The 121,896-nt window shown below is 31.0% G+C and overlaps 16 protein-coding genes across 29 annotated transcripts in view; 8 read left to right on the top strand and 8 right to left on the bottom strand.

The window, feature by feature from the left end:
* Window positions 1–4,343: 4,343 nt before the first annotated feature.
* On the bottom strand, window positions 4,344–6,383 carry LOC113847971 (S-adenosylmethionine decarboxylase proenzyme-like). Its single transcript, XM_027477312.1, has 3 exons — window positions 6,315–6,383; window positions 5,791–5,941; window positions 4,344–5,707 (listed from the first exon to the last, which is right to left on the bottom strand). Exon 3 carries the CDS (start codon window positions 5,584–5,586, stop codon window positions 4,516–4,518), a length of 1,071 nt encoding a protein of 356 aa, XP_027333113.1. The 5' UTR covers window positions 5,587–5,707; window positions 5,791–5,941; window positions 6,315–6,383; the 3' UTR covers window positions 4,344–4,515.
* Window positions 6,384–18,367: 11,984 nt separating this feature from the next.
* On the top strand, window positions 18,368–23,196 carry LOC113846156 (probable LRR receptor-like serine/threonine-protein kinase At2g23950). Of its 2 annotated transcripts, none has more exons than XM_027474109.1 (11): window positions 18,368–18,520; window positions 18,587–18,719; window positions 18,795–18,866; window positions 19,044–19,187; window positions 19,445–19,516; window positions 19,655–19,714; window positions 19,824–19,924; window positions 20,000–20,131; window positions 20,224–20,568; window positions 21,343–21,722; window positions 22,778–23,196. In XM_027474109.1, exons 1-11 carry the CDS (start codon window positions 18,439–18,441, stop codon window positions 23,162–23,164), a joined length of 1,908 nt encoding a protein of 635 aa, XP_027329910.1. In that variant the 5' UTR covers window positions 18,368–18,438; the 3' UTR covers window positions 23,165–23,196. The 2 variants fall into 2 exon arrangements, with proteins under 2 accessions (XP_027329910.1, XP_027329909.1); XM_027474108.1 differs by having other exon boundaries at window positions 21,343–21,770.
* A 2,020-nt stretch (window positions 23,197–25,216) lies between these two features.
* LOC113846837 (autophagy-related protein 18b) lies at window positions 25,217–29,802 on the top strand. Of its 4 annotated transcripts, none has more exons than XM_027475523.1 (10): window positions 25,217–25,414; window positions 25,482–25,555; window positions 25,633–25,706; window positions 25,782–25,983; window positions 26,136–26,248; window positions 26,739–26,858; window positions 27,246–27,391; window positions 27,817–27,933; window positions 28,188–28,253; window positions 29,175–29,802. In XM_027475523.1, exons 1-10 carry the CDS (start codon window positions 25,356–25,358, stop codon window positions 29,308–29,310), a joined length of 1,107 nt encoding a protein of 368 aa, XP_027331324.1. In that variant the 5' UTR covers window positions 25,217–25,355; the 3' UTR covers window positions 29,311–29,802. The 4 variants fall into 4 exon arrangements, with proteins under 4 accessions (XP_027331324.1, XP_027331326.1, XP_027331325.1 ...); XM_027475525.1 differs by having other exon boundaries at window positions 25,225–25,414; window positions 27,820–27,933; window positions 29,175–29,490; XM_027475524.1 differs by having other exon boundaries at window positions 25,225–25,414; window positions 27,243–27,391; window positions 27,820–27,933; window positions 29,175–29,490.
* Window positions 29,803–31,249: 1,447 nt separating this feature from the next.
* Window positions 31,250–32,545, top strand: LOC113874759 (aspartic proteinase CDR1-like). Its single transcript, XM_027512973.1, has one exon. The coding sequence runs from the start codon at window positions 31,250–31,252 to the stop codon at window positions 32,543–32,545; it is 1,296 nt and encodes a 431-aa protein (XP_027368774.1).
* Window positions 32,546–33,532: 987 nt separating this feature from the next.
* On the bottom strand, window positions 33,533–36,666 carry LOC113847073 (transmembrane protein 208 homolog). Its single transcript, XM_027475928.1, has 5 exons — window positions 36,516–36,666; window positions 36,236–36,429; window positions 34,915–34,999; window positions 33,924–33,989; window positions 33,533–33,836 (listed from the first exon to the last, which is right to left on the bottom strand). Exons 1-5 carry the CDS (start codon window positions 36,597–36,599, stop codon window positions 33,744–33,746), a joined length of 522 nt encoding a protein of 173 aa, XP_027331729.1. The 5' UTR covers window positions 36,600–36,666; the 3' UTR covers window positions 33,533–33,743.
* A 2,617-nt stretch (window positions 36,667–39,283) lies between these two features.
* On the top strand, window positions 39,284–44,921 carry LOC113874894 (AFG1-like ATPase). 5 transcript variants are annotated; one of them, XR_003506104.1, is made up of 16 exons: window positions 39,305–39,494; window positions 39,991–40,294; window positions 40,390–40,469; window positions 40,659–40,753; window positions 40,886–41,008; window positions 41,204–41,273; window positions 41,657–41,743; window positions 41,840–41,905; window positions 42,013–42,105; window positions 42,367–42,423; window positions 42,513–42,641; window positions 42,731–42,821; window positions 43,107–43,195; window positions 43,550–43,743; window positions 43,875–44,031; window positions 44,400–44,770. XR_003506104.1 is itself a non-coding variant. In XM_027513148.1 (15 exons), the coding sequence occupies exons 2-15, from the start codon at window positions 40,069–40,071 to the stop codon at window positions 44,494–44,496; spliced, it is 1,497 nt and encodes a 498-aa protein (XP_027368949.1). In that variant the 5' UTR covers window positions 39,284–39,494; window positions 39,991–40,068; the 3' UTR covers window positions 44,497–44,921. The 5 variants fall into 5 exon arrangements, 3 of the variants coding, with proteins under 3 accessions (XP_027368949.1, XP_027368950.1, XP_027368951.1); XM_027513148.1 differs by lacking the exon at window positions 43,875–44,031 and having other exon boundaries at window positions 39,284–39,494; window positions 44,400–44,921; XM_027513149.1 differs by lacking the exon at window positions 43,875–44,031 and having other exon boundaries at window positions 39,284–39,470; window positions 44,400–44,771.
* A 1,622-nt stretch (window positions 44,922–46,543) lies between these two features.
* LOC113847183 (5'-nucleotidase domain-containing protein DDB_G0275467) lies at window positions 46,544–55,144 on the bottom strand. Of its 5 annotated transcripts, none has more exons than XM_027476108.1 (14): window positions 54,817–55,031; window positions 54,686–54,719; window positions 54,344–54,514; window positions 54,108–54,244; window positions 53,871–54,020; window positions 53,624–53,725; window positions 52,303–52,467; window positions 52,074–52,184; window positions 50,930–51,027; window positions 50,468–50,591; window positions 50,226–50,315; window positions 49,178–49,222; window positions 47,974–48,294; window positions 46,544–47,374 (listed from the first exon to the last, which is right to left on the bottom strand). In XM_027476108.1, the coding sequence occupies exons 1-14, from the start codon at window positions 54,865–54,867 to the stop codon at window positions 47,345–47,347; spliced, it is 1,629 nt and encodes a 542-aa protein (XP_027331909.1). In that variant the 5' UTR covers window positions 54,868–55,031; the 3' UTR covers window positions 46,544–47,344. The 5 variants fall into 5 exon arrangements, with proteins under 5 accessions (XP_027331909.1, XP_027331910.1, XP_027331908.1 ...); XM_027476109.1 differs by having other exon boundaries at window positions 46,855–47,374; window positions 54,344–54,502; window positions 54,817–55,144; XM_027476107.1 differs by having other exon boundaries at window positions 46,855–47,374; window positions 53,871–54,244.
* Window positions 55,145–56,903: 1,759 nt separating this feature from the next.
* LOC113846785 (HD domain-containing protein 2-like) lies at window positions 56,904–61,429 on the bottom strand. The gene is made up of 8 exons (XM_027475423.1): window positions 61,058–61,429; window positions 60,661–60,785; window positions 60,498–60,535; window positions 59,628–59,738; window positions 59,456–59,535; window positions 58,875–58,911; window positions 58,056–58,097; window positions 56,904–57,443 (listed from the first exon to the last, which is right to left on the bottom strand). The coding sequence occupies exons 1-8, from the start codon at window positions 61,397–61,399 to the stop codon at window positions 57,376–57,378; spliced, it is 843 nt and encodes a 280-aa protein (XP_027331224.1). The 5' UTR covers window positions 61,400–61,429; the 3' UTR covers window positions 56,904–57,375.
* Window positions 61,430–65,869: 4,440 nt separating this feature from the next.
* LOC113846282 (UDP-glucuronate 4-epimerase 1) lies at window positions 65,870–68,903 on the bottom strand. The gene has a single exon (XM_027474363.1). It carries the CDS (start codon window positions 68,360–68,362, stop codon window positions 67,067–67,069), a length of 1,296 nt encoding a protein of 431 aa, XP_027330164.1. The 5' UTR covers window positions 68,363–68,903; the 3' UTR covers window positions 65,870–67,066.
* Window positions 68,904–75,256: 6,353 nt separating this feature from the next.
* LOC113848355 (glycine-rich protein 5) lies at window positions 75,257–75,733 on the bottom strand. The gene is made up of 2 exons (XM_027477829.1): window positions 75,466–75,733; window positions 75,257–75,396 (listed from the first exon to the last, which is right to left on the bottom strand). Exons 1-2 carry the CDS (start codon window positions 75,731–75,733, stop codon window positions 75,257–75,259), a joined length of 408 nt encoding a protein of 135 aa, XP_027333630.1.
* Window positions 75,734–78,477: 2,744 nt separating this feature from the next.
* LOC113847028 (glycine-rich cell wall structural protein 2-like) lies at window positions 78,478–79,212 on the bottom strand. The gene has a single exon (XM_027475858.1). It carries the CDS (start codon window positions 79,184–79,186, stop codon window positions 78,710–78,712), a length of 477 nt encoding a protein of 158 aa, XP_027331659.1. The 5' UTR covers window positions 79,187–79,212; the 3' UTR covers window positions 78,478–78,709.
* Window positions 79,213–83,827: 4,615 nt separating this feature from the next.
* Window positions 83,828–87,099, top strand: LOC113847027 (protein FLX-like 4). Of its 2 annotated transcripts, XM_027475856.1 has the most exons (4): window positions 83,828–83,962; window positions 84,552–85,121; window positions 86,424–86,563; window positions 86,648–87,099. In XM_027475856.1, exons 2-4 carry the CDS (start codon window positions 84,631–84,633, stop codon window positions 86,857–86,859), a joined length of 843 nt encoding a protein of 280 aa, XP_027331657.1. In that variant the 5' UTR covers window positions 83,828–83,962; window positions 84,552–84,630; the 3' UTR covers window positions 86,860–87,099. The 2 variants fall into 2 exon arrangements, with proteins under 2 accessions (XP_027331657.1, XP_027331658.1); XM_027475857.1 differs by lacking the exon at window positions 83,828–83,962 and having other exon boundaries at window positions 84,330–85,121.
* Window positions 87,100–88,389: 1,290 nt separating this feature from the next.
* LOC113847299 (cytochrome c oxidase subunit 6b-2) lies at window positions 88,390–92,697 on the top strand. The gene is made up of 4 exons (XM_027476308.1): window positions 88,390–88,398; window positions 89,781–89,869; window positions 89,950–90,031; window positions 92,358–92,697. Exons 1-4 carry the CDS (start codon window positions 88,390–88,392, stop codon window positions 92,409–92,411), a joined length of 234 nt encoding a protein of 77 aa, XP_027332109.1. The 3' UTR covers window positions 92,412–92,697.
* A 6,743-nt stretch (window positions 92,698–99,440) lies between these two features.
* Window positions 99,441–102,057, top strand: LOC113846825 (tetraspanin-8-like). Its single transcript, XM_027475498.1, has 2 exons — window positions 99,441–100,218; window positions 101,386–102,057. The coding sequence occupies exons 1-2, from the start codon at window positions 99,712–99,714 to the stop codon at window positions 101,680–101,682; spliced, it is 804 nt and encodes a 267-aa protein (XP_027331299.1). The 5' UTR covers window positions 99,441–99,711; the 3' UTR covers window positions 101,683–102,057.
* Window positions 102,058–105,949: 3,892 nt separating this feature from the next.
* LOC113846030 (WAT1-related protein At4g28040) lies at window positions 105,950–108,235 on the bottom strand. The gene is made up of 7 exons (XM_027473837.1): window positions 107,978–108,235; window positions 107,816–107,884; window positions 107,590–107,706; window positions 107,137–107,365; window positions 106,899–107,057; window positions 106,653–106,801; window positions 105,950–106,528 (listed from the first exon to the last, which is right to left on the bottom strand). Exons 1-7 carry the CDS (start codon window positions 108,157–108,159, stop codon window positions 106,333–106,335), a joined length of 1,101 nt encoding a protein of 366 aa, XP_027329638.1. The 5' UTR covers window positions 108,160–108,235; the 3' UTR covers window positions 105,950–106,332.
* A 10,992-nt stretch (window positions 108,236–119,227) lies between these two features.
* LOC113846482 (very-long-chain aldehyde decarbonylase CER3) overlaps window positions 119,228–121,896 on the top strand; it is a 6,194-nt gene continuing 3,525 nt past the window's right edge. The window contains exons 1-5 of the mRNA XM_027474818.1: window positions 119,228–119,623; window positions 119,743–119,966; window positions 120,109–120,341; window positions 120,526–120,745; window positions 121,796–121,896. The exon at window positions 121,796–121,896 is cut by the window's right edge and continues 27 nt beyond it. Of these exons, the coding sequence (XP_027330619.1) occupies window positions 119,573–119,623; window positions 119,743–119,966; window positions 120,109–120,341; window positions 120,526–120,745; window positions 121,796–121,896 (829 nt within the window). The 5' untranslated portion in view covers window positions 119,228–119,572. The remainder of the gene's footprint in view (window positions 119,624–119,742; window positions 119,967–120,108; window positions 120,342–120,525; window positions 120,746–121,795) is intronic.

Genomic DNA, 121,896 nt, shown 5'->3' with positions numbered 1-121,896 from the left:
AAAATAATAGATTAATACAAAATTTCTTTTGTAATTTTTCAAATTAAAAATTCCAAACATAGAGCCCGAAGACCAGCAATCAAGAATTTTCGTTTTGCTCTCGTTGTCTAGCGTGCTGGTTATACAATGAAGTACTAGCGGAAGATGATACCTGTTATTAGTTTAACGGTTTCATTAAAATCAATGATCAAAGTTGGTGTGAAAGATATTAAAAAATATTATCTTAAAAAGTAAATTGTTTATTTTAAAATAATTTATTTCACTTGTTTTACAAGGTGGATGTTTATAAAAATATTAAATAAATTAATACAGACATTTTTTTTTAGAGAAAAATATGTATAACACATTCTATGACACTTTTTTATTAATTAAAATTTGTTTAATATCACAAATCATTTATAAGACTCATCACAGTAGAATGAGACGTGTGATTTCCCAAATTATAATAAATTTGAGTCAATAAGAGCATCTTGATTTTTTCTAGAGTTGCTTAACTTTTAAAATTATAATTTTTATATGTTATTATAAATACATGTCATTGTAAAATTATGAGAGCATTAATTTTTTTTTTAAGCAGTTACGTGATTATTATTAAACTTTTAATCTTAACTATTCGTGTATTGTTGTATGGTCTAAATTTAATGTTCTTTTCATTAAATACATTTCATATATATAAAATTTAAGCAACACTTCTCTCTAATCATACAACTTAAATATTATTTCATTTTTACTTTAAATTTTGGGGTCAAGTTGTACAACTTAGGCATTTTACTCTTAAGCAACCACACCTTATCTTAAAAATTGTTCCTTGCAACCAAACTTTGTCGAAAGAGTTGCTCTAATGAAAAATTTTAAGTTGGGATTGAAAGAAGAATTTTAACATTTTAAAAAATATGAATGTAATAATGAAGGATATTTAAAATGAGAATCAATTATGACAAGGATTAAGTGATTAATATAAAAAATTAAGTATAATGGAGAAATATTTTAAATTTTTTTCTAAAAACAAGTTATTTGAAATTTATATAATTAAAATTTTGCAGCATTCTAAAACTAATTTTTTATTATCTAAATATATAAACTGTTAGAATTTTGAAATGTTCTATACAAACACAGCCTTAGAGTGTGTAAGAGAAATTTTAATCCTCTCCGGATGCAATCACATGAGAGAGTTTCTGAGGGTACTAAAAGGTATGTTAATAATATTTTTCTTTTCCAAAAGATGGAAGCAGATAAGTTATAGAAAGGTAATTAGTGAGAAAAATAAAACAACCATCAACACTGAAACATAAATGTTCATTCAATATCCGAAAGCATACTTTTATATTTGAACAAACAAGGAAAGAGTAGTATTTTTCTCACAATACGTCGTGATAGAATTATTCATAACAATCAAATACTATTGATGAAAAACCTGCAGGTGTGTGCCTGCAACAGTCCTCTTTCTTAGAAGTAACATAATACATAACATTAAATTATCAATGTAACAAACTATATTCAAGACCTAATCACTAACGCAAAGTGCAAGTTTTATGCCAGCTCTAATACTATGTTAAAAAATTTAGGCCTAACTCATTCTTAAAAGCTAATTTATAAGAGGAAGATTGTCCTAATCCTTATAAAAAGTATTCTGCTGTCTCTGTTTCTAATTAATGTGAGACATGCCTAACATAACAAAACACTAGCTGATTGCCCCGTTCTGGATCAATTACAATGCCACTGAATTCAAATTGATTCCAAACTTCATAGTAAAATGGCATTTTTCCTGTGCTCGTGCAATTTTCAGCTACGCATGAAATAAGAAACCTAACTACTACCTGCTACATTATCTTACATTTTCAGCTATTGCTTTGTCTCCTTTATTCTGGAAAATGAAAGAACAAGTCTATTTGTTACATACCTTCATTTATCTCCAATATTTTAAACAATGTTCCCTTGTTTTAATTTGAACATGATGAGGAGCAGCATTATAATTCGTAGCAACTAGCAGAGGGCCAAATTATGATGGGAAATAATAATAATAACAATAAAATACGCTGACATTATCAATTTACTGTGCTTATAGTGGAAGAGGTGAATCATACTGGTACAGCTGGTTCATCTAAAGCAACATGAAATTGAGCTGCAGGCTACAAAAGCTAAGGTCCAGAAGCAGGGCAGGCACCATTTACGGCAAAATAGAAAAAGAAACAAAAGAATTGGGAACATGTTAAATGACAGATGAAGGTGCAGCAGTACGAGTAAACCAACGGACAATGGTAATGTTTTACAGTGTTTAGAAAATAAATAAACTCTACAGTGGATATGTATAGAAAAAGTTCCTTCCAACTGACACCCATCATTTCCCAAACTTCATATCTCTCTTTCCTTTATTTTGGGGTATTTTATTGAAAAATAACACTAAACGAATATTTATTGAATAATTAAATTGATTAATTTCAATCACTTTCTAACGAGTAATGATAATTGAATCTTAAAATGTTTATGAATGTTTAAAACCAAGTGTCCAGTATGCTTGAATTAAATTTTAAGAGAGTTTAGTTCTAAATTTTCTTTTAATTTGTCAGTATACAAATATTTATATCATTAGTTAATTAAAATATACTGTAAGTATAGTTTTTATATTAATTATATTGAAAATTAATAATTTTTACTTCTATTGATATGTCAATTTATAATTCAATGATACTGTTTTAAATTAAATGTAACTCTTTTAAAATAAAAAAATGTATAAAGTGAAAGAATAAAAATTTATCTACCATTGATTAAGATTTTTTATATTTATAAATTATTTTAGTTTAAATAAAATAATAAATTTTTATTTATAATATTTTTTATTTATTTTAACATTATTAATTAAAATTTTGTGTTATTTACATTTGTATTATTTTTATGTGTTACTAAAGCAATAAGTATTTTTTTTTCATTCGCTACACATATATCATTAAATTATTTTTCAAATAAATGATATTATATGATTATTTTAAATTAAAACATTAAAAAATAGTAAATATTGTAGTTAATAATATTATCATTTTGTATATTTTAACATACATATATATATATATATATATATTAAAAATCATATTAATCAAATTTATTTATATCTTTATATTTGATATTTTGTACGTAAATTTAAAATAACTCATTTAATTTAGAGTGCGTTAAAATAACTATTTATTAAATCATTTAGTCAATAAATTGTTTTTAAAATAGTAATTTATCTCTTGAACTCAATGATAAAATTTAATAATAAACTTTTTTAAACAACTTCTTAACCTTCCATGTATTTGATAAAATGAATTGTATAAAATTTAACATGCTATGATTTTAATTGATCTAACTAAAAACACCTGTTTAATAACTAAAATGTTTAAATAACTTTATAAAAGCACCTGTAAATTTCAATAAACTTAAATTTATATGTAAATTAATAGATTTGAATTTTTAGCAAACTGATAGATTTATTGGCTAAAATTATTATGATATAAATACAATATAATATTGTAAGTCTTAGAATATGTTTGATTTCTTTTTTAAAAATAGTTTTCTGTTTTTAAAAAATAAAATACAATATAAATTTATATTAAAATTTATTTTTAAAAAAGAAATCAAATATACTCTTAGTGTTAGAATTTAAATTCTTTTTTTCGGTTTATACGAGTATTAAACGTGTATGTCTTTTTTTTAAGTGATTTTTGTTCAATTTAAGTTTTTTTTTTCGTTTTATCGATTTTTGCTTCAGTTAAATGTTTTTTTAAGTCTGATATTGGTATTTTTAAAATAGTATATCAGACTTAAAAGTTTTAAAAATAAATAAATAAATAAATAAATATTTTATTGTCATTTGAATAATTTTTTCTTTGAAAAAATCGTTTAACTTGATTTGTAAATTTGCTTGGTGTAGCCTTAGCTTGATGGAAAGAAGGTTGTAGGCGTCTTTTTTTTTTTTAAATAAACAGTTTAGTTGATTTCTACCCTAACACAAGGAATAATATAACGTTATTTTAAGTATTTTTAAGAGATTTAATTTATTATTAATTTTGTTTGTCAAGTTTTTTTTTGGGCATTTTATTGATGAGCTAATTTGGTAATAATAAATATTTAAATGAGTAATTTAACAGTATATATAATTTTAATGGATTACATTTAATTAATTTGTTAATTATTATTGGTTTAAAATAAGGGAATATAATAGATTAAAACTAAAATGTAAATAAATAAAAATATGACCATAATTTTGATTCTCATACTAACTAAACTCCACAATGGAATATAAAAAAAATGGCGAAGGCTGAATTATTGGAAAATCTAATAAAAATCCCAAGAGCGAAAAGGGTCCATTTCATGGTTAATTATTACAAAATGATTGTGATATAAGGAGGAGTCTGCAGAAAGCACAAAAGGGACCATCGAACAAAAGGACGCGATACAAAGGAGAGGTTGATGGCTGGCTGGAGCAGCTATACGCTAAGCAGATGTGACACACGTAGAAACCACAACCTCCTCCACCATCTACAAGATAGCTTTCTGGGGCGTGCGCATTGCGCCCCCTCTCCCCATAGCCGAGTAAGTCAGATACACAATGCACCTTTTCCCTGGCAAGTCCTGCTTCACCACGTTCTCGCACCAATACCCCTCCACGTCAGCATTCGACATGGCCCACCCCTCAGCACCTCCGTTGCACGTGACAGCAACCGAGAACTCAGCGGGACCAAAACACTCCACCACCCTCCTCACCACTGTTCCCAAATCAATCGACTCCGACTCCAACCCCTCCGCTTCATAGCTCGCATAACTGAACCCATCTTCCGGTGTCACGTGCACCGTTGAGAACGCCCCACCCTCTATCCCGTTCATTGAGTACCCGCACGGATGAAACTCAAAGTCGCATATCACGTGACTCGGATTAATCTCACAAACCCTGGACATTTCCGTCATTTTACCCCTTCCCCATTCCTTGTAAAACACGCGCGCCTTGTCACGATCCAACCCCGTCATGCACATTTCCACTGTGCCCAAGCCCCTGAACGCTGACGTGGCACCCTCTATGCACGCCGAGTAAATGTGCCAACTGCCGTTCGGAGAGGTGGAATCGCCCATGACATAGGCCTCGGCGTGGAGATGGGCAAAATGGTAATTTAGCACCGACACTTCGTCGATGAAACTGTTATGAGGAGCATGCTGGTCATTCGGGAAAATAAATGTCCCTCGCGAGTACTTGACGGCGAAAACAGAAAGCGAGAGTGAGGCTGCGAGTTCCAGAATGGGTTTAATAGATAGGAGAAGCCTTGTGGTGCCGCAAGTTTTGAGCACGATTTTGTATGGTTGAACGAAGAGGCTTGATTCAGAGAGCACGTAAGAGTCCAATTCGGAATTCGAGAGATGAGACACAATGGTGCAACATGCGGCTTCCAGAATAGCGTTGATTTGAGACCGAGTCAGTGCCCTAAGCCCTAGTCCCTTTGGGTCCTTGAAAATTGGTGGCTCGCTGAATGAAATCTCTATGCGCTTCTCAAACCCTTCAAATCCAATCGGAGAGGGTGGTTTGTTGACGTTGATGTCCAGAGGGACACACTCAATCATGGTAGCACGATCGAAATCTCAAATAATATTTATGTAGATAGAATAAGGCGAAATTAAAATGACAGGCAAATTAGTAGAACTATGCTCTGATATTTTATTCTCAGGATGGCTTCCTCAAGCACTGCAAAAATAAATTAACGAAGGTGAGAAATAAAATTAGGATGTTAATGGATTAAAATTGAGTGAATTGGAAAGGGAAGTTACATTGGAGTAAGCAGCGGATTGGTACTTGACGATGCCACCGTTGGGACGAACGTCTTCAATGCTGTAGCCATGGGGAACTTCGTACTGTAAGGAACTATTACTGCTACAACGGTTTGTTTTCATGCCGTCGGTCTCCATTACGACATTCACGCTGCTGCAACAAATGGATTGTTTTCGTCATAATCATAGTTTTAAAAGGTTTTTGAGAAACTCTAGTTTATTGCGAAGACCACAATGTTTTGAACAAAACTATCAGACCCTGGACGAGAGTAATTAAACTCTTTCCCAGTATAAACTTGGTTGGCGAAAACAACAAATATTTTCTTAATCCATGGTATGACTCGGTGAAAGGAAGATGTGAATTAGAACTTAACAATGAACACAAAGCAATAACACTTGAATCGAGTAGAGAACGTAGGTGAAAATTGATAGATGGCGGTGAATTAAACAAAGGGAAATGGCAAGAAGAACAGGATTCAGATAGAAGAGGCAAGCTTTGTAGCGACAGGAGAATCGTGACATACCTTAAAAATAGGCTGAGATCGCTGGCGTGACGAACATCATGAAATGAGATGATCAAAGATTAGGGACTTGTTATTTTAGTAACAAAACATGTAATTTAAATTAATTTATACATGTATTTTAATTATCTTAGACAGCTTAAAATTAATTTTATTTATAAATTTTATACAACTTTAAAACAGACAATGAAACAGCAAATGAGAAGGGACTACAACTCTACGAGTGTGAACAACGGCGTAGCGGAAGTGAACAAGTATTTATAGTTGGCTAACGGGGCTTGGGTTCTGACGTGGCGTGGCTTACTAAAATTATTACACCTTGATTGTAGAAGAATGCAGTATAAATGATAATAAATTATCATAACTAGGATATGTTTCCTTATATAATACCAGTAATATTACTCAAGAAGATATGAGAATACCTGCACAGTATGCCATAAAAAAATATAAGCTACAAAGTCGGTTAAGATTGCAAAATCTTGCCCTTAGAGAATAAATTAATAAGATTGTAATCTAAGTTTTCTAAAAAACTGATTAGTTAAGATATTTGTTCATATGCATAATATCTGTTATAACAATGTAAAACTATTCTTTTTTTCTTTAAATAACACATCTAAAATTAAATATTTCACCCTAAAATTAAGACACCTTTATTATATTTTTATTAATTATTAAATAAAACTTTGAAATAAAAATTTCAATTTAAGTATTTAAAATTTTAAAGAAATTAAATATAAATAAGTATTAAGGCGGGCTGTCCTACGATAGTCCTGCTGGGATCTCTGACTAAAAGAATAAATAAGTAAGCTTATGTAATTTTATAATTAGCATTTGTTTATATTTTAAAAATATATATTATATATTAAATAAATTAACTTGATAAAGTATTGATTAATTTATAATTTGTAAAATTATTTATAAGTTTAATTCATTAAAAATTAAATTTAGTAATTAAATTTTAAAAAGTTAATATTTATAAAAAGGTGCTTGCCATTGAGTAAAACTGTCGGGAGAAGACAGTTCTAAATGGTAATCCTTGGACAGCAATTTTTTTTATAGAGATTTTGCGAAACCCTTGTGATTACTCATTAGTAATAATCCTTCATTGACTCCACACGAACTTGTTATCCACTTGGTTTCCTCTTTGGCACAGACTCAGCATCCACTTGAAGGATATTTAAGCTCTTGAGGATTATAAATATTAGAAAAAAGGAGCATAGGTTGGAGATAGATTTGTTTTTTAATTAGTAGATCCCGCACTTTCTGAAGGACCAAAGGCAAGTGAAAGATATTGGTTCTGTTCTGTGATATACAGCTTGTCTCAAACGAAGAGGCCTTTGCCCAATGTTCATGCGTTTTTCAAATTTAATGATATACAAAATTCCAAGGCCCCTTTCCTTGTCATTGCTATTATGTTTCATATTATTATATCATGGTTTTGTTAAATTCAACTTTTAGAACTAAATTTAAGCATTTATAAATATATTTTTTTTATAAAAAATACATATTTATTTATTAAAGTTAACAAAATATACTAAATATTGTTTTAATAACATTTCACTATTATTAATTGTTTTAATATTCTAAATACAAATGTAGAACCGATTTTCGTTATTTATTTATTTTTACCATTTTACTTTTTTAACTTGAATTATTATTGTTATAAATATTATTGATTATTATTTAGTACTTGATGCATTGTTGTTTATTTTATTAAAAATATGACGCATTGTTATTGGTCTATAACTTTACATGAATTGCTGTTAATTTAATTTAAAATAAAACTGACGATTTATTAAATTTAAATTATTTTTAGTTGTGATTTTGGTCTATAACTTTACTTGGCTATCTTGTAAAAATAAATTATAAATATAAAAATTATTAGTAATACACACTTTGATACGTTTTTTTTGTTAATTTAAAAAAAAAACATTTAATTTTATAAAGCTAATTATAAAACATGTCTAAAAGAATACGTTATTAACATTTAGATTTAGGGTTTAAGGACTGTCGACAAATATTGGCTACGATATACACCTGAAGCTGACCCAAGCACACTATTAGTCACTGATTTTTCCCCTCCCATGTTATAGAATGATGATGTCTGTTTCTATCATTTCTATATTCAAATCAAATCAGGGTAACAAGATATACAAGAATGCGGATCATTTGCTCATGCGCAAAACTACTATTTGCTTTCAGCTTTCATTTTGTTGCTAGTCATACGTGAGTCACTGAGTCATAATTGTTAATTAATAATACAATTATTCATATCAAATAAAAGCATTTGCCTAACTTATGCAATTTCCTAATTCGATGAAAAAAAAATAGGGGCGTGAGCATATTTGATTCCCTCCCCACCCTATTTTTTTAACATTTTGAACTTAAAAAAGTACCGTGTGAAGAAGCTTTTCTTCTTCGCCATGTGTGACAAACGAATTGGAACATATGGTGCCATGTCCTCCTATATAATTTGACGGCTCTTCGGAGGAGAGTCACTATATCTCCTAAACGAATAAAAAGAACAATAAAGGAACAGTGTTTAACTGTTCTTCTTAACAAAATGTTTTAAATCTTCCTTTAATTAATTTTATACTTGTTCTATTACATCATCTACAATGCTTCAGTGCCCAACTTCTTCCTCCGGAGAATATGTTCATCTATTTTTGGGAGAGAACATTTTGTCTTGATCATGATCAGCAGGCCAAATCAATATCTTAAAAACATTTTTATAGATACTAATCAAGATATTGATTTTCAGTTTAAGAGATATTCTTCTGGTAAAGGGCAAATTATACAATCGCTGATTGTTCGCGATGGTGATTGAAAAATATTATTTAATTACATTTTTATATGTCAAAGTTAATGATGCCTTTTCTAAGAATATAAATCTATGACTACCTATGGAAATAATAAAATAAACAAGTAGCAGGGGCTTTTAATTATGTATATTCATCAAGAGAGAGGACGACCAAAAAGGAAACGGAGATTGATGTTTCAACCTAGTATTATAGAATATTAAAAGATAAATGTTTTGTAAAAATTAAAATGAAATAAGATGTATATAATAAAAAAATGTATACAATATTTTTCATATTTAAGTAGCACAAGTAATATTAAAAGTGAATTTAGTATAATAACGAAATTGTCGCTTATAATATTCTTAACAGTTTCGAATAAGATTATTTTTAATAAAGCATACAGCAGTTTAGAAAGGAAAAAAAATGTAAATCCTGTATATAGACAGCTTCCTAGGCACACAGATAACTACAACTTGAAAGGACTAAGAATTGTGAAGCATAATCATTGGGTCTTAGTCTTAGTTTTAGTATTTTTGTTTCCTCAAAATGTATTAGTTATCATACACTCGAATCTCCAAAAGAGCATGCAAGGGTTTGACTATTGTGGGTAATGCATACAGATTATACAATTTGAAATAAAAAGTGGTGTTATCCACATTTTCATGCCCGTGCTTTGTGGGCTTCAAATGAGTATCAACAAATGAGGGTGCACACCTTAATTTATTCTGGCTTGTCTTTTCCAGCCAGCTGCAACCCATGAATGCATTGGCACCTGAACTTTATATCTTGTATAAAACTAAGCATTTCAAGGCTAGAAAAATAAAATAAAATAAACCAAAGTATTTGAGAGAGTGGAAGGTTTTTGCATGAAATTAATGTGAACACCACAATACAAGAGCATGCCAACACTCCCCACTTCTTCATCTTTGGGACTTTGGCCTTTTAAAGCTTTTTGTCTTCGTTTGTCTGAGACTGCAATCCAATGAAGCTTTTATTGGTAGGGGACCCCTCATGGAACGTACATACAAACGATAATGACTTCCTTATCGATATTTCCTTCGTTTTTTAACCCTTTCAGGATAGAAATGAATTGTGCCACTTTTTTTAGTACTAAAATTTAAATATGTGTCAATTTTCGTGCGCATGATGTGATATATCTGTTCCTCGATCCTTCTAATTAAACAGTGTGAAAGTGATGTAACAATATTGTGCGAGATCAACACTAAGAAAGAACTTGTTGGCTTTATAATTTTATAATGTCTAGAATAATGTTATTGTTCTAATGGTTAAAATTTATTTTATTTTCTTCATTTTGCTACCACGCACAAATATGGTGAATTCCTACGAATGTTGTTTTGCGTACGCTCATGTCATGTGGATCCGGAAAATATAAAAATAATTCCCAAAAACACTCCTATTTAATAATCTCATTCTTAAAAATATTTGCATCTAATTTTAGAACGATATCACTCCGTAGAAGTAACCTTGTGTTTTTTTAATTTCATAAAATAAGCTTTCTTACATAGAAGGAAAAACTCTATAATGTAAGTAATGAGAACAATAAAACTACTGAAGTATTTTCTTTCATTTTTTTGTTATTCTTTGATGGTTTCTTTCATGGAATTGAAACTCTTTATTTGTTACTTGGTCTACAATTGATTTATTCGTGATAATTAACCTTACTGTTTCGCAGGGCTCATATCAATGTCACGCGAGCCCAGTATAGGAGCAACTTCAGATTGGAGAAGACCCAACAAAATTTGGATCGTAACCTTATGGGTTTGGGCTTATATAACATTTCAGGAACTTTCCATAGATCCCGATATCCAAACTAATTAAAAACAGTTGTTTGTTGACCCCAAAAACGAAGACTAAATTAAAGCAGGACTTAAATACTAATTAGAAAAAAATAAAAAGCGATGGACATGTTATGACAGTATGACCCCAAAAGAAGAAAAGAAAAAGCATGTCCATTATTGAATTTGAGAAGGTATTTGACCAGAAAAGCAGAAAGTTGACAAAGTTGAATGAGAACAAAGCAAACTATAATGAATTTATAATTGAAACAGTATCCAGAGATTTGATTAATCGCTCTTGAACAAATACTACTAAAATTATACATGTCGACTAAATTAAAACTCGCACGCCATTTTAAATTATATAATTTTTTAAAAATTGAAACACCGTTTCAAATGAATATATACATAAACAATTGTTGAATAAAAGAACAAAACCTACAGTTTTATGTACAGTTTACAAGAAATAAATAAATAAATAAAAAGGCAAGTTAAAACTTGTCGAAAGGATAAAGACGCTCTTATTGTTTGAATGCAAGTTAACATATCATATTGATATACCCAATTATAATGGTCAGCGTTTAGGTTGGCTTAAAGTAAAGTTCAACTTCTTGCATCAAATTAAATTTTTATATATAATTAAATATTTTTTCAAATCTTAATTCGTTTCCATATAGATAAAGCTATTTTTTATTTAATGTTTTAACATAAAATAATTATTAGATACTAAATTATATTAAAAATTCATAAAAATAAAGTCATAACTAAATTAACAAATCAAGTTTAAAATTTGAAACTCAAGTTTTAAATTTAGTTTATTACATAAACTAATTAAATTTAAACATTTTTTTCTCAAATCTAAGTTAAATTTTAAATATTCAGTTCAACTCAATTCACTTAGACTAACACTGAAATTTGATCCCCTTAAACCAATCTTGTAAAACTTGTTAAATAATCGGTTTCTTACTCCTTTCTCGACCATTAATGGTAGTGGCTCAGAAAGGAGTTCAAAATGAAATATTATAAAATGGAACAAGCGATTTTTATTATGTTGTTTTTAGTGTAATCAAACTTTATAACACGCTATAGTTTATAACTAGATGCGTATAAATCTAATACGTTAGTTTATAGCTAAGCAATAATTTGTCCTCGTTCAAATGATTGTTTTTTCTTGCTTGGTTTACTTAATTTTTCTGTTCTCTAATGTGCTATGACTTAACCTACAAATGCATGATGCACCTTTAGAATTGAGCTCGAGTTATTGGAATTAGAACCTGCGCCACTCAGCCCCAGAAATCAAGTGGGGGTGCCACCTTGTAGGAAGTGAGGTTCTTTATGCTCTAATAATTGGGATCTTGGATGAGGAAGTAAGATTTCTACCACTCGCATATATGTGTAGAATCTAATTTCACAGCCATATGTATATAAGTGCGTGCTACTGTAGTGGAATCATAAATGAAGATAAATCATATACAAATTATTTTACTAGCTTCACTGATAAATATTGAGATTAATAAAAATTATTATGCGTTTAAGATAGTTAAATATATTTATCAAATTAAGGATAATTTTATATAGATTATTTTTTAAAAATATTCCTTTCAAATTGTTCCACTCTTAAAAAAGTTAAAATTGTGTGGGAGCGATTTGGTTTCCCCTCCCATCCTTTCTCTTTATTTTAAAATATTAAACCAAAAATAACGAAAATATAACATTTTTTCTCTTTGACCCTTTCCCTGTTGTCCTTTCATTTTTCCCAACCAAATACTATAATTGTTTTTTTTAAGTTTAAACACTCTTCATAATTTAATTACTTTTATCTAATAACTTGTTTTTGCTCCCTCCCGTCTACAGATCAAAATGATTTTTTTTATATTGCACATTTCTCTTTACCAACTCTTGCACTTACTTTATAATGAGCATAACGTGAAACAGCTCCGTATAACTTTTGTTGGATTTACATTTTTTTTTATTAAACCCAAACATAACCATCGTTGTTTTTTCTTCTCTATATCAATTAATCGATCACTTTATTATCATTATTGTTCATGTATACGGATATCATTCCGTCTAGAAAACTCTATTTCACTTAATTCTAAATCTTAATATTTTGTTATATTCCAAGTACAAAGGTTTGAATCTTGGATTTAAACGTATTTAATATTTGATTGTTGATAATTATTGCACGAGGAAAATTTTCGGTTCAAAATCAGTCAAGCAAGTAGTGTCAAAGTCAAAACTGAGTGGAGGATAGGCCCGCCCAGAGCCGTCCAAGCTGATACAGATCCCATGCAAGATGCAATCATGCCAAGCAATTTAACGAAGAAAAAATAATGGTTTTTATACAATAGAAAGAAAAGTGAAAAAAAAAAAAAAAGATAAAATGGTTCTTATAATTAAAGAGAGATAAAGAAAAGTAATGAATTTAATTTCAATGTATTGACAGTATAAATTTGTTTACGTTAACATATAACGAGAAAATTAATTATCATAGAAGTTAACAATTTTAAATTATATGATAGCATATGATCGGACATACACTTTCAATATATTATAAATTAAATTTAAAATCATATAAAATTACAAGTCTTTTTTTTTTTGGTGTCACAAGGAAAATAATAAAAAAATTAAAAATAATGCTGAGGTATGGTAAACATTATTTTAGATATATATTAACAATATTTTAATAAAATTATTTCTAATTTCTTAACTGGTGTATTAAAAAATGGTTAACATTTGCTTAAATTTACTATGTGAATAAATGATGACATTTATTTATCTATGCAAAAGCAAGATGAATGTAAAAAGATAAGTTTCTAGTCCTAATGTTGAACCATGAGTTAAAGTAGTAAAGCTGAGAGAGGGGCACGGCACGGGTGGGTCACTTTTTGCTTTTCCCAATTCAAAGTACTATGGTAAATTAAAGCTTTGTAGTTTTGAACAAACAAGAGGGCAAGGAGCAAAAACAAGCATGTATTTGTGGCTTGTGGAAGGAAGATAAGGAATCAAATTCCAACACCAACAGCATGGAATGGAAGAAGAATAAACGCACTCCAATGAAGATTTTGTGTCTGTGGGAGTGGAGATTCCCACGTTACCACTTTCAGACACTCTCCACACAGTACCGCATTGCCCCATCCACAAGGCTATGAAATTCAAAATGTGTTGTTATAAGGAAATATCTTAACAGTACTCGTGCATTTATACTCGTTGTTGAGTGTTGATTTGTAATTATTAGCGTTTTATTTATCCATGACATTTTCGTAGAGTCAATAACAATTTAAACATTTTTAATTAACCAATCTTCGTTTTCTAATGAAATGAAGGTTATGTCATCGTAACGTAAAAAGCACATATAAACTAACAAAATTTGATACACATTATTGTAATTGTAGGCACTTATGTATTGGTTTGATTTGTATCTATCATAGGAATACCGATTGGCTGTAAAACTGTAACAGGACAGATTATTATTATTATTTGCTTGACTCGTTCTTGTACATATAGACTTCACTCTATGGCTATTAACACGTGATAGCACTAACATTCCCAAGTGACATGGTCATAATAGTATTTAAAACAGTACTATAAGTATTGGTTGTAGACTTGCTTTAAATGGAAATTTGAAATGAAAAGCAAAGTTAACATGGCTTGTGTTGAAATGCAATAATATTTGGGTGGCACAGGCTTTTCGCAAGAACAGTTTCATCACGATTCAGGCAGGACCCATAATAGAAATTGCGTTTTTGGGCTTGTGGTCACATCTCTAACTAATTTTTACTTTTTCATTTGCCACACACACGTACTTACTATGCTTGATTATTTTTTTTTCCTTTTAATTTGATTAATGTGTATTTTTAGTCACTTTGATTTCTTTAAAAAGTTGACTAACTCATTTCATTGTGTTACTATTAAGAAGTGATATATATATATATATATATATATATATATATATAATTAAAAAAAATATTATGATACTCTAAATGGAAAAATAGAAACTTCATTTCGAAAACCAGTTGATTATTTTGTTTTGTTGGAGTGAGGAAATTATGCAGACGTTACTTTTCAAGTACAGGCATAACCTACTTCAAAGAAAGTACCCATAAATTTCTCATTTGTTAGTCCTCATGATAAATGTTAGGCACTTAGGCCAGTTAATTATGTCAATTATATATATATATATGCTTGAAAGCCAAGTTTTGTCAAAGCTGATAAAGACAAAAAGATTTCCAAGGATCTCGCTCGCTGATGTGTTATTAGAATATTGATTAAAAAAATAAATATTGCGTGACAAGATATACTTAAAAATTATTAAAAAATATATTAATAATATTGTTTAATAAAAAACTACTCTTATATTTAATCAGTATTCTAAAAATATCAATAAGATACTTATACCTAGTATCATTAAAAATGATTAAAATGAAAATTTAAATCTCTCCTACAGATAACACAAAAATTACTTAAAGTTTCTCCTAAATCTTTTAATACAAGCATACGTTGAGGTATGTCTTATTCTTGATACGCTCTGGGAATCCAACCCACCTGAAAAAAAGATAATTAATAATTTACTGACACTGATAAGAATGCATTACAGCAATCCTATTTGACAAATGGTTTTATACCAAACCACTCACACTAATAACACTGACAGGCGAAACGTAAAGTTTGTTGGTCAATTTGCACAAACACAATCCCACCATTTCACAAAGTCATTTTTCTTTTTTATATTCCATCCCTCACAGGGTCCTCTCCAAAATCCTTATCTTATTCTTACTCTCATTTTCTTTATTTTGGCTTTCATTAGGGATTAAGAGTATATTGATTCGAAACATTTCAAAATAGTTCAATTTGATTTGTGTTTAAAAATAAATTTGAAGAAAAACAATGATTTGTCGTTTTTATTACAACAACATTTTGCACATCAAATTTCAATATTTTGAATCAATCAACGTGATTTCTTTCCCCGTTTTCTATGAAAAGAGTTATCTAAACCAGTTAACTCAAGTTTCTTCTTCTTTGTTTTCATTGTATTTTTATTGTTGCTTAGTAACAATCTAATGTCATTTTAATTAAAAGAGATAAGTATCCAAACAAAATAATTAAACTCTCTCATTTTACACACATAACATATACGATATCAAATTATTCTAAGGGTATTTTTTCCATTATTATTAGTTTATTTAATAATTTATACAAAATATAAACATAACAAAATTAACTATTAAATAATGTGATATTAACATGTTAATTGTGTATGATATATCACAATTAACATAAATTTTTTTAAATATATAATTTCATAATAATATTTTTTATTTTTAAAAATTATATTGTACATTAATATAAAATATTTTAATAAAGTGTCAATTAACTTTAAAATATATTGTACAAATACGTGTGAGAGAGACATAATTAAATTATAATAAAATATCAAATTTAATAAATTAATGTCACGACACAAGCAACTGTTTTAAAAAGTAAAATTTATTCATTCAATTGTTAATTAATTCGATGTTAGATATTTAAATGTTACAGACATATATTTTAACAATTATTTTTTATTTATATATGGAATAAATATTATACACTTTAAAAAATAAAGTAGTAAATATTTAATTTAATTTTAAAATTGCATAAAAATCATATATATTATAATTTTTTTAAAATTTAATTATAAAATAAATAAAATATATTTATGTTTAAAAATAATTATTTACACATGTACATGTGTATGATAAATTAAATATTTTGAAGTATATAATTTTATAATTTATATTTATTTGTACATAGAAAAGTATATTACAAATTAAAATAAATGTATCTTGAAAATTATTAAATTTAAGTTCAAGTAAATATAGTTATATTAAATATTTTAAAAAAACTATTACTTAAAATGATTTTGATAAATTCAAATAGAAATATTTCCACATAATTTTTTTGTGGTTTATATATAAAAAAATTTAAAACAGAATCAAGCTGGTATGAGCTTATTCATAGTTTTTTTTAAAAAAATATATAAATGGATGGTCAAACTATTTTTATTAGTTTCAATTTTCTTCGGCCTGAAATCAAACTAAACTCATTCTTAAACACCTTTTACTCAAGGAAAAGACATTTTTGCATTTCCCTTTACAAAATATAACTCACGTTATTCCCATTTTTTTTTATCACATGCAATTACGGGAAACAACAGTGTGTCTTAACAAATTTTTTTTTTCAGAAAACAATGAACACATTCCTCGACGATAACATCAAATAAAGAATGGCATTCCTTCTTACCCTGTTTCCATCCAATCTCTTTCGCTATTTTTGTCGTATTCCTTTTGGTTCTCCTACACCATTTTCCTGTTTTTTCCATTTTCTTCCGCTCCATATCTAAAAGTATAAAAAAAATTTAATAAAAAAAAAATTATAAGGATAAAAAGAGAAAAAATAAATTATTCTTTAAATTTTTTTTTTAAAACAAGGCGTGTTTTTAAATTAAATAGTTTTAGACTTTTATTATATATTGAATTGAATTATTATTTTAAAAATTTGTATCTATATATACGATACAGAGAACAGAGGCAATGAAGTTAAAAAGAAAAGAAAAAAGAAAGTGAAGAATGTGGCCTCGTAAAGGGCAACTAACTAAAGGGAAGGAAGAATGATGAGAGTGTGAAGGGTTGGATAACAAAACAGGGACCCACTACTCACCCTCATTGGTTACGCCTATCGGACGGAACAATTGGCTGCGCAGTGCAGGGAGAGAGAGAGGGAGAGAGTCTCTGTCAAATCAACACTGCCTTGTTTCGTGTTGCTTTATCAGAATCAGTACGTTTAACACCTTTTTCCTTCTCCCTCCATCTCTCAAGTCCCAACCCCTCAGTCACAATCACAATTCCTTTGACACCAACAATGCTATTTCTATTAATCACAATATCTTCAAATTATTAATCATACTTTTTCAAGATATCTTATTGTGTCATCAAAGCTTTACTTTTTAATAGTGTTTTTTAAAGTACCTAAATTTTCACCTCTTTTTTTTTTCTCAAAATTTTAAAATATAGTTTTAATTATAACAATAAATATCTCAAAATATTTTCGAGTTATTTTTTAAAACCATAATAATAATAATAATGCGGTAGAAGGAATCAATATACAGTAACTCCTTCATTTGAACTTAAAACTTCAAATCCGATGCATGTGATTGAGGTTTCGATTCTGGCGGGCTCCTTCCATCACGTTGTTGTGCCTCCAGTCCAGAGTAAAAAGCAAGCGAGGAGAAAAGAGGAAAGTAAGACGCACCACAGACCAAACCAACAAAATTATAAAAAGAAAAGAAAAAAGAAGAGAGAGAGAGAGAGAGAGAGAGAGAGAGAGAGAGAGAGAGGGGTGTGGTGATGTTACTCATGTATGTTATGTTTACCAGTCTAGTAGTAGTGTAGTGTGGTAGTACCAACAAGTAACAACCTCTCTTCTCTCCCTCACCTTTCATAACCTCCTCCTTTTAAATTATTATTATTGTTATTTTCTTCCTCTGGTTACATGACCATGCCTCTCCACTGCCTTCTCCTCCTCCTACTAATCAATACCCTCTGTTCCGCTTCCGAGCCTCGCAACCCCGAAGGTAAACAAAACATTCTCTCTTTAAGCCTTCGTTAATTCATATTAATATAATAACAAAATGGTGCAGTGGAGGCTTTGATGAACATTAAAGGAGCTCTTAATGACCCGCACGGTGTGTTGAGCAACTGGGATGAATTCTCCGTCGACGCTTGCAGCTGGGCCATGATCACTTGCTCTTCTGATTACCTTGTCATAGGCCTGTTAGTTCCTCTCTCTCACTCTCTTTCATTTCTTCCCTTACCCTCCTCATTCACTTTTTATTTTTCTACCCGCAGAGGAGCGCCTAGCCAATCGCTCTCTGGAACTCTCTCTCCTGCAATTGGAAATCTGACAAATCTTAGACAAGTGTGAGCACCGCAGCATCTCACTTCTTTTTCATTTCTATTCTCCCCTCCGTCTCCTCTTAATTATTATTTATTATTTTTATTTTATTATTTCCCTTTTCTTCTCTGTAACTGTCATCACTTGGCATAGGGACTATATAAGCTCAGACTAACTAATATGTATTTGTTGTTTGAATGTAGGTTACTACAGAATAACAATATCTCAGGCAAAATACCGCCGGAGCTTGGAACTCTTCCCAATCTTCAGACTTTGGATCTTTCTAATAACCGATTCTCTGGGGTCATTCCACCCTCCCTGAGTCAGTTGAATAGTCTTCAGTACCTGTGAGTAATTATTGTTTCCTTTATTTTAGTCTTCCATGGTTAAACAAGTGCGGGAAATTATTTAAGCAACAATTAGCTACCATCTGTTGTTTAGTTCTTAACTTACTCTACTCTCTTTTGTTGAGCTGTGTAATTTGTTATATGTATATTGAAATGCTGTTGCTAGTACTTTCTTTTATTTTTGGTTCTAATCTTCTTACGCGAATTATGTAATGTAATACTAGCTAACACTGTTTCTTTGTCCGCAACGAGAGCAGGAGGCTGAACAACAATAGTTTGTCTGGACCCTTTCCCGTGTCACTGGCGAAAACCCCACAGCTTGCTTTCTTGTGAGTGTAGTTATATCAGTTCCCTCCTCTTACACGTCAGTGTCTTGAAAATCGAAACAACTTGCCACCTGTGGATTTTGTTACTGTTTGTCATTATTTTTTTGCCAAAACTTTGATGTGCTAAGTCTATGCACTCAGGGACTTGTCTTATAACAATCTCAGTGGACCATTGCCCAAGTTCCCAGCCAGGTCATTCAAGTATGGTGGTGTCTCTTCGATTCTCTCTGTTTTGTAGATTCACGGTTGTGTTCTGTTGTTTCAAAGTGTCACTGTGCTTTTCCTTATTCACTGTTACTTTTGTTTGTAGTATTGTGGGGAACCCTTTAGTTTGTGGAAGCAGCTCTACTGAAGGTTGCTCTGGATCGACAACACTTATGCCCGTAGCATTATCTCAAGCATCATCGGAAGGTACGTCTTTTTACCTTTGTTCCTCATCTTTTCTTTATACGATCTTCTTAATCTATATTATATTTCTGATTATAGGAAATCACAAGTCCAAGAAACTAGCAATTGCACTTGGGGTCACTCTTAGTTGTGCTTCTCTCATTCTCCTTACTTTTGGATTATTTTGGTATAGAAAGAAACGACAGCATGGAGCGATTCTGTATATTGGTGGTAGGTAGCCCTGGAACGGCGGTTTTTAGATTATGTGGTGCTAGATTGCTATTATCAGGATATTTATATTTAGAATTTTGGTATTGTTGCAGATTATAAGGAAGAAGGGGTTGTTAGCTTGGGAAATCTGAAAAGTTTTACTTTCAGAGACCTCCAACATGCAACGGATAATTTCAGCTCCAAGAATATTCTTGGTGCTGGAGGCTTTGGCAATGTTTATAGGGGAAAGCTTGGAGATGGCACAATGGTGGCAGTGAAAAGGCTGAAAGATGTGAATGGTAGTGCTGGCGAATCACAGTTCCAAACAGAGCTAGAAATGATCAGCTTGGCTGTTCACCGCAATCTACTTCGCCTAATTGGATATTGTGCTACTCCTAACGAAAAACTTTTGGTTTATCCTTACATGTCTAATGGCAGTGTGGCCTCCAGGCTTAGAGGTAGATATTTCTCTGTGATCTTATAATGTGATATATTAAGTGTAGTGTTACCTTACTAGTCTTATTGCACTTAAACTTGTTTTAATCTTCAGACCTGTGCTTGTCATGTTTTGGTATTCATATTTTTGTGGTTGAAGAGCGTTGTTGACGTCGGTTCCAGATTGCAATCTATTATTATGGTTTGGGACGCGGTGGGACATTGTCTAGGATATTTTATATTTTATTTCTTTCTGTCTAGGATTTTATATTTTATTTCTTTCTTTTGTTTTTTAAAATTTTTTTAGAATGGCATACTGTTTAATGTTAAAACTTGTAATCATGCTTTCACTTTATCATGAGTGTTCAGATTCTTCATGCTCTCTTAAAAAAGTTTGCAAAATTGTTATGATTAAACTGAAATGGTCTGAATTGTATAATGATTAGGGGTGCACCTGCAAACTGTAGACGGTATCCTATCACTTGATTAAATTTAAACTCTTATTGATCTAGTTCTTGTCAGGTTTTCATGATGTTTATCCTAGGCATTGAACCTCTAATTTTGTTGGGGTGATAAATTTGATATTATTTGTTTCTCTTCGTGGCTACTGGCAAGAGAAGCTAGAAAATGGATTTTCCTTATTATATATTAAGGATTGAAAATTATTTCTTAGTGTATTCTGCAGTCTGGTCGTTGTTGGCATTCATAGTTCTGCTTATTAACAAGCATAATTTACCTATTGAATCATATTATGTTTGCATTCCTTGACATTGAAGATCGTGTATATGATATGATAGGTAAACCAGCTCTAGATTGGAACACTAGAAAGAGAATAGCAATTGGAGCTGCCAGAGGTCTTCTGTATTTGCATGAGCAATGTGATCCGAAAATAATACACAGAGATGTAAAGGCCGCTAATGTGCTTCTGGATGACTATTGTGAGGCTGTTGTTGGTGATTTTGGCCTTGCAAAACTCCTTGATCATGCTGATTCCCATGTCACCACTGCTGTCCGTGGCACTGTTGGGCACATTGCACCCGAGTACCTCTCCACTGGTCAGTCATCTGAGAAAACAGATGTATTTGGATTTGGCATTCTCTTGTTAGAGCTCATAACTGGAATGACAGCACTCGAGTTTGGGAAAACGGTGAATCAAAAAGGTGCTATGCTAGAGTGGGTAAGTCTACTCTCTGCAACTAAAACAAACTGTTCATTGCATTCTAAGGTATTTGGACGCAAATATCTGTTAGTCTAATAGCTTTAGCTTATTCAATATTTGTTTCTTCACCAGGAGTTCCTCATGCGCGACTTTTCTGTGGACATGATATTTTAATATTTTTTCTGATCTGCACTGGGCTACGACTTCTATCAAAATATCTTAATATTATTTGATCCTGATGTATTGTGTGTTTGAAAGACAGAGTTAACGTAAAGCCTATTTGAACTTATTAAAATAGTTGGACTTGTGAGCTCTTTCAGTTTATTTTAGTAAGCTTTCCAAGAAAACTTGTCAAAGTAATTCTTAACTTATTTCAACAAATTCAATGTTTAAATTCAAGGTATAAACCCTGATGTGATAAGAGTTTACCAAATAAGCACCTTAGTAAGTTGTTTATCCAAAATATTGTCTATTGAAATGGGGGAAAGGAAAATCAGAACTGAATGTTGTAGGTGTTGTCTCTTATGATATAAGTAATTTGACAAGCTTCTGTGATATGTGGTGTGCATTAGACCTTCTTGTTTTAAACTCCTTGCTGTTAATGACCCCAAACCATGTCGCACTATAGTTGAGTTGGTCTAATATAGTAGTTATTGTTGAAAAGTATGCCAAAGCATAGTTTATGTTTTCACCATCAGAAAATTTTGGTAATTTACCGCCAAGTCTGAAGTGCACGTCTAGTGGATGGCTTTCTGTGCTGCCATTACTAAATTACAGTAGGAACTTCTCATTTTTCTATTTACAGATGATGAAGTGTATGTGAAACTTCAATTTTTAAATATTTAATACGGAATTGGTAGGATATATACAGTAAATATAATTGCTATTGGTAAATCACCCCACAAAGAAAAAATGAAAATGCTTTGAGAGCTGGGGCCTGGGGGTAGTTGTTGATACAAGACAGGTGATCTACCTCCTGAAACGTATCCTTGAAATAGATATCTGAAGGTTTGCTAAAAAGAATTGTTTAGACTTCAGAGACAGGAGATAAATATTCGTCCGTATTGTGACAGGTTAGGAAAATACAGCAAGAAAAGAAGGTTGCAGAGTTGGTGGACAAGGAGCTAGGAAATAATTATGATAGAATAGAGGTGGGGGAGATGCTGCAAGTAGCTTTACTCTGTACTCAATATTTGACAGCCCATCGCCCTAAAATGTCTGAAGTGGTCCGAATGCTTGAAGGTGACGGGCTTGCTGAGAAGTGGGCATCATCACATAATTTCGGTAATCACGGCATGAACCCCAGCCACAGTAACAATAGCAATTGTTCATCTCGCCCTACCTCTGCATCAGAACATGATAATGTTCATGATCGTTCCAGCATGTTTGGCACGACAATGGATGATGATGATGAACAGTCTTTGGAATCCTATGCCATGGAACTCTCTGGTCCTAGATAAACAGTAAATGGGAAAAGAAAACAGGAAGATAAAAAAGCGAAAAAGGAGTTTTCTTGGTCATATCGCTTTAGCTTTGGTTTTTAATTTTAGGATATAATTAATCAAATCAAATGTATATATATTCTATAAAATTTTATCATTTTGGTGTTGTGAATAATTAGTGTAGTACCCGTGGAGTTGTACCTGTGCATTTTTGGATGCAAAATATATAATATAATGGGTGAAAATGTGGTATGTGGGTGGCAATACGCAAGATAGACTGTTTTGTATAGGGTGGATAGGGAACATCATCAGATTCTTTGCTCTCGAGTGTGAAGCAGGAGGCAGGAGGGTGTCTTCTGCAGAATGATATGTTGACAGTTCTGACTGAAAATGAAGATGTGCATGAATCTTTGCAGTGTCCTCTTGGGTTGTCTTGTTAATGGATGTTCAAACTTGAAAGCAAGAGTGAAGGCCACAGTCTGCGCTTTGAGCTGTTAGAGGTCATTTTCGATCAGATGCTTTGCAGGGTCACGCGTTGCTCTTTTTCTCAATTTGGTGTCTTTTCGTGTGTCCTTTTTACCGTTGTCTTGTTAACTTCGTTACTTCAGTCAGATGATGGTTTTTTTTGTTTCCCAAATGGTTGATCTTCTTTGCCTCAATACCTACTCTAAAGCATAGTTTTTCTGGCGAAATCTTTGTTACTAACATGGGTCTGTAATTTTAAAGATAAAGTCATTGTTTTTATTTAATTTGCAGGTTGTTTGAATGGTTAAAATACGAAAGTATGCTAATTGCAATTGAGGAACAAATCAAGTTTTAACTTTGGAGAATGTTATTAAAAGAACTCTTAAATCACTATATTATTTGAGATTAGTTTTATTATAACGAAGAGTATTGGTGAAAATTAAAATCGAGGAACTGAACACGTAGCAAGTCATGATGACATTCAAATACGTAATTTTGATCGTGGACAGGGGAAGCGATTCTGCGTTCTATGAATAACAACTATTTTCTCGTTAACTCAAGGGTGAAAGGATTAATATGGAAATGTTCTCATAACCTCTTACCACAGAAATTTTATTGGTTTTTATAATTTGTGCTTGAGGATATACTATAAATAATTAGTAATTGATAATTTAATTGGATTATTTAATGAGAAATAAATAATTAATTTATATAGATTTATTAAAATAATTATGTATCATAAATTTATAAAGTATTTTAAAAATATAAATAATAATAAATGATTAAATTTTTATTTATATATTAATTGAATAAATATATAAAGATAACTAATTTGTTAACATAAGTAAAAAGATATACAAATAATTTAATAATTAATATATTTTTGTTTATTTTTGTGTTTTTTCTTAACTTTTATAAAATTATATATGATAAAACGTTATAAATAGTAATATTTTATTAAAAATAATATTTAATATTTTTAATGCATTAAATTTTGTAACATCTTATAATATTTAAAAATAACTATACATAAATTTGTATTGTGTATCATTCAACCTACCCTAAAAAAATATTTTACTAAATATCATGCAAACCATTGTCTCTTTACCAAAAGTCCATTGTAAAGAGTATTTACTAAGAAATTAGTAATTTTTTAATTAAAATTTACATTAGAGTATATTAAAATTTATGATGGTGAATGTTTTTTACGTGTTTTGCTACTTTTTATTTCCTCAATTAATGTCCTTATTTTAAGGGCTAAATATAATTATTTTATTAAATTTACAAATTTTATAGAATTTAAAATTTGACACTTGATTATCTTATTTAATTTTAGTATATAATATATTATTTATATGTTGACTTAAAGTTTTCCCGGACCGGATGTGCAAAATATTATTGTTATTTATTTTATTAATTTTTGTAACTTGTAAAAAAAAAACACACAATAAAGATTTATATGCATATTTTTTTATAAACAAAATTTTTAATATAATAAAATGATATTATTAAATGCTACATTTTTTAAGAAAAAAATTATTATATTGTTTAAAAAAATAATAGTGATACAATTTATAGTGATGCTTGATGAACACTGATAGGAGTACTCCTTTGAAAGAAAAAGGAATCCCGAGAGGCGAGGGGGATAAGATATGGAGTTTTGATGATGATTGTAGGCATAGTAATGGATGAATTGAGGCAGAGAAGCTACCTGCAACTCCAAACTCCGAACCTCAATTATTAAATGGCGAACCACTCATCTTCCTCCCCTATTCTCTGCGCTTCTTTCAACCAGGACAATAGGTCTTTTTCTTTCACTTCTTTTTGCATCCTCCTTTTTTCTAAACCTATTTCGTTTTTCAATTTGCAGTTGCTTTGCCGTTGGCACCAGAGATGGTTTCAGAATTTTTGATACCAACACCGGAAGGCTTTGCTATGAACGAGGTCAATTCAATTCCATCATCACCGTTGCTTTTCTTCTTAATTTTTATTGTTTAATTATTTCTCTTTCTTTCTTGTAGCTGTTGGAGGTTTCGTTATTGTTGAGATGCTATTTAGCTCAAGTCTTCTTGCTATCGTTGGCGCTGGTGATCAGGTACGAGACAACGTTTTTATCACTTGTGTGAATCAGCTTTCTCTCTGATTGTGTATTTTTTTTTCGCTGATTCAGCCATCTTTGTCCCCTCGCCGTCTCTGTTTATTCAATACAACCACCGGAGCTCCTCTCAGAGAATTGAACTTTCTAACTTCAATACTTGCTGTTCGCTTGAATAGAAAAAGACTCGTTGTTATTTTACAAGACAAAACTTATGTTTATGAATTAAATAGTCTCACAATCCTTGATACTATCGACACAGTGCCAAATACTAAAGGTGAGTGAAACTGGAATGAATTAAATGATTTAATTCTGTCAGGAGAGTTTAATAATTGTTTTTAAAGTTAGATTATTGTGCTATTCTTCTTCGGATCATGCTAATAACTGTTATATTATGCATTTATTTTTCTGAGGCATTTTTCACCGCAGGACTTTGTGCTTTTTCGCCTTGTTTGGACGCTTGCTACCTGGCTCTTCCTGCCAGCACTGCCAAAGGATCTGCGTTGTTGTATAATGTCATGGATTGTCATTTACACTGTGAGGTTATGCATAAATTTCCTTTCTGTTTTGTGTAGTTTAATAGAATAATTGGGTTTGTTCCTATATTGTTAGTGATCCTTTTGCTTTTTGTAGCTTTCCTGTTTGGTAGCCTCAAACTAGTGAGATGATGAAAATTGTTGATATTATTCTTCATGTTTTTGAATTTTTATTATGTTGTTCACTGCCTTCATGATTCAGTATTTCTTGTCTATTTGAATGGAAAATATCTTCGTTATTTTATGGAATTTCAGAAACTAATATTGCTGTAAAATGCCTGCTTAGGCACTGTGAGATTTCCTTCTTTAGGTTGCACAGTAGGAAACACCTCAGTGATTGACTTATTTCATTATTTTACCACCTGGCAATAATACATTTTTTAAGGGTGTTAGACGCTTCTTCTTCTTAGTATCAAGTATGAACTAATATATGGCTGTTTATATCTTTTACTTATATTCATGAACATTATTATTGAAATTTGAGCGTGAATTACAGATTGAGGCTCATCGTTCACCACTGGCTGCAATGGTCCTCTCTTCTAATGGAATGTACATAGCTACAGCATCTGAGCAAGGAACCATAATCAGAGTCCATTTGGTATCAGATGCAACAAAGGTGATGAATAAAAGTCAATCTTTATGAATACTGATAGGGGGTATTAATGCTTAAATTGGATCCAGCGGATGCTATTCATAACTTTAGTGAAGAATAAAATATATTGACATGGATTGGAAAACAAGAGTAGTTACATTATATATTTCTTCTCTAACCTGGTTATGGAAGGTAAATACCCAAAGTCTCTAATAATTGAACCAACGGAATGAATATTTTCATGTTGTGTAATGCTCTTTTTATTTTGTTTTCCGTCATAATCCTATCAAGTAATTAAGACATGAGTTATACTCATTATAGTTTATATACCTTGTAGAAGCTTTTGATACTTTTAATATTATGTTACAATTTCACTGCTTATGTAGAATCTGATGAATGTGTTTTTAGCAGTCATATAGCTTTAGAAGGGGGACATATCCATCTACTATATTTTCTCTGTCATTTGGGCCATCAAAGCAGCTTCCAGATATTCTTGCAGCGTCAAGTTCTTCTGGTTCTATTCATCTTTTCACTCTTGGATTTGCTTCACATCCAAGGTGAGAATTGCAATTTAAGATATTCTCCCCCCTTTCCTATCTATTAAACTACTTCATTGTTGTACACGAGTGAACATGTCAACTCAAATGGACTAGCAAGCAGCATGACAGAAACCAAATAATGGAAAATTCAATTTTGATAATACTAAACATATTTGGTTACCATTAAGAGCCAAATGAGAAAGGTCACTCTAGATTGAATCTTTCATATGTATACTGTAAGGAATATGTGGTTGACATATTGGTGATTGCACAACAAATGTGTACGACCTGTTGTGTGACTTGTGTCCCTAGTTTCCACATAATTTGTACAAGCTTCCTTTGCACTCTAAATAATTTCTCTGTGATCTTTCTTTTCTCTTCATTATTTTTCTTCCTTCAAAATGGATTTGGAAAGTCTTCTTATGTATATTTGATGATTTCAGCAGGAGCAAGAGATCAAGTGGTTTTCTTGGATCAATAATTCCTGATGCTGTAAGTGATGTGCTGGATCCTAGTTATCATCATGTACTTCATAATGCTGTTCCTGCAGGGGTCAAAAGGTGAAGTATTTTCAGGTTATGTAGCTAGATTCATGACTTGTTGAAGGTTTTTTTTATTTTTTTATTTATTAATTGACCTATTTAAACCTTGGAACTATTTCATACTTTATTTTCCATATTCTGGATACTTTGTCTACGTTTATGAGATTTTATTGAGCGCTTAGCCAAACCTTCTTGAGGATTTCTTATTATATATTAGTAAGAATATTTGCATATTTGAAATTGTTTTGTGAAATTTGCTATTTGTCTTACAGCTATGCAGTAATTCGGAAGGTTGAAAATGTCACTGACACCTCATCAACTGAACTCTTAGCTTGTAGGTGAGTGCTTCATTATTGATCTGATGGTCTCAGTCTCTGATAGTCCTTTTTCAATTCCTTATTAGATATGCCTGTCTCCCCCTTCACTCATTCTTTGGTTTTGGCTTTTGTCCTCTTAAATTAACTTTCTGAGGATAGGTTAAATAGAGATACTGCGTATGTGGTGTAGCTTCATTTTTACCTATTGAATGTATAATTTACTTTAATGCAAAACTATGGGTTAATGCAACACTTTATATGATTTCATGGCCCTTTACATTATAGCATACGAAGAAGTGAATTTTCTTTCACGTCGTGCATGCTAGCATTTTTGTAATCCAATTGGTCAGCCACACTGACGATGATTAAGCAATCAAGACAAATATCTGGTAATGAAAGTTGTAGATTTAATAAAGGAAAGGTGATGTGAACATTATTGATTGTGCTATGGGTAGCTTCTCACCCTGAGGGTGTTTCCTATTGATACTGGTCAAATTTTGGAATCACCTTGTGTGAGTGTAGTGGTAACTTCATCGGTTCATTGTCACCTTCAATCTGAGGCTTAGGATGACAATGCAAATCTATGCTTTATTTTTTTATGGATTGAATATTTAGGATTAAGTTTTAGTTTTACTTAGTAAAAAGTATATTTCCAATGTTATTAATGCAAAGGTCTGTACAGATATTGGGTATATCTCTTCTTCCCTTCCCACGGTGTAGTAGAAACAGTTATGGACCAGAGAAGTAGATGATCCTTTCAAAGAATTGATCATTGAAGTGTGGTACCTTTTTTAGAGTTACAAGTTATATGGCCAGCTCCATGTAGCATTTAGATTTTATCATATATTATCTTTCAAGAAATGCTCTTCATAACTTCCTCTCCATGTTGCACAGAATATGTGATATCTATTTGCTAAAATTTTATGATTCTTAATTTTCCAGGGCCAATATGTCCGTGATAACTTGTAACGGCTACTTTCAGGAATACAACTTAAGCATTGATGCTCAGAATGGATTATCTTGGGCTTTGGGGCGTGAGTTCAATCTTTTGACTGTGAGCTTGGATAAGGCACCGTGAGTGGCTAAAGAATGTTTTTAGCACTTCATCTGATAACTGTAAAGCCTGAGAAATTGCACGCTACTCTTTAAACTTCCAGAGATACTGCTGCTGCCAACATGAAAGTGTTACTCGGAAACTACCAGAGCTACTGCTGCTGCAAAAAATGAAATGTTTTATTTGGAGGAAATGCGTGAGAATGTAATGGGAGCATGTTAAGAATTTTTCTGATTTGGATCTCGTAAGAAATTTTACCATATGATTAACCAATTAAACCAATAATTTACTTACCGATAACCTACCTTTTCCAATCAAATTCGTAGCTAAATGTAAATAAATTATTAGTTAAATTGGTTTATCATATGGTTAAATGTTCTGCTCAACCCAAATTAGTATTATAGATACTGAATATTTTGGTCATCCTCGAAAAATGTAGATATCAAGTTTGGAATAAACGAAAAGAAAGAATTTGGTGGCAGTTCACGCTTTACAGATTACGGTTTACCTGGGGATTTATATTGTGAGAGTACTTTATTTACATGGGATGGGAATAATAAATTTAAATTGTATAATCATATATAAATAGTAAAGATTAAAAGTTTTGGAAAGTCATATAATTGGTTTAAAATGTTATGTAACATTTTTAAAAGGTTACATTACTTATGTTTTAATTTTAGTCGTGCGAGATAAGATTTGATGATTGAAATTAGTTGTCACGTTCTTATTTCCGTTGGATAGATTTCTTGGTTTACTTTGCCAAAATCTACAACTATAATGTCCTTAACAGGCAGGAGCACAGCAGAGATTTGGAAATTCAAATTTTACCCGTGATATTAATTATTAAGTTCCGTTCTTTGTAATATTTTCTCTTCCATTGCTATCAGTTAATTATTAAGGTTGATGATAGCCGTTATGGAATTCTAGACTTTCTGGAGATGTTCTCTTCCGCTGTGTTAGTTTTTAAGCACCGTAAAAATTGAGTGTCCTGAAGTCAGTTATACCCGCTGACTATCTTTATTTTATTTTTTATAATACGTTGGCTATCCTAATTCTGTTTTTTTAGAAAAGATATATATGTTAAATGGATCAAAAACTAATAATAAGCATAGGCACCATGTTACTTTTTTTTGTTCTTTCAGCTAAACTATTAGTACCCTCCATTAGAGAGAATCATGTTTGAGTAGGTAAAATTATTGTGACAACAAAATTCTTTTCTCTAAGTATTTAATACAGTCCTGTATTACCTAATTTTAGTTATTTTATAAATGTCTCTCTTTCGAATTTGAGAATTTTTCTTTTAGAAATCCAACAGGCGAACATGCTTACAATGTATTTTAAAATTTGTCATTTTTGAATATTTTATTTCCATAAATGGAACATCATTTCTCGAAACAAATTAAAGGGCCAGATTGCAAATGTTTCACAGCTAAAAGAAACATTATTTAAAATTACTTTTTCTTCATTGTGGCGAAGGAATTTTCGTTTAAAATAAAATATCTCTTACCCAATAAATTAAGAAATGATAAGAGAGAACAAAAGGGAGTAATAACATGTTTGTATTTGCATAGCTCCGTTGGATTCAAGTTTACATGTCTTTTAATGTGAATCTACAAATACCAAGCAAAATTTAATTGATAGAATTTTCAGTAGAATTATGATATTCTTATTCTGAGAAGATACAAATTTTTTTCTAGTTAGGGCATCAATCTCATTTATCCGGCTGGGCAAGTTAAAAATCCCTCGGCAAGATTTTAACCGATGCAATGCGAAAAGAATTCGGTAACTAACCTTTCCAGTCATGTAAAAGTAGTTCAGTAACATGCATTCTAAACCAGGATTGAATTTCATCTCATGAAGTTCTTTTTACGTGAGGAGTCATCACAAGGTAATAGTCCTTCACTATTCAAGACAGGTGAATTTCCTCGTAAAGGATTTGTAACTTGCTCAAGAAATTGTAGTCATGACAACATCATTTGTTTCTACAATTGTTTCATTGGCTTTCATATTTCAGTTTCCCTTAACCACCGCCACTACAACCTCATTTGGTAGCCTAGTGATTAAACTCATACATTACCAATCAACACTGTTGTCTTCCTACAAAAAAGACACCATTTGGGATTATTATTCTCAAAAAAAGATAAAGCATGCTTTTAATGATGATTTTATGTCCAATCTTGTTCCTAGTCCCAGAAATGTTGTGTTCTTAATGAATTTTTCCATTGGTGAACCACCTGTTCCACAACTTGCTGTCATGGACACTGGCAGTAGCCTTACATGGATTAAGTGTCTCCCATGCACATCTTGTTCCCACCAATCTGTTCCAATATTTGACCCTTCAAAATCCTTCACATATGCTAGCTTGACATGCAGTGAATGCAGCAACAATTGTGATGTGAATGGTCAATGTCCATTCAATGTAGAGTATGTTGGTAGTGGCTCATCAGAAGGGAACTTTGCCAGGGAACAGTTAACTTTTGAGACCCAAGATGACAGCATAGTGAGAGTGCCTAGTTTGATATTTGGTTGTGGTCATAAGTTTAGTACATCATCCAATGGTTACCCCTACCAAGGAATCAACGGGGTGTTTGGGCTTGGTAGTGGAAGGTTTTCTTTGGTACCTAGCTTTGGTAAGAAATTCTCATATTGCATTGGCAATTTAAGAAATACTAATTATAAGTTTAACAAATTGGTCTTGGGGGACAAAGCAAATATGCAAGGTGACTCAACCACTTTGAATGTTTTCAATGGTTTGTATTACGTTAATCTAGAAGCTATAAGTATAGGAGGGCGAAAGCTTGATATAGACCCAACAGTGTTTGAAAGATCAACAAGAGATAATAACAGTGGAGTAATAATTGACTCTGGAGCAGACCACACTTGGCTTACAAAATATGGGTTTGAAGTGCTTAGCTTTGAAGTCGAAAACATTCTTGAAGGGATTTCGGTCCAAAATAAGCACAACCCTTATACGTTGTGCTATAGTGGTGTGGCTAGCCGAGATCTAAGTGGTTTTCCAGTGGTGACATTACATTTTGCTGAGGGTGCTGTTTTGGATTTGGACGCAACAAGCATGTTTGTTCAGACCACAGAGAATGAATTTTGCATGGCTTTGCTTCCAGGGAACTATTTTGGTGATGACTATGAAAGCTTTTCTTCTATTGGAATGCTGGCTCAGCAGAATTATAATGTTGGTTATGACTTGAATGGGATGCGGGTGTACTTTCAGAGGATTGATTGTGAACTTTTTGATGGGTGAGTGTAAAAAGTAGAAATATTAGTGTTGGCTCTGTCTCCGATGTTCTGTTTTCAGGTTCTAGCAATTTTCAGTCTTTCAAAATAATTCAAATCTAATTAATTTATTTGTATGTTGCCTCCATTGGATCTTGGAATGAGAATTTTATAGTACCTCCATTATAATTTCACACGAACAACTCAAGCTCTTTCTTACTATACTATTTTTTCAGAACCATCCATAGAAAAAAATTCTAAATTTGTGCCAAACCAAAAATATCTCATTGAGTTAACCGAATTTTCTTATTTTTATCACGAAATGTATCTCAACTTTATGTTGGCACACTTCACCATATACTTAAGCTAAGGTGTAACGCCCACATTGGAATTAAAGATGACAACTGTGTAGGTTAAGGGCTCAAGGCTCCATCCCTACCTTCACTGCTCTAGAGTAGTTTTGTTCCTCATCCTCATTTTCTGATTTTCGTTGGAGTTCCCAACATTACAAAAATGAGCAGTAAAGAGTATCTTTTTAAATAAAATCAACTAGTGTAAGTATCTTTTAGTATATTTAAAATTGTAAAAACATAAATTTGTATACTAAATTATATTAAATAAAAATAGTCTGCCATTTTCAATATATTAGACCGCTGAGTAAAGTATGACGGACTCTTTCATCTCCATATCTATCAAGGATTCCCAATCAATGGGGAGCATTGTCGTTACCAACTAGAATTAATTCAACACCCAAAAGGTGTAAGGGTAACGTAGTGGTCAGTCATTTTCCCCCAGAATATGATCGTCGTGCTTCACGGTTCCACAATAAATTAATAGACACGTAATTCATTTTTGACACCCATGTAGGATTTCCAACACCGAGGTTAGACTCCATTTACGCAATTCCACGTCATTCACTCTTGATATGGTCGAGTCATGTGATAAACATGACGCATCTTCCCATGTTTGACAACTCTTAATCCCAATATCCCCCAAGGTTAGCTTTTCTAAATACTTTTCTAAACTGTCTAAGCATATTTGTCCTTGTTTCCTTGTTTCATTCGTTGAATGGAGGAGCGTTAAAAAGGAATTAAATTTGTTATACATGAGAATACAACAAAGACTTTGTACCGCCTGTACTGGTAAGAACTTGGAAATTTTATGGCAACCTCCATCAATCTTGGATATTTAGGTTACATTATCTAGCTGGATGTCGTACACTCAAACTATCTAGTTCTTGTCTTGACAAACTTTGGTCTTGATGCCTTCTTCTCCATCTTTTCTCTCTTCTTGCGAGTCTTTTCATCTTCAAGCGATTCCTAATTCACATAAAAGATACGAAATTGAAGTTACTATGGTTCTTTTTATTGTCTGAAAGAAAAAATTAATCAACAAGGTGAGCATACCTCTGAACCTTGTCCCAAAAATCCTTTAATGAAGCCAAAGGATTGGTATGCTCCAAAAGCCGGTATCTGGCAAATGTCATGCAAGGAGCGATTGTGTCACTGACTTAATCTGTAGTTTGTAGTATTCTCTTTTCTAATACCTAAAGGGTTTCACGATTTCTCAAGTAAAAAATGTTCCATTATTGATTACAACTGCAACTTCTTATAGCAAATATATGGTAAATTGGAGACTAATCTCTTTTGAAACATCAGGATCACTGAAGTGATCAGGAAACAAACCCCCATCACTGGTCAATATTCTTTAGGGACCCAAACCGTGTTGGGTTTTATTAATGGATTGATAAATGACACCATTTTTTGGCAAAACTCTCTTCAGAATCCCAGTCCCTCCAACTGCAGATTGCTTGCTTTCTGGCATATTTAAAATAAGCAATATACACTTATAAGGAACTAACGCTCTCTCTCTGACAGTACTCATCCCCATGGTAAATAAACCTATGTACAACAACAAAACAAGATGGAATATACACATACACACACTGTTAATCTCTTTCGAAACATCAAGATCACTGAAGTGATCAGGAAACAAACCCTCATCATTGGTCAATATGCTTGAGGGACCCAAACCAACTGTGTTGGGTTTTATTAGTGGATTGATAAACGGCACTATTTTTTTGGCAAAACTCTTTAGCATCCCAGTCCCTCCAACTGTAGATTTCTTTCTGGCATATAAAAATAAGCAACATACACTTATAAGGAACTCGTTCTCTCTCTCTCTCTCTGTGACAGTACTCATCCCTATTGTAAATAAACCCGTGTATAACTACAATATATACATATACACACTGTCAAAGCTGATGTATAATTAATCTCTCTTTATGAAGCTAAGATTGCTTTCTTTGAAGTGGCTTCAGTGCAAAGCTAACATTAACAGCCACAAAACTTATATTCTAACAGTATACCGCATCTATGAGCAGATTATGGACCTTACCACAAGATATGTGTACCAGAATTTGCCAGAGATGATGGACATGACTTGCACAAAGCATGTTATGTAGATAACATCATGTAAATAGCTGCAAAAGACAATTGACAGTGAGTGAAAAATAACTATAAATATCATACACATACTTAGAAGATATCCAAAAATTATGGAAGAAATTGCTATTTTTTTACCTTTTCATTGCTGAGAGGGGGCTAAGCCCAACAACAAACAAACAAAAACTAAGAAGAAACATGGGGCGTGGCTATCCAAGATACATTTTCATACACATACTTAGAAGATATCCAAAAATTTAGAAAGAAATTACTATTTTTTGACCTTTTCATTGCTAAGAGGGGGCTAAGTCTAACAACAAACAAACAAAAACTAAGAAGAAACATAGGGCATGGCTATCCCAGATACATCAGCAAGGAACAGGGGAACTAGTTGAGGAGGAGGAGAAGACAACTCATTGACCAAAACTCTAATTTCGTAGCTAGTCAACTCAAGATCACAAGCATTGTCCACTCCAAAAGGGTGAGAGAAGCTAACAATCCACCCATATTAAGGCATCAAGTAATTCTCTGAACGAGTTTATTGCTGCAATTGGTCAAGCAAAAATGAGTTAACGATGGAGAGAGAAAAAACAATGGAAGCAGAACCACTCTCAACAATAATTTTCCACAAGCCTTTCCTCCCATACCAATTCCAAGCCAATCAAAATTCCCCAAAGTTATGCTCAATATGTGGAGCATAAACCAATATGGAAGGAGAAACCTTCAATCCAATTACCATCCTCACCCCTAAAAAGTCCTCCACATTCTGCATCAACAGAATTCTCCTACATGCATCATCAGTGTTAAGTTTGATCCAACCCATGCCTTGACCTTAGCTAGTGTTCTACTGTGCCCTAAAACTTTAGGCGGTATGATCCCATTCAATTCATCTATTACAGAACATAATAACACCTGAAGCAACGCATGCACTAATCTTCAGGAATATTATAATTATGTGCGAACTTTTTTTTTTTTTCTCTTGTGTCTCTATTTGTCAAGCTTAACTATATTCTGTCCATCTTCTTCAAGGGTATCTATGATCATCTAGGATGGGAGAATAAAATGGTTGCCAGCAACCAATTTGGTTCGGTAACAACTACTTCTGGATCCAAAACTTAGGTTTATTTTTTTCATTTATTAAGAAATTATTATTCGAACATTATAGTTCATATCTGAATAATTCAGGAGCTTCAAAGATTTTAAAGTAAAATATTAGCACTATTGCAGATCCACTGCCACGGAAAATTAATAACGCCACGCAAAGAAAAACATACCCACAAACTCCACCAGTAGACATATCGAAGCCGCCATCTAAAAGTTCACCATCTTCAGCGTACGTAGGGTTTGCCATCTTTGCAAGCTGTTGATAAGGAATAGCATATGCCACAGAAGTCACAAACAACCCAATCCAGTGCTTCCATGTGAACGTCGAATGGAAAATCAACATCCTTAATAGTACATACATAACCTAAAACAAAAAAATCCATAGAATTAGGTCATCAATCACTAAAATCGAAAAATAAATTGGTTCAGATAATGTTAACAAAGGAGTACATTGCACGCGATGATGGCGTAGCGAAGCCTAGCCATGTGACGCGCGTTCTCTTCCTTGCGCTTCTTAGCTCCTTGATTCGCCATCTCTCTCTCTCTCTCTCTCTCTCCCCTTCCCCAGAAGCTAGCGCTGTTCTATTCTGCTTCTGCTTCTGTTTGGTGGAACAGAACACCCCGAACTTCCACTTGGGCCAGAGGCCCATCACCACTTCATTGGGCTCTACAATACCATGTACCCAGCCCAATGGACCCATGTTTTTATTGTCAATATTTAAGGTAGATCCACGTAAGCGTAACTACCAACTCCGTGTTTGACTAAAATAATAATCGAATGGATCCAAGAATGACAAAACAACAATAATTAAATATTCCGAGTGGCGTGGAGGATTCGTATTTTTTCCCCCGAGTTTTGAGTTACTTGTCCACCAGAATATTCCATGGAGTTTAAATGCTTCATTATAGATATTAAAAATTAATATTAAAAGTGAGTACATAAATATTAAAAATCAAAACATGTTATTAAAGTAAAATTTTAATATTAATTAGATAGCAACACCAAAATAATGTTATTTTATATTTATAATTATTCATAAAATATAAAATTTTGTTCTTTACATTTTATATATTTATTATAAAATAAAGTACCTTGGAAATGCACGGGCTACTTATTAGATAATAGCACCAAACCTAAATTTAGTTCCAATATATAATCTTGACCTCTGATTCCAACTCAGAATGCCTGGACTTGTGATTTGAATCAATAGAAAAGGCGCTTTCAATGTTTGATTGCTTACTGGAATTGGTCGTTTGTAATAATCGTTAGAAAACACGTTATTCACACATTATATTTTTTAACACTTAAAATATCATATATTATGATTTTGTTATCATATGCCAATTAAAATTTTACAAATAGAGTTTTCTTAAGCACCGGAAAAGTGGGATTCTTTTATTCTTTTTTAATATTAAACATGTACCATATAAATATAATATTAAAGACGTGCACAACATAAGAAATAATAATAACCTTTAAATTTATAGAAAGCATATTAATTAACATAAAAGTATATTTTTATCACCCGACAAATTGAATAGCATTATTGGTGATGGTGGAAATAATTCATTGGACAACGTGGAAAACAACGTTCACAACAAGTTTTCAATTTGAATAGTGACCACTTAAATTTTAATACGGACAAATAATTAGTACCGTGCAACCGAAGAGTATCAGATAGCAAGATGCCCTTGCATTTCAACAAAAGACCATTTAACGCAGTTTAGATTTAAATTTTTTAAAATTATTTTAATAATTGTTTGTAAGTTATTTATATAAAATAAGATTTGTGTTTATGTATACTAAGTGAAAAGTATTTTAAGATAACATATTTTGTTTACATTCTTTAAAATTATTATTTTTTATAGTAAATTTGTATAAAGGAATATAGCATTATTGTAATAATTAAATTTACTATAATAACATGTTAATTTTTAATCGTTATTCTCTGAAATTTAATTGATTGTAAAAAGTGATATATCTTAATACTAACATTTTATACTACTATTTAACTTTATCACATTTTTAAAAAACAATATTATATGTTTCCATAAATCAGATTATAATATTAAAAAAAAATCTCATCTAGACACGCTATTAATCACTAGCAAACATAAATATGGATGAAATATAAATAAAATACTTAAAATTTGATTTGATAAATAAAAAAATATTTCATTACTTAGAATGAAAAATAATTAATTTAATAATATTAAAATGTATTGCAATATGACATGTACAAACACGCGTGTGAGAAAGAGAATGAGTGACAAAAATACGTAGGAGATCCACTTTAAGTTTAAGTTTTGTTAATTATCATAAGATACTTTTATATAAATATTAAAATTTATTAATTTATTTATTAAATTGTATAATATTAATTTATAAAATAATTATATAAAATTTTAAATAAATTAAATATTCATAAGTATATAATTTTATAATTGATATTTATTTATATTTTAAGATTTTTGCTATTATCATATATTATGACGAGTTTATATTTTTTATACGATAAAAACTTTTTTAATTTTAATATTTATAATAAAATTTAAAAATTAAAATTTATTTATTCATTTCATTCAAAAAATACATTATATATAGAGAGAAACACTAAAATGAAACAAGAGTGTAAGTAATATGTATATTAAAAGTTACAGTTGTAATCAATAAAAAAAATGCTTGACATGAAATGTTCAGAGTTGCAGTTAAAAGTAATATATATTATTTGAAGTGTGTAAAAGATATTACTTCACTAAGTTACATAAAAGTTCCACCGAAGATGTTCAATGACAATGAAATAATCAAAACGATGTCAAGGAAACCATTTTAAAAAGCTTTTGAAGAAACACTGTTTCCATAAGATTAACAATAAAAACAATAAATAAACCGAGTCTTAACATACTACACCAAACATTATACTTAAAATCCAAAACAGATTCTGCAAATTCAATTGGACCAAAGAAAGAAATGAGATTCTATAAAATTAAGAGGAAAAAAAATATTTTCCAAATAAACAAGCAGATGGGGAAAAAAGCAGAGAGGGGATAGGTAGGTCCGAGATAAGATAAAAAGGAGCACGAAAGAAACGATATTGACCATGCTGATGCCCAAAACAAAATAAAAAAACGATATCGACCCTGGCTAAACAAAAGTGGGTCCACAGCATGTGAACATTTCTAATATTTAATGATAAATGAACACACAAAAAATTTGCATATTAAGTCGAGGCAATACCGATGTTGTTGTAAGTTTTGAAGTGGCATAAAGTTGCAGCATCTTCTCTCTCTTCTCTCCAACGAACAAGCAAACGTGTGATTTTCTGGGTCAATTAAAAAAATCCAACTTGGAATCGCCAAGACTATGGTTGAGGCTATAGCTGAAACACCAGCGCTCAGAACCAAGTAGGCTCTGTAATCAATATCATCGTAATCACCATCTCTCTTTGTTCACTCAACACTCGCTTTTTTTTTTTTTTTTTATTCTTCTTGTTCCAGTTTTCTGGGAGTGTTCTTACATCATTCATTCACGTTTCTTTCTTATCTTTCTTTTTCCTAATTTCACGCTACTCGTATGATTTTCTTTCACTTTTTGTTGTCCTAATAAGCTCTGTTTTTCTCGCATCATGCATGCACATGACATTTGTTGATCCATTCCTTGTCTGAATCTTGTTACTAATTACCTTTTTTCGTTTTATAATCTGGTAAAAGTCAAAGACCTTTTCAAATCATGTATTGAGTATCTTGTGCAATTGATCTTTGGTTTCTTTGTTAGTGGGAAATTACAAATGGCTTTGATTTCAGGGGTTTTTGAATTTTGTTCGATTATAATTATAATTCTTGGTGAAAGTCATAGGCCTTGTAAATCAGATTTCAAGACTTATTTTTTTTTCTTTTAATTTAATTTTGGTTTCTTTGATTTCAGGGATTCTTGATTTTTTTTATTTTTTTTTTGTGGGCTTTATTACTCTGAAGCTTGTGGTTCTGGTTGGAGTGGTTGAAGATGAGAAGTGTGCTTCGTTCTTTAAGACAATTGCGACCAGTCCTTCAGAGGCAGGATTGTGTTTTGATCAATGATCTTGTTGCAGAAACCCCATGTCACTTTGAAAAGAGCTGTCATATTCATAGTTCAGCTTTTGATCATGCTGAGACCTACTATTTCAAAAGCCACTCGTTTAGAACAAGCACGAGAGCTCTCTCGATTGATGCTGCAAAACTCACAAATGGAGGTTCTCATCTTTTTTTCTCTCAATTTTTCTTTGGTGCTGCAAAACTCCATTTTCTTATTATGTAACTTGTATGGAATCTGTTGTTTCAAATACAGAAACAAGCAGAGCTGGGCCGCTTGTTGAGTATGAACGAAGAATTGCCAGTGGTGAACTTGTCGAGGGTGATAGTTGCCAGGTAGAGTATCCACATTTTGTTAATGCCTAATTTCATTAATGAAATTGGTTTTCCTAGCTTGTTTTATTGGTAAAATGCTGTTGGTTATATGGGGTTTTTTTCATGAAACTTTATTGGTAATTGTTCCACTTAATCTTCTTTTGATCTTTTCCTTTGTTTAAGCATTTCTTTCTTTCGTTTTTTGAACAGGTAGAGACACTGACAGAACTTCAGAGACTGTATGATGAACTTGTTGAGTCTGCTGACGCCTGCCAATTGGATCGCAATTCTGAAAAACCAGTAAGGTATGCTTTTCTTTCTTCCAGTATTTATATTGCTGTCGGCTGATATTTATGCTCAAATCTTGAAGCCCCCCTCCCCCTGTTTTCACATCATGTTTAGGCTTCTAAATTTAACTTAACTTACCCTTTTTGCAGAAGTGGGTGGCTGTGGTCTCGTCTTTTGTCACATCCTTCTTATTCACCTGTCAAAGGTTTATATCTTTATGGTGGAGTGGGTACTGGTAAAACTATGCTGATGGACCTGTTTTTTTATCAATTGTGAGTTTGAAATGAATTTCTTTTCTATTGATTTTTTTTTATCTTTTTTCATTTGCTGCTGAGAACATACAATTGAGTTGTCATACTTTTTCAACTCTCAAGTTCTCAACATAAGAAGAATTATGAGGCATTTTTAGAATATAATGTGGAAGTGTGTTCTTATGGTAACATCTTTACTGCTTTGTCTCTTGTCAGGCCCTCTAATTGGAGGAAAAAGAGGATTCATTTTCATGACTTTATGTTGAATGTACATAGCCTATTACAAGTAAGTTTACTGAACCAGTTAATTACCTCTCAAATGTTTTTTTTTTTTTTTCCTTTTTGGTTGATAAAAGAGGGCAGATCAATATTTCTAGTACTTGTTAAAGTGTAGTTTTCTTACTCAATTACTGTTGATGAAAATTGACTTGCATTTCTTTTGTCTATTTTATTGGTCAGAAATTGTTACTTATTACTATTGGGATAGTTCCGATAATTATGTAGGTTTTGAAAGAGAAATTTGTTTAAGAATCTTATACAAGAAAGGCCTCATGCTCTGAGTATTAATTAATAGTTAGTGGCATTATTCAAAATGTTGTCATCTTTGTTTAATTTCCCTACAGAATAAGAGGAAGCCTATATCAAATTTCCTATTTTTTATCCTTGTAGAAGCATAAGGGTTTGTCAGATCCACTTGATGTGGTTGCAGGAGAGATTTCTGATGAGGCTATTTTATTATGTCTTGATGAATTTATGGTAAAGTTTTCATATAATATTTATATCTTTCGATAGTAGATTGTGTGTAATTTATTTGATGCTAAATCTTGAGATTTGTTATTTGGTTTTGCATAGGTAACTGATGTAGCAGATGCATTGGTTCTAAATCGCTTGTTTAGACATTTGTTCAACAAAGGCATTGTGAGTTATATAACTGCATAGTAACCTCTCTAAACAATAATTATGGAATTGTTGCCTAATTAATTTTCCGAAGTTCATTCTTTCAATGTGCTTGGATACAAGTATAGATTCTGGTGGCCACATCAAATCGTGCTCCAGATAACCTTTACGAGGGTGGTTTGCAGAGGGATCTCTTTTTACCGTTCATTGCAGCTTTGAAGGTACACATCCAGATCTTTCCTCAGTTAGGAGTGGTGTTATATAGGCTTCAAGTCAATGTTGGCATATACCTAAGTCTTTTTAGGTTTTATCTACTGTTAAACAAATACCTTTACTGGTGCCCTCTGTTTGTGGAACATTTTCATCCATGTTTTGTAAAAGAAAGTAAAGACTCCAGGGCACATGTATTCATATTTTTCTATATGTTCATTTGTTCTCTCTTTGTAATTGCCTAATATATGTATGCTGAATTGCTGATGTAGGAAAGATGTGTAGTACATGAGATTGGTTCATCAATTGATTATCGCAAAATGACTTCGGTATGACATATGTACTCTAAAATATCTTTAATTATTTATCTCAAATTATTGGTTTTTCAATTTTTATTTTGTGTGAATTTGGACTGCAGGGTGAGCAAGGATTCTATTTGGTTGGCAGAGATTTGTCCGGCTTCCTTAAGCAAAGATTTCAACAATTGATTGGAGACAGTACAGCTACTCCTCAAGAAGTAGAAGTAATAATGGGAAGGACCCTGCATGTATGTGCTAAATTTGATATCACAGAGACAAGTATAGAACACACAAATGCTACTATTATCAATTTTAAGCTGTTCATTTTCTTCATCAGGTTCCACTGGGAGCTAATGGATGTGCCTATTTTCCTTTTGAGGAACTTTGCGATAGACCTCTTGGAACTGCAGACTATTTTGGATTATTCAGTAAGAAATTTATGTTTGAGTGAATTTTCTACATACATACTACGTACATATACATCTTCTATGCCCTATCCAAAAGGAATATGGTTCTGTTGTTTGCTGGGAATTGCAGATGGAGATTATAAAAGCAACTTTAAGTTTTGAACATGAAAAAGTCAGATAATGGTTTTGTTTTAGTGGAAACTTAGTTTATTACCATATTGGTAATTTTGGTTTCCACTTCTACTATTTGTTGTTTTTCAATGTCAAACAGAATGTTGTGTTTTTTTTTTTTTTTTGTTTTCACAGAGAAATTTCATACTCTAGCCCTGGAAGGGATTCCAAATTTTGGGCTTCACAATAAATCAGCTGCACATAGGTTTGTCACTTTGGTTGATGTAAGTCCCTTTCAATTCTAAATGGGTTGCTTGTGTTTAAACTTGTCTTCTGTGAGGTTGGTGTGTGTCTATTTGTGTTTGTTGCTGTATGTCTTCATATTCATATTTATTTGTCCTTGTATGTCGCCAAAAGGATGTTATCTTTTAACTAAAAAAGCTGAACAAAATACAGTATGTGTATCCAAAATATCTAACAAGCAAGAATTCTTTGATTGAAAGTCTCATACCTGAAACTTAGGCCACCATAGTGATTTCTTGGGATGAATAATCATTGTTTTCTTACCCTCTATATTTCTTTTTCCTACAGTGAGAAAATAGAATATGTAATGATGCTTTGTTTAATTGTAATTTCAGGTGATATATGAGAACAGGGCCAGACTATTATGTACAGCTGATGGGAGCCCTCAAGATCTCTTTCAAAAGGTAGTAACAATATCTGAGGCTAAACAGATGGCACCCAGAACCTCTTCAAGATCAAGGAAAAATGACGAGGCTGACCTTTGTGTGGACAATGAACTGGGGTTTGCAAAAGACCGCACAATTAGTAGGTACGCTATGTCTCCATAGAAAACAACTTATTAATTACTTTTCATGACAATTTTGATTTGGTTTTGCCGACTCAACTGATGAGAGTTGGAATCTCTCACATTAATATTATTTATATTGTCAACTTATCTAGAGCATCTAAGATAAGGAACAAACTGTAGAGATTCAGGTAGATACCACCAATACAATTGAAATTGGATGCGCTTTTACCTGGAAGGATGCTTGTATATATAATAGGTATGGAGTCAGTTGCAAAGAGGCCCCGAGTGGATGAGATTCACAGGTTGCAGGTATGGCTTTGTAGCCGCAGTCCCCAGGCTCCCCATCATTACAGCCGATTAGTCTGGTTACCAGGCCAGTTACCATCTTAGAACACGTTCTGTAGTAGCATCACTAAGATGTGAGAACAAAAAAGCAACATAAGCTTCACTAAGAAGTACGAATTAAAAAGCAACATACGTACGAGTTTATATAGTTTTCAATACAAAAACACACTTTGCGAGGCCCTTTTTCTCGAAGCACTTATTTTCAATTTTGTGAAACTCCGATTCGTGCTGTATCCAAACATACTGATAATTTAAGATACCTAGAGAAGCACTTATTCCTGTGCAAATGTGTACGTTGCCACTACTGATTTTGTGACATTAATTTGATGCAGACTGACAGAGATTAACAGCAGGGAATACTTGGAGCATCATGCTGCCATGTTAGCAGAAAAGAAAGAAAGTGTGGATCAGAATGTCCTTGAAGCTTGAAGAAGGGATTCAAAACCTCTTACCAGTTTGGTTTATCTACTATTGTTGGTAGCATATACCGATTGAAAATGGGATAAAACGAGTAATGATTGTGAACAACCAATAATTTCAAATAAAAAAATAAACGCCTTTTGCAGACCATTAGATTTTACCCCTGCACAGCGAGAGATGTGTCAGTTAGTATCAAATAGTTACTAGCATTACCCCAAAATATGGTATAATTGAGTGATACAATGCAAAAGTTCAAACAGTTGAAATGGAATGTTGGTCTTGCTAACTACATTTTTTGTTGATTAATGTTTTGCAAGGAAAAAAGTAACATGAATGCTGGTACATTCGGCTTGATAAATATATTCCTCTCGCCAGAAAGATTGTGTACCAAGCAACAATATATCTAATAGTCATAGATATGTTAATATTTTAAAGTTAAAATGCTTAACCTATAAGAAGTACATTCAGTATTTAACAATCAACCATTCATTACAAAATGGACGCGTCTACCTTTGCTGGCACCCATTTCTTCTTGTACACCATAATGGAGGCTAGGGAACTTGAATGGAAGAGTTGGTTTGAACGGGCGGCGGTACAGAATGGGGACGACTCAACAAGGAAGACATTATTGGGTTCATCAAGCTTAAATAATAATAATAACTTTAGTACCCTACACTTGTCGGTCTAAACCTGCTGCGCATACACAAATTTTGAAACTTTTGCGTCCTATAATCAACATGCTACATGGAACCTTTCTTACCCAGATCAATTGCTTCGTTTCCTTTGAGTGCTTTGATCATTGAAGTGCAGAGGTGTCTAGACCAGCAATACGTATGGTTAGATTTAGCCTGCAAAATTTTATATCGGGCCTTTATTTCGTCTTTCACTCTATTACTCCGCTATCTGAGTTTTATTATGTGGGTTCACTCTGGCAATACAAACAGGTGTTATGTATGTACGTATGGATGTCATTAAAATATACTGAACTTTATTATCGCAAGTATGAATATGCATCATAATTATTTTCTATAAATTTGTATATTTGTATATTTCTACACACGATCGTGAATTGCCAAAAAGTAGACACAATATGAGGACAAAATGCATGGCAGAGGCTAAGATAAAGAAGGAGATGGTTGTAAGTGGTTGAACTCTTCAAAAGAAACCATATAGCAGAAAGTAGTGAAAACTCCTCATCAACGTAGAGACATGGTGGGTTACAGAGGACGGTGCTGTTTTAATACCGTGTTGAAATTGTGAGGTTTCAAATATAAAAGAAGAAAAAAAGATAGAAGAGAATGAAACATTAAATTAATATGTTTGATATATTATATAAGAACCTTGAGTACAAGAGATGAGAAAATAGGAAAACCAATCTCAGAGGATAATTCAAGATCTGAAATATAGTAGTAGTATATATCATATTATATTTCCATACATTCTAACAATATTTTAGAAATATTAAGAATTTTCAATTTTATTCTGTAATTTTTTTAAAAATAAGCAATCAAATAATTATTTAACTATATCATTAACACGAGATCAACTAAATTTTTCAGCTTAATAAATAACATTTATTGTTAAAGTTAATTAATTTAACTATCTTCCGTGTCATATTAATTTTTAATAACTATTAGAGATGTGTTGCGTATTTTTTATTTTTTTTCTAGAAAATGTGTTACGTTTTATATCACATATATTAAAAAAAATAGTAAAGTCAATTCCTCATGAATGAATTTGTCACTAATTGTTTAAATTTATACATCAACGTTATTGTTTACTTTAATATCTATATACAAAATCTTATATTTTAACTCTTACATAAAAAATGTAGTGTTAAAATGCATTCTATAAAATTTAATTATTATTAATTAAAATTTATTAAAAACTATAAAAATTATAATAAATAATAAATACATTATCTAACACGACATCAATTGGACATAAATGAAAATAAAGTAAAAAAGTAAACCCTATTTAAGTTTTATTTAAAAAATAATTGTATATAAAAAAAAAAAGCTTAAATTCAAATCGGTAATTGATAACATTTACTCCTCTCACTTTAAATATTGAGTGAAGCTGAATTCTCCTACTCACATAATTGGGCAATTCCGATTTTTGAAGTTCTTACAAATTTGTCTTATTTTTTTCCGACCACCGTATTTCAGTGAAAGCAGAACGATCTGTGCTACTGAGTTTCAAGTAAAACAGATAGCCTAAGCAAGGACAGATTAGAAAGTGCTTATTGTCTGCAAAAGGATTAGAATTCTTAAAATCTATGACCCTCACAAGTACAACCCTTGCTGTTCTATGTTGCAAATACTGCACATGCGAAATTCTCAGGTTCAGTCGAGAATGAATTCGCAGTGGGACGTAGTAAGTTTCTGGTACGAGGAGCGACAAAACTACATGCTGTCATTGATAAGCAGCAGTTGCCTTCACAGTATTAGCAGTCATTGAAATGGTGAAGACTCTGCTTCTTTCAGTAATTTCAAAATACCACAAGTGCTGAAATACATTTCGTCAATCATAAACAAATAATGCAGTTAAGCCTTTACTTTTCTTGCTAAAATGAACCATAAGGAAATAAACCCTTTTCTATGTATTGGGGCTTTCATTTTTATGAATTTCTTTCTCTATTAATAATCAATTGATGCATACCAGGCAATGTCAGCAACGTCACGATGAAAAGACGAAATCAAGAACAAAAAGAATATAATCGAATGCACGTTACTGCCGCAATAACTGTCTTCCAGTTGCACCTCTCACTGGTGAATACTTACTAGAATTGCAACATCATTATTCCATGAGTTAGAACGACGGAATGTCACAAAGATTGAATGATTTCGAAGACCGTTCATCCGGTTCTGAACAAGCTTGACGGAACCTGAAAAAAAAAAGGGGATAAACAAGGAGTTATAGAATACAGGGCAGGAGGAAGCTAGAAATATATAATATTATTCATGTACTGCATGCAAATCCATCATCATCCAAAAGATGAATACTTTGCGAACTGTCAAACCACTGAGGTATTAATCAAACTAAAATACGCTAAAACTGGGTGGCATTCCCTACCGAGAGTGATTAATAAATCCTTACATCATGTTTTCATCAACTATTAACCTACTGAAAAATGGCAGCCAGTATATGTAAGGTACTAACAAGTTGACAGAATTTAGTCCCCAAAAAGTGGAACAAAGTTCAGTCATGGGAAGAAGTTAAAATACCTGGTGACTATATTACTGTAAGAACTTGGCAATTCTCCATTTATTTTACATCATTCATAACTATATAAATATTAAATTACAAGGAATGTTCTGTGTTTTTCAATGGCTAAAGTTTCAAGACAATTAAAGTTTATATCTCAACAAATCCACGATTCTGCAGAAAGAAACAGAGCTTTAAAAAATGATAAACCCAAAAACAGAAGCACGGGACAACAAAGAAGTGGATAGTCACAACTTTTATGAAGAAGAAATGGATTACCTTCACATGATGAGGCATGATTTTGACATCAAAGGGAACATGAAGCCATGCTTCAGGTGAATGCAGAAGAAAATTCTCTGGCTTACTGGTATAAACATCAGCATACTGATGAATGTTATAAGCAAAAGCGGATTCTTGTCCTGTGCTAGTGAGGAATGTTGCTCCAAAAGATCTATTAAACATCATCTTCATCTTGTTGCGTGCTTTTTGTCTTTCCTCATTAAGTTCTTCCAGAAGTGAATTGCAAGCTGCAGTTCTCAGACTATTAGCTGCTGTTGCATGCAACTTACCAAGTAGCTCCTGTATAATATGAAACTTTGCCTGCATTGTTCAACAGGATACAATGCATAAAATGTGGCAGCTTTAAAAGTAGTTGAAGAAAGCAATTATACTCAATAATCAACCAAAACGGAGAATTGTGATTTTAGAACCTTTATATAAAAACTTGTTGACTTAACCTTTTTCTCAATGATATTAAATTTAAATGTATGACACAAATCCAATGAACCATTTGTGTGGTTGTACTAACTTCCATAGGTTCCACAACAAAAGGGATTTTAAGTGGAAAACAGGGATGTGTTACCATTAAGTTACAACTTACAACTTATAAGCAAGTACACGAATAGAAGAAAAACTAACTGGAGGACGACCTAGATTTTACTTATTTTTCAAAAAAGAAGCTCTAGTTCTAGCATTTCACGGTGTAAGGGCATATTCATTTTTAATTCGTCTGTCAACTTTACAATTACGATCATGCATGTATAACATATAGCAAGGTTTAAAATGGGCTTATAGTCATGACATCGGCTCAATCTCCACCAAATTGTTAACATATTATTACTTACTACTCACGCCTTAAGGATAAGTACAGTGAAAATAAATAATTTATTGCCAATGCTCACTAAGAAAAGCTAACAAATAAGTAGATGACCATTTAAATCTAGGGAAAATAATAAACGTGTTTATAGTAATTGATAAATCTTCCTATGCAAGTAAGAACAATTTCATGAACTATTATTCCCAAGATTCTTCTGAATAATTCCTCCCCCGAGCTCTAAACACATGAATAAACTAGTTTTTAGTTGCCGAGTCTTCAATACAACCCACTTAGGGAAAGTAACAGGAAACCATCTATAGTATATGTGCTAAGAAAGTAAGAAGTTGCAAAGAGATAATGCCAGTTTGAGCAAAAATATGAAGGTACCTGCTCAAAACGGTAGCCATCTTCATTTTGGATTTGTATTTCGCTCTGCATTATTAACAAAACGCACTCCACATAAATATGTCGATGTTTCTCATGTTAACTATGACAAAAGTTCTACATGCATCAATGCCTAAAGAAGAAATATATCAATTCAAAAAAGCATTCTGCAAGCATAATTTAACTTCAAATTTGCCAAACATAATTATATCAACCAGTTATGAACTGCATAACGAACAGGTACTATGAAGATTCATATTCATCTTAAGCAACTGTGTAACCAACAGGCACTTTGAAGATTCAACTACTATGGTTCTAAACATTCACCACCATCATTACCAACACAGAAAGACAGTGAGTTCTACTTTTCTTAAGTTCAGCTGTCATATAAATGACAGTAAAAATTATTTGGCAATATACATATAATGTCATTGTCTAAGTTATCAATATAATATAATAACAACTGAATAACAAAAAAGAAAAATAATGCAGAGAATCAAGTAACCAACTCCAAAAGCCAGGCTCATAAGAGAGAAGCGCTTGCTAATGGAGCTGTGTCTTACACCCAAACAATATGGGACTCACACTCCCACTCAGCATGGGCAAGTAAGAAAGAGTGGTTCATACACAATGGCAGTGGGTAAAACAAGCTATGGTGCCACTTGATGTAGAGGATAACCCACAGTTAAAATCTAGACTAATAAGAGGGGAGAGCCTCAAATATAAATGAGTCCATATTTCACACTTTACACCCAGATGATATAGGACTCAGGTTTCTGTTTCACAAAGCACAAGTAAGTATGACTGATCCATCATGAACGCTGTTAAAGGAACAAACTTCATTGGAAGCCTGACCATACAAAATGTCTAAACTTGTTTATAGTTGCAGTAAGCAAACAAAATATAGAAGAGCATTTTCATGCCTGTTTGCCAGGGAGTTATATGAATCCCATAAAAGGAGGAATGCCTACTCTTATCTATCTATAAGATGTCATGACAGATAGTGACAAGCAAGTTTTAAAATCTACATGAAAGTGGATGGCAGACATGCCTCTAGTTCATGGATGATTGCTGCTGTGCGCCAACCTGCCTTTGAGGGCCCTCTCAAGTCACTAAATAGGTGGTCTCCAAAATATATCACCTAATGAAAATTGTGAATTTTAGCAATCTAGGGGCTCCGTGTGAAAGATTGTTTATGTCAAAATATGTATGTTCTTCATAGTTAAAACTTATTGCAAAATTTATGTAAGTAAATAGAAATACATGGTTTATCAAACATCAAATATAGCATACCTCTGGGCCATTCCACTTGGTAATTTGGAGAAAGGATTTGAGGCACCCATGATAATAAATTTTATCTGGAAGAAATTCATCAACCTTGGTAAAAGTTAATGTGTCCTTCTGTGTGTCATAACAACTGCATGGAGGAGTTGATGATACTTAAGACCCTTCCAAAGAATTGAAATTCAAGAATAGAAACTCAGATTTCAAAGAGATGGCAATAAAAACAAATGATAGGAAAAAAAGGCCAGGCAAAAGAACATGATACACATTAACTTGCCTACCTAAAGAGAGCAACTTACATATGCTAAACTTAATTTGTTTCTAAATCATATGCTCCATTTCCCCTTATAATAAAAAAATAAAAGGAATATAGCAAAATGTAAACCCAAATATCTGTACTAAAATAAATCAGAATAAGAAGAATTAAGTTGGAAAATAGAAAGCAAGCACCATATCACATAGGATACAAACCGGAATGGATGCTCAGATGTATAAAACTGTGGTTTATTGGCCTTAGCAATCACAACATCAAACAGCTCCGTCCAGGAGTCTCTACAATCCATAGAATCCTAATCAACATTCAAGAATAAACTCAAGGAAATTATGTCCAGTTATGAAAAGTGGAAAACAATCATGAACCACAAAAATTACATTTAAAACCAAGCAAGGAACTTTGAACTAAATAATTAAAAGAGACCTGACTGCCAGTGTCATTGTTAACTATATAACTAATATGTATAATGATATTTTAACATAAATCCATCATACAGCTGGTACTCCCTCAAAAACATTCAAGCTAATTTTCAAGTAAATTTCATCCTCTCATCAATGAGAGCGAGAGGAAAATATCCTAAAACATGATACTTGTACTCCAAATCACTAAATGATTGTAAGTGAAATAACTTAAGTTAGGCTGCAGAGAAAAACCAAGATATATTAAGTGGCTAGAAGTAATGACATCATGAGCAAGTAGAGAATTGATGTATGCAGACTACACAAGTAGACACAACTACTTAACAGACATAATTGATTTTACATTTTTCCCTAATCAAGAATAATTTATTAAAACTTCAAATAAAGAACAGAAGATATAGAGAGGATATGGTATCCTTCTAAATTTCTAATACAAACAGAAGAACATGCAGTTACATATTTGTTTTAGCATGTGTGTACTATCCTAGGGTCTATGGATACGTATGTCTTTACAATAATGAATAAAACCACAACTTCCCATTTCTCCAGAATTTTCTGATGAAGTTAGATTATATCTATTCTTCCTTACAAGTTACTAAAATAAAACAATGCATGTTATCATCAAGAAAACTGAAAAGTATGTATGATTGATCTCCATTCTAGACTTTTTCATAATCTGAATGTAAATGACAATCATCATATTAGTTATGAGTCTTATGACCAACTGCATTTATTATTCCACCTACACACGTGAATCAATGAGCCCAAATATGATTTCCATGCCATGTGGGCAATAATTGGGTAATACCAGTTTCCAGAATACGAAAAAAAATATACTTAACTCCAACTGGCACATGAAGACAAAAAAAACAATCCATAATACATACAAAATGCATGATATGAATTCCTGTTAATCAAATACCTCTAACATAAAACGCATCCCTCCATCCACAAAGAAATAAGGAGAGTTAGTCAACAAGAAAAGCTTCTTCCCTCGCTCCCTTAGCATCTTAAGAAAACGTAATATCTTTCCCTGAAATATTCACCCATTAAATTTAACTGAATTAAGATACTAGATCCCAAAACAAATTTCCTTCATATTGTAGACCACTTATCGCAGCATCTATTAAACACATGTAAGGACAACTTACATTTTTCACTAAGTATCTTTGTGGATCAGCAAGAATTCCTCTATGAACCAGGCCACTTCGGTGGACATGATCAATTGCACGAATAACATCTTCATAAATGTAGGAAGTGTCAAATTCTAGCTTAGCATCAACGAAGTATTGCACTATATCTGCAAGGAGACATGCCTACAGAGCAATGATGCAAACAATCAGTTCTCAACAAAAGATTTAAGGTGGGAATAGACTTCACAAGACAGCACAAGAGAGCCAAATGAAATTAAAAAAGGAATTTTAACTTGCTAGAAATATGGTAACCATGTAATATATTGTGTAAACAGGGAAATTTGTACTAAGGGACATTATGATTTGTGTAAATATTTAATTGCTATTCATTGTATTTATGACAAAACACAGATTCATTCATATGGTCAGAATTTTCAAATCTCAAAGGGATCAACTCTATTATAGGAATTTGGCCTTAAAGCTATAATTTAAGTTTTATAATTTTAAAAAATTGCTAATACACTCCTCCCTTGGTGGTAGGCATATAGCTTAACCCTTAACAGCCTGAGAGACCTGCTTACCTATGCAAAACAGATCTTACATTCAGAGTTTAACCTGAAGGAAACCAGCATTGTTGTTTTTATCAACTTAGTGTAACAGTCAACAGCAAACCAAATGGCCAATTGAAGAGGCGAGAGTAATTAAGATTGTATACACTAGATCAGGTCCCTTTAAGGCTTGCATCTAGATAAACTTTTGAAAAAAGCATTTCTAAGATGTAGCCTTTCTTTAGAGCTTCTTCGCATAAGCTACTCTTATTAGCTTATAAGAAAAGCAATAAAGCACCTAAATAATTTTTTTGATTTTTTTTTTTTTAAAAAAACTTATCTAATCATTAAAAAAAAACTGTTTTTTAATTAAAAATATAATTTTTTTCTTTGAAAAAAACCACAAACAAATTGACCATTAAATGAACAAAGTTTATTGAGTTACTTCCAGATAATTTTTGTTTCTGTTTTCTTTACATGTTATATAAGTCCTGTTCTTCATTAAATAAGATGATATAATCCTGCCTTCTGGTGCTATTCTTAATCTTTTACAGGATAGTGATAAACAAAGATCTAACTCTGCTCCACATCATATGTCTATTTCTTATGGTATACTGGGCTCAAAACACAGAAAGATACTGCAGCAGGGCCATCCTGGATGAACGCTGAATATGGTATGTGGATGACAGTCAATTATTTGTGTATATGCCTTTATGATATACCTACCCAGGAGATTTCTCCAATTACGAAAGCAGAAATTATTGTTGAATAACAGGATAACAGAGACTAACCTCACTAAAGCAGAAGAAATCCATCAAACCAACTAGTGATCGAGCTTGATCACGACCAATATGCCGTGTGCCATACATGTCACGGATTTCCCTTTGGCTTAGCTGAAAAATTAGTTCGAAGAAATTTATGTAAAAAACATTTTAACAATAATATTTCATTTAATATGCCCATTATGCAGTCTAAAAAACTCCAACATAGTTAATAAAATGTTAAAAGCCAAATACGATGCATATAAGTGCCAAATACCCTGCGTCTACCGAAGTAGCATCCATCTGGCTCAATTGAACCAAAGAAATCCAGCTTCATGAGGCACCCTTTCAACTTATCATAATATAGCCCTCTAATGGGGAAAGTTGGATCATATTTAAAACTCATGCAAATGTCCGGATACCTAAACTGAAAGAAGCAACGAGACAAGTAAGAAAGGAACCACGAACCACGGTCAGAAAAAGAAGCAGCAGAAGCACATTGGTCAGAGCTAACCTCATTAACCATGTACTCCTTGGCAAGGTCATATATCAAAGTCTGCAAATCGGACGAGTAATGCGCCAACGTGTAATCATAATCGAATCCATAAACTTGCAAATTGTCCAATCTCAAATTCTTATTCACATATATGTCTAATCCGACACACGAAAAAATGGAAAAAAAAAAAATCAATTCTCGTAAACAAAGCAATATCAAAAAGAAATTTCGAAGCAATAAACCAACCAAGGAACCTTTAGGATTCATTTTCGGCATTTCTCTGAGCGCATCGGGCATATTGATAAAACTCTGTTTAGCGGCTTCAAATTCGCGACGGAGCGCGGCTATCTCCTCACACTCAGTCTTCAATGCACAATGTTCCGACGATTCAACGACGCTGTAGCTTCGAGAGCCTATAGAAATCCCTAAAGCATGCAAGGTTTAGCTAAACAGGGTCTCACGTAATGCAACTTTTTGTGTGTGGCTATTTCTAGCACTTGTTTAGAGAAGAAAAAGAAACAAACAGGTAGAAAGCATCATATATATTACTATAAATATTTGAAAATGAGTTAAAAAGGGAAAATAAATAAAAAGACCTTGCTGGAGTGGAGAAGATGAAAGCAGCGTCGCCTGCGAGAAAGGAAAACAAAAAGAATAAGCGTTGAGTAAGTAACATAAGACTGAATGAGTGATAGTATTGAAGCGTGTGAGGAAGAGAGAGGAATACGTGAATGGAGAAACGGAGGGGAAGAAGTGAACGAATACGAAGGGAGGCCATTTGATTGGGATTCAGATTTACGTTCAAAGCTGAAGTGAAAGGCTTTGAAATTGATGCAGAGGAGAGAGTTGGTGTTGGGAGAGTCAAGCGGGAAAAGTATGAGAGGCCTGAAACTGCGGAGAGAGTGGCCTTGTTTTTACGCGCCCATTCCCAACGAATTCAGTTTTTGTCCACTTCCGGAAAAAACAGTACATGCTGCAAGGGGAAGAGAATGATCCTATCTGTAGTTTCTTCGCATTTATGCAACGTTCCTCTCAGCGTGTGTTTCAGATTCATTGGAATTTTTTTTCACTTTTTTCCTTTATTTAACTAAAAAAACTTCCTAACCAATACGATGATGTCAAGTAATTAACGAATATTACATTTTTATTAACATATATATTAAAAATTATAGAGATAAAATTTTTAATAAAAATATTTGTAATTCTTTAACATTATTAAGAACACTGGTTCAGATTACTTTTAACTAAATCTTTTCATGACCTTCAATTAAGGGTTTTTGGGTCCACAATCTCCGATTAAGCTTGGTATTTAATTTCACGAGTATTTATTTTCACTTTAATAATACTATTGTGACTTTTATTTAATTAAATTGTCTATTTGGCGAGTCATTAAATTGTGCATTTAATTTTTATATAATATATAAACATATTCTTTTAGGTTATCTTTTTTTTTATATTTTTAACTAGTTTAATAGGTGATTTTATTAAATGATTGCAATTTAATAAGCTAATAGTAAAAAAAAATTAGCTTTCAACTTTTAACTAATTTATTAGTTTATTTTGTCAACATAATATTTGTATAACTTTTTAAGCATTGGTTTGATCAATAAGAAAAACAATACCATAATAAATAAAAGAAAAAACAATAGTATTTAAGATAGAAATAATTTAAAAAGGAATACTTAAAGACATTCCCTTTCTTGGGGGTTATTGATTTTTCCGTTTTAAAATAATTACTATTTAAAGCTTTATACAATATTATTAAAATTATTAAATATATTTAATTTTGAGAAAACTAATTGCAGATGATTGAACTAGCTTTTTATTTTATTAATGTTCTTTCATTCTATTTTAAATACTTGTGCAAAATAAATACAAAATTTAAAATAACTAATATATTATTACATACGATTTAATTTTGTATGATTCTTGTTAATTTAAAACGAAATAAACTTAAAAAAGAATGTCGTGCTTAGGATTGAGGTAAACAAATGATCAATTTTCTTTCTTTGGTTTAATTAAAAAAATATGAGAAAACATAATTATACCATTGGCTTTTATATCATAATTAGTAGTAATAAGATGAGTCTTATTGTTCTAACGGAACAAAAGTTTAAAGAAACTGACCTTATGATTATTAAATAAGAAAATGACCGCGTTTTATTAATTTTTTTAATTATTTAAAAAATAAACAATATATATATGTATTAATTTTAATAAAATAAATATTTTCTATGATAAAACGCTTTTATTTGTATTTCTTTAACTAATAACAATGCTTGTAAGACTAGGATTAGCAATTGTCGTTAAGAAATCAAACTCTTTATTTAGATTTGGGTTTAAACATCTGTCACCATCTTTAATGCTTTTGCATTCAAGTATAAACTTCGAAACATAAATTATCCACTTAAAATTGTAATTTTCCTTTTTCGTTAATTACTTGTAATCCTATTTTTCTAGATTTTTTAAAGGTTAATAACATGAAAGAATTGTCACGCAGAACTGCGTGGTGATATTTAACCAGTTAACTTTGAATTAAATTTGTTTCCAAAAACTTACAATTCAAGAATTTGAAATTCAAGAATTTACTAGATATATACACCTTTGTGTTTTAGATATATATGAAAAAAAAAATTCAAGAATTTGAAATTCAAATTTACAATGCCTTTGTGTTTTTAGCTGTAGCTGGCCCATGCCCAAATGGGCTTCCTTTTCTGAAAACCTAGAATAAATGTTTTGATTTTAATACATCTACACAGTACCTTCTCTCTTTTACTAGATATATACACCTTATGTATTTTAACACTTTTCCTAAAATTGGATTTGCATATTCATTAATTAACAAACCATAAAATGTCACCACTGTACCATCTGGTTTGACTCTTGCCACAAGATACTTCTCACGAGTTTCAAACTTCCCCATTGCCAGTAAAATCTACCCATATGGATCCATCTCTTTAAAGTCTAATAGTTTCTGGACCAATAAAACAAGTTCTATAGTTTCCGTCCACTTATTTTAATGAGAAATGACGAAAGTGAGACATAGTTGAACAAATTTGATTATATGGATAGATGATATTATATATCCTGGGTAAATCGTGCCCTATATGCTGCTTCGTGCACAGCTACCATTCCGTTTTTAGGTGGTCCGTACACTTGCCGCTGTTATTATACCTCTACCACCTAAGATTCTCATTCATTCTACAACTACCAAAAGAACAAAGTTAAAAGGAAGACCAATATCAAACCAAATAAAATCCCCTCCAGGCCTTTCCATACCTGGGGATTATTTATTCTTCCTTCTCGACACAATTTCTGATGCCCAAGCTTTGCCAGTTTCAGTTTGGAACTTCCCTGCAGAAGTGTTTCTCCAATACATTATCAACACTAATTAATCATAAAAGCAAGATAACTGATACAACGTTAAGAAATGAAAAATCCATCCAACACATGGTCAACTCTTTTCTGCCCCCTCATCTTGTCTTTAGTGCTCAACTTTTACCAGCTGAACAAAATATGCAGAAGATTGAATCCATAGGACTGATCCCCAGATCAAATAAGCAACTCAGAAAGTTAAATTTTAGAATGTCATGACATTCCATCTCATGTTAGGAACCAGGTACTACTGAGGCATCACGTGTTGTTCCAAAAAAAAAGGCAAATAAAAAAATGATTAACGTGGAATACCTTTTTAATAACGAACACCACGATATTTATTAGCCCAAGTTCCATCATTCAATTTCAGACCACAGACTAATAAATCACACTTTGAAGTGCAGATTTGCATTAAAACTGGCCTAATTATGCCTCTGTAGTACCTGCCTACCTGGCCCCTATCATGAGATGGTTAATTATGCCTCAATGGTATTATACTTGCTCTATAGGTGGTGTATGCCTAGCCAATCAAGAAACATTTAAACAAATGAGTAGACGTTATAATACTAAAGAACATGAGCTAGAGTATACCAGCAGTTGACTGGAAAAATTCATCCAAATCCTTCCCTTGCTCTGCAAAAAGTCAGGAGACAACAAATTTCAGAACATGGAGAAGATTACCATATCTTATCAGATGTCCATGGGAAAAAAAAAAAAAGATTACCATAAGGATTATTACTACATGGTAACAAATCCACAAACGAAAATGGCAATCAAAACACCCACTCATTCCAGCATTTGTAGCACGAGTAAAATTTTAAACTCAAAATGCATCGTGTACCGGAATATAAAACAATTATAGATGTGCTTCTTAGGTAACCTTTTTTAATGATTTCTCTGGGAGGACAAATCTAGCATTGTTCTACAAACCACATTTTCATATATATTATATTGTTAGAATTTAGAAGTAACCAAATTCAATACTTTTCCTCATATAAGCAGGTATCAGAATAGAATCTATAATTTGTATTGAATCTAATGCAAGAGACTTACAATGCCATTATTTTTGCAATTCTATCAAAAAGGTGTAACATGACACAGATTAAGAATTGCACACTTATATGACATGAGTAAAAAATATGAATGCACAATTAAATTCAAGTCAATAATCTTCATCATCCTTATCGTAATATAATTTATCACTAGTAAGTAGTAATAGCCTATAGACAACAAATTTTAACATGTCCTAAATTTAACATCGCTAGCATAAGTTTCTTGCTAAAATATATATTAATATTGCAGAAATTTTGAAGATTGACAAACAACTCACATGATTTAACAAATACTGTACATAATTATAATAGAGTGGAAAAGTATCAAGAAAAGTAAATTTCAAAAAAATCCTCTCACCATCTTCATATTCCAAAGCTTGGAGTATCATCTCCACCTGTATGGATAACATTTATAGAATCAGAGTTAACTAATTGTGCACATGGCAAGAACGAAAGATATTTTACTTCCAGGTCTAAATGCTAAACAATCATCATAAATGAATTAAAATCATCTGCTTGACAGAACGTTAACAATATATACTATCTACTTGTTATTTTGGCTTCTTCCTATAAAGTCACAAGTTTAAATCCACAAAGGTCCAAATGTAACATATCCCAACCCCTTTGGGAAAAAGAAAAGCATATCAAATAATTACATTTAAATTAAAAATGAGGACAAGAAGATACAGAACAAAATTCCAAGGAGGGGATTCAACACCCCCACATCCCTGTTCCCTTTCCCATTCCTGTTTCTCTCCCTCAGTCCCTGGGCCCCTAAGGGGAATCCCTTGGTCCACTTAGGGAACAATCTAGTGACAGGGACTCCCATAGGCCCTAGAGGGTATAGATCACACACATACATACATATATATATATAAGTTGAAAGGTATAGCCCATATGTGCTTCATTAAAGACAACATAGCAGAAAAAGCCACAAACCTTGTCAAGGTCCTTGACAAATTTAGCTTCTGGAGAAGAATTTGTTTCATACTCCATCCACAACTCAGCTATTTCCTTTGCTTCAATATAACAATTCAATTGAAAACAAAAAGATGTGAATTTTCTATATTCTCATGTTAACAAACTTATTTACAAAGTGTAAAAGAAGTACCTGTAGATCCTCCTCCAAGTATTTTGCACATATGATCTAGTGCTGCTTGTTCTCGTTGACTCTTTTCTGTTTTTGAAATTCCATCCATTGGTGTTATGTCTCCAACAATTGCTATTAAACAAAGCACCAAAAGGAAATGAAATCATGGCTCTGAAATCAGAAGAGACAAAAGATGACATAACAGTACTCTTTTATTAAAGCTTCTAGCAATTTGAAAGCCGAAAAACTGTTTCTAAGAACAAAATATGAGGAAAAGCTGCTTCTTTAATAAGAGCAAATATGTGTAACAACATAACAGTACTCTTTTATTAAAGCTTCTAGCAATTTGAAAGCCGAAAAACTGTTTCTAAGAACAAAATATGAGGAAAAGCTGCTTCTTTAATAAGAGCAAATATGTGTAACAATTGCATTTTGAATTTTTTAACGCAATTATCCATCAAATCACAGCTGGAATTATGTAGTCCAAATTCATTCTGTGGGCTTTTGGTCGTTCAGGCGTTTCCCAAGTTCTTGCCGAACATAACATGAAATCAGCATAATGACAAGGAGACAGGCATGTGTGTGCATGCATGTTAGTTTCTAGATCAATTATCAATTTACATCATAGAAAAACTTATTGCTGTCAGGGTTTCCATCTACAAAACCATAGCCTCATAACTAATCTATATTCAAAATTCAAACCTAAACTTGCCCTATTCACTTGGTCTCTTCCACTATTTCAATTTATTTACACTTCCCCAAATTATTACTTTCCAGAAATATTCAGCCACTTTTCCACGATACTATTCATACAGAACACTTTTATGCGCATACAAAACCATTCATACCAGACACGGACAACAGCAGAAAGCAAGCTGCAAATCAGCATACCTTCTGCAATGTCATGAACAATAGCCATTTTTATGCACCTGAAAATTAACAGACAAACAAGTTTCAGAAAACCTACCTCCCATTACATTGTTATCAGGTGCACTAAAAAAGGCGGTCGTTAATAAACATAGATACATCCGAGGAAAAAGGGAGGTGGATTTACTTGTTTCGGTCTACACCAGGGACATCTGATGCAATCAGAGCCATCAAACCCATTCGATACATATGATCGGCAATAGATTCTGGATTCTTAACATCTCGTCGTACCCAACCTGTTCTTTTTGTTGTCTATTTCGGATCGAAAAGACAGAAACCAAACAACTTAAAGGACTATAAATAAAAAGCCGAAGAAGCGAAAGACAAAATAGCACAAAACCGATCGAACTCTCGTTACATTACAGTCGCATTTCGTTAATCAGACAAAACTATATTACATTCATTACACGTACTAACAATTTAAGCACTCAAAATAAAATTTCGTCGTTCCTTTAATTTCTCCGGGACTTTTGAGAAACTTAGAAGTACATTATAAAATAAAAACTTCGTTTCAGGAGAAGTACCTTGAGGCGGTGACATATGGAGAGGAAATCGATGGCAGAGGAAGCAGAAGGAGCAGCCTCGTGAACCGCCGAAGAAGTAGTTGGAGGAAGGGCGTTGGCGGCGGTGGTGATAGCGGACGACGGCAAGGATGAAGGTGCAGTGGCCATGCGATAAACCCTAGCGAAAGGCGGTGTGGATGGTGCAACGGATTTGAATTTAGGGATGGCGGTAAAAGGAAAAGGAAGAAGCGGATGCAAAAGTAGAGTGAATCGCATCCCACTCACTAATTCTTTGGATTCACTTCTCTCTAGATTCCGTGGAAGTTGGAACTGGGAATAGTGGGAGGTAACGCCGAGGAGCATATTTTCATGAGCGGAAAGGTACCAATACTGTAATACACTTTTTTAATAAATTTTAAGTTATTAAATTAAGAATATATTTAAAGGAACTTTTTACTATCATTCCTCTTTTCATTTTCTAATAAAAATAATATAATTTTGAAAGAAAAATAATATACTTTTTTAATATATACATAAAAACATATACAAAAATTATATGTAATATTTCTTTATTAAAAATTGTAAAACTTAATATAATAATAATATTTAATGATCTAATTATCAATAAAAATGTTATTTATTAATTTTTCATTGTATGGATCTGAACACATATTAAAAATATCAAAATTTAATAATAAAAAGGTTAAGTTTGATTTTGATACAGTATTAATATAAATATTTTTATATTATCAATTAATTAAAAATTATAATTATTTTAAAAGTTATTATTATAAACATAATAATTCTTAATAATGTGATGATTTATACATATTAACAGTATAAAAATATATTGTAAATGTATTTCAAATAATTTTTAAAATAATAACATGAATTTTAGGATTAATTTTATGATTCCAAATATATTGCTCCAAGGGCATCCCTCGTCATGCACCCTGCTATGTGACAAATTCTCTTAACATCCAAGCATAAGTAGGGGGTAAAGAAGTTTCGCTTTTAGTCACTTTGGCACAAATCGCTCCCAAAGACTCCGCAAACTGGTTATCACACAGGACAAGCACAAATCTATCTCTGACTAATAATGTGCACGTGTGAAGGGAATCATAGCAGTGATAATAAAGCTCCTGCGACTAATTGTCACATGAGCATGCCTCTCCATCGTCAAATACACCCATATAAGGAGAAGATCGCATGTTCTATGTGCCTGAGATAACAGCATAAGTTGATGAAGTGGAGAAAGTTCCATCGCTAATCCATTTCCACGCCAAAGCATTATCGCCTGACGGGGGCAGAAAGCTACAAATTTTCCCGCAAGTAGAGTTAGAAAAATAATAAAATAGAGACTGGGGCCTTCCAAATACGATCTTCGTTAAGTAAGTTCCAACAGTTCTTCCCTAGGTCCTTCGTTGTTAGAGATATTGTGCAGTTTTTCGCCCCTGTGGACCTTACTCTTTGATCATGCCAAAAATCAACTAGTTTTCTTGACCAGCCTCCCCGTAACGTTCTTTTGGAACAGTTCCCAACACTTGTGATCGCGTTTATATTTCTTAAGGAGAGATTTCTCGTCTTCCAATTGCCAAGACATTGGTTCAACTTTCCCAGGATGTGGTTGGTATGTGTGTCTTTTTTACATACCCTTTGATGGTGCAGGAGGACACCTAAATATTTCCTTAGTCCTCAGTTCTTTTAATCTTGAAGGCCTGGCTAATCTGGACTTGGACACTATGATTAACGTTTCTAGAGAAGAACATTATTTTCATGTCGTTGTTAGTCCTTTTAAAGATGATCTTAGCAAAAATGATACAAAAAATAATTAAAAATTATATTAGAGTGAAAAGTGAAAATAAAAAATATTAATAATATTTTTACAGTGTTATTAATTAAAGTTTTTAAAGGTGAATTTAAATATTTTTATTAAAATTTATTTATTACACTTTTGTATTTTCAATTTAACAAATATTCATTTTTTAATAAAATATTATTGTCATATACTTAAGCTCAATTTTAAGATTTAATATTGATGAAATTGATTTTTAATAACGTTATCTGAAATAATGACTTTATAAAACACACGAAAGAGTGATATTTAATTCAGTGAATAATAAATATCACTGAAAAGAAGGCATAAGCAACCAAATTCGTGTACTCGCTAATGTTTTGTTGTGATGCAGCGAGAACACCGAAAAAAATTATATTTTCTTTGTTATTTGATGAAAATGCGAGAAATAAGTAATAAGTATTCTTTCATCTTACTTAGTTGGAAAAAAAAATGATATGGTGATAAATACACGTTATGAATAATCATTATTTTTGTGATTAATAATTAAAATAAAATATTTATTTTGAAATTTTAAATATATAAATAATACTTTAATTTTTAATTTAATTTTTATGTTTTTGTCATAGATAAAAAAAAAACACTTTTGTTGCAATACTTATGAGTTTTTTCTTCTGCACATTTTTAGTTCTTGCATTTTAGCAAATTTATTTGTTTTAGACTATTATTTTAATAAATTTTTATTTTCTCTAGCCAATATAATCAAACTAAAGATTGATATTTGACAGCATTTTAGTAAAGTAAATCAATAATAAGGATTAAAAATAAATAAAAAAACTTAAAAAAACGTCTAAAAAGTACTAGAACTACAAAATTCGCAAATTATAAAGATAAAAATATTATTTAATTATTTATTATTATTTTTTCCTTACTTTCCACTTGCATTCTTCTTTTCAAACAAGATACATTTAATATTTAAATACCTTTTTTTTTCCTTTGTATCATATTCAACCAAACGTAGTATGAATGTTGAAGTAGAAATATAATTATCTTAAGAAAATGGAAAGATAAACTGATTTTTCTACTGTTTTAATTGCAATACCTTAATCTTGTTAGCATTAGGATTGCAAGTTAAATGCTTTTTTTTTTTCGTCAACAAAGTTAAATGCTTTTAGTTTGACCTTAGGTGAGATGATTCCTTTCATTTGGTTGTTGTGGAGATGAAAAAGTGCCATAAGTGATGTATCTATATTGACGCTTTATATTTAAGTCAAATAATGCACGAGAAAAGTAGGTTTAGGTCTAAATTTTTCATTACCCAAGCATCATCATGTTTTGAGAAAGGGGTGAGATCATGATAATTGATTCACAAAAAACAAAGTCCATGCCTTTCACGTTAAGAAATGGTGCTAAGACAGGCTCACTTGTCTCAGTGAGCCAATTTAATTTGTAACGAATTACCAATTAACAGTTTGTTTGTATGCACATTCACTGTGAGTATTACTAATTATTGTTTACTAGCATAAACCCATAGTTATGTTATGGAAAAAAAAAAATTTGATTGACCTATCTAAAATTCTGCATCCAATAATTTGCTTAAAAGGCTTAATCCGTATTATGCTATTAAGTTTGCGGGTCTATTCGAATGCTTTACAACGAAGTAAAAATTTAAATAGAAATATACTCAAACTATACTTGAAAAAAAAAGCACACAAACTTTTAAAAAGACGTGTGTCAAAAAAATAAATCTACGTAGTTTCTAAATCTGAAAAAAATGAGTTAATCTTAAGGTAAAATTAAAAGCATTCAAGCTTAAATTTATGAATTTTCACCTAAACAGGAGCTAATAATGTATTTTTCATTTATATCCAAATGGTGATTTTATTGTTTACTCTTTGTATTATTGTGGGGAAAGAAACATCCAAAAAGTGAGAAGAACCAGAAGAACAAGAGACAAGACAGCTAACAATCACGGTTGAATTAGAGATTTATCGTTTATTAGAACTGAGATATTAATCGTTTCACCTGTAATGGGAAAGGATTCAACAGCTATAGAGTACAAGGAGCAGGGACAAAAATTTAACTCAATTGAGCACAGTTCTTGAAAAAGAGAAAAGAAACGAAATGAAAAACAAGAATCTATTGTAATTTTGTGTATAGCATTAAATAATGATGACCAGATTATGTCTTCTCTCACATTTCTATGCTTTCTTTCTTTCGTTTTTAGTATAGGACAACAGCGTAGTACAGATGATGAGCCACGTTTTATGTTTTCTTCTCAGTTCTTGTTTGTTTTCCATTGAATCGAACTTTAGTGGAAGGAGAAATAAATCTCAGCATTTAGAAGGAGAAATATTCCAGTGAAGTTGAGAAATAAAAATGCTCTTAATATATAAAAGATATAATTTGTTTTTGATAAATTCCCTCTTATTTCCAAATGATCGAATATAATTTTAGAATATATTACAAAACGTCGTTTTTTTTTTTTTCGTTCTCTAATTATAAAACAAAATGATCCTTTCCCTCTTTTGCCCCTTTTCCTTTTATTAATCCAAACACAGTTAACAGTTTCAACCAACCAACCGCAAAAGTTGGTCAATCAATCCAAGCTGACCTTACGCTTCGCAATCGAACTTCGTATCGGTCGGTGAATAAAGCGTCTTTTATTTAACGCACATCTCTAAGATATGCAGCTATTACTTAATAGCTATGAATAACTAGATACAATGCACAAGTTGCTTAATGCTAATAAGTATCAACATCCCAAAATATCCATATTTACGTTTAGAAAATGTTAATAAATAAGTATTTTAAGAGTATTAATTAATTTTTAAAACATGATGATAATATTTTCCTTTTGTTTTTTAAGAAAAAAAGGAGTAATCTGTGTAGCTGGTTGATTGACAAACTCACATGCGAAATGGGCCCATAGAGCATGTCGGTGGATGTGATGTAGTATCGTTGATTAAAAAAAACATGAATTAGATTAAGGAGATGCTTAACATGGGATTTTAGACAAGATACACTCCAAGCATTGAAAGTTGCAATGATTAATACGTAAATAAATGAGTCCTGCAAAGGGTCCCACTTAAAGCAAATTCGCATAACATGGACAAACTCTATGGGATTCCATTTTTCCATCATAAAAATTTTAGAAAACCGGGTCACACTCACATCAGAACAACAACAATGGCATTGGACCCACCAGAAAAGCCCAGAGCTACATAATATGTAGTATGTAGCACTGGTAATTTCCACATCCACCTAAATCCACGCCATCCATCCACCATCATGCCTCTTTTTTCCCTCAAAGTCTCAAACCACTGTCGGCAAGCTAAACTTGTGTTCTTCCTGAACCCACCATCACTGCACTCCCTTCATACTACGTAAGATACTTTACAGCTGGACAAATCCATCTTATTCCCCAAAATCCAACGGCTACAATTATCTGTCCCACGCTCCCACTACTATGTGGATCCCATCAAAGCAGTATCTCAGCCATTGCACCACTTGTCCCTGTCATCCTAGCTGTCTCCACCCTTTTTACTTGTTATTATCCAGTAAAATACTATTCTATAAAATTGATTTTGCGTAAATAATAAATAATCGCTATAAAGATGTATAAATATTTGTTTTTCATAAAAAAATTACCTTTATTTCATATTTTATGTCCTAAATAAATTAGCAATAAAATACAATCCACCTTTCTCTCTGTGAGTAATTTTGTTATTCGATTGAATTAAATTTAAACACGGGCTCAAATTGCTCGATGGTTAAAACATCGAATAAGGTTGCTATGATGAATGAACGAACAAACCAAACGAAAATTACGGTGCAACCCATTATGGCTCTAAAAAACTTTATGAGAAAGTAAAATTAAATATATAAATAATAGAAAGAAATAAATCTAAATTGAACTTTCTTTCTTTACAGAAAAGAAAATGTAAAAAAAATTAAAAATACAACAATTAATACCAAAAAAGAAAAGAAATCATCCAAGGAACAGCTGTTTTAGCTGTCCTCTTAAGTAAAGAATGTATTCTTCATTTTTTTTCTCTTTTCCTTTTCTTTTTCAGTCCCGTTTCCCTTCTTGACCAGGTTCTTTCTTTTCTTTTCTTTTCTCTTTTTCCCGATTGGTTATTTTACCTCCATATCTGTGGTTTAAAAATCCTACCAGACTAAAAAAAGAAGAAAAAAAAATACCTCCCGTAAAAAAAGGGAAACAAAAAACAAAATTAATTTACAGGTTTGCCATGATTGTAGCCGTAATACGAAAGGTACCACTTCACGAACTTTTTCAACCCGGTTTGCAAATCGGTCGTGGGCTTGTACCCGATTTCTCTCCGGGCCGAACTAATATTCGCATGGGTAAACGGTACGTCACCGTTTCCAGGCATATCCACGATATTCCTCTTCGCCTTCACCTTCAAATGACGCTCCAAGATACTCACTAGCGTAGGCACAGTAACAGGAGAAGTGTTTCCAAGGTTAAAGATCCGATACGGAGCGGGTCCCCGCTTCTTTCCACCCGACCCGGTACTCTTTTCTGCAGTATCCAACGACCCGACACATCCCTTCACAATATCATCGATGTAGGTAAAATCCCGGGCCAAGTCAACCCGATTCTTGCCCCGGTAGACGGTGATGGGTTTTCCCTGAAGAATGTTGCGCGTGAACGAGAAATAAGCCATGTCGGGTCTCCCCCAGGGTCCGTACACAGTGAAGAATCTCAAACCAGTGATGGACAAGCCATAAATGTGATTGTAGGTGTGAGTGATTTCCTCGCCGGCTTTTTTGGTAGCGGCGTAGAGACTCGCGGGTCGATCGGTGCGATCCAATTCGGAAAACGGAACCTTCTCGTTGAGGCCGTAGACGGAGCTTGAAGAGGCCCAAACAATAGCGGGTTGAGGGTTCGCAGATTTGCAGGCCTCGAGAAGCGTGACGAGGCCCGCGATGTTGCTGTGCACGTACGAATGAGGATTCTCCATGGCGTATCTAACACCGGCTTGAGCCGCGAGGTGCATCACGTGAGTGAAAGCAACCACGTCGAAAAGCTTGGCTAAGAGCTTTGCGTCGTTAACGTCGCCTTCGACGATGAAAACGCCGTGAGTATTGAGAAGCGACTTGCGCGCTTTCTTGAGAGAAGGATCGTAATAGTCGTTGAAGTTGTCGAGGCCAACGACGCCGTCTCCTCGGCGTTTTAAAGCGAGGGACACGTGTGAGCCAACAAAACCGGCTGCGCCGGTAACGAGAACCGACATGCCACCCTGTCGGTGGATCTGAGCTGAGGTGCGAACCTGTTTCTCCCACTGGATCCCGCCCCAGGAGGCGGAGAGATACCGGCTACCGGAATCTACGAAGCTCTGGAAGCTGAGGTAAGAGGCGGTGAGAGCGATAAGGAAGAGGGCCCACAAGAACATGGTGCTTGTGGAAGCGAAGCAACGATAAACTTGACGGTTCATGTTGTGTGCACGCTCGATCTTGAACTTGCCTGGGGTAGAAGGGAAGAGCTCGTCCTCCAATGACGGCATTTTCTTTCCTTAAACGTTGTTTATGTTTGTTTCTTCCTCTGTTATTGGAGAATTTGATCTTATCTTTCTTTCAGCTGAGAGAGGCGGAGGCAGAGGAGAGATTAGAAAAAAATGTTCGGCTTTTACTTAATTGATTATTTGGAAAGGGGAGGGTACAGATGCAGAGAAAACGAAAGAGGGTTAATTTTTTTCTGCACCTGCTATTAAGCGCATAGGGAGGGTAGTTATATATAGTTGTTACGCAGGAAGAAGCGACAAGTATACGCGTGAACGCGTTAAAGAACGGACAGGGTGGATGGAGATGAGAGAGAGGAAGAAAAACAGAGGAGCAGAGAGACTACACCAACAGGGATTTAGCGGGGTCTCTCTCTTTCTCTATGGACTTTTTTTAGAGAGAGAAACTCCGTTTCTTGACTCATCAGTTCTACGGGCTAGATAAAAATAGAATTTCTTCTTTTTTTAATCCACTGAAATTGTATTTTATATTTTCGTTCGTTCTTAGCTTGTTGCAGTTGCCACAATAAATGGATATCTCCAGTTTTTAATGGGAAAATGTTTTTTTTTTTTTTTTACCAATGGCGCTTTTAAACTATTGTTTTATTACTGCGAGTTATAAAGCTAATCTGATTAGCCTAATCTTGTGTAACAAAAAAGAAGACGACGCTAATCCTGTGAGGTTGAATCGCCGAAGACTGCCAAATTTATCGGATATAATCCGATAAAAATGTACGTAATTAACGGTACCTTAGTTAAAAAGAAGCTATTCGTATTTAATTTATTAAACTTTTTAATAATTTTTTATTTATTTAATTAAATGAATGTGTTTAAATTTAGTTAAACTTAGTTGCTTAAGGACTTTTTTTATATAATTGCCAGTTTCAAAATTTTAATTAAAAAACATAATTCGTAGTTTTATAATTTTTAACTAAATTTCAAATATTCTTATTAACTGCCAAGTTCTTCGTGTTTGTGCATATTGCTTTAAATTTTAATTATTGTATTTGGTTGAAAGCTATAACTATTTATTAATATTATTGTATTTACCTTTAATTTTAAGAGAACTTACTTAAAAGGATGATTGTGATTATTTTTACATCATTATCCGTATCATTAAATATTTATAAATCGAACATTTTATTCTTTTTCTATATTTAATTCAAAACTTATTATTAATACAATTATTTTTAAGATAATTAATGGTCTTAAATTTAAATTCTAAATATGCAATTACCATATTAGTCTTATTCTATTTGAATAGGATTATTTCTTGCATGCCAAAGTTTATTTTTAGGGTCTACAGTAATTTTGATCAAGTGAAAATATTCACAATATGATAAAAAAAATTTCACCTAACTTTTTTACATGTACCTTTAATAAAATTTTACATGCCCTCTTCCCAAAAATTCAAAAGTTAAGGAATAATATTATTTATTTGGTTCCCCGCGTTTCATTAAATAATTGCATTGAATAAACACTGAATCAAGACAAACTGGTTTATATATTCATGCTCTAATTTTCCCCTTCTATGTCAATGCGATGCAATCTCGACGATTTTCCGTTTATTCTCTAAACAATCAATTTCCAAGCAATCTTTTATCCGGTTTTCTTTAAATATCCATAATTTTAAGATTTAAAAATAGAATGCGAAGCGTAAACATTAAGAAATAAATGGGATTGGCAAGGAACATGAGGCCCATGACCACTGGCTGCTTACGAAAGAGCAAACCCGTGTACTGTTCCTAACTCTAGTTTTTAATAAATGATTGATCTTTTAAAGAACAAAAGTATAACATAAAAGGTTATTTTATAAATTAAGTAATTTAATTCCGTATAAAATGAATTAAAAATATAAAATTAAAAAGATTGTTTTTAATACATATCTGTCAAAGGTATAATTTAGTTTGCCCCGCGGCGGAAAAATGATTACAGGATGTTTTAGTTGATTGCCACTAACAAAGTCAAAGGGGCGAGGGTGATAGAGGAAATGAGAATGTCCACAGTTCATGCATTTGAATTTTAGTTTCGGTTTTTGTTAATATTAATAAATCGTTTTTATAAAAATATTAAATATAATTAAAACATATATTTAAATTAACTTTTTAACTATAAATTGTATGTGTATAATATTGCGTGGAACTAATTATCAAAGCGTTTTCTATTTAAAATGAAGTATCATTTTAGTAAAAGAAAAGCTATATTAAGCAACATTTTAAGACTTTAATGAAATATTGTTTTTTTATTTTAATTTGACTTTAAATGAATAATGAATGTAATACTTTTAAAATACTGTGAGTCAGAGTCTTAATAAAAATTTAATGTTACTAATTAATATATTGATTGAAATCTTTATTTTACATACAAATCTTAAATATCATTTAATTTGAAATGGAAGGAGTGTAGAATAAAGATGACAATAATCGTTGGATGCATGAAAGTGATCATTTTAATTAAACAGATTAAATTTTTTAATATCTACACCTCTCCCCTATGCTTCAGTTACACTTAATTTGTTTGTTCAAACAGAGTAACAAATTTGTCTTACTAGCCAGTTATTTTTATATTAAAAAAATATGCGTAATCCAAAGCTTCTCCTATAATCAAAGCATGCCTGCAGTAGCCATTGGTGACCTCGCTACGCGTTCTGATTATCTAGACTTATAGATGCGTGTATCGGCATATGTGTAATCAAACGGGATACATGAATTCAGTTATTTGAGTTCGGTTTACCAAATGTATGCTTTTTTATAATTAAATAAATAAGTTTAGATTTAAAATTAAATTAAACTGTTTTAATGAGTCAGACAAAAGGTTTATAAGTTTAATATTAACAATTAAATGAGTCAAACACCAATTTTATAAGTTTGATATTATTTAAATGTTATAAATTGAATTGTAACAATTATTAAAATTAAATTAAATTTATTTATTTTAATATTTTATATTTAAAATGAAGTAAAAAGTTATTATAATCAATTAAAATTTGATTTTTTTTGCGCGCTCAAATAAATTTGACACGATTATTTAAACGACTCCCAACTCACGGTATGCTAGGTTGTATGCATGAAACTGAGGCTTCATATGTACCCCAGTTCCTTTGAGTTAGTTTAGTTAATGGAGTTTGTGAATTGTGCATAAATTGTGAATATGCAAATAATTTTATGTTCTACTCTTTTTTTATTTTTCTATTCCTTCTCTCTTTCCTTTACGTAAGATTTACGAAGAGTCTCCCCTTATAAAAACCATGTGTTATAGTACTATGATTAGAGGTGTCAATTTGGGTACAGTTACTTTATCTCTGCAAATCCATGGTGAGTCAACTACTTTTCAAATTGGTAAACTGACCTGATTATGGTGCAAGTTAAAATTATGTTGACCCAATTCATTCTCCATCGAGGAGTACATGGATGAGTAAATAGAACAGCATTTTATTTTCATTATAAAAAAAAAATTCAACTTTCGAATATGGCCTTTACTATTATTTCTACCATTTATACGATAGATGTGTAAAATATTGTTAAAATCAAGCACAAGTAATGATATAATTAAAAATTAATTATCATTTGAACTTTTAAACGGATGAATAAAAAAAATGCAAAGGGGACAAATAAAAAACGAAGGAAGCACGTGTCAATATTTAATATATTTATTAAAATTGTGTTCAATATATTAAAAATAATTTTTTAAATTTTTAATTAGTGTCTTAAGGTTATATAATTAATGTTTATTGAAAGAATTACACATGCAACAAAGTAAAGTTATGGAAGATTGTTTGTTTCTGAAAAATAGCAGCGATGCACTGGCCCAAAAAAAAACAGCAAATCAACAAACGCATTACTTTCAACTGAACATCAATTTGTTAATAATATTTTGCAAATTATAAAAATTAATACTGTTGACTCTTTTAATAAAAAATGTTATTAATATTTTTATTTTAAATATAGAAATAAAGATAAAAATTTTAATTATATAATTTATTAAAAAATTGTTAGTAAATTATTTATTATATATATTTAATATATAAATTACTAATTGATCATTTAATATAATGAATATATTTTAAAGTATGATATAAATATATGGTATGGAATTATTTTTATTAAACTTTATAAATTATTCATTTATTATAAAAAGATAGAAAGTAACATTAAAAATGAATTTGTATAATTTAAATAAATTTTAAAAAGCAACATTTGTTTTTTTGACTTCATTGCCGCTTACCTTGACTAATATGCGATCCTCCATGTGCCAATTGCCAACAGAGAGAAAAAGCGGTGAGGGTGATGGTTTTGTTAGCTGGCGGATCATGGGAACATGTTCTCTTTATATATGGCTGTACCTTGGAAACTTCCACGATGCTTCTTCTACAGTTACTAAATCCAAAATAAACAAATATCCACAAGCTTTCAGGGGAGACTAAATTCATAATACAGATTTTAGGATAATATTGTTGCTTAAATTATTGGATTGAAAAAAAGGATTTTAGTAACCAATGTCTCGAGCCATTAATTAACAAATAATAAACCTAAAAATTATGACGAGAATGTATCATCACACTTATAAATACTTGTTTATTTTTATTTTGACTAACACTTATAAATATTTGCTCGTGAAATCGTCTATGTACCACCTAATTGTGTCCGACTATAGTTATAATTGTTAAGTCATGATCGAAGATATTATTTATGTAGCAATAGGAAATTTTACTTAAATTTTGCTTCGAATCAAATCCGGAAGATTCTGCGTTTTAACATGACGTTTTCTTCTCTATCCAAACGTCGTAATACTAAGAAGCCGGAAAAATATGAATACAAAATGATTATGCGTGAAATGAATATAATTTTGAGTGTAGAATTTTTATTTTATTTTTTACAAATTACGACAACTTGCTCTTACAATGTGATCATTATTCAGACATTAAGAGTCAGTAACACATTTTTTTATTTATTTTTGTCAGAACATTGATTTATTGTTTTAGTTCTGAATATATACGACTATTGAAAAAAAAAACATAATATCAAATTTCTTAATTGTCCTTTCTATTAAAATTTTGTATTAAAAACATTATTTTAACCTCCAAGTAAAATAAATTTATATTAAAAGTTTTAGCATCTATTACCGTTAGTTTTTAGGTTTGGAAAGGGTCAGAGTTAAAATATTTTTAGACTCACTGTGTGAAATATTGTATAACTTACACGTATGATTTAATACATCCCGTAAAATATTATTTAGCAGTTTTTTAAAATAAAAAATGTTTTTTATTAGGTGTAGTTCCTCCTCCTTTTAATTTTTTGGGTCCAATTACTCTGAATTAATTAGAATCCGGCCTATAGTGCAGTGCTGTTGCTTCATGGTTGCATGGGTATAGTTATAATTTGGGCCTGTAATTGGACTAGGCTTATTTTTTAAGGTTTGAAACCTTGGACAATTGTCCACTTTTGTAGTTGGCAGAAGAATATTAATATTAATAAAAAAATATTGTGTTTGATAAAAAAAAAAAAAAAAGCTATTAAGTTGAATATTTCTTCTCAATTAAATTGATCCCCACCTGTATATACATGTATGGGATTTGTTAATATAAACCTAAATTTTTTTAGGAAAAGTATGTTACCAAGTTATAGTTATGTTTTTTCTCAAAATATATCAAAGTATATTGTGCTATTATACTAACTAAGAAATTATAGATGTATAATAGTATGTATGATGGTTAACATACATCTACTTATAATTTAGAATGAGTATGTTAGTAAGCGATAACTATATATATTTTTTAGAATATAAAATACCTATCTTACTAAAATACTATTTTTAAAAAATAGGTACGGATAAGTTACCAATCTCTCTCTCGTAACACACAGGGTTATCATATTTTACAATAAGTTTTTTGTATTTTTTAAAGTTGAAACAAAAATTGTACATTTTGTTAATACAAAAAACATTTCACTTGTTAAAAATAATGATTTTAAAATTAATTTTATTTAAATATAAAACAATTAAAGGGTTCTTAAAGCATGCTTATTTTCATATCTAAATAGAGTTTTTTCTTTTGTAGTTTTTGTTTTTTAAAAAAGATTATTATTTTTTAAATATAAACAAACATATTCTTAATCTCTAGGTACTTGTGACACTTTCCTTTTCTTTAACACAGTATTTATCCCCCGGACAGAGAAAAGAAAAGGAAAACGAAGGGAAAGCTAGTTGGAATTTTGAGATGAAAATACAAACTAGTGGAGAGTCTAGAAGTGCACTCAATAAAAGGCTTTTTTCGCTCATTGGCGCAATGGACCAAGATAATTAATCGTTAATTTTTTACCTGAGATCGCAGTACGATATAGGTCTGGCAATTTTTATAAATATAATCTTATTAGTTTATAGATAACTTTTTTGTTTCTTCATAGCACTTTTTAGTGATTAAAAATTGTATTAACTTTTTATTTAATTTTTTATAATTAAAATTTTCTTAATTTAACTATGGCTTAACTTTTTAATGTTGCTTTTATACTCGTAAATTATAAATGCCTTTCCCCGGCATTACACATAAAAATTAGAAATCTTAGCTTAAGGGTGAAAACGAATTTGTAGTTAATAGAAGGACTCATAAATAATTAGGCAGGCACTCTTACATTAAGCAACAGGCACGTATGCAAAATTTGATCATCCAACGCTACAAGGATAATATTTGCACATTGTACATGGCAAGAAGAACCATGACTCACTTGTATGAAATTCCATGTAATAAACAAAAAAGAAAAAAACGCGATGGACATGCTTAAGGAAACACCAACTTATTTTTGTAAAGAGAAATTCTAGCTAGTGAACTAACATAGTGATGACACCGACATGTTCTTTTCGCGCCACGTGATCTTTATCTCATGTTGTCAACTTACACGCAGAATTTTACTTTCCATTTCCACCATCATATGATCCTGATCCAGCATGAGACCCTGCATACGAACCTGCTTCAGAACCAGCTCTAGAGGAGCCTGAACCAGCTCCAGACCCAGCATGAGATCCTGCATAGGAACCGGCTTCGGAACCTGCTCCGGATGAGCCTGACCCAGCCCCAGATCCAGCATGCGATCCTGCATAGGAACCAGCTTCAGAACCTGCTCCAGAAGACCCTGACCCTGATGAAGAACCAGAACCAGAACTTGAATAAGAGCCCGAGCCCGAGCCAGAGCCAGAGCCTGAACCCGCACCAGAGCCAGCACCACCACCACCACCAAGTCCAATTCCAACCCCAGCACCCAACCCAATTCCCACCCCACCAAGGTCCAAACCCAGGTCCTTTCTTGCCACTCTACTTTCAGACGCTATAGCATTAATTGCAACAAGCAAAGCAACAAGAGCTAAGGCCCTCATTGTAGCAGCCATTGACCCGGATCAATATGCTCACTACTAATGAAACACAAAAAGGGTATGAAACTCAGCTAATATTAGTGGTTGGAAGCTCTGGAAGAAGCATATTCAGATGCATGTTATTTATAGTTGAGGATAGATAGCTAATTAGGGAGGTCGGCATTGGCATGTGTAAAAGCAGGAGGCGTGCGTTTTGGGACACTATAGGAAGTGGGGGTGACACTTGCAGCCTTTGGCCCAGAGATAAACCACCTAAAAATTTGTAAAATTTTGAAGAAAAGTTGCTCCATTTCAATATGTTGGCTTTTATAGACGATTTATCAGTAAAAGATTATTATAAGTAAAAATCAAACCCCTTTTTAGTTATAAGGATTGAACTAGAATACTAAACTTTTTTGATCATGCTATGCACTTGAACCATCTTGTATTCACTTGGTGAAAAGTTTAAACAAAATTATATGTACCATAACACTAATTTTAATTCTAAGTGAAAGTTTATATATAGCAGAAAGATGGATGTGCAGTTTATATATTATTTGTTATTATTGGGGTGATCACTGATCAGGCCATTAATAGCAGCATATCCCCACTCACTCAAGCACAATGTATAGTGGGATACATGATTGGCACGTAATTCAAATTCAAGAAGAAAAAACTGTAAAGGACATTTTTTCCTAATTGCTAGCCACAAAAACTTATTCAAGATGTAGAGGATACTAGGAGAACAATCTAGAAAAGCCACCTTGCTTTATCTTAAAGGAAAGATCTAGTGAGACTGAAGAAGACTTTTTATTTTTATCGAAGTTTGGTGCTTGACTGGAAGTTTTCGCTGTTTTGTCAAACCCAAATCACTGTGATGTTTATAGGACTTGATCGGGCTTAACAAAAAATATAGAACAATTAATAGAATTTAATTGAATCAGATTATAGTAAAATTTGTAAAAAAATTTCGTCTAACCATCGAGTTCGAAGTACACAGAGTTAAATTTCTCTATTTATTTATTTAGCATTTAAAAAAATGAATATATGAAAAAAAATAAAATATATATATATATAGGCCATTATTTTTTATATTTTTTCACGCACAATTTTATAACTGTCTTATATTATTTTCTTAAAAATTTAAATTAGTTAATAGTATAAGAAAAATTTATTAATTATCATAAGAAATAAAGAAATATTTTTGAAAAAACATTAATATTCTCAAAAAAAAAAAATTAGAATCAAACACTATCACAATATTTCTAAGAACTATTATATTACATTATCTATAATATTTAAGACATATCAAATATATTTTTAACGTGTAGAAAAAACAAATTTTCAAAAAGTTTAATTATCAAGAAACTAAAAAAATCATACACTAAACCCACCCCAAGAGTAAAACAATCTTTTTGACTGTTTATATAATCATAAGATCAGCATTAACTTCTATCATGCACCTCGCACACTATATGTTTAATTAGTACATTTCATAACACACGTAGCAGGGGCCTTTTTTCTTCAAATTAGAAAGTAAAAAAGATGACTTCTAGGCACATACATATCTTTCATTCTCATCGCAAACGTATGGACTAGAAGAACCAAAGAAGGAAGTGTTCGGTGTAGTGTCTTTGTTATGATAAACCTATTTTATTGACAAACAAATCAGACTAGCATACATCTTGCTAGTTGCTGCTATATATATTTAGTGCAAACTTAAAGTTTCACATATATTTGCTATATGTTTAATTAGCACGTTCCATAATATGTAGTGCTTGCAGCGACCTTTCTTCATGGTTACAAAGTGGAAAAGATATATTATCCTTCCATTCTCATCGCAAACTCATGGAGAGGAAGAAATGAATTTTAAAAGCAAGTTTTTTATGTAGTGCCTTTGTTATAGATAGCAATTAGCAAATCTTTTTTAATTGACGAACAAATCAGACTACCGTATATAACATTCAAGTCGCTGCTATTTATATGAGTGCAAACTTAAAGCATCACATATATATGCTATGGGTTTAATTAGTAAATTCCATATAATATATGCAGCAGCGACCTTTTCTCTTCCAGTTAGAAAGTGGAAAATATATATTATTCTTCCGGGCACATATATCTTTCATTCTCATCGCCAACTCATGGATAAGAAATTCCCCGAAAGCAAGTTTTTGATGCAGTGTATTTGTTATAGCGAATCTTTTTTTAAAAGTGTATTGTATGAACTATTCCTCCACGATGCCTCACATAAACAAATAAGGAATCAGAATATTCACATGAATGAAGATGAAGTGACTAGCATGTTGTTTTTGAGTTAAAGGCCTATTTTCCTCCAATCTGGTATATTAGGGCAGGCGTCATTTGATGATGTTTGGGGTTTCCTTACCCAGCATGATAGCTCATATTGTTGATATCAGCAAAAACATACATTAGTACTATTATTGGTTATAGTGGGAGATGATCAGTATAATCAGAGCAAATTACCTGATTAAGGAATTATTATTTTATTTTAGTAGACAATAGACAAATATAGGCATTAATTAATCTTCATACATGAATCGCTTTTGGAAATACGTATGTCCAATGTCGATGCGGTCGTACGTGTATTCAAATTTCCTGCGTGCAACAAAGTGTAATTATAACTAGCATAAGTCTATCATGTTTTTCTGAATTTAGTTAGTAACAAAAGTCTAAACTTGGTCTAGGTATAGAAATCAAGCTAACATTTTTATCTGAATTTAACAAACTAAAGTTATGCCATATTACAAATAAAAATGGGAATCATGAAATAGCCAGGCAGACTTGGAATCAAGGAACTACTAATAGCAAATTGGCTCAAACTGAAACCCAACTGATTCATCTTCAATAGAACACACAGGATGGGGTCCACCACCTTACATGTTTATTATTTGGGTACAGAGACCATCTACTACTTAATTATTTATTACACAAAACACTTAAAAAGATCATTTTCTTTCATTTGAGTAAACCATATTTTATTCCAGCATTTCCTTAATCACCACCTCCTTCACCATAACCCCCACCATGTCCATAGCCCTCGCCATAGCCCCCACCACTACCTCCACCGTAACCGCCGCCACCTCCACCGCCTCCTCCTCCTCCACCGCCACCACCACGGCCACCGCCACCTCCCCTCCCTTGACTTCTGCCTGATCCTGATCCAGCCCGGGAACCTGCATACGAGCCTGCATAAGAACCCGCTTCAGAGCCAGACCCAGAACTGGAAGATGAAGAAGCTGAACTTGACGCTGAACTAGAACTAGAACCAGAACCGGAACCGGACCCTGCTCCAGCTCCAGCTCCGGAGCCACTGCCACCTCCTATGCCTAGGCCCAACCCTGCTCCCACTCCAATCCCCAACCCACCAAGATCCAGACCCAAGTCCTTCCTTGCCACTCTACTTTCTGATACAATAACAGACATAAAAAGAAGCAGTGCTAGTAAACAACATGACCAGGATGTAGCCATGCTGTGAAATGTAGCTTTGAAAAGTAGCGATGCAAATGTAGGTAAAGAAGCTATATATATATATATATGCAGTGTGGTGCAACTCTGATGATGCCTTCAAGGAGAGGGTTTTCGAGTATTTATAATGCCTTGTGCTGATGATTGTGTGAAACTTGTATAGAGTAAAGTGTGAACTGATAAATGGGTTATTTTATCTTTGAGACTAGAAAGTGGGGAGGTTGGCGTGGCGGTCTTGGATTTTGATGGACAAAACCTTGTGGTTGACATGGCTTCAGCTTCTTGCACGTCACATGATTGAGGACAAGTGCCAATACAGTACAAACCCATAATGGCCACTCTCACCCTAGTGGAGGAGGAAAGGCTTGTTTATTATTGTTGACTATGGTGTTTTTGCTCGTTTATAAAATAATGATTTTGTGCAGCCAGCTCATGGCCGGATATGGGTGATCAGGTATGCTTTATTTTTGCAAGAGGTGCCACTCTCCTAATATTGTGGTATCCATCATTTTTTTTATGAAAGTGTGCCACTCTCCAATTTGAATTTGAGGATTTGCTCACTTTTACTGTGTCCCTCGAGCTTATTATTAGGAGAGGGTTTAAGAATAGTTTTCTTCTCATAGCGTCATAATGGGGACAAATCAATGTCCAAATTGTTCTATTGGATTCATTAGTTGATGGCCGTACTTTTTTTTTTTCTTGAAATTCAACGAGCGGTTGAAGAATCTTAATATGTTGGAAAATGTTTTATTGATCTACGCTTGTCAGGAAAAAAAATAAAGAATTGTCTAAGTTGTCTATTTTAAGTGAATTAAAATATGAAGATATTATAAGAAATTATAAAAAAAATTATTGATAAATTTTATTTGTTTATTTAAGATTGAGATATTTGTTCTAGAAGATAAATATTAAATATTAGGCAAGCCGAAATATATAAATAAATATTGTATAATAAATAGGTGCTACAGTGAATTTCACTTTTTCATAAAAATATTGATAAATTTCTAACGACACATGACATAATTTTTTGTCAGTAAAAATTACTGCAAATTTAAATAAGTTAGTAAAATAATTTGTTATAACAAAATTTAAAAATCTATTTTTAATAAATTTAATAGATAGAGGATCTTAGAGCATATTTGATTTGATTTTTAAAAATAAATTATAGTAAAAATTTGTATTACAATTTATTTTAAAAAATTAAGAACAGTTTTAAAAAAAGCAAATCAAACATTCTTTCAATCTTTTAAATATTTAAAACAGATCAAACTCACTCAATCTTTGTTTTTGAAACAAGTTCAATAATTTATTTTATATTTTCAATGTAAAGTTCAATAATAAATTGAGTGATTCTAGTTGAAATTTATTTGATAAAAGTCTAAAAAGAGATATCTAAATTTAAAGATCTAATAAAAGTTTTGTCCAATTTTTTCTTCTCTTATTTTAATTTTTCTTTATTTTTTTCTCTTTAGTAGTATGCAAACTAATTTCCAAAATCTATCCTAAACTCTAAGTCTGCATAATCATTCTCTCTTTGGATTGTTATACTTTCAACTGTAGTCTTTATAAATTTAAAAACATCATATACTTATTCCAGTCATTTTAAAAATTAACACTTTAGTTTTATTAAAATAAGAGTAATGACTAAAAAGATTTTGTTAAATCAGAAAAAAAATATAGGGAATTCATTTGTTGTAATTTTTGCTTAAGTCACAATTGTTCACTTAAGCGAAATATAGATAATGATAAACCAACAAATTTTGTCAAAATTTGCTTAATTTAACACTCATTAACTTAAGCTGATATTTGTCACTTAAGTTAATATTGTATTGTATTACACGACTTAACAATTTATTTACCACTTAAATGAATTACCTCAAATAAGTTTTTTTTTTCTAGAATTTACACTTAAGTTAGAAAATTTGTCTCAAGCGAATGTTGCCAAAATTCTAAGATGCAAAAGTGACCCTTGTGCAAAGAAGACATGAGAAAGATTTAAAAAAGTATTGAACAATGTATCAATACAAAACCTCATTTTCATAAAGAATTCAGACGGTGAGAGTGGACATGAATGTTTTAATTCTAAAAACTATTAACTTTATAAATAGAGTTTATAGGAGAATTCTAAAGATCTAAAATGACATTCAATATTCTATTGATAAGTCTGTAATTAGGTCCTCTTTTACAGTCCATATATTCATATTCGACTTTTATTTTATTTGAATTTTATATTAATTTATATATTAATTATGCAGTTTGGTATAAAGAGGTCGCAAGTGGATTTTGGGTGCATTCTGGGCCCAAATTGATGGAAGATTAGAGCTTCGCAGCAGTCAGCACGCCCAGACTCATTCAATAAGCACGGGAGTGTTTCGAGCCTAAGCGCGGTCGTGCTCAATGTCTTGCGCAGCCGTGCTCATCTACGGGAAGCCTAATTATGAAGAATCTTTAGGGTTTTCAAACCCTATTAAAAGGGAGATCCCAGACATCGTAAAAGGAACCGTTTTTACATCTTGGCTTTAGCTCTAGAATACATCTGATCTCGTCTCTCTTGCACAGGATCATTGGCACATGCTTGGCGAGATTTGAAGCTTCAAGCGATTGTACTTAAAGACCGGAAACACATCTCACACTCTAGTTTGCTATTTCTTTTGATTATGTCTTTATTTATGATTGTTTTAGTTATTTTCTTTAGCATGAGTAATCCATAGTTAGGGTTATGAAAATTATTGTTCATGAATTTATGAAATTTTGATATTTGAATTTAAATTTGATTTCCGTTTTGTGATTATATTTTATCTTATTGTGCTTCTTTCTTAATCCTAATTAATTATATCGTTAGGCAACCTACCTCGGTTAATTAATAGATTTATAGGGTAAAACATGACAAAGGATTAGATGGACTAAACCAATATTTCTCTTTTAATTGTTATTAAATTAACAAATTTGTAGGCTCTTAAATTTTTCTTAAATTAATGTCTTGCATGACCATTGAGGATGTTAATTTAGAGAAAATAATATTAATATTGCATGACCATTGGATATTAATAGTATTCATATGAATGATTGATAATCACAAGGAAATTGAATTTAGAGTTAAATAGAAAAATAACATAAAGGATTGAATGAGAAAATCCATATGCCCTAGGTTCCTCTCCGATAAGTTTAACCAAGGCGTGCATTGTATTTCTTACTCGTAGTTTTATAATTGATTTTATAAATTCTTATTTTTAATTAATCTCGTATCTTTGAAGCTTAAATAATTGAATTAGAAAATTCTTAGTAATTGAAAATCAATTATTGTGGGACGATATTTCAGGAACTTAATTTAAGAACCCTTTATTACTTCTCGATAGGTATACTTGCCCTCCGAATATTTATCAATTTAAAAGTTATTTTTTATTATAAATTATGGTTTGAAGATCCAAAATATACAAAGGTACAGAAGGAGAAGAACAACAAAATTTTGAAGATAAAAGATAACATGTTTTAAAGATACAAAATAATAAGTTTTGAATATTCAAAATAAATTTTATAAATTTTTATGAAGGATTAAATGATAAATATATATATAAACTTGTATTAATAAGTTATATGTCAAAATTTTGAACTAAATTTTAAAATACATCTAACAATTTAAAAATATTCACTCACTCATAAATTATTTACTTTATTAACTCATGCTAGTTAAAAAATTATTATGTAATTATTTTTTTGTCATATATTATACTGATTATATGTTACACTTCATATGTATCATAAGATAATTAAAATGTCCATCCTAGTTTACTATTTTTACCTTAATTAGCAACATTCTTTATTTTATATTTTTTTCAACATTCTTTATAGTACTTTTTTTGTCAACTCCTTTGTAGAGTACTTGAGTGATAAATTTATTCAAGGATAACAGTTCTTGTTCAACCTTTTTGTTTAGTTTCATCCTTGGGCTTAGGCCCGTTACGTGACATGATGAAAGGCTCGTTGGTATACAATATAGTGTTTGGTTAATTTTAAATTAAACAATGCTTGACCAAATAAATAAATAAAAGATTAAAAATTATTTTTTAAAATTATTTAACATACATACATAATAATTTCAATTATATATTTTTATTAAAAAATATGAAAATTAAATTTATAATTCTTATGCAAATAAGTTTCTAATACATCATTCAGAGGATGGAAACAGATGACTAACCTTGATCGCATAATGACAAGTTAGGGGACTTGTTCTGATGTATATTCTTATCTTCTTTGTTCCTCTCGTAACTCCTACCTTCATTCCTTCTTGTATATTATTGTTGTTGTTTTTATTTTCTTAAATAAAATAATTTATTAAATTTGAAAAACGGCTTGCTTTAAAATTAGATAAAAGTTTAATTTAACTTGTTTAATAAATAAATATTGATAAATTAAACACAACGTGATCAAATCATAACCCTTGAGGAATCACGTTACTTATTTCCATTATCGTTACTCACTTATACCAAAATAGCATTTCTATTTGTGATCAATGAATAAAAAAAAAGTATTTTTTTAATTTATATAATCTGTATTAAAAAAGCTAATTTCACATTAAAAATGGCAAAAAATTGAACGAACCGTGTGTCTTTATATATACGTTTACCTGCGTTTTGACGGGACAAGTTTTTGTTGTGTTGATGTAAATTTGTAAGTTGGAGGAGACTTGCGCAGAGCGTAGTTGATGCCTTTCATCGGCTGAGTGAAAAGGAGAAACCATCGACCTCGCCAAATAAATATCACTTCACTGCTTTCACCGTAACCCTCTTCTCCCCCTCTTCATTACCATTTGCCTCAACATCTCTTTCATCCACCCCCCATTTTTTCCCCTTTTAATTTAAACGTTCCTTAATTTTCCATTTGCATCATTAACCTTTGGTTCCGTTGTTTATTTATTTTATTTCAATTTTGCAATGAATTGTTAGTCTCTTCGTTGTTTGCTACACACACGTACGATTTATTGTAGCCGGGTATTCCTTTGTCATTTTGATTGTTATTTATTATCTGTGCAGTTCTGGAATGTTTCTGTATGTCGACGCATAACATTTGAAAACTGTCTGTATAGCATTTAAAAGAAAAAAACACTAGGGAGATGCTGTAAAACCAATGGCTTTAAAAAGGAGTGAAAAACTATAGCTTTGTTATAGTCTGTAATGCTTGCTTTGACCTTGAGGTACTATACTAATGAAACAATCTTTGGAGAGTTGTAGGAACTGGTTTTTCAGTTTTGAAATTTTGGTTATTAGCATGGATACATGTCTTTGTGTGTCCCTTTTAATTAGAGTGGTGGGTATTTGCAATGCAGACCTTGGCAGAGTTGGTGGTATTGATGTTTGCATTATTACAGGTTCAAAATCTGATGAGTGACTGCTAGAGGCAAAGCTCCGCCATCGTTTGACGGGTGCTCTGTGCAAGATTCTGGGACGATGCGGCACGGTCCATTTCCTGGTTTCAATTCTGGTGCTTATCATCGTGCTCTGGAGTCTCGGCCTCCTCCTCAACTGTTGGAGGATAAAATTGCTGCTCAGGAAGCAGAGATAGACCGACTTGTAGGGGACAACCGTAGATTTGCGAGCACACATGTGGCGTTGAGAGAGGCGCTTGTGGGTGCAGCGCAGGAAGTGCAGAAGCTGAAGTCACACATTAGAAGCATCCAGACTGAAGGTGACATTCAGATTAGAGTCCTACTAGATAAGATTGCAAAAGGAGAGGTAGATATTAGAGCTGGTCTTGGTTTGAAGAAGGACCTACAACAGGCCCATATTGAGGCACAGAGCTTGGCAGCTTCCAGGCAGGAATTGAGTGCCCAAATTCAGCGAGCCGCTCAGGAACTGAAGAATGTCCAGAGTGATTGTAAGAGTATTCCAGATTTGCAGGCTGAACTGGACAGTTTAGTGCAAGAACACCAGAGGTTACGGTGGGTATTAAACTCTGTTGCTTGACTGCTTCCACCTATATGTAGATCAGAACTGATACTGGACACTTCAGGGTATCTCATTAATTTTGTTGTAATGTGGTTTAAATTTTTGGAAAAAATAATTGAAAATCATTTGAAGTAGTATGGTGACGTGCAGGGAAGACTTTTAAAGGCACTAGTGAGAGGAGTGGATTGAATGATTTTTAATTTGGTTAAAAAGGGTTGAGGGAGAAACAAAAGAACCTTAAATGAAGTTATTAAAATAAACATTTTGATTAATCAAATTTTTGGAAATTTGGTTTTTGACCGAAGTCAATGGCGTCGTGATTCATATAACCAGCTACACTTAATGGAAAAAGGCTTGATTGTTGTTGTTGGGGTCTAAATTGCCTTTTTGGAACTTGGTTTTTGATAGAATTTGTTTGCATCCGTTGATATGTGTAATTGATCCTGTCCATGGAAAAATGCTTTGGTTGTTGTTGGTATAATGTGAAAATGGCCAAGAACACTACATTCTGTAAGCCAAAGCTGCATCTTTTATACAGCCACTACAAAATAAGATATGAAAAATGAAAACATAAATCGCAGAAATTTATTCAAGTTGGTTTTTTTCTCCGGCAGGTACACTAAAAGAAAATTTAGGATCCACATGCTGCTGACAAGAACTATTCTTTTCACTGAACTATGTTGAGCCTGTTTGATTTGAGAAAACATTTTCACTTCAATTTTGTGTTTTCACAATTCATTAAAAAAATGTTGCATTATTTCATTATGTTTCTTGTTTTCACTTTTTCTGTACAAACATTTTATATAGATAACAAGATGAAAACAAAGTGATATTTTTGTGATTGCTTATGGAAACAGGAAATGAAAATCGAGAACTTTTTCTCAAGCCAAATAGGCCATAAGCTTGGTATGATCTGATTGGATTCAAGATATGACATGTTATATTTGAAGTGTGTATCATGAGTTGAATAATAGTTTTAAGTCTCCCGTTGTATTTTCATGATATATTTAAGGTGAGAGTTCCATATGACAGAATCAAAATGAGTTTAAAACTTGAATAAGGGATTCCTGAATCATTTGGGTAGTGTATGTATTGAAGTTGTTTTCAATATCTATCAAATCATGCCTCAAGTCTGTTTGCTATTCATGGATGTTATCATATGCCTAAAATCTTAAATATTTGTTATTCCTTTACATTGTGTTGCATATTTTCTTTGTTGCAGTTTGTTGCTCTTTATTATATATCTTTTTTCTGACAACTTTTCTTGTAATTGTTCAACTCTGGTTGGTTAATAGTGCCACATTTGAATATGAAAAAAACAAAAACATGGAGCTTGTGGATTACATGAAAGCAAAAGAGCAGAATCTGATAGCAATGGCAAGAGAAGTTGAAATGTTACGAGCTGAGATTTCTAATGCTGAGAAAAGAATAAATGGTAACTTTCTACTTTTAGTATGTCGAAGTATTTTCATGTGATACTTTGTATACATATTCTGATGCAGACTTACTATGTAAACAGCACCAAATCTGTGTAGGGCTGCTACCCCTGTAGACAGCAGTGGTCCCTTTCTAGATGCGTATGCAAGAGCTCATGGTCAAATGGCTGCTGGCCAAGTAGGAGAGAGTACGGTACCAATTGGTGACAGCAATGGAGTAGCTGCTGTCAATAGTTCTGGTGTCGGTGGTGCTGTTTGGGCAGGTCCATATGATCCCTCAGTTGCTCGGAGGTGAAGTTTAGCGAGTGACGGTTAATTATATGCTGCTCAATTTTAGCTTTTGCAGGTACAATACATGGGAATTGTTGGTGTTTTTCTATGTAAATTTCACAGATTGGGTGGTTTTATTTGTAGCGCCTTTCTGTTTAATATGTTCAATTTTGTTAATTGTTGAATCAAATGTGCAAAATGAAGAAGCCAAAGATCTTTGCCTCAAACGAAACTTATGGTAGAATGAATTGAAAGTCTTGTCAAGCATAACCTATGTTGTGAACTAAATGATACTGTTTTGAAGTTTTAGCTTAGTTGGCGCTATCCTATTTTCAGAGTACATATGAAACATGCTAAGGATTTATTTTCCGTCCAATATGACAAGACTGTTCGCTAATCCCTGTTGATTCCAGCTAGTGAACTCAAGTCGATGAAAAAATCTTGTCAAATGCTGGCACAAAACTGATTCCAGCTAGTCTGGTACCCGCTCTTTCGCATACATACTGGCTTAAAAATCACAATTCATAGATGCTGCCTTTCATTTGGCAATGGATGTGTGGTTTCTACTATTTTAGAGCATGTTTGTTTTCTTTTTCTTTTTTAAAATATAATATAATATAAATTTATACTGTATTTTATTTTTAAAAACAAAAAATTATTTTTAAAAGAGAAATCAAATATATTTTTAATTTTTTCTTTTCTTTTTTTTAATCATGATCACTTTCCCTCGCTTATTTTTATTGTTTGGCTCACCTAGCTCTTCATCTTCTACGGTAACATAACATTGTTATATCACTTGTCTCTCGTCATCATCTTCAAAAAGGCCTTGGTTTTTACAATTCGTATGTAGCACTAACATAATCGTGCTAGAATCCTGACTATCATAATCACTAATGAACTGATGTTGGTCTTTTCACCTTTTGTATCAATGTTAACATGAAACATATATAGGATCCATAAAGTGCACTTGTCTTTATCCCTTTTAATGAAACATAAAATAAATGAAGAGGAGATTTTTTCATTTTTGATAGGGTTAATCCTTTGAATTGAACTTAACTCGATTAAAATCGATAGAAAATATTGGATCAACTTAATTTATTAGAAATACATATCGATCTTAATACTATGTATCGTTAAATTATAAAATTTTAAAAATTCAGAAATAAAACTGAAGTATATTTATTATGTATATAAAACAAATAATGTCAATATACATAATAATACTATGTTATATATAATTAAGAGACATCTGGATTTGGCCTCAACTATATTAGGTCAAATTTAAAAATCATGCCAAAAATAAGTTCGAGTTAGGCTGAGTTAAGCAGATAGAACGAGTCATGAGCCTTAAGATCTGTTTGCGGATATGTGTTTGGGTGTAGTATCCAACATTCAGGGCCCAATTAAGGAATCCAGTTATTTTTTTTTTATAGTTTTGACTGCAAGTAAAGTTTCTAATTGGGCCTTATTTGGAGTTCCATGTCACCCACCCATTACTATTTATTTATTAAAGTTGCGCTTTTCTTTCATTTCGTTTGTTGGTCGAGTCTCACTCATGGCGGAAGTAAGTTTCAATTTCTCCGACTCTGATTCATCGCTGAATTACAACTCAGTAATTCCTTTCAATTAATTTCCACTATCATCTTGTTTTCGTTTTCTCATTTTCTCCATAAGATTCCGATTTATTATCTTTTGAGGTTTGGGATATTTATCTGTTATTAAATTTCTATTCTCTCGTTGATCTATTGAATCGTTTTACCACTGGTTATTTCTTTAAAATGAGTAAGGTAGTGGATTGCTTTTTGTTTTCCTCAACGAGGGAAATGAAGCATTTCGGATTTTATAGATTACGTTGCTTGGTGGCTAAAATTCTCATCATGTTCAACCATTAAAATTTGAAGTCGTTGTGTGAACTAATGATTGGGATTGTAGAGGGGAAAGAAAGCGAGATTTGAGGGGATGAGAACATAAATATATTAACCTTTTTTATAAATATATTGCCCTAAGATACTGGTCGAGGGATCAATAAATAAATAAATATTGAAAAACACAGTAGGGGTTGCATTGGAAATCACGGTGACTGCGTGTTGGTAATACTTTTTGTTAAAAAGAAATTTTACTTTTAATTCCTTAACAAGTGTCCTAGGAGAATTTGTTAGCAGTGTCATTCATACACACATATTGATCAACTGCATCTTTTAAAACTTCGGAATTGGGTTCCTAACTTGCTATTGTTTTTAAAAAAATCTTTCGTTGGGTCCTTTTGCATGCTTTTCAAAATATATATTATTTTTAAAAATATATAAATTGGGTTTGTGAACCCAGCCAACTGATAGAGCACCACAACGGCACCCTAATGGAAGGAGAAGGAATCCAATTGTACATTCTTAAAATTGTAGGGACTCAATTAGATATTTTTAAAGCTTTAAGGACACAGTTGCAATAGAGACCTGTTTGAACCTACAAATTAATTTAACCATAGTTTTACTGGTGTAGTTGCTTCTCCACCAGATCAAACCAAAAGGGTCTTAAGTATTACTTCTTACAAATAACCATAGTTCTCCCATTCTAGTTTGTTATTTATAAGTACATTTGGCCTATATCTTAGTTATTACACCCTTATTCCGTGCAGCAATTTAACTGCATATTTTTAGATTCTTATCCTCACATTTTGGGTTAACTGTCTAAAGTTGGTTCCCTGTAAATGGCATTATGGATCCCCCTATAACGCAAATTGCATAATTCTAATGAAGATGTGTTTTACATTCTTGCTTATCTTTCATTTCTTGAAACTACAGGGCCTGATACAAAATCATTCTCTAGCATTCTGCTGTAATATATATTATCCTGTTTTGAAATTTGAATTTTGATGTGACTGGTGCAGTATCTACCTATCTTTTTCTGTAGTTTTTTTTCCTAACATTATATTTTGTCACTTCATGCTAGATTGAGCTAAAAACAGCTCCTGCTGATTTTCGTTTTCCTACAACTAATCAAACCAGACACTGTTTCACTCGCTACATAGAGTTCCATAGGTGGATTTCCTGACATTGGCTATCTGGTTTAGCAAAAATGCTTTCTAGAATCTTTTGCTTAATATTGATTTTAATTACAGATGCCTGGCAGCAAAGGGTGAAAACTCAGGAGAATGTCAGAAGTTTGCTAAATATTACCGCTCCCTTTGCCCTGGTGAATGGGTAAGCAACCCTTAGCTTATTGGTTTACTTGGAACTGACTGCATATGGACCTAAATGTAAAGCTTGATGTCATAGCTAAAATTAATGTGATTTGTGGTGTTCAATATCTTAAAGATTGAATAATGAATCCTTAACATCAGCAAGTTTTAAACAATAGGTAAATAGCTAATTTCTTTTATTGGGATAGGAATCATTGAATTGCTAGTGCTCTTGTGTGGTCTCTATTTGTAGTGCATGTGGATTCCACTTTGCTTATTCCAGCTTTACTAATCAATGCAATTTTCCATCAATATTTCTTCAAGCTAGTATATATTATTTTAATGGAATTGTTTTCTAGCAATGATTTGCTGGTATATTATGTGGGTTTTGGATTGCTGCTATGCTATGTTGTGTGCTAGCCCTTTCTATCACAGCTGTATAAGATTAATTTTTTTCAGTTTTTTTTAGCAATTAAAAGTATTTATAGATGGCATTCTGGACTTGTCAAAAGAAGGAAAATTGGTACTCAGTAAAGTTCAGGTCATTTACCCTGAAAAGAATGGAAATTTTGTATTTTATGTTGATGAAAAAATTGGAACGTGCTTGAGAATGAATGATCTGATTGTGATCTCCAATAAAGTCATTTCTCACTTTCGATTCTCTGTTTCCTTCCCATAACTAATATTTGTGTGTCTGAAGATGGCCAAGAGATAAGGATGAGACTCTCTCAGATATAGGTCATAGACACTTCTTTGTTCTTGTGCTTGGAGGTTTGGGATTTAGGTTCTCTAAAGTGATGTGTATAAAGTAAGAAAAGTAATTTGGGATTTAGGTTCTCTAAAGTGATGTGTATAAAGTAAGAAAAGTAAGTTGTATCTACCCTTCGGGGTAATTTAATTCAAATCAAGGAAGGATACACCCCCCTACTTTCTTACTTTATGTACTTTCTCACTTTAGATACAAATGTTCTCATCTCTCCTTTTATATTATCTAATTTAATATCTGTAATCTAGACCACTTGATTATTTATTAGAGATGGTGTGGAATCGATACTATTGCATTGTTCAGATAACTGATCTGCAACTTAGTGAATGAAGTATATAAAAGCAGCCAAATTTACAGTAGCTGTTTCTCAAAAGTCATGATTTATCTGGAATTCTAAAGAGGCAAGGCTTAAACGCACAAAGGGCAAAGCAAAAGCATTGTGACTTGTCTAGTCTGCATTTATACTTGAGTATCTCCTTATAATTCAGTTTATACAATATAGCCATGCTCTTGCATTCTTGCTTCAAATGTTGTGAGCATTCATTTTGTCAATATGTGTATATTTTTCTTTTCGTAGTTTGCCTCTTCTCCCCAGGTGTTTTTCTGTGCAAGAATTTTCTCAAGCACATGACTATGTAATATGTAGTCTAGTTCTCTGGGATTTAGCTTTTAGACACAGTTTTCTTTGTCAACAAATTGATTTATATTTGTGTTCAGTGTTGACTAATCATGGCATTAAGTTGTTAGCTTGTTCTGTGAACATGGTTGCTTGAAACTAATTTCAAAGCTTTGCACCAGCAAGATTCTAGGAACATAATTTGAATTAGTGAAATTGGTTGAATGGTCTCTTTTTTTGATATATTTTTTTGGAAATATGCTTGTATATCTGTTCTTTGAACCTATGATACTTCTGCATTTGTGTGTGTATGAAGCTGTTTGTGTTTTAAAACTGATCTTAATGTTTGCAGCAGCAAGATTCTAGGTGTGTAATTTGAGTCAGTGAAAGTGGTTGAGTGATATTTTTTTAAATATATTTTTTAAAATAAGCATGGATATCAGCCCTTTGAATCTATGATACCTTACTTTTATTTGCGTGTGTAGGTGTTTGTGTATTGTGATTTTTTAAACAAATCTTAATGTTTTACACCAGCAAATATTTTTGTTATAAAATTTGAATTAGTGAAATTGGTCAAGTGGTATTTTTTTTTAATACATTTTTTTGGAAATATGTTTGTATATCAGGCTTTTGAATCGATGATATCTTGCTGTTACATATGTATGTAGATGTTTGTGTTTTTTGTTAGGATTAGGAAAGTGAATTTGCCTGGCATACGCTGTTTAATCACCAAAATGCTTGCCCGGCTAATTAATCTCTAGACATCCATAGAATTGCCAATATGTATTGGCCTCTTGTGCATAGAGAAATTATATATATATATATAATTTTATCACAAATTTCAAAGATTGGTGTTATACGGCTACAAAATATTACATTGAAATACTGTTTTTTATTTTGTAACCTCCATTGGGTGGGGGTTAGGATTTCTCTTTTTAAAATTTTGTGTGGACTGAATTGTGGCAGGTTGAAAGGTGGAATGAGCAGAGGGACAACGGCACTTTTCCAGGACCTCTTTGAAACCGGGTGGGTTGGATACTCTTCCGAGGCATGAGAAGTCTTGAACATTCTGTTGATTTATTTTCTTCAATGTATTTGATGACTTTCACCGAGTCTTGGTGGATCAATAAGGCAGTTTATCGACATTCATCATTTCACAAATTGCTGAAGCCATTTTGCTTTTGAAGTTGATATTATGGTTCTGTTTATGATATTTTCTGTGTTCAGAACTTTAGTATGCCAGCTCAATCCTTAAAAACTACACTATCATGGATTAGGCTCCTCATAATGTTTGTAAAGTGAGAAATTGCGCTTTTTTTTTATTTCAAGTTTAAGGTATGTTATTTTTTCTAACTGAGGATGACTATATTTGAATTTTTACTTTATACATTTTTGTTACTTTAAAGGTGTCAAATCTACCATTCACAGTCTCACCTTCTCTTGATTTAGGAAAAAGACAGTTGAAAAGTAGGAAAAAAGTCACTTCCATGCATCTTTGGCGCTGAAATTGGTCGAACCCTTTTTGATGAATCGAGTAAACAAAGTCTAATGACGATAGAGAGAGAATACATTCATGTTTTAGACCAATTTCAATAGTATTTTCATAATGTAGAATTTACACAATTTCATGTGGTCGTGTAACAAATTTTAAAATTGTTGAGAAGGAAAAAGTATTCGAATTCTTGGACAAGAGCATTACATAGTTACAAGTGTGTGCAAAATTATTCTTTTGCCAGCAATTATGTTTTTAATATATACTTTAAAATCTTTATTGCACTTTAGAGGATCCGCATAAGGGGTAGGAAACTAAAAGAAAAAATAACTCGGGAACCTTTAGAAGAATGTAGGACAATCTTTGTGTGAAGGTTTGACGATTGTGTTTATTTACTATCGTGCAAATATCGTTTCCTTAACGAATAGCCCATAAAATTATTCAATAGAATTGATGTCAACGGGAATCATGCCCGCTCCCTGTTGGTATGGATCAGACTTCCGACTTAAATGGTATCTGCTCTAAATTTTCTTCCTTTTAGTTGCTGCTTGGACAGAAGAGATGGAGAATGTATATGATAATATTTTTGAATGTGACAATGTTTTAGATTAACCCAAAATTTTTGGGAAGGGTTACTTGGGAGAGACGACATCTGATATACCTAGCAGCGTGTATATCCGTCATTCTTTTTCTTTTCTTTTCTTATCGATGGGGTGACCAATGCATCTAAAGATTAATATAATAAAGTAATTATGCCATTTTAAAAAAATAGAACAGCGTTGTTTCTTTTTTTTAAAAATAAATTAATAAGGCTTTTCTTTAAAAAAAAAAAAAACTTTGCCCTTGATGTTAACTTGTGTGAGAGAAAATGAATAAAATAGTAACGATTTAAAATATTTCAATGAAAAACAATTTGATCAAATGAACTTAGTTTCATTTATAAATAAAATTATTTATAACTTTCTTATTTTTTATACAGTTATCTTAAAAGAGATACTCACCTCTATTCAGAAAGACTAAATGTTTGAATTCTTTATAAGTTCTAAACTCAATTATTAACACAGTTCCAAAATGCTGAAACGTTTGAAGTGATTGAGAGGAGCATTAAAATATGATGCCGTGCCCAGACCAATTTTGCAAACTAAGTTGGTGAGATAGAGATATCTCTCTCCACTAAAACACGCCGCGCGTACAACAAAATATGAAGAAAAACACACTTTGTATTTCTAAGATATTCGACCCTCCCCATACTTAGTTTGTTGGCTCAAATGCTATCTTTGCAATTTTCAAATTAGTTATTACATATACGGCCTTGCTAACAAGCTAATGGTTTGTTTGTAGTTTTGTTACATAAGTACAGTTTTAGTCTCCTACGTTATTTTTGTAATAAAGGAGGTTTCTATATTTTTAAAATTTAATAAATATGCTCTTCTCATAATTTTTCCTTCTATTGTAAATTTTAAAAGCTTTTTTTTTATAATAAAATGTTAGATATTTTTAAAGAAATAGATATGAAATGATTTTAAAAGTTTGTAAATTTGAAAGTTAATAAAATTTAAAGAATTTCGGAAGATGTGAAATTAGAATTTAAAAAAATGATTTTTTTTAATTTTAATAAAATGTTATATTTTGATTGGTAAGTTAATAAAAATTATTGGGAAACCAAAGTCATACATTAACTATAATAAAAAAAAAACTAGTCCAAGTTAATAAATTAAGACAATCATGGTAGAAAATACGACTGAATTTTGTACGAAATATATGAATTCTAGGTGGGACCATACACGGCAGTGGTAAAATAAAAAACTGTTATCCAATTAAAAAAGAACAAGTGAGCAAAATAAAAAAATGGAGTTTGTACTCCCAAGCATTTCTTCAATTGAAAACAACCACCATACATTAAAATATACCAAATACCAGTTTGAACTCTGAAATACATATTTTTAATAATTCGGATTCTCTGGAGTCTTTACAGCATCATTACTCTGCAGTTAAAGTCTTAACCACATAGTTCAATTTTTTTGTTGTTATACAAAATTATATAAATGTTTGAAATTTTGTTAAGATATTGACCGCTAAAACTCACATGAGAGGATCCAAAGTGTAATTTTATATAACTTTTTGTTTAAATTTATTAATCAATATCCTTAAAATACTTATCCGTAAAGTCCTTGATTTCTTCGTTGATTCCTTAATCTATCAAATCTGGGGACCTTTTTAGTCTTTGATTTCTTAATTTTCTTCAACCTTATCTTATATTGTGTTGGCCACTCACTTTCTCTAGGGTTAGATACAATAATTAATCAGTTGAATTTGCTCCCCTCTCTCTCTCTTGGTTAAACTTTTCTTGCAACTTGATTTTGTTGCTGGAGTTAATTTATTTTATATATTTAAAAATTATAAATAAAAATATGATCGAAAGAACTTTATTGAAGAGAGAAAACATTAAGAAAAAAAATAATCACAAAATACTAGTTTTACCTCGGAAGATATTTTAAATTTTAATTCCATATCTCTGGTGACATGCTATCCCCAAAACACGCAGACATGTATAGTATTCTGATTGGAACGTGAATGCACTAAAAACCTTGTCTTAGTTTGAATATAACGGGCTCAAATAATAGAAACGGTGGATTTGGATCCCTGCACTTGAGATAGAGAAAGGAAAAGTTGATTCTGTGAGGCTTGTGTGTCTATAGTGGTATTTTCATTCTACAAGTTATGTTCTAATTCTTTTTGTCCAAACTATGCATTTCTGCGTTGTAAATCTTTTATTTTATCTACTAAAGAAAATGTCAATGTGTCCTTCATAGCTCAAGAGAAAATAAGGAATCCATTATAGCTGCAGCACAATTCCATGAACAGAAAAAAAGTTACATGAAGCAAAATAATTGGAACATTCCTTGTTTTTTGTCACCATTAACCAGCAGCACCAGTTAGACGTTTTCAATAATTGATATTACACTCATACAAGAGTCATCATGGGACCATAAATAAATGAAGTTCTCCAAAAATCATAGACCCAATAGACATGACTAATGCTATCTTTAATTAGGCTTCAAAGCCGGCGATAGCGCCGGCCGCCGGCAGCCAGCGGGTCTTATTGCCTCTTTTACTTGTTGGGTAAACTTCCACGTTGATTGTTGAGATTATAAGTAAAGGTCATTTTAATTTTTTATTAGTGTATTAAACATATTGATTAAAGATTAATTGTCAAAAATTAATTTTTAAACATCGCTTTCAATAAAAAAAAACATTTTTCGTTTTTTAATTAATAAATTAAGGGCAGTAATTAATGAGATTTTTTTAATTAAATAGAATTGTCATTTTGAATTTTTATTTAATAGAATAACATTCGTTTTCATTATAATAAATAATATAATTAAAAAAATACTGAAAATGAATAGTATTTTAATATTAAAAAAGAATACAAGAGGTTCATTAAATTAATAATTAAGTGACTGTTACTTAAATTTTCAAATACTGATGTAAGGGTTTACTCTTTACTTGCCTGTCTTATAGGAAAGGGAAGTATTTTCTCGCATTTCATGTGAGAAAAAGGGTGAAAAGTTATACAAAATTTTACTCACAATAATCAAATGTAAGTTGTAATGAGTTGAAGACGGTGATCTTGTATGCCTTGAATGGAACTCAGAACATCTGAAGATGTAATCTTATATTAAGAAATAAAAAAAGTTTACCGATATCTTTTTAACTATTTTATATTTATTCAAATTTAAAATAAGTATAATATTTTATTATTTTATTTTTGTGTTCATTGTTAATTTAATTATTACCATTTAACTTTTACTGTTCTGTATTTCGGGGAGCTTCTCTTCTCTAACAAAATCTTAACAGCTCAATATAAATACCAATAACTGAGATAGGTCAATAAAGAATAATTAATTAATAAGAAATAGAATAAGCAAAGTAGTTTATTTTAACTACTCAATATAAAAATTAATAGTTAAAACTTTCCTCTGGTTAAAAGAATTCAAATTCCTCCTCTAAATCTGAGTATTGCTTGATTCTTGAAAGCAGTGTACAAAAGTAACAATAAAAGAGCCAATTGGCATTCCTCTTCATTAAGTCGCATTTGAACACCTTTACACAGATATAATAGTAAAATACACATACTCATGTGGGTAACATTTTTAATCTCTGTTCTCATATCTTGTATTTATATATCTACATACATATTTATATCTGAACCTATTATTGCACTTTAAATATGAAAATATTATTTTATATTAATCATAAAATATACTAAATAAAGCATTTAATTAAATTCAAATTCAACTTCAAAATTGAAACACAGTATAGTAAGCACACATAAATGTTTAAAACAAATAAAATAATTCATTTCATGAACTGACATTTCAATACTTATACTCTCAAATATATTACGTTTTGTAAAGTTAGAAAAAAAAATTATGCAATGACATACGTGTAATTTTAATAAAAAAAAATTATTTTTAAAAATATGCATGTAACGGGCACGTGACGGATACTAACAACGTTGTAGAATTTTCTATTAAAATAATTAGTAAAAAAGTATGTTAATAAAACATAAATTTAGTTACTGTTTTAAGTACCATTTAAAATAAAAGAATTTATTCATCGAGCAAGCACTTTTATTTTAATTAAATAAACTATATGTTAGTTCAATTAATTAGTCAAATGCATACTTGAATAATATGTAATACATTAATCTCGTGCGAATTAAATTCATGGGCCCCAGGTATCTGGGCCCATTGCATCGATAACAATTAGGGAATTAATTTTTGTGAAGAAATTCGAACTTCTATATAGGAGTTTAAGACATCTCTTAATTGAAAGTATGTTCCTTTCCGAGGCGGTTCAAGTTGGTGACCTGTTCTTCTTCAACTTCCCTTTCTTCCAAAAAAGTTATCTATGTATTTAGAATTCGTGGATTATCAAAAGCGTCTCTAGTTTAATATAATAATGATACATTGACTACATAAAATCTTAACAATTTTTAGAACTAATTTTGAATATTTTCAAACAGTAATTTAAAAAAAAATTAATGTATTTTTATATAATAAATATTTTTAGTAAAAAATTTATATTTTTGAATACACAAAATCAAACTTAAAGATTAAAATTAGTAAAATCAAATCAAATAAATGCACTGTGTCATTTAGCTTCATGACAACAAAAAGTATGCAGTGTTGGATTTAGATTTAGTTGTTTTTTGTTTTTTCAGTTTGAATTGTGTATGACGGGTTTTTTTAAGCTAATTAACTTTTTAAATTCAAGTAAATTGGGTTTTTTTGTCATTTTTTTCAAGATTTAATAAATTAAATTTATTTTCTACTAGTAATTTCTGACCAAAATATCAAACTGTACCTAAAATAAAAAATTACTCTTCAAACTCTAATATTATATATTATAAAGTTGTTTCAAATTTTATCAAGTTTTTACTAAAATTTTGTATTCTAAAACGTTTAAAATAATTTCATTTAAACCCATATGTCAAATGTTCGAATAAAAAATAACAAATCGAAGATTTAAGGTAAAATAAAGTTGACAAAGATACTAAACTTACATAATTTAAAAGCTAGAAGGACCTATTTAGTTTAAAGAAAGAAAAAAATTACACATAATCTAAATGAAAGAGACCAAACATAAATTAGATTTTTAATTTCAAAAAGTGCTGATTAAGATTTAAAATATTTTTCTAATAAAGGTTTAAAAATTAAATTTAAGATTTTAAAAAGTAAAATATATCAGAAATAACTGTTTTAATATAATAGAATTTATAATATGCAATATATATGTATATACGTGGGATATTAACATTTTTCTTTTTTATCTTATTGTAACGTGACTATATATATACACGATAGATAATCTTTCAAACTAACATGTACTTCGTATAAAGTATGGGCATTTTAAATTTATTTAGTGTTTTTTAAATTAAAGTATAACGATGAGACGTATAAGATAAAAAGATATACTCAAGGTCAAAATTTGAAAAAAAAAAAAAGCAACATTAAAAAATTGAAAATAATTAATACTTAAAATATTTTAAAAGTAAATATTAAATAATGGTAAATTTATATATCATAAAAACAAAAAACAAAAAATTAATTCACATTCAATAATAAAAATATAAATATTAACAAAATTATAAATATTTAAATTTTTACCGTTTTTTTTTATTGAAAAGCACCGTTTGATTGAAAATTGTACAAATTCTTAAAGACAATAAAAGTTTTCAATTAATGGTGAATATAAGTAATTTGTTTATTAACCAAGAAAAATTCAAATCCTCTTCCAATGTTATGAAAAAAGGTAAGTTCATGGACGATTAAAAATACAATTTTGGCTTTTTGATATCCAAAAAATATCCTACACCTTATTTTTACATTATGTCTCTCTGTCCAGAGAGAAGAGACAGATATTTCTCAATCTCATTTGTTCACACATAAAATGTGCGAGACAAAAAAAATATTATTTAAAAAAAAACACTACCCCATTTATTAATTTTAATATTTGAACGTATATTTTACAAAAAAAAAAAAAAAAAAAACAGACTAAACGAGGAAGAGCACCGGAAGCAGATCAAGAAAAGAAAAAACGCGTTTAACCCCAACGTTCCTTGCTCCTTCGATGACGAAATCGCGTTTATAGCTAACGTGGCGTGTGAAATAAAATCTAAAATTCTCAACAGTTACAACTCGCAACAACCCCCACCCCATATATATACTCCAACCTTTCTCACTCTTTATATTAATTATTCATTATATATAATTATTCTTAAAACACTTTGATTCCATCACCATCATCGTCATCATCATCATCATGGTTCGTTTCAGCAACAACCTGATTGGAATCTTGAACTTCCTCACCTTCCTCCTATCGATTCCCATTCTGGTGGCTGGTGTGTGGCTCAGCAAACAAGGCAGCAGCGAATGCGAGCGATGGCTCGAGAGACCCGTCATTGCTCTCGGCGTTTTCCTCATGGTGGTTTCACTCGCCGGGCTCATCGGCGCGTGTTGTCGCGTGTCGTGGCTCCTTTGGTTCTACCTCCTTGTCATGTTCTTGCTCATTGTTCTTCTCTTCGCTTTCACCATCTTCGCTTTCGTTGTTACCAACAAAGGCGCAGGTGAAGCTTTTTCTAATAGAGGATATAAGGAGTATAGGCTTGGGGATTACTCTAATTGGTTGCAGAAGAGGGTTAATAACACCAACACGTGGAACAGGATCAAGAGTTGTTTGCAGTCTGGGAAACTCTGTTCTGAATTCCAATCTAAATTTCTCAGCGACAACGTTGATAAATTCTATACCGAGAACTTGTCTGCGCTTCAGGTTTGTTTTCTTATCTTGATTTTGTATTCCTCGACTCGATTCCTTTTCTGGGTTGTCATCAAAATTTGAACTTGTTCATGGTGGATCTGGGTTTCAATTAAAATCCTTTTTTGTTCTTGAAATTTGATATGTTTATCTGCTTAACTTTTAGTCATGGTTGGTTGTTCTTCTGAGGATTTCTTGACCATTTGCTTGTTTTAAGTTGATATATATACTTGTAAAGTTTTGTTTAAAATTGAAACACAGCCATGATGATGATTTGGTTGCCCTTTGTTCAACCCCTCCCCCCATTATTATAATTGTTATTTGCCTGCTTTTTCCTTTGAATTTGAGTTTCAATTCAAATAGATTTCTGGAAAAAAGTGAACATTCGTCGGATCAATTTTCCTGAGTAGTAAAGGTTGGGCCCTTTTAGAAAGGTGGTCTTTTTAACTTGGATTGGCTTCCATCTGAAAAGGCTGTGTTACTTTATTTTCTAATTTCCAATGCGTTTTTTTGTCGGGCTTTATGGCCTTTTCTTATATTTTATTTTTTTATAGGACTTCTCAGACGCAGGGCTAAAAGTTATTCACTTTTTACTTTTTTAACATTTTTATTGCCCTTGAACTTGCATGATTTAGCGTGCACTGCTCGTTGGGTCTCACAATGGGATCCACATCATTGGTTGCATGTCATGGTCAAAGTTTTCTTGGACAGAAAAATTGTTATTATTCCTTCATGAACTTATAAGAAAATTTCTGTACAGAAAAGTTTTCTCAGATGTTTGCATTTGGCTCAAATTGAAAATGTGAGCCAAATGCAAGCATCTGAGCTCTGTGGAATTAAATTCAGTACAAGTGTATATACAGCTTTTCTAAGCCTCTAGGGAGGATTTCTAAGCCGTTATTTAGTGAGCAGCACTTGGCTGATACAGTCATGTCCCCGCATTCATACCCCAGTAACTGTGAAAAGCATGATGAGTTCTCCACATTTGCTTCTTTTCCGTTAATATGTTAGCTAGAATTGGAACAATCTGAATTAATTCTTGAAATTGCTGTTGCCATTTCCTTGTTTTGAAGAACCCATTTTAGTATGTTTGATGTCAGTTTGCACTGAAGTAGCTGAGTGTCTCAGCTTCATTTTTGTTATCTCACTTATGGATTTGCATTTTTTGGATATTTTGTGCAGTCTGGATGTTGTAAACCTGCAGACGAGTGCCATTTTACCTATGAGAATCCAACTACATGGACTAAGGGACAGAATGCTACTTACACCAACCCTGACTGTGATGCTTGGAATAACGATCCCAACATTCTGTGCTTCAATTGCCAATCATGCAAGGCTGGCTTACTCCAAAACCTCAAGACTGACTGGAAGAAGGTGGCTATTGTGAACATCATAGTCTTGGTCTTCCTCATAATTGTCTATTCAATTGGTTGTTGTGCATTCAGGAATAACAGGAGGGACAATTGGAAGGGTCGTTAGATTCAGTATTAGCATGTAGAGCACCAAGGCCATATGGTTTATATGCAGCCTTTTTTATTTTTCTATGTATGCTGGACTGTTTTCAGTACAGTTCTTTTGCAGTTTTTTCTTTCCTAGTACCATCTGTAAGTAGATAATGCTTTTGGACACACCTCATTTCCTTCTGTACGAACACCTGATATTGTCCATATCTGAACATTCACCCTCTACCTAATTAATGGTCTAGAAGTATTTTAGATTTTTGTGTTACCCGATCAAATTATATTGATGTGTGAACTGGTGCATTTCCAAAGTGTTAATTGTCTAAAAGGGACAAAGTTATACAATGCCTAGAACAGATATTTTTTTTGGTTGCTGTCAGGCACACAAATTGACATACAATTTAGAATTAGAATTGTAATTACAATATTTTAAAAATTTTAAAATGGAATCAGAACTCATCCCTAATATAATTAAAATTCTTAAATATGTAATTAGTTTATATAGTTTATTAATTTTTTGTTTTAGTCTCTTTAATTTTGTTTCAACTTATATTTTAAATTTATTGTATTAAATGATGATATAACTAATTAAGAGATTAACACGTGATTAAAAGTATATTTGATTTATTTTTTAAAAATAATTTTTAGTTTTTAAAAATAAATTAAACATATTCTAAGTGTTTTTTTTTTTATATTTCTTCTTCTGTGTCCTCGCATGCTTCCTTTCTTCTGCTAATACTAGGTTAAGAAATTAGTTCTTTTTAATTTTGTGATCCAGGTTCATTAACAGGAATTCAACGTATTTTGAGGGTTTTTGTAATTTAAATATTTTTATATTATTACAGAATATAATATAATTATATTTAAAAAAACAATTTTTATATAAAAAAAAGTCATTATAATTACTTATAGATTCATTAATAAATCTTTAAGGATAGGATCATTGCAGGCCTAAAGCTATTTAACTTGATGTTTATTTCTAATTGATATTACTTTTAGACACTTTCCTGCACCTTTTAATTCACTTCAGTTACACTCAGTTCCATTTTTATTCAAACAAAAATAAACTCTTTGAGCGAAAATGCTAAAAATCATAAAAATATTTTATGTAAAATTAGTTTAAATGAATTTTTTTAACTTAAGAAAAGTTGAGTATTTTCTCTCAATTTTGTCTTTTCTTTTTTCTCAACCTTGACATCCAATCCTCTTTAACTTTATATTTAATTTTTTTTCTTTTATCATACTCAATTTTTCTCTTCCTCTCTCAACTCCTTTTTTTTTTTTACTTTATGTGCAACTTCTTTCTTCTTCTTCTTCTCACTCTCATCCTACCTCACATTTATCTTTTTCTCTTTCCTTCATATTCAACTCTTGATCATTCTCTCCCTCCACCATCATTCTTATATCACTTGCTCTCCTTATCTTTGTCCATCCTTAGTTTTCTCTTTTCTTCACATCTAACTTCCATATTCTTAAATGCATAAAATTCATTTCAGTCAAAATAATTCGTTTAAACAATTCTACAAAATTTGCTCAAAGTTAAAAAAATTCACTTAAACTATTTTTGAGTAAAAATATTTTATTATTTTCTAAATTTTTGTATAAACTAGTTCATTTTTATTTAAATAAAAATAAAATTGAATGTTTATATATATATATATCCGTTCGAACTGTGGATAGACTATGAGCTGTGGCTGCCGTCAGAGCCAACTAAACAAAATTTTAATTTTGAGTTGTTTTTGGGTGGAGGCGAAAGAAACTGAGTTTTGATAGTAATTTTGAATTATTGAATGGATGCATCAGCATGAGCTCATAGGCCGTGTTTTGGATAAGGAAAAGCTTGTTGTCAGCCAGTTATGAGTGAAAACTATTTTAGCTTGCGAGGTCCACTACCCATTTTTACACATTTTCCTCATTCGTCGCATTTTCGGAAACAGGCAAAATAATATTATAATTTTTTAATCCTGCGTCGTACATGGCTTAAATATGAAAGTAAATTATATATTTATTTGTATTTTTGTTGTTAGTCTTTGTAATTCTTTTATATATATTATATTTATTTGTGTTTTTCCTTGTTCCGTACAACGGGGCTACTGGATATCGTGTCAACGTTAAAGTATAAAAGTTGATATACGTTAATGCATGTTATTGTCACTTTTTTATTATTTACCGAATAGTGGTAAACAATTCCATAAAATATGGCTTTATTGATAGATATAATATATTATCACTTTTATGTAAAATATTTTAATTCTTTTTCGCTGTAGTGAATTAAAATATTCTATTTCTCACAAACAAAAATTGTTTGTAAGTAGTAGCAAAAATATGAATAAAAACTATAAAAAAAATGATAAATTTCAGACCTAAAAATAAAATTACGAGAAAATGTAAAAATTAAAAATAAAACCGTGAAAGTTTATTTTGTTTTGTTTTACATTCATTGAGGGACTAAATTAAATATTTCATTAATTTAAGGATGCAAAACGTTAAAAAAAAAGTTTAGAGGAACTAAAAATAAAAACATGAATAAATATAGAAAATAATTTTATATTTAAACCTAAAATTTGTATGTAATACATTATTTAAATTTATAAAATATTACAAGATAGAATATATTAATAATTTAAAAATTCAGCATCTAATAAGCGAATGAAAATGTTATTTAAGTTGTTAATAAGTTAATTAATAAAATTTTATAAGTTATTTAAGCTACAACATGTTAGACATATGACAAACTTGTATCTTGATCAATACCTAAATTTAAAAATATTTAAAATAAAAATTTAAATAAAATCCTAGTCCTTATCAAAGTTGTATTTAAATTTAGTTTATACAAAAATATTGTTAAGATTTTTTTAACAAATTAAGCAAGTGAAAAATTAATTATTATTTTACTCTATGTTTGTTACGTATTAAATTAGTTAACAAAGTTTCAAATCAACACTGTTATACATCAAGTATTCAATATGCTTTTAATTTAATCAATATATCATTATAATTTTTTAAAATTATGTCTCTAATTTTTTTTCTCATTTTTTTAATAAATGACGGAGAATTATATTTTATTTACTTAGTTTGTTTGAAACTGAATTCTAACAAGAAAAATTTAGAACTATTTTTAAATATACAAAAGTTTTTATAATAATAAAAAATTTACTTAATTCTCTATTTTTAAATATTATGTGTTAATTATGATAAAGTATGTTGAATAGGATAATCTCATCCAAATTACGATAATTGATATATTGACCACTTAAGATGTAATGTCAAGTTAAAACTTTAATAATCTTAGGGATACAAATTGATTGATTAAAAATGTATTTAAATCTCTATTTTAAAATCTTACGTGCTAACTAAAATAAAAATTTTGTTAACAAACTTTAGACTTAATTGATAAAAATTAATAATAAAATTAATTTTTTTATTGTTTAATTGGTTAAGGATTAAATTATAATAAAAAATTAAAATTAATTTTAAAATTAATTTTTTATAAAAATTAAAAATGTATTTAAGCCTTAAAAATATTTGTGTATGCATCAAGAATATTCCTCAACTAAAAAATGAAAATCACTCCCCTTTAAAATGGAAAATTTACATAAATATTATAATTCCTTACAAGTTTTTTATATGTACATGACTAAAAAATGAATCTCTATCTATCTATTAATTATGTTGAAGTTTGTTTGGTGTTAAAAAAAGACAAGTCAGTATCATAATAATAATAATAATAATAATAATAATAAAATAAAAAGTTTGAGTGGAAGAATATGCGCTCACATATCCCTGTATAGGACCGTCCCTGAAGATAGACATTATTGCAGTTGCCTTTCCTTCTTTGTCATTTACATAAAGTGTGGCTGAGGACAGACACATTAGTGCGTCACAGGACTTGTCCTCACATCAAGGGTCTTTGTCATGGTTGAGTCCACTCCCTCCATTCTCTTGTCTCAACATGCTCGATCACTCTATTTTTGCAGGCCTTCCTCTTGTTAAGCTTCTTATTCGTTTCAAATTTCAGTGCTAGGAATGAAATTTGTATCACAGAACAAGGATGTGCCATTTTTATTTTTTTTCCTTTAGCAAGAACGAATTGCACTTCATATTTAATGAACATGAGTCTTACTTATAATCTCAATAAATTTTAATTAATAATAAAGAGTATATTATTAATATTCTCATATATTTTAATCTCTTGGATTTGATCGGTTTGTGTAAATTTTATGCGTACAATATTAATTTATTTTTAAATAGATTTATATAATTTCTCATAATAAACAAGAAGTTGAAACTTAACGATAATAAAACACAAAATTGATTGAAAGCAATTTACAGAAATTATAACATTCATGAAAAAACGAGTGCAGCACTCCTAATTTTCCTGGCATGAAAGCGAGATGGAACGAAACAAAATTAATTCTTACATTTTGTCCTAAGACATAATGGAACGAAAGAAAGTTCTTATTTTTTGTCCTAAGACATATATACTATCACTTTTTCTTAATTACCATTTGTCGAGGCCATGATCTTGAGTTTATTTTACGTTCTCTTCATTGGAAATTTTGGTGAAATAAACCAAGCCAAATTTGTTTAAGCAGCCACTTGTTCCTGTTTTCGTTTCTTCAAATCTTAAGTGACAAAATTTTCACCAAAACTTCAATTGATTTATTCATCATGGTACCAGCTTGCTATCTGCTACATGTTCAGACTTCTCTGACAAAAGTGGTGCTTCCAAATCTACCCTATTACTTATCTCATCTTCCTGGAAGCTTGGTTTTGGTGCCTCATGTTTAATCTCATCAAACTCTTTCGCTTTACCCCAAAGCACAATATATAAACCAGCGATCACTCCAATAGCCCCTACCAAACTGCAAATGAATTATGCATGTCATTAGCCATACATATAAAATAAATAAAATAATTGCACTAGTATTCTGAGTTTTTCATGAACAAAGTATAATAATATTAATGAAAGGAAGGAAAATATATTACCTTCCGATATATAACTCTTCTTTTAGGAATGTTGCGGTTATAAAAGCTGTGATGACTGTTGCTAGAGGGTTGAACATGGCACAGTATAGAGGACCTCTTTCTGAGATGCACCAAGATTGAACAAAGAAGCTAACCGCAATTCCAATTCCCTATATCATAAAAATTACAAGTTGCGAACAACATCAATGTTACATTGCACAACGAATGAATACTTGTTAAACTGATGTTGATGGGCTTGTGACTTACTGCATATAAACTACATGAAATTTGTAAAGGAGAACTCAAGATCCATGATTGAAGATCCTTCTCAGAGAGCAGTGCAAATATGGCTGATTGTATAGTTGCAAAGAGACACATCCAAAAGGTTGATAATAAATGATCTGGGCAACTTGAAGCAATTGGTACCTATTGAGTTGAAGTCGATTGAATCAGATCTTCACTGAAGGACAAAAGAATCATCCAAGATTCTGGTTTTTATTTTTACCTGCAGTATCATCCAACATGACCAAAAAACACTACTTGCTAAGAGCAATAGACAACCCAGCAGCCAATCCTCACCTCCATTGGCAGTGAGATGCTTAGAAGGAAGAAACTCCACGTGTAGCAGCTTCTGTCCTTTGACCAATGCCATGGTTAAGGCTCCACTCACGCAACAAACTGTCCCTATTACTTTGGCAATGCTTCTCAAGCTTCGTAGATCAACTTTCTCAAATCTATCTCATTCAAAAACAAGGAATGTTAATCCACGTTAAGTAAACAAAACAAACTACAGCAAAAAGATACGAAGCATTAAATCATCACCATAGTCCCAGTAAAATACTGTTAATCATGCTATATGTTAGTTAAAAGCGATTCATGATTTAAATCTTGTGTTTGTCATACTTGCAGATGTCATATATATATATATATATATATATTTAGCGATAAGAGCCATTACCCAACAATCGTTGCAATTACAAAAGTTAATGCAGGTATCAGATTACTCATAGCAGTAGCTGCAGTAGAAGATGCATAATATAAACCTCTAAAATATGCATTCTGATTTGCTGTAACTCTGCAAGGGAAAAATATAAACTTCGGGTTAGTTTCATTATTATATATTATTATTGTAAAAAAAAAAACCAAAGCATTAAAATTGCGCAAGTGATTATGCCAAACTGTACCCAACAAGAGCGGTCACAAACATCAAAGAGAAGCTCCTGAATCCCAATGAAGTCTTGAATGATTGTCTCCTGATATTAAAAAACGAAAAACGCATATACATGAGTGAATGAATAAGAATGAGAATAAGCTTAAGAGAGGGAGAATCAACTAATTATTATTACCTTTGAGAAGAAAAGAACATAGGTGCCAAAGCCAAAGTGGCTATGCCTTGCCTGTAAACTACAAAGACCGTGGTACTCAACCCATCTAACAGAGCAGCTCTTGTGAAGATGGCAAGCGCTGCATAATGAACTTGTAAGCCTATCATAACCATTAGAGGAAAATGACCAGCTAAACTACCCATTGTTGGAATGGAATCTAGTGTGAAATCAAGTTAAGTTTTGACACCCTCAATACACAATACATATAAGGAGAGAGAGAGAAGGGGGATGCATCTATTTAAATTAACAACTTGGATTTTACACATCTAAATAATTTTAATATCCATTCATTATTTTTAATTATATTACGTCACATCACTTATTATTAAATTTTCTTTCACTGTACCTACCAATTTTTTCTTATATTAATGTAAATTAAAGTTAAAATCACTGCTTCCAGTTAGCAGCTGTTGTATTTAGTTAGAGAAAAAAAAATTATATATAGTAAGATTTTAATCTAGGATCTTTTACTTAAATAAATTAATTCTATATACATGTGAATATAATAGAATTTTATAACTCCTAAAATTTTTTAAGTTGAATTTAAGCAAGTAAAAATTATAAATTTTTATTACACATATGTTTGTAATATTAGAGAAAATATAATATAGTTTTTCAATTAAAAATATTTTTTATTTAAACTCAGTTTTAAATATATAAATTAAGATTAAGATCAACGGAATTATAATATTTATCTCAAAATAACTAGTTTAGTAAAAGTTAGTTTCTATTATCGACTTGTTTAAACAAATTTATCAACCATTAACTTATGATTTTTATAAATTATTTTAACAAAATATTGTATAAATTATTAAAATAAAATATTATACAATATTTTTAGTTTATGTTATGCATTAATATGCACTTTGTGTGAGTGAGACTGACATTACATACTGCTTTTCATATATATTTTTATATACTTTAAATTATTTATTAAAAATTATCAAAATGATATAAATCTCATTTTTTTTCATTTTATGTTTTTAATATATTTTAATTAATAATTAAAATAATGTTAAAAAGTGAGTTAGCATCTTTCCACAGGTCTTAAAGATTATATAGGTGGTGTGTTTCTTGTATATTAAGAAGGGAATAAACTGTCGCCCCTAAACTTTTTCCATGATAAAAGAACTACGGACTCGACAAGATAAACAAAAATGAGACAGAAACATCAACGTGGATGAATAGGTATCCAAGATAAGGTTATCTTCTAAGGATACGCGGAGATTGGGGATCACACAACGATGAAATAGACCTACACACGTTAAAATAAATTGAAATTTCGAAAAGATGTTTCTAGTAAGAAACCAATAATTCGACCTAACGCATGATGATACATCATTTTCTTCTTGAAAAAAAAAATGCATTTGTCATATATTGTGAAGTAAAAGAAAAAGAAAAGTGGTACACAATGATAAAATATATAATATACACATTGTTGTTATTTTTAGAAAAATGTCAAACTTAAGAGTGACAAATAATGGGTTCAATCATCTCCAGCAATATAGTCTCCGCAACAAAAATCCCAATTATTAAATTTATATCTAATAATAATATTTTATAATTAGTTAGTCACATATTTAATAATAAACAATATATTTTTTATGGATACAGAGGAAGGGATCCAAATTGTACAAATAACCCATAAAAGTTAGGTGAATATTGCCAATTGCCATATGGCGCAGGCGACAAAGTCCAATCAGACTCAATAAGAAGATGGGACATCCACGGCAGTGGTGGCCAAGTCAAAAATTATTGGCACAGACAGATCACAGAGAGATCTCAAGAGTTCGTGTTAATCTTTTAATTCATATGCGTAGCCACGTAGGTTTCAATTGAATAATTAACTATTTTCAGTATATGTCTCTTTCTTAAGCGGTGGCAGTTTTTAGCGTACGCTGATCAATCACATTCGGAAAGAAAAATAATAAATAAGAGAAATAAATGGTTATACTTGAATTGGGTTTGATGTAATGAGAAGCATTTGCAATGTAACCAAACCCGACAGCTAAAATCAACGAAAGTAAGTTATCTTAGAAGATGAAAGTAACTTGGGTTGTCATCAACAACTCTGACAAATTACTATATGGTTTTGAATGCAAGTAATTGATAGGGTGTGTGTTCATATTCATATATCACCCCACATGAAAAATCAGACAAAAAACAGTCAGACCAGTTGTTCACGGGTAACACACAAAGAATCAAATGCATGCACATGCTGAAACGTTGTTGCTTTGTAGTAGAATATTAGGACTAAGTCAAGGCGTCTCTATTGGTCCAGTGCTGCATCAAATAAAGTGTGTTGCGGCAGCTTGACAGCATAGCCAAACTGTTATTTCTCTCCATTATTTCATTTGCATTTAAATACCTTTTTTTTATAACTTGTTAATAAATTAAGAAAGAAAGAAATATTTTTTTATTAAATTTTGAGTTAACACAGCTTTAGATTAACAGTTAATTTTTAAGTTAACACAGCTATATATTTAATATGGAAACAGATCCTCTCGTTTGTATATTTAGAAAGGCATATGAACGGCTCATAGCTAAAGACATCATTTATCATTGAAATGTCCTTGTTCTCCATTTTAATGGAAGCTATCAACGCTTCACCAAATACGAATGAAGAAGTGGCTACTCCATTTCCATCACCTCTTTAACTCACATGATAATGGCACCGTGTCTTCTTGGGGTGCCTGTCCTGTAAAGGGGAAACTGAACGACGGAGACGATGATTGAAACCCATTGCACTCGTGACAGTGTGGGGGGGGGGGGGGAAAGCCTTTTGTCAATAACGAGATTGAACAGTGATATTTACACCACAATTTTATCATAACAATAATCTTTTGTATTGTGAATCTTCTGCTCAAGTCTTTAATTCATGCATGCCTTTATCAACTGACATAAATACCGCTACGATGGAGAAAATGAAAAGGGAATTTTTCTTGAAAAAATAATTGTTTAATGGTAGACCTTTATCTGTATTTTAAAAATATGAATGGCTAAAATGATTTCACATGATGTGCTCATGCTCAAATTCCAAATGGGAGGCCTCTGGTCTGACACCTAGTAGCAGCATTTAGCTGATTGAAGTTGACAGTAAAAAAAAATATTTTTTTTGCTAATGACAATAAAAACATTTTTAATAGATTAATTTGTTAAAGATACATTTTAATATTTTTAAATCTCTTTTTTAAGGTAGAAATAACGTTAATGAAATTTTACATTCTAATATACAATACTAATTATGTTAAGTATACTTACTTTTTGTTATTCAAAATTCCTTCTAAGTTAAATAAAAATAAATAATACAATACTGAATAAATTATTATTATTATTATATTTAAAGATTCAAGTCTGCTGATTTGTATATAATTTATATTTATTAACTTATTTGGGATTTTTGTTTTACTTATTTAAAACATCTTATTATAAAACAAACTTTCAAATGAATTTACATCTACAGTCTTTTAAAATGGCTAAAATAAATCTTAAAAACAAACTTAAATCAAATAAATATCAAATTTAGATCTTAAATTCAAAATTTACATCAAACTTAAATCTTATAAAATTTAACTCAATTCACATGTTTGGAGCTCATTTCATTGCTTTAGGTGAAAGGTTTAATATTTTCACTGAATTAGGTTAGTTTAGTCGATAATTTCCACCAAAAAAAAAAAAGGTTATCAAGATTTTGTCATATTGATAATTAGTCCAATAAAATTGATATTGTCTTGTATTTTTCTATTAGGTTTATTTACACAGATTTGTTCATCATCTATCGCACAAGCACACTAATGCAAAATGCTATTTTGGCATTGGATGACAAACTCCTCATTATAGTGTGAAAATAATTGACAGAAAAAGGAGTTTCATTTTAAAATAACTATTGTTTACAGTTTTGTATAATTTTTTATTAAAAAAACTCATTAATTCCTTGATTTTAAGAAAATATAACCACATTTAATAAAATAACTTTTCACTTAACCCTTGATAATTTTTTTAAGATGGATAGATTATTAAGAAAAAAATTAAAGATTTTTCTTTTGAGTAATTACATTTTTTTGGGTTTAAGAGCAATCCCATCTTCTTTTTGTTGGTCCAGAGGAGTAATGACATCTTCTCTTCTTTTGGTGAATAAATAGCCTTGCATGCATTTTGAATTTCGCGTGTCACGGCCCATATCGTAGACTGGTCCAATAAACTTTGAAACGTGCGTGTTCCCTCCAAAAACGGCGACTGCACTTTTTTCCGTGGGCCTTTGCGCCCCATAAAGCGTTGTTATTTGTTGGCTATTAAATAAGATTTCAGTTACCCACTCTACTAGTAGAGCCTAAAAAAAAACACAAACACTCACTCTCTTGTAATATTAAAATAAGATATTGTTTTAAATATTTAAATATTAAAATATTGAAAAACACATTAATTTATTATAAATTATTATATAATTGAACTTTTCATCATAATTATTACTTTAAAAGTAACGTGTAGGTGACTTCTATTTGCTTAAGAGTAAATCCTTACACTACCTGATTATTAAAGTTGAACTCAACATTAAATACTTATTATGGTTATTGATAAAAAATAAAATAAAAAATATAGCAAATATTAACTCGTTCTCTCGAACTATTAGTTAAATAATTAAAAATAATTTTTATGAAAGCATTATTAATGTAATTCATTGTAATTTTTAATTTACCTCAGAGTTATGTCTAATAAAAAGTAATTAATTTATAATAAAAAATTGGTATAACGATTTCAAAATATATAGCCCTGAAATGCGCATTATAATTCACAAAGAAGCATATTTTTGGATATATTCTATGAAGAATACTACTCACGTCTCGTTAAGTGCGTGCTTACAGTATGCTTCTCTTTTTCTTTTGTCTTATACGTCGTCATTAAAATTTAAGGTATTAAACCATTGGCGCAAACGTAATCATATAGAGGGACCATTGGTGAACTATTATTGGAGCAAGGGTCTTTAGGAAACCACCTCGAGAGATTTAAATTCTTCAACTAAAGAGTGATGTATTTTCGATATAGAAACTGTAAATTTCAGAGTAGAAAACTCCATTGTACCTATTGTAGTGCATACACTGATTGAATTTGCGAATGGATCCTTGTTGCAGTAAAGGCATTACTAGGCCATGAAATATCATGAATATGGAAGCCAAGAGTAATTAGTTTGAGAATAATTATCAGAAGGAGCCATTAATTACGTTTTAATACTCTAAAATAAATGACTACGTTTTAAATTTTTTAACAGTGACAACTTATCAGCATTCACTTATTGCCCTTCAATATTATTTTAAATTCCGATTACCTAATCTTCCTTCTTTATTATTACTATTATCATTAAATGGTTATGATGAAACAAAAATGTGAAGTTCCCTAAACAACTATCGAGATGTTCTCTAAAGGGGTTTGTCTAATAAATGTCACAATTTTTAAATTAAAAACCAAATAAAAACTTTAATTTTATAACTAAAATATTAGATGCTATTCATTAATATTTTTATTTTATATGTATCTTTCAAAATCCCTTTCAAAAGATGCAATAACAACTCATTCTCGAAATAATGTCTTCGACTATAAAATTACTCAATGAGTATTTTTCATTTTACCTTTTTAAGCATATATGTATAAGTTTTTCTTTCTAAAAAAAAGTCATATCTCCTTGATTTTTTAATTATAAAATTTAATAAAATAATGTCTCATTTTAAAAAGATAACAATCTTAAAAAAAAATTTCTTGAAAAATATTTTAGTAGTCTTGTTTAAAAAGAAAATTTTGTCGTCTATAATGATACATTTTTTGAGTTAAATATTTTAAAAATTTGTTAAATCCTACCTAATTTGAATATAATTTTTTTTTGTAAAAATATATAAAATAAAAGCTAAATTTATAATCTATCATGTACGATTTTATGAGATCCTATTTTATTTTATTTTTTGACTGGTTTAAAATATCAAATACTTTGATTTATTTTATGAAAATAGTACTCGATACTCTTATAAAAAAAAGTTATATATACCTTTTATTAAAAAAAAGGTATTAACATTGATTACTGGATTTTGAATAGAAAATGAGAAGTACCTTAAAAACATGAATTAATAAATATATTATTTAATTGAGAGTTGTTGTTTTAAACAAAAGGAGAGTATAAAAAAGGTGACCTACCGGTTTGTTTAGAGGCACGTGGCAGTTAACGCGGACAGAACAACAACCATGTCGATGGTAGACATGACCCATAACTTTCCTCTAACTTCATTATTAGGCGGCACCGAATCCAAGTCAAATGTTCCGAACTCTGTCATGCATTTGGACCATTCTCACCTGTCAACCAGAAACAGAGTTCCCAATCCCATGCCTTTCCCATTGCCATTGCCACTGCATCCTTCTCTCTTCTCTCTCTTTCCTCCAAAAGTACTTTTCAGGATACTTCTCTATTCATATCCACCTACTGTTTGTAACTAATATTCACGTGTGCTTCATTTTTTTAAAATCAACTTTTAACTTGCCTTTTTATTGATATTTTAAAATCTCTATTATATGAAACTTAAAATCTTTTCAAATTTATATAATTTTTTAAAAATATTTAAAAAAGTTGTAAGTAAAATGTAAATGAATAATTTGAATTTTAATAAATATTCCCTTATTTTTAATAATTTAATTTGATAAAATTATTTAAAATTAATGAATTTAGGTTTAGATTTTGATTTGATCGTGTAAATAAATTAAATTAAGCTTGTATATCTGACATTTACATTAGAAAGTTTGTTAAAAATTTGTGTTAAAGGTGTTTAGACTTTATAAGACACGCTGAGATTAATTCCGTAAGGTTTTGTTTGGACTTTAATTAATCTCAACCAACACTGCATTGTTCATGGAGTGAGACTTGGTTAACTTAATTTGTTGACTTATGAGATTTTTTCTAATATATATGTTTTATTTATAGAATTAAAAAAATTTATTAAATTATAATTAAAAAATTTAATTAAAAATTTTGTTAACTTTAATTCTTAAAATTGAAAATAAGTAGTTAATAACAATAAAATTTTATTATAACAAAAAAATATTTATTATATTTTTATAAATTTAATATAATAACTATGTATTTTTTTTATAAAATTTTTATTTGTAAATATTTAAACTCAACTTTTTAAGATTGAGGTTAAGAAAAACCTATCTATTAATCATAGCTGTATTTTATAAAAATTAATCTATTCCGATAAAATTTGTTTGTAATATAATAAAGTTAGTTTTTTAAGGATATTTTTATATACAGTACTCGAGTTTGTGACTTAAAAGAAAAACAAACGTGTACCCCCTGCATAGTTGGAAAAGTTAAAATATATTGCATAATATACATTTAAAAATAAATAACATAATATAAATATAATATCACGTGATACAAAATAGTATTGATTGAATGAATAAATTACATCATTAAAACGTGTTTTTTAAATAGATTTTAAAAAACCTCTGAAATATCAAGTTGGATTTAAACAACCACAACAGTTACGTGTAAATTTTGTTACAACTCAAATTGATTAAAATTAACATTGAACTAAACTGGATTAGTAGGACGAAACAACTCTATGACATTCTTGTTTTGGGTGAGTATATAACAAATAAAACAAACATATTATATGAAAAAAAATATGTATACTTAATTAATTGTAACCTTATTCATAAATTGTCATTGTATGTGATTTTATGTTTAATTTGTAATATTTTTTTTATTAACAAACATTTTTAAAAGTTATTTATTAAATTAGACTTTCTTAAAAACTATTTATCAATCTAAAGCTTTTTTCTTTCACATCACAATGTGTATTGCATCATGTGTGATACTATTTTTATTTGTATTTTGCTATGACATTGATATGTATATACACAAATATAAAAAAAAGTAAGAATTATATATATATATATATATATATATATATATATATTTAAAATTCAATGTTGCATTTTATGAAGGCGATATCTATCATGTATCTGCGCTGTATAAGTATCATGTAAAAATATGTGATATTAGTTTGAAATGGAAAAGAGCCACGTATCTCAATCAACAAGCATAGTGTTTTTAAAAAATATATATATATATATAATACTTTAAAATTATAAAAAATTATTTAATATTTTATCTATTAATCATCGAGAAAATTGCTAAGAGGATGACATTTTCTAATTTACCATTCAATTTCAATTTTTTTTCATTTTTTGAGGACGAAAATTAAGAATAAAATATAAATTTTATTTAATTTTAAGATAATTTGATATATTTTAATAATTTAAATTCAAATAAAATGACTCTTTTAATTTATATAAGAAATTAAAGATTCACACAAATCACAAATTTTAAGTATAATAGTATATATTTATTTTATATTATTTTTAGCTAATATTATGTTTTTATTTAAATAAAATGTATCTTTTAACGTTAACTTCTGTTTTATGAAATATCAGCAACAAATTTTAATCAGAGAACAATAAAAAATTAGTTTTATTACTACACGTAAATTTTTTTTTCTGAGAAATTAAGTCATCTAGTGTTAACTTATAGTTTGTTTTAATGTTATAATCGGAAGATGTTTTTAACGCTTCTGGTAATATTTAATGGCGACATTGAATGACCGATGTTATGGGGAGGCAAATTAAACATGTTTAAATTAATTTTTAATAAAAATTACGAACAACAATATATTTTTTATTAATTAAAGGAGATAACAGAAAATAAGAAAAAAACTCAAAAATTAAAAAAAAATGAAGGATTTTTTTTTCTTTTAATGACTCTTCTCTCTCTTCTTCAAACAAATAAGAAAATTCTTTCAATTTTTTTTATTGTCTTCCTCTCAATACACAACACCAGTTAAGAACGCAAATGTTAAACTATGACATAATATATATGAACATATATACAGGGAGTAACTCAAATAAGAATATTTAGTTACGGTAAAAAAATAAAAATTATTGAAGTATATTTAAATAGTTGAAAATAATAATAAAAAATCAACGTATTCTTTTGAATTTATAGTTCTTATGATTTTTAAATTTATATTTTTTACTGGATTCATCTCCCCCTCTCCCAGTATATATACATGTATGTGTTAGAGAAACACATTCAACGAAAGATAAATAAAAAAGTATAAATTAAGTTGTTTGAAACTTTTTATTTTAAACAATTAAAAAATTAATTTGACTTTTGAAAGTAGCTTTAATTGTTATTTTAAACATCTCAGTAATTTAATGTTAATCGAAGAAAATTTAAGCATTGATTACGATAAAAACAACAAAAAATGATTTTTTTTATTGAAAAATGTATTAAATAGAATGAATTGATTTGTATTTTTGTCATAAAGGGAGGGATGAGTGGCATTCTATCACTTGATCTACATGGGAGGTTCAAAAATTATTTTTATTTTGTATAGAATTTTATAAGACATGTGTTGACTTGTGAGAAAAATACATAGAAAGTCATTGTGCGATGAATATTTGAACATAAGTTAATATACAGTTGAATTACACAAATTAAATTATTATTATTTTATTATATCATGGAACCAATATAATGAGATACTTTTAATAAGTTTATTTTTAAGTAAGAAAGTAAATGATGTTTTTAAATATTTAAAACTAAACTTGGAGATCGTATTTTGAATTCAATGGAAGGTAAATACTCACTCCATTTTAAATTATGTTTATTTAAGTCCATGCATATACTTTTAGAAAGTTATTAATAATATTAAACACAGTGATAAAATACTCTTTTTTGCCTAAAATATTTCCATGAAAAGAGTTCAAATGTATTTATAAATTTATTAATTTTTTTTAATTTGACTTGATATATTCTTTAACTAAATAATCTATTAAATACAAAAATATTAATTTTATTTGATGTAAAAACTTATAAGACATATATTAAAAACAAGAAAGACATGTGGTTACATGGATTTTTTTTAAGACATGAATTTAAGCAATTAATTATAGTAAACTTTTAATTAAAAATATTATAATTCTACCGTTTTAAAATAATAAGCATGTCATTTCTTAATAAAAATAATTTTCTTTTAAATATTTAAACTCAATTTTAAGAATTGAAGCTAACAAAATTCATATAAAATAATTTTATCTTTAAGAATGAATATTCAAATTAAAATGGCTGGATTACTCAAATTAATATTTTCATTAGATTGATATATCACAATGAGGTACGTTTAATATGGTTGATTTTTATGGAAATAAATAATTTTTTTAAAAAAAAAATTAAAATAAATTAAGCCTATAGATTATAGTTTAAATATAAAAAAAAAAATCTTTCCATTTTAAGTTATTTTGTTTAATATAATGCACATATTTCAAGAAAATCTCTAAAAACATCAAATACGATAATAAAATAATTTTTTAGACTATTTTTTTATTAAAAGAGTTGAAGTTTATTTATAAATTAATTAAATATACAAGTAAGATATAAACGAATAAGGAAATTTTTGTAAAAAGTCAATAAATTTTTTTAAATAATAAATATTTTAAAACAACCTAAGTTTGTTAAAGTAAAAGATAATTTGAACTGAAATTATTATAGTTATCCTTAAATTAAATAAAATTTACTTTACAACGCTCTTATCATGAAAACAGAATTTTGAGCAACGCCAAACCTACCCTTATCTAAGATCTGTGAGGTACTGTGTCACCTGCCAACCATATAAGGCATTTACTGCACTCCAGATCTGCTGCATTACAGTATACAGCATCATAACGCGTGGTGTGTCTTGTCATTTACGTATATTTTAATTTTCTAAGGTCCTAATTATAATTATAATCTAATTAATAATAAAGTATTATCCAGAAAAGTATTTAGCATTGAAAGAACGTTATCTAACTTCCAACATCTTACACAAACGTACCCAAGAATCACCAAATGGATACAGTTTCCAGATTGTTCTCTGAGTTCCGAGTACTCTATTGCATGAAAAGTGAAATGAATTAGAAATGATATTGTTATGATAATGTCACGACGGCAATGAATACAAAAGTGATTATAATAAAATTCGTGTTTAAGTAGGATTTATTAATGCCGCGTATTTATATATAATAATAACAATAATTTATTAATTAATAATTTTATATCGTGAGAAGAAGACAAGTGGGAGTATAGTGCATCATAGGGCGCTTATAAATACGTGATGGGACGCGAGATTAATTTCTTCAAGTCGTGGCTCAAACTCAAAGGTAGAGTTACCAATTAAAAGAGGATAAAGGAACAGTTTCATTGCAGAAACGAACCTCTTAAACCATTGGTCGTTCTTCCTTTCTGATATTCTTTTGGGGTATTGGGATCCTCCCGGTTGCTGTTCTTTGCTGTCATCGATTTTTGGATTCTATTGTGATTAGAAAATACAGAAAAAATAGGGAGAAAAAGTATTTAGTGCCTAGTAAAAAGGTATTAGTGTTCAGCATTTACATTTGACAAGGGAAAAGTTGAAACGAATAATATATAGTATACGAGATTTTTATTTGAATATCTTAGATACTATATAGTGCAGAGAAATGGGTACTCCTTTGTCAGCTTGGCCATGGGAGAACTTTGGAATGTTCAAGGTGCAGAAAATCTAACTATGTTATGATATTAATGCTTCTTTCTTTATTATGATAATTTTACTGGTGCTGACATGGTTTATTTATGTGATCTTAAATTATTTTTCAATATGGATGTGTAGTATCTATTATATGGGCCATTTGTGGCGAAAGTCCTGTATGGATGGTTCTATGATGAGGAACACTTCAAGCTGAGCTGGTGCCTTCATTTGCTTGTACTATGTGGTCTCAGAGGTCTAATTCATGTGCTTTGGGGTTCCTATAGTCACATGCTTTTTCTTACAAGAAATCGACGGATTGTTCAAGAGGGGGTTGATTTCAAGCAGGTTGACAAAGAATGGGACTGGTAAAAATTGGAAATTGATTTGTTTCTCTCTTGGTTTTTTATTTTTAAAATTAAGTCACATTATGATGAAAATGGTTTCATACATAGATGGTTTGTATGATTAATGTGTCTCCTAATATTTTTTATTTATTTTTTCAAACAGGGACAATTTCTTGATTCTTCAAGCACTAGTTGCCTCCATGGCCTGCTTAATGTTTCCCTTTCTTCAACATCTTCCTCTCTGGAATGTAAAAGGTCTTATTGTTGCTCTGATGCTCCATGTTGGAATCTCCGAGCCACTTTTTTACTGGGTGCATAGGAGGTTCCATGGAAACTATCTTTTCACCCATTATCATTCACTTCATCATTCATCTCCAGTACCCGAGTCTTTTACTGGTGAGCATCATAGACAACCCATCTTCATTGTAAGCCTCGTTTCATAATGTCTGATTTTGGAAGTGATTGTTCGAAAGGAATATTAGTTTCAGAGATGTTTATTAATTATTATGTTCAAACTTCATATTTCGAACTACTTGTTAATCTTGTATTGGTGATTGAAAAATGACTTGTTTTGCTGCAGCTGGACATGCAACGCTTTTGGAGCATCTTATTTTGACGTTGGTCATTGGAATCCCTATCCTTGGGGCCTCTATGATGGGATATGGATCAACAAGCTTGATATATGGTTATGTTTTGACTTTTGATTTTCTGAGATGCTTGGGCCATTGCAATGTTGAAATGGTTCCGCATCAGCTGTTCGAGGCATTCCCATTTCTTAGATATGTGATATACACACCCACGTAAGTTGATCTAGAGCTGACGCATCCTTGAGTTACAAATATAACTCTCGGTTATAGGCATTACATGTTTAAGCACAAAACTTAGGTTCAATTTTTTTTAAGTGTAATTAGTGCTGTTTATTAATCAAAATTAGAGTTTTATTTCGATAATTTATAATAATATTAAATATAAATATTTTATTAAAATAATAATATAATTTTAATTAATAAATATATAAGACAATATCGAACAAATAGCACACGAGTTTTGTCTCATATTTAGTTGTCAATTTACATAAGAAAGCCCGCATTGATTTCTGTCAGCTTTTTAAGAAGACATGTGAAAACCATTTACTCTGTGACCTAAATGCAAATGAACCATGCCTAAATAGCTGTGACAATTTAGGTACTTTAGGGCATATTTAGATGTTGGAAGAGATAGAGAAGGAAACAACAAGTCAGGGAAAATGGAGTTGGAAGAAAATCAGGGGATGGCTAATTTTTATTTTATTTTTCTGGGGAAATGGTTTTCTTCCTTTTATGTGGATGTTTAAACTCTATTAAAATTAATTTTAATTATATCAACTTTGAAATTTTAGATAATTACATGAAAATCCTTATTTCCTTTTCCCTTTTTTATAAACTTTCAAACATTAGTGTTTATTCAAAGAATAATTCTAAATGCTTTTATTTCTCTCCCTCGTCATAGGGAGATGAAAAAAGGCCTAAAGCTAACAGTCTATGGTTCTCTCTTGTGAAGAGAGAAGTTCAAGCAAACAAGTGCATGGTCCACGAAAATTGAACTTTTGCCAAGTTGGAGACTTAATTTATTCGAGGGATAAACTGCAAAAGATTTTTGTCTTGAAGCTTGTTTAAATTTCAGCCGCATAATTTATTTGGCTTTCTTTCATGCTGTTGCAACTGCCAAGAGAATGACATAAGTGGACATGCATTGCATTTTCTATATAGTGGTCCACGCACAAGTTCAACTGTGATTCCAAACCTTATCTTATTCACGTCCATTTCCCATGTAGTTGCACATAATATTCACTTGCTCTCTATGCTATGCAGATATCACAATCTACACCACACTGATAAGGACACTAATTTCTGCCTCTTTATGCCTCTCTTTGACGAACTAGGCAATACCCTCAATAAAAAATCATGGCAAT

This window comes from Abrus precatorius, unplaced genomic scaffold (assembly GCF_003935025.1).
Source record: "Abrus precatorius isolate BTA unplaced genomic scaffold, Abrus_2018 Scaffold8, whole genome shotgun sequence".
Lineage (NCBI taxonomy): Eukaryota > Viridiplantae > Streptophyta > Magnoliopsida > Fabales > Fabaceae > Abrus > Abrus precatorius.
This window is presented reverse-complemented; position numbering and strand designations above follow the sequence as displayed.

What these genes read in the sequence shown, in the direction of transcription:
- LOC113847299 (XM_027476308.1), top strand. An exon ending in CGCTACATAGAGTTCCATAG is followed by an intron (nt 89,870 to 89,949) that starts GTGGATTTCCTG and finishes TTTTAATTACAG; the next exon opens with ATGCCTGGCAGCAAAGGGTG. An exon ending in CCCTTTGCCCTGGTGAATGG is followed by an intron (nt 90,032 to 92,357) that starts GTAAGCAACCCT and finishes GAATTGTGGCAG; the next exon opens with GTTGAAAGGTGGAATGAGCA.
- LOC113846156 (XM_027474108.1), top strand. Translation starts at nt 18,439, where the DNA reads ATGACCATGCCTCTCCACTGCCTTCTCCTCCTCCTACTAATCAATACC. An exon ending in GATTACCTTGTCATAGGCCT is followed by an intron (nt 18,720 to 18,794) that starts GTTAGTTCCTCT and finishes TTCTACCCGCAG; the next exon opens with AGGAGCGCCTAGCCAATCGC. An exon ending in CTGACAAATCTTAGACAAGT is followed by an intron (nt 18,867 to 19,043) that starts GTGAGCACCGCA and finishes GTTTGAATGTAG; the next exon opens with GTTACTACAGAATAACAATA.
- LOC113846825 (XM_027475498.1), top strand. Translation starts at nt 99,712, where the DNA reads ATGGTTCGTTTCAGCAACAACCTGATTGGAATCTTGAACTTCCTCACC. An exon ending in AGAACTTGTCTGCGCTTCAG is followed by an intron (nt 100,219 to 101,385) that starts GTTTGTTTTCTT and finishes TATTTTGTGCAG; the next exon opens with TCTGGATGTTGTAAACCTGC.
- LOC113847183 (XM_027476107.1), bottom strand. Translation starts at nt 54,867, where the DNA reads ATGGCCTCCCTTCGTATTCGTTCACTTCTTCCCCTCCGTTTCTCCATT. An exon ending in CCAAGTGGAATGGCCCAGAG is followed by an intron (nt 50,316 to 50,467) that starts GTATGCTATATT and finishes AATTTTCATTAG; the next exon opens with GTGATATATTTTGGAGACCA. An exon ending in CAATCATCCATGAACTAGAG is followed by an intron (nt 49,223 to 50,225) that starts GCATGTCTGCCA and finishes TTAATAATGCAG; the next exon opens with AGCGAAATACAAATCCAAAA.
- LOC113846785 (XM_027475423.1), bottom strand. Translation starts at nt 61,399, where the DNA reads ATGCTCCTCGGCGTTACCTCCCACTATTCCCAGTTCCAACTTCCACGG. An exon ending in CCTGGTGTAGACCGAAACAA is followed by an intron (nt 60,536 to 60,660) that starts GTAAATCCACCT and finishes GTTAATTTTCAG; the next exon opens with GTGCATAAAAATGGCTATTG. An exon ending in TTGTCAAGGACCTTGACAAG is followed by an intron (nt 58,912 to 59,455) that starts GTTTGTGGCTTT and finishes TTATCCATACAG; the next exon opens with GTGGAGATGATACTCCAAGC.
- LOC113874894 (XM_027513148.1), top strand. Translation starts at nt 40,069, where the DNA reads ATGAGAAGTGTGCTTCGTTCTTTAAGACAATTGCGACCAGTCCTTCAG. An exon ending in ATTTGTTCAACAAAGGCATT is followed by an intron (nt 41,906 to 42,012) that starts GTGAGTTATATA and finishes ATACAAGTATAG; the next exon opens with ATTCTGGTGGCCACATCAAA. An exon ending in AAAGACCGCACAATTAGTAG is followed by an intron (nt 43,744 to 44,399) that starts GTACGCTATGTC and finishes AATTTGATGCAG; the next exon opens with ACTGACAGAGATTAACAGCA.
- LOC113848355 (XM_027477829.1), bottom strand. Translation starts at nt 75,733, where the DNA reads ATGGCTGCTACAATGAGGGCCTTAGCTCTTGTTGCTTTGCTTGTTGCA. An exon ending in GTCAGGGTCTTCTGGAGCAG is followed by an intron (nt 75,397 to 75,465) that starts GTTCTGAAGCTG and finishes CATCCGGAGCAG; the next exon opens with GTTCCGAAGCCGGTTCCTAT.
- LOC113846030 (XM_027473837.1), bottom strand. Translation starts at nt 108,159, where the DNA reads ATGGGTAGTTTAGCTGGTCATTTTCCTCTAATGGTTATGATAGGCTTA. An exon ending in TTTCATGTAGTTTATATGCA is followed by an intron (nt 106,802 to 106,898) that starts GTAAGTCACAAG and finishes TTTATGATATAG; the next exon opens with GGAATTGGAATTGCGGTTAG. An exon ending in GAAGAGTTATATATCGGAAG is followed by an intron (nt 106,529 to 106,652) that starts GTAATATATTTT and finishes ATTCATTTGCAG; the next exon opens with TTTGGTAGGGGCTATTGGAG.
- LOC113846282 (XM_027474363.1), bottom strand. Translation starts at nt 68,362, where the DNA reads ATGCCGTCATTGGAGGACGAGCTCTTCCCTTCTACCCCAGGCAAGTTC.
- LOC113847028 (XM_027475858.1), bottom strand. Translation starts at nt 79,186, where the DNA reads ATGGCTACATCCTGGTCATGTTGTTTACTAGCACTGCTTCTTTTTATG.
- LOC113847027 (XM_027475856.1), top strand. Translation starts at nt 84,631, where the DNA reads ATGCGGCACGGTCCATTTCCTGGTTTCAATTCTGGTGCTTATCATCGT. An exon ending in CAAGAACACCAGAGGTTACG is followed by an intron (nt 85,122 to 86,423) that starts GTGGGTATTAAA and finishes GTTGGTTAATAG; the next exon opens with TGCCACATTTGAATATGAAA. An exon ending in TGCTGAGAAAAGAATAAATG is followed by an intron (nt 86,564 to 86,647) that starts GTAACTTTCTAC and finishes CTATGTAAACAG; the next exon opens with CACCAAATCTGTGTAGGGCT.
- LOC113847073 (XM_027475928.1), bottom strand. Translation starts at nt 36,599, where the DNA reads ATGGCGAATCAAGGAGCTAAGAAGCGCAAGGAAGAGAACGCGCGTCAC. An exon ending in TCTACTGGTGGAGTTTGTGG is followed by an intron (nt 35,000 to 36,235) that starts GTATGTTTTTCT and finishes TGTCTTTTGCAG; the next exon opens with CTATTTACATGATGTTATCT. An exon ending in TCTGGTACACATATCTTGTG is followed by an intron (nt 33,990 to 34,914) that starts GTAAGGTCCATA and finishes GACATTTGCCAG; the next exon opens with ATACCGGCTTTTGGAGCATA.
- LOC113874759 (XM_027512973.1), top strand. Translation starts at nt 31,250, where the DNA reads ATGACAACATCATTTGTTTCTACAATTGTTTCATTGGCTTTCATATTT.
- LOC113847971 (XM_027477312.1), bottom strand. Translation starts at nt 5,586, where the DNA reads ATGATTGAGTGTGTCCCTCTGGACATCAACGTCAACAAACCACCCTCT.
- LOC113846837 (XM_027475522.1), top strand. Translation starts at nt 25,356, where the DNA reads ATGGCGAACCACTCATCTTCCTCCCCTATTCTCTGCGCTTCTTTCAAC. An exon ending in GGATTTGCTTCACATCCAAG is followed by an intron (nt 27,392 to 27,816) that starts GTGAGAATTGCA and finishes TGATGATTTCAG; the next exon opens with CAGGAGCAAGAGATCAAGTG. An exon ending in ACTGAACTCTTAGCTTGTAG is followed by an intron (nt 28,254 to 29,174) that starts GTGAGTGCTTCA and finishes TTAATTTTCCAG; the next exon opens with GGCCAATATGTCCGTGATAA.